We start from the raw sequence: 144,179 nt of genomic DNA, 5'->3' as shown, positions 1-144,179 counted from the left end.
TTGAAATGGTCAAAGGATTGGCAGATGCAGTTTAATGCTGATAAATGTAAAGTTCTGAGGTTAGGTAATGATGATAGAGTTACAAGATACGAGCTAGGTGGTGTTGTGATTGCGAGGTCGGATTGCGAAAGGGATCTGGGAGTTATGATTAGTAAGAATTTAAAACAAAAGGATCAATGCATAAATGTTCGTAATAAGGCAAATCGGACACTTGGATTTATTAATCGCAGCGTTAGTAACAAGACACCTGGTGTGGTTCTCAAGCTATATCTTGCTCTAGTTAGGCCCCATTTAGATTATGCAGTTCAGTTTTGGTCGCCATATTATAGAATGGATATAAATTCACTTGAACGTGTCCAGCGTAGGATGACTAAGTTAATTCCCCAAATTAGAAATCTTTCATATGAAGAAAGATTAACAAAGCTTAAGTTGCATTCACTGGAAAGGCGAAGAGTTAGGGGTGACATGATAGAGGTTTACAAGTGGATGAATGGACATAACCGGGGGGATATTAATAGGGTATTAAAAGTATCAACACAGGACAGAACACGAAACAATGGATATAAATTGGATAAGTTTAGATTTAGGAAAGACTTGGGTAAATACTGGTTCAGTAACAGGGTTGTTGATTTGTGGAACCAATTGCCGCGTAACATTGTGGAGGTGGGGTCCCTCGATTGTTTCAAGCACGGGTTGGACAAGTATATGAGTGGGATTGGGTGGTTATAGAATAGGAGCTGCCTCGTATGGGCCAATAGGCCTTCTGCAGTTACCTTTGTTCTTATGTTCTTATGTTCTTATGTTCTACTGACCCATCACAATATACATGTAGAGTGTTTTCCGTAGGCAGTTGTCTAATTATACAATCATATATTGCCCTCAGCTCTCCTATTTCATACATACTTTTTTTTCTTATGCAAGGGAGTAATTACTACATCTACATTACAATCCTCCCATGGTGGTGTAAATTTTCTCTTGGGCACAGCAACACACTCTGTAATAACATCATACTTTATAACATTATAACATAATTTATTCATATATACTCTCTTCTTCATCATACACTGTTCACTACTTCCCACCTTTTGAACCGAGAGGATTAATTCATTAGCTCCCCCACCTCTCATTAATCTAATGGCAGAGGCTACATTTATCTCTGAAATTCTATCCCCAATACTCTGCAGATTCAACTCCATCCTCATTATCTCAATCATAGCATTTCTTGGGCATCCTAAGATAATTCTCATTGCTTCATTTTGTACCTTCTCCAACTTGCCCATCCTACCTTTACCAAAACAAGAAATGACAGGTGCAGCATAATCAATAAGAGATCTTACAGTACTCAAGTATAACATTCGTAGCACAATCTAAAAATATTAAGGTTTACCCAAAATTTACTCTCTGAAGAAAATGAAAATTCTGAAACGGGAGTGTAAGCGATCACCGTCATTACAATAATCAACAATAACATTAATGTTTCCACACAAACTGCACCTATCATAAAGAAGAAGAAACATTCACCGCGAAGTGTCAATATCGTCTAACTCTAAGAAAGAACACACAAGGCTTACATAACGGTCAACACTGACGCTCCACTGTGACACATCTAACATCACATCACCACCACTTGTGCAGTCATTCGGAGAACACTTTCATGAAAATTTTACCTCTCATAAAGAAGCAGCACCGTCAGCAACTGGACTCCCTCATTAATACTGTCAAGCAGTATCCTCCCCCCCCCACGATAGCAGCCACAGAGTAAGACTGACAATATAAATGCACGCTCAACATACAGTATACAGAACACCAGGACCAAAACCCTCTCGGTAACCAGGAAGACCTGATACCCGACCGGCTGACCACCTGATTAAACTTGCGTTGACACATCTAGCCTCATTTTACAACAATCCTTTCACAATCAAAGATCTCATTCACTCCAAACATAGGCCACCAACTGACCAGTGATCCCAGAGTCATCTCTTGGGTGGCTTAATCTTCATAAATTAAGCATCAGTTCACTGCTTAGTGTTCACACCAAGTCTAATTCCAAGAAACAACATTCCAGCCTAACCTAACCATCAACACTGACTCTCCATTGCAACACATCTAACATTACTCGAGTAGTCATCTGGAGGAGAAAACCTTCATGCAATCTACACCAATCATACAGAAGATGAAAACTCACCAATGTCCAGAGTGTGGGAAAGGATTTAGTCATCTAGGAAATATGAAGAGGCACAGGATGGTGCATACGGGAGATAAACCTCATGAGTGTCCAGAATGTACGAAGAGATTCAGTCAAATTGAACATTTGAAGACACACATGTTAGTACATACAGGTTATCAACCTTACGAGTGTCTAGAATGTGGGAAGAGATTCAGTCGTCTTGGAAATATGAATGCTCACAGGATGGTACATACAGGTGATCAACCTCTCCAGTGTCTAGAGTGTGGGAAGAGATTCAGACATCTTGGAAATATGAAGAGACACAGGATGGTGCATACAGATGAAAGACCTTTCGAATGTGCCGAGTGTGGAAAAAGATTTAGAGAACGTGGAGCTATAATAAAACATATGCTAGTGCATTCAGGTGATAAACCTCATGAGTGTCCAAAGTGTGGAAAAAGATTCGGTCGTCTAGGACATGTGAAGACCCACTTGATGATACATTTGGGTAATAGGCCAGGGCCATCTTAATTAACAGCATTGTAGGCTCTGAGGTGCCTACCCAGATTATGGGCTTCACAAATCTGCTAAAGTGCAGTATTACAGTCAGATAGTTATACACAAATATAATTTGAAAGAGGATTTGAATCCCAGACCTTTCCAGCGAGAGGTCGAGAAATTATCCACGCTGCCAAGAGATTTCTCATGAACAATATGGCAGCATGGGGCCCCTGGGCAACTACCCAGTGTCCCCATGCATTAAAATGGCACAATCATAGGCTAACTATATTTTGATTGTAGAAGATCCAGAGACTGAGTATAATAAAGCACTTAGTAGTGCATTAATGTCCCATTAATACAATATACAATTTTGAAATTGTGAGCTTTATCTTGAAAATATTGTGCAATCCCCTTGTCAGTTGGATGTCTTACAAAGGTATTGTGGGCAAGCACCTCTACGGTATTTTTATTATACTTTCTGTGAGCAACAGTTTAAGATCAACAAGCCACAATGTAGGACTGACAACATGCTTTTTATCCACAGGGTTATAAGCTCATGGAACCACTTACCTGCCAAAGCTGTAAATGCCAAAACTCTGGTAAATTTTAAAGTCCAACTGGAAAAGATCATCAAGGCAAATGGGGGGGGGGACCTTCAGCCAGCCACCAGCTTCCTGTCCTCGTCGAGACCACCAGTGTTAGTGGCCCTCAGGTAAATTCAAGTAAAAGCACTTCAGTATGGAAGGTAAAGCTGTGCAGCAATAGGTTTTTTAATTTTTGTTTTTTGTATAAGTTAGATGATTCTCATAGACCAACATGCACAAGGGAAGCAGCCAGTGTAGAAAACTTTAACCCTTAGACTGTGGCTACAGAGAAATGGTCATACTCACCTATGCACAAAAAATAAACAAATTCCCAAAAATAACTTTTCATTATTGAATGATTTATTTGTATGCAAAATGTAAAAAAAAAAAGGTAATATTTATCGTTTCACTGGGAGGTGGCACTCTGCAAGGTTGCCTCTGGCACTTGTCATTGCCTGGTGCTCGACTTTCTTAACGCTTCCTGTTTTATTTTCCGATATTTCACTGATTGTTTTATCACTTGTACAGTATTTTTTTTATTTACAACCATAGACAGCTATTTTATCCATATTTGCATCTTACATGTAAAACCCAGACAATAGTTGTTTAAGTCATCATTTGATGATGACCAATTCCCCTAGTAACATTCATGACAATAACCACATCCGTACCATGAAATATCAGCAGGATTTTTTTCATGGGTCAAAGTGAACTTTATTACATCCACATAGACCTATTATATCCATATTTGCACCATACATGTAAAACCCAGGCAAAAATTGTTTAAATCTTCGAAGTTAATTGCATGACCCTGTGAATCAACAGTTGACCTTGTCTATTGCTTAAGGATTACTTCTTTCATAAATAAAACAATCTATATTTTTTTACCATGTAAGATAAAACAAAGTTTTTGATGTGTTTTTGCATATCTGAATAGTAAGATGCCTTTCATTTAGGCTATATTGAGAAATACTGTATATTTATTTATTTATTTATTTATTTATTTATTTATTTATTTATTTATTTATATACAAGAAGGTACATTGAGTTTGTGAGAATACATAGCATAGTATTTACAATCTTGTAAAGCCACTAGTATGCCCAGCGTTTCAAGCAGGTCCTTAATCTAACAGATAATTTTAAGTAGGTAAATTCTAGCAGAATTATAGATAAAATATAGACAAATAGATAAAGATAGATAAAAGATAAAATAGATAAAATATAACACCTCTGTAGCCAAGTTAAGGACATTTTTTATTTATAATCATATAAAAATTGGAGTAAGATGTAAAAAGCAGTTTGAGATGTGCTCGAGATAATTTTATTAATAAGAATAATAGAAAAAAAAAATTCTCCAGGAATAGGAAGCTCATCAGATTCCCTACAATATTCAGAATTGTTTAGGGCTTTTTTTTTTTTTAGGTTTTACTACCTAAAAGTAGTAAATATCAAAGTAGAAATATCAAAGTAATGATTTCTTTGATTTCAACCAGATGCCATGGCGCAGTGGTAATACACTTGCCTGGCGCTTTGCTAGTGCTTTGGCCTGGGTTCATATTCTGGCCGGGGAGGATTGACCAGGTTCCAATCCTTAACTGTAGCCTCTGTTCATCCAGCAGTGAATGGGTACCTGGTTGTCAAACGATTTGGCGGGTCGTATTCTGGGAAACACTATGTGTGCTAGTGGCTTTACAAGAATGTAAGAACTCTTGTAGATATAAATAAATAAAGAAATAAGTACCAATAATTTTTGGGTTATCTTGCATCATGACTCAATTATATCAATCACTTCTGAATTTATATTAGCCTGATCGGGATTTATTTCAGCTAGATTTCGTTGTGTATATTTGCTCAAATCAGGCACTGGCCTGATTTGAGGCCAGTGCCATCTTTCGTTTTTATGTATCTGGATGGGGTTCTGGGAATTCTTATACTAACCAAACTCGGCCTGGGGCCAGGCATGACTTGTGAGAGCTTGGTCCAACAGGCTATTGCTTGGAGCAGCCTGCAGGTCAACATATCCACCACAGTTCCAATACCACAGGTCCGCGGTTGTTCAACGTCCTCCCAGCGACTATAAGAAATATTGCCAGAACAACCGTGGACATCTTCAAGAGAAAACTGGACTGTTTTCTAAGAGAAGTTTCGGATTAGCTGGGCTGTGGTGGGTATGTGGCCCTGCGGGCCACTCCAAGCAACAGCCTGGTGGACCAAACTCTCACAAGTCGAGCTTGGCCTCGGGCCGGGCTTGGGGAGTAGAAGAACTCCCAGAACCCCATCAAGCAGGTACAGCCCTTATTGGTCCTACAATAAGAAGATAACTATCCAGTTTTGTATTAACCTGACTCTGGCATTAATAATTGTCTGAGTCAGAAATATGTATTACTCTAACCTAACTTCAGCAGTTAGGCTAGATTAGCTTGAAGCTGGCATTTTAAATCCAGTATTTTACATTTATATTAGTCTGATTCCAAAATTTATATTATTCTGAAGAATATTGCTTTCATTGCTGTTAACCAGGCCATAATTCCTGCTAGTATTTCTATCATCTGTTAACAGATGCCTTACTCTGACATTTTTTAAATTTATGTAATGTAAATTTACATGTTTAAATTAATGATTCTTATTGTTATATACAATATAAGTTTAAATACCCAGGTATTGCTTAATTCGTATATGTAATCATTATATAGACCTCTGTTATTGGGTTGTATCATTAGTTGTTATTAGTTTTAAACAGATTAAGATGCAATACTTGGCTCTTACTTATGACCTGTTAATTATAATATAGAACTTAATATGTTGTTGTTGTTATTATAGATTCTACTACTCGGAACAAGTTCCAAGTAGCACGGGCTATGGTAAGCCCGTAACTCACCTGGCACAGGAGCGGCACAAGTAGTACGGGCTATGGTGAGCCTGTAGTGGGCTTACCTGGCACTGGAGCGGTGCTGGTGAGAACTTAATAATTATCATATTATATATATATATATATATATATATATATATATATATATATATATATATATATATATATATATATATATATATATATATATATATATATATTAGTATATTAGTATATTTTGGTAGCAGTCTTTCCTGTAGACATATATTATTAAATATGACCGAAAAAGTAAGATTAATAATTCTAACACGAATTTTCTCAATCTTTCGTACATTTCTTTTCACTGTTGGAGGTAAATCAAAAATCAATTCTCCAAAATTCATTTTTATTTCTAGTCTGACGCGACACGAGCGCATTTCGTAAAACTTATTACATTTTCAAAGACTTTAGTTCACAAATACACAACTGAATAGAACTTACGCATCTCCGATTTTATATCTACATTTGAGTGAGGTGGAAGGGGTGATGTGGCATTAACACAAGACAGAACAAGATGTGGCATTAATAGGGTATTAATTTCATCAACACAAGACAGAACAAAAAGTGGTATTAATAGGGTATTAATTAGGTGGGTAGAATTCTACCCACCTCAAGACTCCGCTCCAATATAGAAGCATCAAGAAATATGGACCAATAGGCTTTCTACAAACACTTCTATTCAATATCCATTGTTTCGTGTTCTGTCTTGTGTTGATGAAATTAATACCCTATTAATACCACTTTTTGTTCTGTCTTGTGTTGATGAAATTAATATCCTATTAATGCCACATCTTGTTCTGTCTTGTGTTAATGCCACATCACCCCTTCCACCTCACTCAAATGTAGATATAAAATCGGAGATGCGTAAGTTCTATTCAGTTGTGTATTTGTGAACTAAAGTCTTTGAAAATGTAATAAGTTTTACGAAACGCGCTCGTGTCGCGTCAGACTAGAAATAAAAATGAATTTTGGAGAATTGATTTTTGATTTACCTCCAACAGTGAAAAGAAATGTACGAAAGATTGAGAAAATTCGTGTTAGAATTATTAATCTTACTTTTTCGGTCATATTTAATAATATATATATATATATATATATATATATATATATATATATATATATATATATATATATATATATATATATATATATATATATATATATATATATATATAAGCCTATACTTGCATAAACCACGAGTGAAGATAACAATCTTTGGACAACACCCACCAGTGGGACTCGAACCCAGAAAGCACAACTACCTTCCAGTAGCTGCCATAACTAGTATGCTTTAACCCACTACACCATCAGACCCTACAAAAGAAGTAGAGACCTTCGATATATATATATATACATCCCAAATATCTCCACTTCCCGAGGGCACCAGATGAGTGTGGGGTTAGTCTGCATTTTTCGTCAAGCCACTGTCAATGTGAGAGAACTCGTGTCCAGCTTATAAGCCTATACTTGCATAAACCACAAGTGAAGATAACAATCTTTGGACAACACCCACCAGTGGGACTCGAACCCAGAAAGCACAACTACCTTCCAGTAGCTGCCGTAACTAGTATGCTTTAACCCACTACACCATCAGACCCTACAAAAGAAGTAGAGACCTTCGAGATATATATATATACATCCCAAATATCTCCACTTCCCGAGGGCACCAGATGAGTGTGGGGTTAGTCTGCATTTTTCGTCAAGCCACTGTCAATGTGAGAGAACTCGTGTCCAGCTTATAAGCCTATACTTGCATAAACCACAAGTGAAGATAACAATCTTTGGACAACACCCACCAGTGGGACTCGAACCCAGAAAGCACAACTACCTTCCAGTAGCTGCCATAACTAGTATGCTTTAACCCACTACACCATCAGACCCTACAAAAGAAGTAGAGACCTTCGAGATATATATATATACATCCCAAATATCTCCACTTCCCGAGGGCACCAGATGAGTGTGGGGTTAGTCTGCATTTTTCGTCAAGCCACTGTCAATGTGAGAGAACTCGTGTCCAGCTTATAAGCCTATACTTGCATAAACCACAAGTGAAGATAACAATCTTTGGACAACACCCACCAGTGGGACTCGAACCCAGAAAGCACAACTACCTTCCAGTAGCTGCCATAACTAGTATGCTTTAACCCACTGCACCATCAGACCCTACAAAAGAAGTAGAGACCTTCGATATATATATATATATATACATCCCAAATATCTCCACTTCCCGAGGGCACCAGATGAGTGTGGGGTTAGTCTGCATTTTTCGTCAAGCCACTGTCAATGTGAGAGAACTCGTGTCCAGCTTATAAGCCTATACTTGCATAAACCACAAGTGAAGATAACAATCTTTGGACAACACCCACCAGTGGGACTCGAACCCAGAAAGCACAACTACCTTCCAGTAGCTGCCATAATTGCAAATTGTTACTTACAGTGTACCTGAGAGTACTTGTAAGCAATCTACCTCATTCTTCATTTTTGAAGAACGATATGTATGCAACATATCATGCATATGCTTATGCAACAGGCTTATGTTGCTTATGCAACAGGGCTCCATTAAGGAACATATAATCTCTTCCCACAACCAAACCATCGCCAGAGAAATCCTAGTAAACAACACAGAAATCATCGATAGATACAGCGATAGCAGACGGCTTGACGTTTGCGAGGCACTACACATTAAAAAGTCAACACCAGCAATCAACAGCCAATTAATGCACAACTATATTCTACCCACCTCAAGACTCCGCTCCAATATAGAAGCATCAAGAAATATGGACCAATAGGCTTTCTACAATCACTTCTATTCAATACCCATTGTTTCGTGTTCTGTCTTGTGTTGATGAAATTAATACCCTATTAAATACCACCTCACCCCATCCACCTCACTCAAATGTAGATATAAACAAATCGGAGATGTGTAAGTTCTATTCAGTTGTGTATGTGTAACTAAAGTCTTTGAAAATGTAATAAGTTTTACGAAACGCGCTCAAGTGTCGCGTCAGACTAGAAATAAAAATGAATTTTGGAGAATTGATTTTTGAATTACCACCAACAGTGAAAAGAAATGTACGAAAGATTGAGAAAATTCGTGTTAGAATTATTAATCTTACTTTTTCGGTCATATTTAATAATATATATATATATATATATATATATATATATATATATATATATATATATATATATATATATATATATATATATATATATACACGTAGACATATATACATACACATACAAATTTAATCACCCACACAAATACGCACATCAATAATCTTTTGTGTCACAAGTGATCAACAAGAGGCTCACAACAGTCACTATACAAGGCACTTTACATCAATGGTGAGTCACACAGTTACTAGTCTTGCTGCACACCCACCCAACTGGGCGGCAGCTTTACAGTCGTGTGCTCCACACCCACCCAACTGGGCGGCAGCTTTACAGTCATGTGCTCTACACCCACCCAACTGGGCGGCAGCTTTACAGTCATGTGCTCCACACCCACCCAACTGGGCAGCAGCTTTACAGTCATGTGCTCCACACCCACCCAACTGGGCGGCAGCTTTACAGTCGTGTGCTCCACACCCACCCAACTGGGCGGCAGCTTTACATGCAGTCGTGTGCTCCACACCCACCCAACTGGGCGGCAGCTTTAAAGTAGTGTGCATGCATTACCTACTGTAAGCAAATTTTGGATACTTCGCTAAGATTTCGGCCAGCACATCATTATGAATGAAGTACTTACACATTTCTTGGAAACCATTGACACGCCGCCATCACTGCCCGCCACCTCTGTCATCTTTCTCTGTCTATTTGCATGTCTTTGTACCTCTGTCTGTCTACGTGTCTTTCTTTAAGCTTGTTTTTCTCTCTATCTTTTTGTCTGTATCCTATTCTCTCTCTTTCTCTGTCTCTTCTATCATCCTCTTTGTTTCTCTCCATCGATTGTCTGTCACTCTCTCTCCGTCTGTCTGTCTATCCATGTCTCACTGTCTTTCTCTCTATGTGTCTCTCTCTCCCCTTCTCTCTGTATCTCTCTGTCTGTCTTTCTCAAACCAATTATCTGTCTAGCAATGTCTCTTTCTCTGTCTCCTTGTCAGGTCTCAATCTTATTCGCTCATTCATTTCTTCTTCTCTTTCTCTCTCTCTCTCTCTCTCTCTCTCTCTCTCTCTCTCTCTCTCTCTCTCTCTCTCTCTCTCTCTCTCTCTCTCTCTCTCTCTCTCTCTCTCTCTCTCTCCTTCCTTTTCCCTGTCGTGCTCTCTCCCTTCTCTTTTCTATCTGTTCTCTCTCTACTCTCTCTCCTTTCTCTTTCTTCTCTTCCTTCTATCTCTCTTCTCTCTCTCTTCTTTCTCTCTATTTTTTCTTTTCTCTCCCTCTCTCTTTCTTCTGTCTCTCTCCATTCTCTCTCATTATCTATCTCGATCCATTCTCTCTCTATTTCTTCCTTTTTCTCTTGTCCGTTCTCTCTCTCTCTCTCTCTCTCTCTCTCTCTCTCTCTCTCTCTCTCTCTCTCTCTCTCTCTCTCTCTCTCTCTCTCTCTCTCTCTCTCTTTCCCTCTCTCTCTTTCTCTCTCTCTGTCCCTTTTTGTTTCTCTCCGCTCACTGCTTCTCTGTCAACCTCCCTGTGTTTCCCTCATTCTCTCTCTCAGTTTGTCTCTCTCTCTCTCTCTCTCTCTCTCTCTCTCTCTCTCTCTCTCTCTCTCTCTCTCTCTCTCTCTCTCTCTCTCTCTCTCTCTCTCTCTCTCTTCTTTCTCTCTCTCTCTCCTTTCTCTCTCTCTCTCCTCTCTATCTTTAATTATCCTCACTCTACCTCTCTTCTTCTCTTTCTCATCACCTAAATTCTCCCTTTCTTTTTTTTTCAAATTAAATCAAATCAAATAACCCTTGTTCCCTTAGGAAAAAAAAACTGTTCACACTAGGCTGCGCAATGAAGCTTCCATAAGCAACTTTATCGCTGCTGCTGGTACAATCAACTGTGAGACTGCAGGAGCTTGGTAATATTGTAAACATCAACCTAGCTGTGTAAACATTTCTTCACAAAACTGTGAGCCTCTAAGATACCCACTGTCCAATGCTAACTAAACACGTTACAACCAAACGGACAAACAATCCATGACTTACTAAGGGGTATACAGTAGAAGTATAGGATAGGGGTAACCTCCAAAGAAGTTTCTAAGAGGTACTCATGAATGATAAGATAATTAGGGGGAACCAAAACGAACTATTATGATAAATAAATTCAATCAAATATATTGCAACATGGAGCAATATTTTCAAAATATTAGAATCATATTTCAAATATAGAACTCGCTCCTTGATTAATTAAAAGATTGTCCAATTTATGCCTTACTCAAAAGTAAAACCAAAAATTAAGTACATAATTTCATCCTCATAGGTTCCTACCTTGTGCTTCAAACTTACACTTTATCTTGTACTACCCACATCCCCAATATTAGTACTGTACTTAAGACATATATCTTTACCAGTGTAATCACCTCTGTCAATTTATATTGTAGTTAATTGTTGATATAAAACCTTGCTACAGTGTAACGTTTTATCGTACCTGATATGTTAGATTAAACCTTGCTACAGTGTAACGTTTTATCGGACCTGATATGTTAGATTAAACCTTGCTACAATGTAACGTTTTATCGTACCTGATATGTTAGATTAAACCTTGCTACAATGTAACTTTTCATCGTACCTGATATGTTAGATTAAACCTTGCTACAATGTAACGTTTTATCGTACCTGATATGTTAGATTAAACCTTGCTACACTGTAACTTTTCATCGTGCCTGATATGTTAGATTAAACCTTGCTACACTGTAACTTTTCATCGTACCTGATATGTTAGATTAAGGACCTGCCTGAAATGCTATGCATATTAGTTCTTTGAAATGCTATGCATGTTAATTAGTTAGTTTGAATGTAATGTCCTGATCGCTACCACATTGTTGTTGTTGTTATTAAAGATTATATCAAAAAAAGTTTCAAAAACTGTTGGCATTCTTTCTAAGATCAGATATTATGTACCACGCCCTGCCCTGGTGACTCTCTATTACTCCCTTATCTATCCATATCTCAACTATGGTATTTGTGCTTGGGGCTCTACTACCCAAAATCACTTACGTCCTCTAATTACTCAACACAAAGCTGCTATTAGGACAATATCCAATTCTGGCCCCAGACATCACTCGGTACCCCTATTCAAATCCCTGAATATGTTAGACATTAAGTCACTGCACATTCTCTCATGTGTACTATACATATACAAAACGCTAAATTGTAATGCCAATCCTGATCTCAAAAGCTTCATAGAAGGTTGTAACAGAACCCATGAGCACCACACCAGAAATAAATACAGTTTTGATATTCCTAGAGTACGACTTAATCAAACCAGAAATGCTCTACAAATCAAAGGGCCCAGAATGTGGAATGACCTTCCCAACCATGTTAAAGACTGTACCTCTCTCAACCAGTTTAAGTTAAAAGCGAAGCTATACCTAATAAATTCCCTGTAACCTACCTTACCCCTCTATTGTCAACCAATGTCTGTTTTTTTTTGTTTTTTTTGTTTTACAAATCAACGCTGTTTTAATGTAATTTTCTGTAATAATTTGTAATTGTATTTGTGCTGTTTTTTCAACAATGTCCCCCCTCTTTTACCTCTATTTTTATTTGTACTCAACGCATTTTTTTCTTTTTACCCATTAGTTTTAAGCTTTAGTCAGTAGTGTTTTTTCCTGCCCGAAACGCTTTGCGTAATAGTGGCTTTAGGCATTGTGTGTACTAGCTCTTATCTATAAAGCCAACAAACTTTGTAAAATCTCTTTATGTATGTACCTTTGCCTAAATAAAAATTATTATTATAATTATTATTATTATTATTATTATTATTATTCGCTACCTGGAACAAAAAATTCCAAGTAGCTCGGGCTATGGTGAGCCCGTCTCGCCACCACAGTTTGAGCAGGTGAGTGTATTGTACAATCTTGCGTGTAATGGGAACCAGAGCATTTCCCACATTTAATGTCTTTGGTGCAGCGTTTCCAGGTATGGTTAAAACCTTTACATTTAAAACACTGAGTGGGACGTGGTACATACACCTCTAGTTTATGGAGGAAGCCGTTTAACCAATTCCACACATTCTAAATATATCAAATTCCACACATTCTAAATATATCAAAAAAAGTTTCAAAAACTGTGGGCATTCTTTCTAAGATCAGATATTATGTACCACGCCCTGCTCTGGTGACTCTCTATTACTCCCTTATCTATCCTTATCTCAACTATGGTATTTGTGCTTGGGGTTCTACTACCCAAAATCACTTACGTCCTCTAATTACCCAACACAAAGCCGCTATTAGAACAATATCCAACTCTGGCCCCAGACATCACTCGGTACCCCTACTCAAATCTCTTAATATGTTAGATATTAAGTCACTGCACATTCTCTCATGTGTATTATACATATATAAAACGCTAAACTATAATGCCAATCCTGATCTTAAAAGCTTCATAGAAGGTTGTAACAGAACCCATGAGCACCACACCAGAAATAAATACAGTTTTGATATTCCTAGAGTACGTCTTAATCAAACTAGAAATGCTCTGCAAATCAAGGGGCCCAGAATGTGGAATGACCTTCCCAACCATGTTAAAGACTGTACCTCTCTCAACCAGTTTAAGATAAAAACTAAACACTACCTAATAAATTCCCTGTAATCTACCTCACTCCTCTATTGTCAACCCATGTCTGTTATTTTCTTTTTTTTTCTTTTTTTTAATCAACACTGTTTGTCAACCTATTGTATTTGTGCTGCTTTTTCAGTCATGTTCCCCCTTTTTTTTTATCTTTATTTGTATTTGTTCTCAACATCTTTTATTCTTTATGCTCAATTAGTATTAAGTTCTAGATATTAATGTTTTTTCTTGCCCGAAACGCATTGCGTAATAGTGGCTTTAGGCATTGTATGTACTAGCTCTATCTATATATCAATCCATTAATGTAACATCACTTGTATGTATATACCTTACCTGAATAAACATCTGAAACATCTGAATCTGATCTGAATTCCTCTCAGGGGGAATATAGTATAGAAAAGTAAGCAAGGCGGTGCCTGTATCACTCAGTTCTCCGTTTGTTCTTAGCATAATTTTTTTGATTCCATAGATCGGGAAGTCATGTGTCTGAGGCTGTGCCTTGATGTCGTCTACACTTATGTCTATAACATGTCGGATTACATATTTTTCTGACCAGGGGGAGAAAGATACTGGCAGTATGGGGCGTTAAAGTTTATTGAAGATTAAATTCTGCAGAACATGTAAATATATAAAGTTCACATAAAGTAAGTAATTATATAAAGTTTATATTAAACACGGTTTATATTATAGACTTAACAAAGTTGATATTATATAAAACTTAATATTAAACATGTAAATATACAAAGTTTCAAATATAATTTAAGGAATATATAACGTTTATATTAAAATATATAAAGTAAATATATAAAGTAAATATATAAAGTAAGAATTAACAGTAACAATTCCAAGGACTAGATTTAACTTAAAAGGTACACCCGTAGTAAGTATGAGACCTTAGCCTATAGTGACATGGAAACTAATTCTGCAGAAACCTAAAGGTTAACTGGTACTAGAATTAAGGCCGAGTGCAAATGTGTAGTAATTATATAACACTAGGATATAACAGGCAGGACACAAAGAATAACTAATAAGTGAGAGACCACATAACACGTAATGTACCCGGCCAAGAGGCCGTAAAAGACCTAATGGATAAGGAGAAGGGGGTGTGACTACAAGTAGGGCTTACTAGCACCTAGACTGGGCAAAGTATTAGCTGCGGACAGCGGGACACTTGGGGACCGGCGCTGCACCCCCCTTCCCACATGCAGTGGGGAGACAATCGGGACATCTGTGCAAAGCATGACGGGGGTACAAATTAAAGCAGCCGCTTGCAAAGGGGGGGAGGGTGGGGTTTTGCGAGGGCAGCGGCGAGGGAAGGCGGAGTGAGGCGGAGCCCCGTTGTGCGCCCGTATTTATACGGCCCCAAACTGCCCGCGCATCGCCGCGGGACGCGCTGCGCAATTGTTTCTTTCTCCCCCGCCAGAAACATCCCCGCTTGTGATGCAAGCAGTGACCACTTTCTGACCAGGGGGAGAAAGATACTGGCAGTATGGGGCGTTAAAGTTTATTGAAGATTAAATTCTGCAGAACATGTAAATATATAAAGTTCACATAAAGTAAGTAATTATATAAAGTTTATATTAAACACGGTTTATATTATAGACTTAACAAAGTTGATATTATATAAAACTTAATATTGAACATGTAAATATACAAAGTTTCAAATATAATTTAAGGAATATATAACGTTTATATTAAAATATATAAAGTAAATATATAAAGTAAATATATAAAGTAAGAATTAACAGTAACAATTCCAAGGACTAGATTTAACTTAAAAGGTACACCCGTAGTAAGTATGAGACCTTAGCCTATAGTGACATGGAAACTAATTCTGCAGAAACCTAAAGGTTAACTGGTACTAGAATTAAGGCCGAGTGCAAATGTGTAGTAATTATATAACACTAGGATATAACAGGCAGGACACAAAGAATAACTAATAAGTGAGAGACCACATAACACGTAATGTACCCGGCCAAGAGGCCGTAAAAGACCTAATGGATAAGGAGAAGGGGGTGTGACTACAAGTAGGGCTTACTAGCACCTAGACTGGGCAAAGTATTAGCTGCGGACAGCGGGACACTTGGGGACCGGCGCTGCACCCCCACCGCAGGCCAGCGGCCGGACCCCCCCCCCCCCCCCGAAGGGCGGGGGGCCTCGTGGTTTTACGAGGGCAGCGGCGAGGGCAGGCGGAGTGAGGCGGAGCCCCGTTGTGCGCCCGTATTTATACGGCCCCAAACTGCCCGCGCAACGCCGCGGGACGCGCTGCGCAATTGTTTCTTTCTCCCCCGCCAGAATCATCCCCGCTTGTGATGCAAGCAGTGACCATTTGCTAATCGGTCCCCTAGTGATTTGTAGCACTTGGCTTTGTGGCCACACACCAAACACTCCCAGCATGACTGACACACACAACACACTCCCTGCATGACTGACACACACCACACACTCCCAGCATGACTACCACACACCACATACTCCCTGCATGACTACCACACAAGGACAGAGACCGAATGATAAAGGTGGTATTCATGAGCGAAATCGCGAAAGAGGAACTGTTAGAAAGGAAGAGCTGTCTAGCAGATGTAGAGAAGTTCAAAAGAGTATTCCTGCAGAGGGATATGACAAGGGAAGAGAGAAAGCAGGCAGCAGACGCGAGGAAGGAGCGCAGGGAGAGCGAAAGGAATCGGGGAGCCACAACCCCGATCTCTACAATCTCAGAGGGGAATGGGGAACCCTCCTCAAACAGTGCAACAGCTACAGGGATTGGGGCACCACCCCCACATTCCACCCAACAGACACCCAACCTGCCCCATCCCCTGTCAGCCCCCCACTAAGTACCCACCTAGGGCACCCTCCCCCCCCTCCTCCCACTCACCCCTCTCCCCAGGACCTCCCTTCTCCCACATCCCTCAAGCCCTCCCCTCTTCCACATGCCTTCCCGTCTCTCCCACCCCCAAGCCCTCCGTTCTCCCCCGGCCTCCTAAGCCCCCCACTCTCCCCCACCCCACCCAAGTCTTCCCCTCTCCCCCACTCCCTTAAACCCTCCCCTCTTCCTCATCCACCTCAACCCTCCTTTCTCCCCCACGCCCCCCAAGCCCTCCACCCTTTTCTCCCCCCCCCCCAAGCCCCCCATCTCCCCTATTCCCCACAGCCTCTCCTCCCCCCATACTTCCCCAACCCTCCCTCTCTCACCCCCCCAACCCTCCCTCTCTCACTCTCCCCCCCAACCCTCTCCCTCTCACTCTCCCCCCTACCCTCCCCCTCTTACCCACCCCCCTTACCCTCCCCCTCTCCCCCACCACCCCCCTCTACCCCACCCCCCAAGCCCTCCCTCCTCCACCAGTCTCCCCGTGCCAGGCCCCTCCAGCTCCCACTCACCCCAGATCCCAAAGGTCCCCCCCAGAGAAGAAGCAGAAGAGAGTCAGTTTCAGGGTGATGTACTCGAAATAGATGGGATGACAAGCAAGACAAGTGAACTAAGGGAAAGAGCACAGGAAGTTAACCCAGATGTGATCGGACTCACTGAAACAAAACTCTCTGGAATCATAACGAATGCTGTGTTCCCCTGGAGTACACAGTAATAAGGAAAGAGAGGGAAGGTAGGGGAGGAGGCGGAGTGGCCCTACTCATGAGAAAGGAATGGAGTTTTAAGGAGATGGCCATCCCGGGCTGTGAGGAGTTCAGAGACTACATAGCAGGCACCATAACAATGGGAGGACCAAGAATAGTAGTAGCAGTAATATACAACCCTCCACCAAATGACAGAAGACCCAGTCAAGAGTATGAAAACAACAACATGGCAGTTAACACTATAATTGAGAGGGCAGCCTCTGCTGCCTGTAGAAATAGATCCCACGTGCTCATCATGGGCGACTTCAATCACGGAAGGATTGACTAGGAGAACAAGGAACCGCATGGAGGCGAGGATACGTGGAGAGCCAAACTATTGGAGGTGGTGACAAGAAACTTTTTAACCCAGCATGTCGGAGAACCCACAAGGATGAGAGGCAATGATGAACCAGCGAGACTCGACCTAGTCTTCACTCTGAACGACTCGATCCGACATAAGAAAAATCGGTTTTGATGACCCAGTAGGAATGAGCGACCACAGTGTACTGGTGTTTGAGTACTTGATTGAAGAAGGGTTATTGAACTCGAGGAGGGATACCGAAACCAAAAGGTTAGCATACCGAAAGGGAAACTATGAGGGGATAAGAAAATTCCTAACAGATATAGCATGGGAAACAGAGCTCAGGGGAAAGACGGCCCAAGATATGATGGATTACATCACACAGAAGTGCAAGGACGCAGCAAACAAGTTTGTCCCAGTCCAAAAGGAAAACAGAGAAATGAAAATTAGAAACCCATGGTTTAATCTGAGATGTGGGCTAGCTAAGCAGCAAAGTAAAAGGGCATGGAGAAACTATAGGAATAACAGGACACTGGAGAGCAGAGAAAGATACCAGAATGCCAGGAATGAATATGTCAGGATGAGAAGAGAGGCAGAAAGAAAATACGAAAATGACATCGCAAGCAAGGCAAAGACTCAGCCTAAATTGTTCCATAGCCACATCAGGAGAAAAACAACAGTAAAGGAACAGGTTATGAAATTAAGGATAGGGGCGGAAGGATTCACTACAAATGACAAGGAAGTGTGTGAGGAATTGAATAAGAAATTCCAGGAGGTCTTCACCTTAGAGCAAGGAGAAATTCCAGAGGTAAGTGAGGGAATAGCTAACCAGGAACCACTGGAAGAGTTTGAGATTACCAGCGGAGAAGTAAGGAAGTGTTTACTAGAGTTGGATGTGACAAAGGCTATAAGCCCAGATGGAATCTCCCCTTGGGTTCTAAAGGAAGGAGCAAGAGAACTGTGCCTACCACTCTCCATAGTGTATAACAAATCACTGGCAACAGGAGAACTGCCAGATATTTGGAAAGCAGCTAACGTAGTCCCGATATACAAGAAAGGGGATAGACAGGAGGCACTGAACTACAGGCCTGTGTCCCTAACCTGCATACCATGCAAGCTGATGGAGAAGATTGTGCGAAAAAAACTAGTGGAACATCTGAAGCGAAGGAACTTTGTAACACAGCATCAACATGGTTTCAGGGATGGCAGGTCCTGCCTCACAGGGTTACTTGAATTCTACGACCAGGCAACAAAAATAAGGCAAGAAAGAGAAGGGTGAGCAGCGTGCATATTTTTGGATTGTCAGAAAGCCTTTGATACAGTGCCACACAAGAGGCTAGTGCGAAAGTTGGAGACGCAGGCTGGAGTGAAAGGGAAGGTACTCCGGTGGATAGAGGAGTACCTAAGCAACAGCAGACAACGAGTCTGTGTGAGGGGTGAGGTCTCAGATTGGCGAGACGTTACAAGTGGAGTCCCGCAGGGGTCAGTCCTTGGACCTATACTGTTTCTGGTATATGTAAATGATCTCCCAGAGGGTATAGATTCGTTCCTCTCAATGTTTGCCGACGATGTAAAAATTATGAGGAGGATTGAAACAGAGGATGATAGTAGGAGGCTACAAGATGACCTAGATAGACTGAGTGAATGGTCCAACAAATGGATGTTGAAGTTCAACCCGAGTAAATGCAAAGTAATGAAACTAGGCAGTGGAAACAGGAGGCCAGACACAGGATACAGAATAGGAGATGAAGTACTTAATGAAACAGACAGAGAGAAAGATCTAGGAGTTGATATCACACCAAACCTGTCTCCTGAAGCCCACATAAAGAGAATAACGTCTGCGGCATATGCGAGGCTGGCTAACATCAGAACGGCGTTCAGGAACCTGTGTAAGGAATCATTCAGAATCTTGTACACAACATATGTAAGACCAATCCTGGAGTATGCGGTTCCAGCATGGAGCCCGTACCTTGTCAAGCACAAGACGAAGCTGGAAAAAGTCCAAACGTATGCTACTAGACTAGTCCCAGAACTAAGAGGCATGAGTTATGAGGAAAGGCTGCGGGAAATGCACCTTACGACACTGGAAGACTGAAGAGTAAGGGGGGACATGATCACAACCTACAAAATCCTCAGAGGAATCGACCGGGTAAACAAGGATGAACTATTCAACACTGGAGGGACGCGAACAAGGGGACACAGGTGGAAGCTGAGTACCCAAATGAGCCACAGAGACATTAGAAAGAACTTTTTCAGTGTCAGAGTAGTTAGTAAATGGAATGCACTAGGATGTGATGTGGTGGAGGCTGACTCCATACACAGTTTCAAATGTAGATATGATAGAGCCCAATAGGCTCAGGAATCTGTACACCAGTTGATTGAAGGTTGAGAGGCGGGACCAAAGAGCCAGAGCTCAACCCCCGCAAGCACAATTAGGTGAGTACACACCACACACTCCCAGCATGACTACCACACACCAGACACTCCCTGCATGACTACCACACACCACACACTCCCTGCATGACTACCACACACCACACACTCCCAGCATGACTACCACACACCACACACTCCCAGCATGACTACCACACACCACACACTCCCTGCATGACTACCACACACCACACACTCCCTGCATGACTACCACACACCACACACTCCCTGCATGACTACCACACACCACACACTCCCTGCATGACTACCACACACTCCCTGCATGACTACCACACACCACACACTCCCTGCATGATTACCACACACCACACACTCCCTGCATGACTACCACACACCACACACTCCCAGCATGACTACCACACACCACACACTCCCTGCATGACTACCACACACCACACACTCCCTGCATGACTACCACACACCACACACTCCCTGCATGACTACCACACACCACACACTCCCTGCATGACTACCACACACCACACACTCCCAGCATGACTACCACACACCACACACTCCCTGCATGACTACCACACACCACACACTCCCTGCGTGACTACCACACACCACACACTCCCTGCATGACTACCACACACACCACACTCCCTGCATGACTACCACACACCACACACTCCCTGCATGACTACCACACACCACACTCCCAGCATGACTACCACACACCACACACTCCCAGCATGACTACCACACACCACACACTCCCTGCATGACTACCACACACCACACACTCCCAGCATGACTACCACACACCACACACTCCCTGCATGACTACCACACACCACACACTCCCTGCATGACTACCACACACCACACACTTCCTGCATGACTACCACACACCACACACTCCCTGCATGACTACCACACACTCCCTGTATGACTACCACACACCACACACTCCCTGTATGACTACCACACACACCACACTCCCTGCATGACTACCACACACCACACACTCCCTGCATGACTACCACACACCACACACTCCCTGCATGACTACCACACACTCCCTGCATGACTACCACACACCACACACTCCCTGTATGACTACCACACACCAGACACTCCCTGCATGACTACCACACACCACACACTCCCTGCATGACTACCACACACACCACACTCCCTGCATGACTACCACACACACCACACACTCCCTGCATGACTACCACACACCACACACTCCCTGCATGACTACCACACACACCACACTCCCTGCATGACTACCACACACACCACACACTCCCTGCATGACTACCACACACCACACACTCCCTGCATGACTACCACACACCACACACTCCCTGCATGACTACCACACACACCACACACTCCCTGCATGACTACCACACACCACACACTCCCTGCATGACTACCACACCCCACACACTCCCTGCATGACTACCACACACCACACTCCCTGCATGACTACCACACACCACACACTCCCAGCATGACTACCACTCACCACACACTCCCTGCATGACTACCACTCACCACACACTCCCTGCATGACTACCACACACCACACACTCCCTGCATGACTACCACACACCACACACTCCCTGCATGACTACCACACACCACACACTCCCTGCATGACTACCACACACCACACACTCCCTGCATGACTACCACTCACCACACACTCCCTGCATGACTACCACTCACCACACACTCTCCCTGCATGATTACCACACACACCACACACTCCCTGCATGACTACCACACACCACACACTCCCTGCATGACTACCACACACCACACACTCCCTGCATGACTACCACACACACCACACACTCCCTGCATGACTACCACACACCACACACTCCCTGCATGACTACCACACACCACACACTCCCTGCATGACTACCACACACCACACACTCCCTGCATGACTACCACACACCACACACTCCCTGCATGACTACCACACACCACACACTCACAGCATGACTACCACACACCACACACTCCCTGCATGACTACCACACACCACACACTCCCTGCATGACTACCACACACCACACACTCCCTGCATGACTACCACACACCACACACTCCCAGCATGACTACCACACACCACACACTCCCTGCATGACTACCACACACCACACTCCCTACATGACTATCACACACCACACACTCCCTGCATGACTACCACACACCACACACTCCCTGCATGACTACCACACACCACACACTCCCTGCATGACTACCACACACCACACACTCCTTGCATGACTACCACACACCACACACTCCCTGCATGACTACCACACACCACACACTCCCTGCATGACTACCACACACCACACACTCCCTGCATGACTACCACACCACACACTCCCTGCATGACTACCACACACCACACTCCCTGCATGACTACCACACACCACACACTCCCTGCATGACTACCACACACCACACACTCCCTGCATGACTACCACACACCACACACTCCCTGCATGACTACCACACACCACACACTCCCTGCATGACTACCACACACCACACACTCCCTGCATGACTACCACACACCACACACTCCCATGCATGACTACCACACACCACACACTCCCTGCATGACTACCACACACCACACACTCCCATGCATGACTACCACACACCACACACTCCCTGCATGACTACCACACACCACACACTCCCTGCATGACTACCACACACCACACACTCCCTGCATGACTACCACACACCACACACTCCCTGCATGACTACCACACACTCCCTGTATGACTACCACACACCACACACTCCCTGTATGACTACCACACACACCACACTCCCTGCATGACTACCACACACCACACACTCCCTGCATGACTACCACACACCACACACTCCCTGCATGACTACCACACACCACACACTCCCTGTATGACTACCACACACCAGACACTCCCTGCATGACTACCACACACCACACACTCCCTGCATGACTACCACACACACCACACTCACTGCATGACTACCACACACACCACACACTCCCTGCATGACTACCACACACCACACACTCCCTGCATGACTACCACACACACCACACTCCCTGCATGACTACCACACACCACACACTCCCTGCATGACTACCACACACCACACACTCCCTGCATGACTACCACACACCACACACTCCCTGCATGACTACCACACACACCACACACTCCCTGCATGACTACCACACACCACACACTCCCTGCATGACTACCACACACCACACACTCCCTGCATGACTACCACACACCACACTCCCTGCATGACTACCACACACCACACACTCCCAGCATGACTACCACACACCACACACTCCCTGCATGACTACCACACACCACACACTCCCTGCATGACTACCACACACCACACACTCCCTGCATGACTACCACACACCACACACTCCCTGCATGACTACCACACACCACACACTCCCTGCATGACTACCACACACCACACACTCCCTGCATGACTACCACACACCACACACTCCCTGCATGACTACCACACACCACACACTCCCTGCATGACTACCACACACCACACACTCCCTGCATGACTACCACACACCACACACTCCCTGCATGACTACCACACACCACACACTCCCTGCATGACTACCACACACCACACACTCCCTGCATGACTACCACACACCACACACTCCCTGCATGACTACCACACACCACACACTCCCTGCATGACTACCACACACCACACACTCCCTGCATGACTACCACACACCACACACTCCCTGCATGACTACCACACACCACACACTCCCTGCATGACTACCACACACCACACACTCCCTGCATGACTACCACACACCACACACTCCCTGCATGACTACCACACACCACACACTCCCTGCATGACTACCACACACCACACACTCCCTGCATGACTACCACACACCACACACTCCCTGCATGACTACCACACACCACACACTCCCTGCATGACTACCACACACCACACACTCCCTGCATGACTACCACACACCACACACTCCCTGCATGACTACCACACACCACACACTCCCTGCATGACTACCACACACCACACACTCCCTGCATGACTACCACACACCACACACTCCCTGCATGACTACCACACACCACACACTCCCTGCATGACTACCACACACCACACTCCCTGCATGACTACCACACACCACACACTCCCTGCATGACTACCACACACCACACACTCCCTGCATGACTACCACACACCACACACTCCCTGCATGACTACCACACACCACACACTCCCAGCATGACTACCACACACCACACACTCCCTGCATGACTACCACACACCACACACTCCCTGCATGACTACCACACACCACACACTCCCTGCATGACTACCACACACCACACACTCCCTGCATGACTACCACACACCACACACTCCCTGCATGACTACCACACACCACACACTCCCTGCATGACTACCACACACCACACACTCCCTGCATGACTACCACACACCACACACTCCCTGCATGACTACCACACACCACACACTCCCTGCATGACTACCACACACCACACACTCCCTGCATGACTACCACACACCACACACTCCCTGCATGACTACCACACACCACACACTCCCTGCATGACTACCACACACCACACACTCCCTGCATGACTACCACACACCACACACTCCCTGCATGACTACCACACACCACACACTCCCTGCATGACTACCACACACCACACACTCCCTGCATGACTACCACACACCACACACTCCCTGCATGACTACCACACACCACACACTCCCTGCATGACTACCACACACCACACACTCCCTGCATGACTACCACACACCACACACTCCCTGCATGACTACCACACACCACACACTCCCTGCATGACTACCACACACCACACACTCCCTGCATGACTACCACACACCACACACTCCTGCATGACTACCACACACCACACACTCCCTGCATGACTACCACACACCACACACTCCCTGCATGACTACCACACACCACACACTCCCTGCATGACTACCACACACCACACACTCCCTGCATGACTACCACACACCACACACTCCCTGCATGACTACCACACACCACACACTCCCTGCATGACTACCACACACCACACACTCCCTGCATGACTACCACACACTCCCTGCATGACTACCACACACTCCCTGCATGACTACCACACACCACACACTCCCTGCATGACTACCACACACCACACACTCCCTGCATGACTACCACACACCACACACTCCCTGCATGACTACCACACACCACACACTCCCAGCATGACTACCACACACCACACACTCCCAGCATGACTACCACACACCACACACTCCCTGCATGACTACCACACACCACACACTCCCTGCATGACTACCACACACCACACACTCCCTGCATGACTACCACACACTACACACTCCCTGCATGACTACCACACACCACACTCCCTGCATGACTACCACACACCACACACTTCCTGCATGACTACCACACACCACACACTCCCTGCATGACTACCACACACCACACACTCCCAGCATGACTATCACACACCACACTCCCAGCATGACTACCACACACTCTCTGCATGACTACCACACACCACACACTCTCTGCATGACTACCACACACCACACACTCCCAGCATGACTATCACACACCACACTCCCAGCATGACTACCACACACTCTCTGCATGACTACCACACACCACACACTCTCTGCATGACTACCACACACTACACACTCCCTGCATGACTACCACACACCACACACTCCCTGCATGACTACCACACACCACACTTCCTGCATGACTACCACACACCACACACTCCCAGCATGACTACCACACACCACACACTCCCAGCATGACTACCGCACACCACACACTCCCTGCATGACTACCACACACCACACACTCCCAGCATGACTACCACACACCACACACTCCCAGCATGACTACCACACACCACACACTCCCAGCATGACTACCACACACCACACACTCCCTGCATGACTACCACACACCACACACTCCCTGCATGACTACCACACACCACACACTCTCTGCATGACTACCACACACCACACACTCCCAGCATGACTACCACACACCACACACTCCCTGCATGACTACCACACACCACACACTCCCAGCATGACTACCACACACTCTCTGCATGACTACCACACACCACACACTCTCTGCATGACTACCACACACCACACACTCCCTGCATGACTACCACACACCACACTTCCTGCATGACTACCACACACCACACACTCCCTGCATGACTACCACACACCACACACTCCCAGCATGACTACCACACACCACACTCCCTGCATGACTACCACACACCACACTCCCAGCATGACTACCACACACCACACTCCCTGCATGACTACCACACACCACACTCCCAGCATGACTACCACACACCACACTCCCAGCATGACTACCACACACCACACTCCCTGCATGACTACCACACACCACACTCCCTGCATGACTACCACACACCACACTCCCTGCATGACTACCACACACCACACTCCCTGCATGACTACCACACACCACACACTCCCTGCATGACTACCACACACCACACTCCCAGCATGACTACCACACACCACACACTCCCTGCATGACTACCACACACCACACTCCCTGCATGACTACCACACACCACACACTCCCTGCATGACTACCACACACCACACACTCCCTGCATGACTACCACACACCACACACTCCCTGCATGACTACCACACACCACACACTCCCAGCATGACTACCACACACCACACACTCCCTGCATGACTACCACACACCACACACTCCCAGCATGACTACCACACACCACACACTCCCTGCATGACTACCACACACCACACACTCCATGCATGACTACCACACATACCACACTCCCTGCATGACAACCACACACTCCCAGCATGACTGGTGCATAGCATTCTGTGATTTAAAACATTTGTTATCGTAGTTTTAACTAAAAGTTCTGCACACGTTTTGTGTATATGCATGAGGCAAGCACGTGCATTGCTCGAGTGTTCAAAACGTTTCTCTCAAGTGAGGAATTGTGAAATTACTCCTCGAGCATCAAGTTAAGTTTTTATTGGCTAGCGCAGGTTCTCCCCCGCTTGTGATTGGTGCATTCATGAATCTTGGGGCGGATGTGGGACGTTCAGAATGCCGTGGTGCAACACTCGGGGCTGACGTGGAGGCGTTGTTTGGCGGGAGTGGGAGACAAGTGAAGTACACGAATACCCTTCACGCTGATATGGGGAATATTTTGGAAATATTGTACCTGGAAATGTACTGATGATGTCTGCTACAGGCTATAGATCATGGTATCTGTATTCAGGTACACTATTCTAATTTAAATAAGTTTATTGAGGTATAGGATGAGGTATGTCGGTAGCTCAAGCTATTTCTCACTCCGTTCAGTACAACATATATATATATATATATATATATATATATATATATATATATATATATATATATATATATATATATATATATATATATATATATATATATATATATATATATATATATATATGACGATGAGAATAGCTTGAGCTACCTCATCCGGCTTTGTGTGAATTAACATATTCACATATCACAAACAATAATCATATTACTCAACATTCTGAGTGATAAACGTATAAATTTCTTCCTTCACACATGCATTATGTTACCAGACGTACACACAAATACTTTTATAACTAGGTTATCTTGCGATGATTTTGGGGCTTAGCGTCCCCGCGGCCCGGTCCTCGACCAGGCCTCCTTTTTGTTACACACCCTCAGGAACTGCTAGGTAAACAGGCGCATCAGGGTGAAAGAAACTCTGCCCAATTGTTTCCGCCTCCGCCGGGGATCGAACCCAGAGCCTTAGGACTACGAATCCCGAGCATTGTTCACTCAGCCGTCAGGCCCCCAGGTACACATACAATTTACAATAGAGAGGCAATTCAACAGAAGGTTACAATCTTGGTGCTATATATATATATATATATATATATATATATATATATATATATATATATATATATATATATATATATATATATATATATATATATATATATATATATAAGGAAGCAAGTTTGTCCCTCCTCCATCGGCGTGACTTGGGCCAGCAGCAGTTGCTCATAACGTTTTATATCCTGTGCTCGATAACACACACCTGCCTGGAACACAAATAACTATATGTTTGATATGTATTACTCCTCAAAACAATGAAGTTTGCCCATGTACCTAAACACCTGCCTTTGTAAGGCTCTACAGCACCTGAGGCTTCGGGTAGTGAATGTTTCAGAATTTATTAGGCTTCTGCTATGTTACTACTAAAACTACTATTATTAAAGGGAATAACAAATTTATTAGGTTATTATTAAACAATAAGATCAAGCTGCTGTTGTGTCTGGCATATTATGTCAGTTTCTGACTACATATTTTGTATATTGAAAGGAAGAACATGAGATAACATTTATAGAGGTTTCGTACTGTATGTATCATCATGCGATATATAATTATGTTTCACGGAAGACTGAATTAACTCACAACACACAGAGCCCTTTGTTCCACAACGGCGATAGGACGGAGACTGTTGGGCATGTTCCTTATTTGCACCTGATGTACCTGTTCACGTAACAGCAAATAGGTACTCGGGATTTAGACAACTGTTGTGGGTTGCATACTGGGCAAAGTCAAATTGCTTTTAAACAACAATCTTAAAAATTGTTTATCAACAATGACAACCATGAACAATGTGAAAAAAATCGACAATTATGATATGCGTCAAGGCTCTTAAAAAACAAATAAGATAAAAGTTTTATTTATGAAAAAGTACATACATACATATTGAGTTACAAGCAGAATGGTGGCTTTCTAGATAGAGCAAGTATATAGTGGCTATAGTGGCTTTAATATAGTGGCTTTAGGCATTGTATGTACTAGCTCTACCTATAAGTCAAACAATCCTTGTAAATATTTATTGTATGTATGTACCTTACCTAAATAAAATTGTATTGTATTGTATATACTATGCCTAAAGCCACTAATACGCACAGCGTTTCGGGGGAGATGTGGTAAAAACTTAAAAACTAAGACTTTAGACTAATTGATATCTTACATATTGAATTAACAGCAGCAAATGCAACAGAACAGAATTTAATTATTTTGAATAAATAAACAGACGGACTACAATTTTTTTTAAGTTCATTCATGACAGATATCAGCAGTTATGCAAGTTAATCATTAATGTTTGATAATAGCAAGACATAGGTTGACATTTAGGGGGTAAGGTAGGTTACATGGAGTTGATTCGGAAGTATTTAGCATTTCTCTTTAACTGGTTGAGAGAAATACAGTCTTTGACATGATTGGGAAGGTCATTCCGCATTCAAGGTCCCTTGATTTGCAGAGCATTTCTAGTTTGGTTAAGTCGCACTCTTGGAATATCATATACATATTTGTTTCTAGAGAGAGAGAAAGATAATATTTAGACGAGCCAAGTGCTGGCTGGGGCAAGAGTTTGGTATTGTTCTAATAACTAAAAACGTAGATTTTTTCGGGTAGTAGAACCCCAAGCACATATTGATATAAGGATAGATGAGAGAGTAATGGAGCGTTCTTATCTGCAAGATTATAAGACACATTTAACACTATTATATAAATTCTACGAAGTCCATAGTGTTACTTGATAAAACATAATCAGGACCAAACGCTATCTTAACTCTTTAATTCATTGATGTACTTGGTTACTTAATATCAGGGGGTGGGCCTAGCCTAGCTTACCCACTAGTGGTATTCTCAATTTAGCATTGTTACCGTTCATAAACAATACCCAGTTGTAAAAGCATCCATTAGAGGAAACTGTCGACTATTGTTTCTGACCAAATTCGAATTTTACGAAATCAGCAAGTCGTACAGGTATGGCTGGGACCAGGAGGGGGGGGGGATGTGTGAGAATGGATCTGAGGTGGTGGTAGTGCAGAGCGCAGATCAGCGCTCTGCGAGGTACAATGATCAAAGCATTCATAGCGTGCATGTGTTGCACGCCTTCTACACTCGTACCGTCTGTCTGCTGTACCCTTCCTGAAGGAGTCACCTAGTGCTACCACCACCAAATGTCTGCTGTACCCTTCCTGAAGGAGCCACCCTAGTACTACCACCACCACCACCTGTCTGCTGTACCCTTCCTGAAGAAGCCACCTAGTACTACCACCACCACCTGTCTGCTGTACCCTTCCTGAAGGTGCCGGGTAGCACTACCACCACCACCACCTGTCTGCCGTACCCGTACTGCACAGGTCTACGAGGCGCCGCCTGCCACCACCGCACCTGTCTGCTGTACCGGTCCTGCACAGGGACAGAGAGCAGCGTGAGAGCGGGCCAGCACATGGCCGCTCTCACAGACGCCGTGACGTCACAACTTCACTATCTTGGCAGTATATTGTCACTGACCGGACACAATATTGTCACTGACCGGACACAATATTGTCACTGACCGGACACAATAGTATCACTGACCGGATATCTTTAAGTAATGTCACGAAAGCATATATACTCTTCTAAGAGGGAGTTTATCATAACCTTAGGTTGCCTGAGAAGGTATTTATATAAATTACTTCGGCAATTTTTGTTTGTTATCAAAATTTAAGACATAAGACAAAGATAAAGTATTTCTAGCTATACCATCTATCATTATAATTCTGTGTTGGAAGAGCTACTAGATGTAAATTTTGGATGACATATTTGGCCAAAATCGTAGCCTAATATACTGTTTACCTATACTGTAGTATACTGGCTGGCCATAAGCTCGCATTGATCATAATTACATTTCTTATTTGCTTTCCTCATGACCACTGTAACATTAACTAAAGTAGCCTGATGGCTGATTGGACAGCGCTCGGGATTCGTAGTCCTAAAAGGTTTCGGGTTCGATCCCCGGTGGAGGCGGAAACAAATGGGCAGAGTTTCTTTCACCCTGATATCCTGTTCACGTAGTAGTAGAAAGGTACCTGGGAGTTAGACAGCTGCTACGGGCTGCTTCCTGGGGATGTGTAACAAAAAGGAGGCCTGGTCGAGGACCGGGCCGCGGGGACACTAAGCCCCGAAATCATCTCAAGATAACCTATGTAACCTTGCACATAAATTAATTTGTTTAAGCAAGGAGCACGAGTTATATTTCAGGAACACATTGTATAAATGATATTATATAATATAACTTAACCTTCCTAGGCCTAATACACGCTATCTGAGGCCTAATATAGTACATATATGTGCTATACCAGGCCTATGAATATTTAAGATTGGATTTTAGCTTTAATTTTTCCAGACTCTATAGAAAATTGTACAAAATGTGACTTATTTGGGCTCATTACTAAATATTAGTACGATCGCCCACACTGCAAAAATCAGGAGGATGAGTTGAGGTAAACAGGTGCATTAGGCGGTACTAGGAGATGCGCCCAACCATTTTTGTCTCAACTGGGATTCGAACCTGGAATTCCCAATGGCGAGTCGAGATATTATAAGTGCAATAACTTTGCATGTAGTATTGTTTAGCTACATAGTTCATTCTGTATCACTGTAATCTGTAGCCTATAAAGTATATATATATAGAGAGAGACATATATGCATGTGTGTTTGTCAGGCTAAGCTAACTAATCTTTGGGGGACCTTCGACAAGCCGTCGGCTTCCTGTCCTCGTCGAGACCACTAATGTTAGTGGCTCTCAGGTAAAACTCAGGTAATCCCTTAATAAGACTGTTTATGTATGCTAGATGAATCCTGTAACTCAGTGGTCTACGTCCTCGGTTCACACCCGAGGGACCCTGGTTTAAACCATGCATGCTAATGGGCTCGTTTCCTTTCACCTGATGCCTCTGTTCACCTAGCAATAAATAGGTACCCGGGAGTTAGAGAGTTGTTGTGGGTTGCATCCAGCTGGGGAATTAAATTACATCAATGTTCATATTTTTCTTAGCTTAAATGAATATTAATTGTGGCTCATTTACTGTACGTCCAGTGTATATATCTCGATATATTGGGTGTATTATAAATTACTTGAACTTTATCTTCAAAGCCTCACATAAGTTGGACATTGGACAGTATACTTAAGACATGTGCTTCGATAAAGTACTAGCCAAAAAAGATGACCTCAGCAGCGTACAGTACCTGTTCAGTACGTGGGAATTCGTTGATAATCACTGTTGCCGGTTTTCTTTTATAAACTCACTGTTTATTGAGCTAAACTATAACGTTGCGCGTGATTAAACCTTATATTTATATACCAAACGTGTTATATAAATATAAACAACGCAAAATACTATGTGATTAATAATATTTCTGAGTATTATAGACCGTTGATTGGAAGAGTTAGCGGCGTGTGGCAAGGGGGGGAGCTGAGGGACCAGCAGACAGGGGACACCAGCGGCCGCTCAGAGCGACACCAGCACCCGACGAGAGCGGTCGCGTCACGTCTCCCTCCACTGCTGCTCACTGAACCCGACCTTGTCATCCCATTGCTGAGTAAGTGACGCTATGATTTGGCTTTCTTAATTTATATTTGGGTTTAATGAATGTCTTTTTGAAATTTGGTTGAAGATTTAGTCAGCAGACTCTGCCCTCTCCCATCTACTCTCACTCTGCCGTCCATCATCTGGTCCTCTCACTTCACACTCAACCTCCAGACTCTTATCACGACACTCGTCCTCCATGCTCCTCTCGTCCTTCATGCTCCTCTCGTCCTCCATGCTCCTCTCGTCCTTCATGCTCCTCGTCCTTCATGCTCCTCTCGTCCTTCATGCTCCTAGTCCTTCATGCTCCTTTTGCGCTCCATGCTCCTCTCGTCCTTCATGCTCCTCTCGTCCTCCATGCTTCTCTTGCACTCCATGCGCCTCTCGTCCTTCATGCGCCTCTCGTCCTTCATGCTCCTCTCGTCCTTCATGCTCCTCTCGTCCTTCATGCTCCTCTCGTCCTTCATGCTCCTCTTGTCCTTCATGCTCCTCACGTCCTTCATGCTCCTCACGTCCTTCATGCTCCTCTTGCACTCCATATGCCTCTCGTCCTTCATGCTCCTCTTGCACTCCATATGCCTCTCGTCCTTCATGCTCCTCTTGCACTCCATATGCCTCTCGTCCTTCATGCTCCTCACGTCCTTCATGCTCCTCTTGCACTCCATACGCCTCGTCCTTCATGCTCCTCACGTCCTTCACTCCTCTTGCACTCCATGCAGCTCTCTTCCATCACATGCTCCTCTCGTCCTCCATGCTCCTCTCATCAATCACATGCTCCTGTCGTCCATCACATGCTCCTGTCGTCCATCACATGCTCCTGTCGTCCATCACATGCTCATGTCGTCCATCACATGCTCATCTCGTCCTTCATGCTCCTCTTGTCCATCACATGCTCCTCTCGTCCTCCATGCTCCTCTCATCCATCACATGCTCCTGTCGTCCATCACATGCTCCTATCGTTCTCCATGCTCCTCGTCCATTACATGCTCTTGTCGTCCATCACATGCTCTTGTCGTCCATCACATGCTCTTGTCGTCCATCACATGCTCTTGTCGTCCATCACATGCTCCTCTCGTTCTCCATGCTCCTATCGTTCTCCATGCTCCTCGTCCATTACATGCTCTTGTCGTCCATTACATGCTCTTGTCGTCCATCACATGCTCCTGTCGCCCATCACATGCTCCTGTCGCCCATCACATGCTCCTGTCGCCCATCACATGCTCCTGTCGCCCATCACATGCTCCTGTCGCCCATCACATGCTCTTGTCGTCCATCACATGCTCTTGTCGTCCATCACATGCTCTTGTCGTCCATCACATGTTCTTGTCGTCCATCACATGCTCTTGTCGTCCATCACATGCTCTTGTCGTCCATCACATGCTCTTGTCGTCCTTCACATGCTCCTGTCGTCCATCACATGCTCCTGTCGTCCATCACATGCTCCTGTCGTCCATCACATGCTCCTGTCGTCCATCACATGCTCCTCTCGTCCATCACATGATCCTCTCGTTCTCCATGCTCCTCGTCCATTACATGCTCTTGTCGTCCATCACATGCTCTTGTCGTCCTTCACATGCTCCTGTCGTCCTTCACATGCTCCTGTCGTCCTTCACATGCTCCTGTCGTCCTTCACATGCTCCTGTCGTCCTTCACATGCTCCTGTCGTCCTTCACATGCTCCTGTCGTCCATCACATGCTCCTGTCGTCCATCACATGCTCCTGTCGTCCATCACATGCTCCTCTCGTCCTCCATGCTTCTCTCATCCATCACATGCTCCTCTCGTCCTTCATGCTCCTTTCGTCCTCCATGCTCCTCTCGTCCATCACATGCTCCTCTCGTCCATCACATGCTCCTGTTGTCCATCTCACGCTCCTCTCGTCCATCTCACGCTCCTCTCGTCCATCTCGCGCTCCTCTCGTCCATCTCGCGCTCCTCTCGTCCATCACATGCTCCTCTCGTCCTCCATGCTCCTCTCGCCCATCACATGCTCCTCGTCCATCACATGCTCCTCTTGTCCTCCATGCTCCTCTCGCCCATCACACTCTTCTCTTCCTCCATGCTCCTCTCGTCCATCATATGCTCCTCTCGTCCATCATATGCTCCTCTCGTCCATCACATGCTCCTCTCGTCCATCACATGCTCCTCTCGTCCATCACATGCTCCTCTCGTCCATCACATGCTCCTCTCGTCCATCACATGCTCCTCTCGTCCATTACATGCTCCTCGTCCATCACATGCTCCTCTCATCCATCACACGCTCCTTTCGCCCGTCACACACGCTCCTTTCGCCCGTCACACACACTCCTCTCGCCCGTCACACACACACTCCTCTCGCCCGTCACACACTCCTCTCGCCCGTCACACACTCCTCTCGCCCGTCACACACGTCTCTCACCCGTCACACACTTCTCTCACCCGTCACACACACTCCTCTCGCCCGTCACACACACTCCTCTCGCCCGTCACACACACTCCTCTCGCCCGTCACACAAACTCCTCTCGCCCGTCACACACACTCCTCTCGCCCGTCACACACACTCCTCTCGCCCGTCACACACACTCCTCTCGCCCGTCACACACACTCCTCTCGCCCGTCACACACACTCCTCTCGCCCGTCACACACACTCCTCTCGCCCGTCACACACACTCCTCTCGCCCGTCACACACACTCCTCTCGCCCGTCACACACACTCCTCTCGCCCGTCACACACGTCTCTAACCCGTCACACGCACTCCTCTCGCCCGTCACACGCACTCCTCTCGCCCGTCACACGCACTCCTCTCGCCCGTCACACGCACTCCTCTCGCCCGTCACATGCACTCCTCTCGCCCGTCACACGCACTCCTCTCGCCCGTCACAAACACTCCTCTCGCCCGTCACACACACTCCTCTCGCCCGTCACACACACTCCTCTCGCCCGTCACACTCCTCTCGCCCGTCACATACACTCCTCTCGCCCATCACACACGTCTCTCACCCGTCACACACTTCTCTCACCCGTCACACACACTCCTCTCGCCCGTCACACACTTCTCTCACCCGTCAGTCTCCTCTCACCCGTCAGTCTCCTTTCACCGGTCATACTCTTCGACTCGCTCGTCACTCTCCTCACGCCCGGTTCCTGGCTCCTCTGGTCCTTCTCACGCTCGTGAGGATGGTTGACTTACTGTGGGAGGTTAATGTGATATACTGGGAGTTTTGGCGTGGGTTACTGTAGGAGTTTGGTGCGTGACACTTTTTGGTGGGTGATTTACTCCTGGAATTTGTTAGGTGACTTACTTTGGTTGTTTTGCGAGTAAAATCCTTGTAAAGTTTGGCGGATGGCCTAATGGGAGGTTGGTGGGTGATAGTGTGGGAGTTTCTTAGATTTATGAGTTATTGGTTGAAGTTAGATGGATAGTTTATTGTGGGAGGTATGTGGGTCACTTTCAGTTGGATTTTTTTTTTGTGACTGCATTATTAATGTGACGGTGCAGTGTGTGGGGGATGTGGGTGGATGACTTGTTTGACTGTGGGGTGTAAGAGTGATAATGTGGGAGGTTGATGGATGATGTATTGTTGAGTGGGTGTAGATATATAACTTATTGTGGGAGGTTTGGGTGACTTTCATTGGGAAGCAGTTGACAGTGGGAGATGGGTGAATGACGTATAAATTACCCAGCCACTTCTATCATATGTTTGAGATTGGTGGATGATTTTGAAAATGGACACATGAGGTTTGTGGGTTACTTAATCGTACATAGAACATTGCCAAATACTTCATTGGCATGCAATTTACATTATAGTGATTTTCGTTGGCAATTAATTTCCACTTGTCAACTAACTGTCATTTATTTATGTCAGTAATTGTTTGTAATTGATTCTTTCAACAAAGAAGTTACGGGTGTACATTTGGAGTGGTGTAATTTATTCTATTGTTATTGTTGCTATTTATTTGCTGTTAAGTTTTGCATGTACTATTATAGATGGTTCATTAATTTTTACTGAACAATTGTTCAATAATTTTATTTGAACTAATTTGTTTATACATTTAGTTATTTAAATTTTATTCCCATTCTAAGTTTTAGTTTCTCTTAACTCAAGAGTGATCTCTTGCTACCGTCCTATGGTTCATCAATGTTTTGGGGGGATTTACTGGGCGCAAATCTTTAACTGTAGCCTCTGTTTAACTCAACAGTAAAATGGGTATTTGGTTGTAAAAACGATTCTTCGATTCTTCGTGGGGGTCGTATTCCAGGGACCTGCCAGAAACGCTACGCGTACTAGTGGCAGTACAAGAATGTAACAACTCGTGTATATATCTAAAAAAAAATATATATAAGAGTACAGTACAACCTCGATTCAACGTACTATATGGGACCACCCCCAGTTCGTTGGAGCGTTGGATTCGTTGCAAGAGGTGACCTTCAAGAGGCGTTTGCGTCAGTGTCTTTTTTTTTTCTTGTACACAATAAAAATGCATTGTATCATATTACTTACTGTACCTATATTTTACTACTCTACTAAAAATTCTGTAATTCATGTATTTACCTTATTGTTGGAGTTATGTCCATCTTGAAGTTTTGTGAAGTTGTGAATGCTCTACAGTAAATAGGTACTGCAGTGCATTAAGCCGTTAGCACTGTATTATTAAAAGTGGTTTTGCTGTATGTTGAGTACTACAATACAGTTCTTGAAAACTATTGTACATTAGAATTATTGCAACTTTAATTTTAACACTATGTACACACTTGAATTTAACACTTATTCTAATTGTTCACTTCACACACGATGTTTTTAGATGTTTGCATCAGCTTTGCTGGTGCTCGCTGCTGCTGTGTTGGCTTCAGCTGCTTTTGTGCTGGTGCTGGGTACGGCTGTACTGGTGCTGGGTACGGCTGTACTGGTGCTGGGTACGGCTGTGCTGGTGCTGGGTACGGCTGTGCTGGTGCTGGGTACGGCTGTGCTGGTGCTGGGTACAGCTGTGCTGGTGCTGGGTACAGCTGTGCTGGTGCTGGGTACGGCTGTGCTGGTGCTGGGTACGGCTGTGTTGGTGCTGGGTACGGCTGTGCTGGTGCTGGGTACAGCTATGCTGGTGCTGGGTACGGCTGTGCTGGTGCTGGGTACGGCTGTGCTGGTGCTGGGTACGGCTGTGCTGGTGCTGGGTACGGCTGTGCTGGTGCTGGGTACGGCTGTGCTGGTGCTGGGTACGGCTGTGCTGGTGCTGGGTACGGCTGTGCTGGTGCTGGGAACGTCAACAGTGCCAGTAACATTTTGTATAATCTCATCATCTGTTAAATGACCATTGATTAAATGATTTATTAATTTTATTATTTCGAAGCCGTAGTCACTGCACTGTGGCGACGAATTGAAACGAGAAACGCATGGTGTGTACAGGGATTAGACCCGTCCACTCGCTCACGCTGGAGTTGTTCCAATAACAAATAATTTCTCAAATAGCAGATGTCTATCATATTACAGTATATTTTCGGTTTTATTTAGTTTAGTTTAATTAGGATAATAAAAAGCTATTAAAGCATTGGTTTTAGAAATGATTTATTAGTCTGAAACTTTCAAAGTCATGGGTCACTGAACTATAACGACACAGACGAAGGAAAACCAAGTGAGGTTTACAGAACAGTATTCCCTTATCTGTCCACCCTCACTTACCTTGTTTTATCACAGAAAATGTCTATAAGGAGATTTTACGACATGTAGCTAGCTAATCACGCTTCAGCCTTTAAATTAATTTACAAAGATACGTCTGCCACAAATCAGTGGGAGGTTGGGAGGGAGGTGGGCAGGCAGAGCTTGTAAGGGAGAGGCAGGGAGGGAGGCAGGCAGAGCTTGGGAGGGAGGCAGGGAAGGAGAGGATGGAGATGGATTGATGGTAGGATGGAGGGAGGGATGGATGATTTGAGGGTGTGTGTGTGTGTATGGGCTGTAGGGGTGGGGGGGGGGGAGGTGTGTCGGTGGTGGTGAAGGGACCGATTCGACTCGCTGATAACCCTAACTCTGACCCAGTTAACTTTTTTTTTTAACTTGATTTGTTTCTTCAATTCTGGATGGAGGGAGGGGATGGATGGATGGATGGAGGGAGGGGATGGATGGATGGAGGGGGGGATGGATGGATGGATGGATGGAGGGAGGGGATGGATGGATGGATGGAGGGAGGGGATGGATGGATGGAGGGAGGGGATGGATGGATGGATGGATGGATGGAGGGAGGGAGGGGATGGATGGATGGAGGGAGGGAGGGGATGGATGGAGGGAGGGGATGGATGGATGGATGGATGGATGGAGGGAGGGAGGGGATGGAGGGAGGGAGGGGATGGATGGATGGAGGGATGGATGGAGGGAGGGAGGGGATGGAGGGAGGGGATGGATGGATGGAGGGAGGGGATGGATGGATGGAGGGAGGGGATGGATGGATGGAGGGAGGGGATGGATGGATGGAGGGAGGGGATGGATGGAGGGAGGGGATGGATGGATAGATGGAGGGAGGGGATGGATGGATGGAGGGAGGGGATGGATGGATGGAGGGGATGGATGGATGGATGGAAGGGGATGGATGGATGGAGGGAGGGGATGGATGGAGGGAGGGAGGGGATGGATGGAGGGAGGGAGGGGATGGATGGATGGAGGGAGGGGATGGATGGATGGAGGGAGGGGGATGGATGGATGGAGGGGATGGATGGAGAGAGAGAGAGAGAGAGAGAGAGAGAGAGAGAGAGAGAGGGAGAGGGAGAGGGGGGGAGAGAGATAGAGGGGGAGAGAGAGAGAGAGAGATAGATAGAGGGGGAGAGAGAGAGAGAGAGATAGAGGGAGAGAGAGAGAGAGAGAGAGAGAGATAGAGGGAGAGAGAGAGAGAGAGAGAGAGATAGAGGGGGAGAGAGAGAGAGAGAGAGAGAGAGATAGAGGGGGAGAGAGAGAGAGAGAGAGAGATAGAGGGGGAGAGAGAGAGAGAGAGAGATAGAGGGGGAGAGAGAGAGAGAGAGAGAGATAGAGGGGGAGAGAGAGAGAGAGAGAGATAGAGGGGGAGAGAGAGAGAGAGAGAGATAGAGGGGGAGAGAGAGAGAGAGAGAGATAGAGGGGGAGAGAGAGAGAGAGAGAGATAGAGGGGGAGAGAGAGAGAGAGAGATAGAGGGGGAGAGAGAGAGAGAGAGAGATAGAGGGGGAGAGAGAGAGAGAGAGAGATAGAGGGAGAGAGAGAGAGAGAGAGAGAGAGAGAGAGAGAGAGAGAGAGAGAGAGAGAGAGAGAGAGAGAGAGAGAGAGGGGGAGAGAGAGAGAGAGAGAGAGGGGGAGAGGGGGGGGAGGGAGGGAGGGAGGAAGGGGGAGAGAGGGAGGGGGAGAGAGGGAGGGCGGGATGAAACAAGCATGGTGTGTGTACAGGGATTAGACCCGTCCACTCACGCTAGAGTTGTTCCAATAACATACAGTAATTTCTCAAAGAGCAGATGTCTATCATGTTACAGCATATTTTTGGTTTTATTTAGTTTAGTTTAATTAGGATAATAAAAAGCTATTAAAACACTGGTTTTAGAAATTATTTATTAATATGAAACTTTCAAAAGTCATGGGTCACTGAACTATGATGACACAGACGAAAGTGAGTGAAACCTCACTGTAAAGTGAGGTTTACAGTACAGTATTCTCTTATCTGTCCACCCTCACTCATCTTGTTTCATCACAGAAAATGTCTATAAGGAGATTTTACCACATGTAGCTAGGTAATCACGCTTCATCCTTTAAATTAATGTACAAAGATACGTGTGCCCCAAATCAGTGAACGAAAATCATGGAAACTCAGTTGTTCACTTGTGTGGATCACTCTGGCTGATGTTTGTGTGGACCATTTTGGCTGGTGTTTGTGTGGACCATTTTGGCTGGTGTTTGGTTCATATGGTTCACTTGTGTGATCCAACTTCTTATGAAGGAATTATTAATTGTAATCTGTGATAGAATGAGAAAGTTTTCCACCACTCTGTGAACTCTGTCCCAAAATCGTAAGCTTGTGGACCACTTGTGGTCCACATGTGTGGTCCATTTGTGTGGTCCACTTGTGTGATCCACTTGTGTGATCCAACTTGTCATATGAGAGAATTATTAATTGTAATCTGTTATAGAATGGGAAAGTTTTCCACCAGTCTGTGAACTCTGTCTGGACATCGTAAGCAAATCCGAACATCCCTCGCTTCGGCGAACCATTGTTCGTCGAACCGGGTGAGTAAATTCGGCCTGAAAAGTGTGCGAACTAGCCGGAGATTCGTTGAATCGGGGTACGTTGAATCTAGGTTGTACTGTATTTGTTTTTATCAGAAATATAATAAACAAAAAATATTTTGTGCAGGAGTATACTTCTAGGTTGCATTTATGGTGTCATGCAAACATTTTGGCCTGGTGTTACAGTATTTAATCAATATTAACTATTAGAAACGTCTTGAAATATTTTTCTCATGATTTTTTTTATTTTTAATGGGTCTTTTTTTGACAAATTTTTATTTTATTTATTATTTTATCAAACAAAAAAATTGACAATTTCCTTTGACTAATCAGAAAACCCTTGTGAGATTTGACAGTATTCCTTGGCATCCCCACTTCATAATCATTTTTGCTTTCTTATCGATTTTGAAATCAATACAGTACCATACTTAAATTTCCCAGAGGTAGTACAGTCCGGATCATTTTTGTCTCACAATAGAGAATTCTGAGTTCAAGAATCGGGTTCGAATCCTGGGCAGGACAGAAATGGTTGGTTGTGTTTATCACCTCATTCCCCTGTCCACCTAGCGGTAAATAGGTACCCAGGAGTTAGCTTGTTGGTGGGTTGCATTCTGGGGAGGGTCCTTAATATGACTCTTGGGGGGAACCTTGATATAAACCTAACATGTACTGTATGTATATACTGGCTGTCTGTCCCCCAACACAATGAATTATTATTATATGTCTAACTAGTTGGATAAAAATTTTATTTGCAATCGTTTACTTACTTCCACCATTCATGAATTTTCTTCAAAAAATCAGTATTTATAATCTAATGTTTATCCATGCTGGAGCATAGATAGACCTAAGTGATTTATATTTATTAGGCATAAATGTTACATACACAGGTACGTTTATGACACTATTGAATTTGGCTGGTAACTGGTTAGGCGATTTCTTTGAGTGTCATTATTGGCTAGTGAAATCTAATAAGTATAACAAGCTTCCTGACCAAGACAGTTAGAAATCAATCTGTTAATTATATTCATCTAGTGTCACCTGTGGCTGAAGCCACATCTTTCAAGGATTGGTCAGTTATTTATATGAGTGGTTGTGGTGGATGTTGGGTTGACTGAAATGGAGATTTCTTGGTGATGAGGTACTCTCAAAACATTGGAAGCCTTTGCTTAAAAGTCTTAAATTGAATGTTCATTTTTGCCTTCATTCTTGTTTGCAAAAACTGCATATGCATATTGTACATGCTCATCATCTCCAGAGTGCTAAACTCAATAGTTGCTTATTTACATTAAGTTTTAAGAATGTCTTAAAATTTCTGAAGTTTTTCCATGTTACAGTTTACTTGTTAGCATCCTCTTCTACTTCCTCATAATCATCCTGAATTTGCTCCTCTGGCTTATTTTCTCCTAACTATAAACATAATTTTGTCATCAGTCGTGTTTTAAAACTGAGCATTTTCGTCATAATTCTTATAACTTTCCAGCCAGTCCTCTTGAGTTGTCACGTCTCAAAAATGATGTACTAAATTGCATAAACCTAATTGAGGACTCAAAAATAGAAAACTGGACAGCCTGTCAATTTTGCAAGCCGATATGATTTATAGCACATATTTTGGTCATGTGGGGATTTCTTCGTCAAAATGCCTGTACAAAGTACTTGTATTATTTGAGAGGACAGGTTGCTACTTCAGCTTCTAGTGTTTCCGTCAGTTCTGCTCTCAGTTTTGTAGACTTAATCATTCTGACATAGGCTAGGAGTTCCTCTCATTTTTTTGTTAACTTTTTTAGGCCTTGAATCCTAAAATAATTGCTTCTTTATCTTCAGGAAACAGACCTGATGCAGGCCAAAGTTTTCTCCAACATTTCTTTAGTGGTAGAATTACTTGGTCCCATGAACCAGCAATGGTCCAGATAAAGGGCATTAATGTGAAGGCTTTATAAATGTCCTTGACTGTTCCTGGTTGATTACAGATATCTGGCATATTTCCCCTTACAGTAGTGTTTAAGATTTTTAATTATTCCTTAAACCATGTGTTGGTTAAGTGAAGTTGTGTTAGGTGGTAAGAATGTAATAATTATTAGCTCATTTGTTCGTTGTTGCATTGGACTATTATTTAGAACTACAGTGGAACTTCTACTTACGAATGTCCCTCTTTAAAAAATTTTTGGGTTAAGAGCTCAATTTCTTCATAAAAATTGAATCTGTTTACAAGCTTTGTCTTGATTTGCGAGCTTGTTGATACATGTATAGGTCGACCGAGTGTGTGGTTCCTGGTGGCAAGGGTGATCATGAATTTTCAGTTTACAAGCCATCTCTGGGAATGGATTAAATTCGTAAACGAAGGTACCACTGTACCACAGCTTTGTTGGTTTGCTGGAGGTAAACACTTTTGAAATGCTCCTTCACTGCTGGTACAAAGTTCTTATAAAACCACTATGTAAATATTACTCTAGTCATCATGCATTTGGCTGGTTCTTATAAACTACAGGGAGGCACCTAGTATATTTCAAAGCTCTGAGATTTCTCCCAATCCCAGCTAAAAGTAATTTGCATTCAGATATGCCAGCTGCATTAGCAGAACACAAGCAGGGGGGGGGGGGGGCAGGGGGCCTCGTAGCCTGGAGGATAGCGAGCAGGACTCATAATTTTGTGGCACGGGTTCGATTCCCGCACGAGGGAAAAACAAATGGGCAAAGTTTCTTTCACCCTGAATGCCCCTGTTACCTAGCAGTAAACAGGTACCTGGGAGTTAGTCAGCTGTCACGGGCTGCTTCCTGGGGTGTGTGTGTGTGTGTGTGGTGTGGGAAAGAAAAAAAAAATAGTAGTTAGGAAATAGTTGATTGACAATTGAGAGGCCGGCCGGCCGAAAGAGCAAAGCTCAACCCCCGCAAACACACCTAGGTGAATACAACACCCAATTTCTTTGTTCTGCTGGTAATCATCAGAAAAATCACCTTCACCTCTCAGCTATAATGTCTGGGTAAGACATGCCAGCACCAACTTTTCTCATCAGCATTATATATTTGCTCAGAAATTTCCTCATGACAAAGTTGAAGTATATAAAGTTTCGTAGCTATCCATCAATGATCAACACTGCTCAGAAATTTTTGTCGATTTGTGAAATTCTCCGACTTTTTTTCTGTGAGCAGCCAGCCTGCCACTGGCTTTTTCATCTCCTGATGCTGCTACTTGAACCACTGCCACACTGCATTATCAACATTGCACTCTTAGTTAACTTTCTGCCTTTCTATTATGTATTGCTTTATCACTTTCATTTAAAAAAAAATAATCAAAGTACATAAATTTAGCCTTAATGTCTAAAAGAGTAGTCTTGCTACCTTAATATCGGGTGCAAACACCACTTCTCAGGATTCCACTTACCACTTTAACTCATCCAATGCATGACATGGCCAGAGTTGATTATGCTAATTAAACTGTAAACTGTGTGACATGGCTGGGGCCATTTTAAAGTGCACATAAATGGGGCTCGCATCTGCATCTCAGACCTAACAGATGCCATCTTGGGAAAAAATCATGCAGCAGCTCAGTGTCTTGCCATGCAGCATGTGCCCACAGCATTACTTAATAATGATGAAGAAATAAGTAACTGCAATTATTTAATCATACAATTATTTAATTCATTGTGTTAGGGGACAGGAAGCCAAAGTGTATTCATACGCATTAGACTTATATCGACTTATGCCCCGAGGTTGAATTACTGACCCCGCCCAGGATGCAACCCTACATGCCGAGTACCTTCTACTTACTACTAGGTGAACAGGCATTAGGTGAAAGGAAATGCGCCCAACTATTTCTGTCCCGCCCGAGATTCGAACCTGGAATTCTCGATTGTGCGTCTAGAACGAACCCGACTGTACTACCGGGACCCCTTTACCAATGATATTGTCGTAGAAGATCCTAAGTGTGATAAGTGTGAGTCAGACATACACAGCTGCAGTCTTGTTCGTTTACTTATCGCTAAACAAGACCTCACATTTATGTAAAAAATAAACTTGGGAAATTATTTGTATTCAGGATTTAGTGACCAGTAATCTGATATTAACAGCAGTATTGTGACTTAGAGTTAGTGATGTGTGTAGCATATTAGAAGGCATTTTGCTGTGTAGGTGGTGTTGGCAACTAGTGTGTGGTGCTATACTTTGATTATACTTGGCTTGGATTATAAAATTACCACACCAATGAGAACTGCTTAGTGATGCAATATATTTAAGCATTCCACCAGCATTGAGTCAGTTTTAGCATTGCTTTATTCAGACAAATCTGAATCATTAGGATGTGCTTGGGGTTACTGAACAACGTTTAACAGCGAACTTTGTTTATTCAAATGAACATGACGATAAATACTTGTGCTACAAGTATTTGCTGTAATGTATTACAATTTATACAAATTATCTGTACAAGAAATATTTACTTAAAAAACAAACAAAACATGGTTGTATTTTTAACTGTTGAATATTGTATGAACTCACTGATCTAATTATTTGGGTTATGCTGTGATTTTTGAGGCCGATAATTTTTTGGAAAAACTTCACCATATACAACTACAAATACAAATATTTATTCAGGCAAAGTACATACATAGATACAAAACGTTATGGATTTATAGATAGAGCTAGTACATACAATGCCTAAAGCCACTATTACGCAAAGCATTTCGGGCAGGAAAGACTAAAACTTAATACTAATTGAGATTAAAGTATAAATTGTATTGAGAAAAAAATAAGGAAAGAAAAAAAATGGGGGGGGAACGTGGCAGAAAAAAATAGTAAAAATTTAATTTTGGACAATAAACAGCATTGTTTAAAATAGTAGACATGGGTTGACATTTTGGGGGTGAGGTAGGTTACATGGAGTTAATTAGGTAGTGTTTAGTTTTTATCTTAAACTGGTTGAGAGAGGTACAGTCTTTAACATGATTGGGAAGGTCATTCCACATTCTGGGTCCCTTGATTTGTAAAGCATTTCTAGTTTGATTAAGTCGTACTCTTGGAATATCAAATAGGTATTTGTTTCTGGTGTGGTGCTCATGAGATCTGTTACAACCTTCTAGGAAGCTGAATATCTGAATAGCAATTTGGATACAATTCTGCCGGATACTGGAGACAGTCATCGGGATCCCGATGCCTGAGGGATAATCATCCACCCCCTTATTGCATCCAGTGGACAGGATGCATAACATCACATGGACTGATGTTATGTGGACCAAGTCCAATCTCATGGTTTTGAGCTGTAGTCTGTATCTTATTCTCTTACTGATCTGATATGTTCTCTCAAGTTTCAAACCCTTATATATAATTCATTCTCCTCCCAAGATGGTGTACCCCATAGTATATTTTAAGACTGATGTGTTGTGCTGTCTGATTTTAGAATTACTAAATAGCCTCATTAATTCTACATATTGATAATTGATTATAATATTTTGTACAACATCATGAAATCTCATATAATAAATCTCAACTTCTGAATGAGACTTATACTGTACATGGTAGGATAGGTCTCAGGCTTACATAGAATAAGGTGTTCAAATTTTTATTCAAAAGAATGTGTGTACAAAGAACCTAAGAGTAATGTTCAGTTGAGGGAACAGAAGTTATACATACAGTACTAATGAAGCCACTATTACACAAAGTGTTTCGGGCAAAACTTAAAATAATTTCAAGACTTTTATTTAAAGTTGTAAGGTTTAACCCTTGAGCTGCTAAGGGTCATAATGGCTTCAACACCCACACTATTTACACAGTAACACACTCAGTACTTCGGAAGTGAATAATAATCAATGAAGTAGCCCATGGTACACAGTGCGACTTCGCTCAGTGCACCAGGTACAGATAAATTTTCGCTTCCTCTTTCTTCATTATGTGTGCTTGCAAATAACGCACTCATGTACACCCTTGGCTTTAGTACTTGTAGGTTGTATGTAGCCAAGCTTGTAAAGCTTAAGGTAGTATTGAAAAGATTATAGGAAAAGATCAATTTGTAAGGTAGTCTTGAAAAGATCGCTTTGTATGGTCCCACACAGGAAGAGATTCAGCTTACCTCAAGAGTGTCCATCAGTCAGAAAGAGATTCAGGTATTCTTGAAAATATCTATGGAAAACACCACCATGGAAGCCGCTAACACTGTTCATCTATGTTATTTGTATCAGATGCATCATCACTGAACGCAGAAAACGATTCAACTGTGTATCATCTAAATAAATTGTAGATTGCATAGGATTGCAAGGGTGACGCTCAAGAGCTACAACTGGATACGCTCACTGTATCGTCCTCATAGGTGCTGTATCACTTGCATCCGACCTTTGTGTTAGGTCCTTATTGTGCCTACTTAACCAATATTACAACCTTTATGTTCTTCAAATTATAAGGTTTAAATTTCACCGACAGCGTTATCTTTCAACACCGCGTCGTACAGTTGTTTGGAAGATAAGAGGCAAGTGTGCCACCCATGGTTGCTCAATCAGTACTAACCCAGCCAGCAGCCCTAGGGCATTATGGGAATTTTTTCCAAGATGACTGCCTCTCACTGGAGGTCCTAAAAGTCCATTTCGTACACAACCAACCTCTTACACATTTAGAATTGGTACCGAAAAATCATAAGAGTTTTCTCGGTTGATGCAGTTTCCCGCCGACCTAGAATACTCGGTTGGCGCAGTTAAGTGGTTAATGTATTGCGCGGTTCTAGTTTTGTTTCTCAAATCATCTATGTATGTATTGGATGGTCTAAAGGTTAAAGGTATTAGTTATTTACACTGAATACTAAAGAGCTAAAAAAAAATGTGCAAGTTCAAGAAATATATTTAATGAATACTATACAATAACAAGGATAACAGACATAGACTATTACATTATAGAGTTAACGGTACAGTAATTTATTTACATTAATGACAGAAGATTGGAAATACTAAGGTGTAATTTAGAAAATCAACTGGAACATAACAAAACAGAATAATATAGTATAATTTAAGTTTAATGGGACCAACACATAAAAATTAAACAAAGATCATAAGACATGAATAAACACATTTATCAATGAAATGCAAGAATTAGATGAGCATGGAGAAGGTTTGATAATGATCAATCAAATAACAGTTTGATGACATCAATTTTTGTGTTAAGTCGCTAGTTTTGTTATCAAATTGTTCACAATATAAAGGCGTGTATTTTAAAACTAATCCCATAATAATTGAGCAATAACTGGAATTTTAACAAATATTTTAATTTTGGATGCTCATCATCACAAAATTATTTATATCTAAAGTGTTCTGACATAAATTTTCGTGTTACATCTTTCATTTTGGTATCAAATTGTTCGCAATATAAAGGCACACATTTTAAAACTAGTCTCATAATAATAGCACAATAAATAGAATTTTAACAAATATTTTAAAATTTTGACCAAAAAGTATTTATAATCTTTCAAGTGGGACATCAAGTTTCGTGTTACATCTTTCATTTTGGTATCAAATTGTGCACACTCTAAAGACGCTCATTTTGAAACTATCCCAAAGTCGTTGGGTAAAAAAAGAATTTTATACAAATATTTTTGAATTGGATGCGAGTACTGTCCACGGCTAGGACTCTGCTAGGACTCGAGAGAAAAAAAGTGGACGTGAGCAGTGTCCAAAGAGACCGATACTGTTAACATGTTTAAAGATTTCAGAAAGGGGGGAGCAGGGGTAGTGTTTGGGACTGCAATTTGCGATTGCGTTAATTGCTGATTTTTGTTGAGTAATTAGGGGTTAGAGGTAATCAAAAACAGTGGATCCCCAGGCACTGATATCATAAGAAAGATATGCATAAATGACTGAATAATACAGCAGAGTAACTAGGGCAGGGCGAGGAACATACTATGCGAATGGAGAAAATGCCTATTGTATGGAAAACCTTTTAAGTTAAATATTGTACAGTATATGGCAATGGAAATTTAGTTTGTCAGGGTAAACACCAAGGAACTTCCCATCTACTCTGCTCATAATTTAGGTATTGTTAATTCTTAAGAGTAATTGATTGTTGGACTTATTACCAAACAAAATGTAAAATGTCTTGATGTTGAGGGCAAGTTTGTTAGCAGTCAACCATAAACGGACTTTAGTTCAGTTGTTTTATACTCATTATATTTTATACACAGATCTTTACATGTCTAAATTAATATTACATATCAAAGTACAGCAGATAATGAGTATAGTACTGTATTCAAACATAGTTATATATTATACCGTACAGTACAGTACTATATTCAGACGGAATGCTGTATACAGTATTATACAGTACTGTACAGTACAGTACCTGCCAAACCCAACAAAACTACGACATTGCTACAAAGTGCGAACAAGTTTTATCAAAACCTAACAAGTTGTAACAACCAATATAGCAAGCTGTAACAATGTTCTAATGCATCATAAAAACATTATAACAGGATACAACAACTTTATTATAAGTTGTAACCAGCGGAAAATTGGGACGGGTACGTTGTGTGTTTGTAGAGTACTGTATTCAGACTGAATGCTGAATTTTATGCTATACAGTACTGTACTGTATTTAGACAGAATGCTGTATATTGTACAGTACAATACTATATTCAGACCGCTGTATATTATACTGTACAGTACTGTATTCAGACAATGCTGTACATTATACTTGTGCAGTACTATATTCAGAGAATGCTGTATATTATATTGTACAGTACAGTATTCACACAATGCTGTATATTATACTGTACTGTACAGTGCAATACTGTTTTCAGACAGATTGCAGTATATTATACTGTACAGTACAGCACTGTATGCAGACAGAACTCTGTATATTATACTGTACAGTTCTGTATTCATACAGAATGCTGTATATTATACTGTACAGTACTGTATTCTGAAAGAATGCTGTGTATTATACTGCAAAGTACTGTATCCAGACAGAATGCTGTATATTTTTCTGAACACATTTAAGTCTAATATGCTTATACAGAATGATTTTATGCTTATGGCAAAAGAGAAGCAATATTCAATGCTCACTGAAAAATGCTTGCTCGATGAAAAATTAAATAAATATATTACACAAGATTTGGATTATTGTCTGATTTGTGCATTTTGTTCATCAGTGACATGGATTGCCTTTACTGCTGACAAGACTAATAAATGTGCTCAAGTCAATAATATTATTTTGCCGTGTAATACGTCAGCATCATTGATGGCATCATATTTCATGTTCACAGAATTTGAAGACCTCAACTGTTAAGGCAATGGCACCAACACCAAACTCAACTGTCTCGTCTGAAGATGAAAAGACGTTGCTGAAGAAAAGAGCAAAGAACAGTTTTAGTAAACGGCATGCTACCGAAGAAGGCCTTGAAATACGGAAATTGATGATGAATGTGGAACACAAGAATGATAACGAAAAGGTGCAGAAGATGTCCCTTGGCCAGAAGACCAATAGGCCAACCAAGGTGATACTCTTGGTGGGGGCCACAGGTACTGGTAAGACAACTCTCATCAATGCCATGGTGAACTTCATTTATTGTATTGACTTTACCGACAACTTCAGACTAATTCTTATTGATGATAAAAATGCTCCCAAGCGTTCCCAAGCCGAAAGCCAGACTGATCTCATCACAGCTTATGCATTTTATCAATTACCAGGAATGCCGTTTGAGTACAATTATGTGCTCATTGACACTCCAGGCTTTGGGGACACCAGAGGCATTCAGCGTGACCGTGAAATGATGAAACAGCTTGAAATGTTCTTAAAACAAGATTATGGGATTGATCAGGTTGATGGAGTTGGTTTTGTTACTCCTGCTTCTGCTGCACGATTGACGCAGACACAGAGATATGTATATGATGGACTTTCTTCAATGTTTGGTAAAGATATTAAAGACAATATATATGTTATGGCAACATTTGCAGATGCTAAGGCTCCTCCAGTATTGGATGCACTTGAAGAAGCTGGAGTTCATTTCTCTGGATTTTATAAATTTAACAACAGTGCACTGTATGCTCGTAACACTGGTGGAAGTGGAGGAAGTGACGATTCTGATTCAGATGATGAAGATTCTGCTTACATTTGTAAGTTGTTCTGGGAGATGGGTTACCGAAGCATGACTAACTTCTTTTTAAAGTTGGGAAAGACTTCTCCAGCAAGTCTGACACTTACCAAGCAGGTTCTTGAGGAACGAAGTCGCCTTCAATTAGTGGTAATTGGTTTGCAGAATCAGATTCATTTAGGTTTAGGTAAACTAACAAATTTAAACCAAGAGAGAAGTATGTTGGCTCGTCTTGATGATGACATGAAAGGAAGTGCAAACTATGAGGAAGAAGTTGAAGTTCCAAAGATTACTAAAATTGACTTAAATTCCCGGGAACATGTGACAAATTGTATAAAGTGCAACATGACTTGTCATTACCCATGTTATATTCCTGATGATGCTGGCAAAGCCAGCTGCTGGGCAATGACATCAAACTACTGCAGGGTCTGTCCAGAGAAGTGTTACTGGGATCTTCATAAGAACATGAAGTTCAGATATGAACACACTTGGGTAAAAGAAACACGGACAGTCCAGGAACTTCTGGATCGCTATGAGAAAGCTCAAAAAGGAAAACTTGACAAAGAAGGTGCAATCAAAGCCATTGAGAATGACATTAATTCACATGCACAAATTCTTATTGGCATGATACAGGAAGCCCAGAGTCATGTGGAACGATTAGAGGAAATAGCTCTCAAGCCAAACCCAATATCAACCAAAGAATACATAGATCTAATGATTGAATCTGAAAAGATGCAGAAGCGCCATAACTTCCAGAAGAGGATAGAGATGCTTGAGAAACTCAAAGAGGAGGTAGCAGTCATCCAGGGAGTGCGTGGAAACTGCAATCAGTCGTCTGGTGAAGCCTTACTTAATTATTTCCATGGACTTATTATTGACTGAAATTAGAGGGAATGTCTACTGATAAACTATGATAAATAATGGCTTTGATTTTATATTAATCTAATTAATTTTTTTAATGAGATAAAAATTTATTTTGGAATACTTATATGGTGTGAATGTAAACATTCATAACCTATCATTTTTCAAAGTGTATATCATCTAGTTAAATGTTTATTAGGTAACTAAAATAGAATTAAATGGAGCCCGAATGTCATTATAATTTATATTGATAGAACTTATTTATGCACAATTTGAGAAATTTGTTAATGCACAATATATTAAATGATATGACTTGTTTTGTATTATGGAAAATTCAAATGTTTCAGGAATATTTACCAATTCTATTTTTAATTTTTAAATAATAAATAGTTTTGTTTTTAATTGTCTTTTGACAATTTTTGTAAAGCACATTCCATTTACTTTTCAGTGTAATGATTAAGAATTGTAAACCAAATGATAGTTTCAATGACTTTAAATTATAATAAATCATAGTTAAATCTTGTTTTTAATTGGTAAACCTTTTCCTTGTTAAAAAAAAAGTGATTCCTGCAGTAAGGTCGACTGAACAGGGAAGAGCCAAGCGCATAACCTTGTGTCTTAACCAAGGGGTATTGTGTTTCGAAGGGTCTGGCATGCCTTCCTATAGTGCATAAGTCTAGCTTGAAAGTAGTCGCTACCTATGGAGGAAGACAGGCATGGGGGCAATGCCCACAAGGGTATAAATGGGGGGTGGTCAGAAAGGGCCTCTCTGTAGGGTTGGGTTGCAAGTGAGTGAATGACCGAAAGCAAAAAGAGAGAGTTTGAAGGGTTTCTCAAGAAAGCATTTCATTGTTGGTTCACAGTTGTCAATTATTATTGATTATAAGTAAATATTAAAGCCTTTTCTCATATCTGCTTAGTTAACACTTCAAACACAGTACAGTATATTTTAATTTGATAATTCATTTTATACAGTACTATAAAAAAAATTCAAGTTGCAGTAACTTACTCAATTTTTTTTTATGAAGATATTTATAAACAATAAATAAGTCATCCAAGTTTGTTCTAAAATTGGGAAACAAATTATTGGCCATTTTAAATTAGAGACATTTTTATAAAGTATAAAATCTATACTTACTTTCTAAGCTGAACTGCAATGGTTATCAGGCTATAAAAAGATATGCCTATGTATTTTAAAATAAAGAAAATATATAATTCAGACACTTGTATTATGTCTGGTCCTTTAGACATAATTTAACATTGGGAAAAGACTATGCAACCAATTTGTAGGGTTTAAGTTCTGCACATGAAACCCCTCGATTTTGTTTCTTAACATTAAACTTTTACATCAAAAGGGGATAATCTCTACACCATATTAATACTACCAGCATTTTACTGTATACCTTTCCTCATTATACAATAAAACTACATTTGTATGCATTTACAGCAAGAAATTACCTGAATTTACTTGATTGCAGCACCTTATCTTTGCATTTGGCAATAATTTTATCAAGAAGGTTGTAATGTTAATAATTTTGTCTAGGAGGCGGCATCCTGTGTATGTATGTATATATGTTAGGGTAATAATTTTATCTGGAAGGAGGCATCCTGTGTATGTATATATGTTAGTCTTGTATTGCGGTTCCCCCCCCCCCTCTCCCGTTCATTTTCGAACTACAGTACTTGCATTTTTACTTTTGTGTCATTGTTGATGTTATTACAAATAACATTTGCTATCATTGTTATTATTATCAGGATGTTGCATCCACAGGATGCAGGATGCATCCACAGGATGCAACTCTTGATAGTAGACTAACTTTAGGATACCTGTTTACTGCTAGATAAACAGAGGCATTTAAGTATAAAGGAAACGTACCATTTCTGTTCTGTCCAGGATTCAAACCTGGGATTCTTGATTGCGAGTCCAGAACAAACCCAGCTGTACTAGAGACCCTGTTGTTTAAAATTTAATGTCTACCTGCATAATATATTTTAATTTAAGTGTACCCTAAAACATTATCATTATCCTCACTATGTGATCTTACTGCATCACTATAATAAATGATCAGTATTACCTGAATTTACCTGAGGGCTACTGGCATCAATGAGCACAAAACTGGCAGCTTGTCAAAGGTCCCCATATTTGTCCTGATTGATTTTTAATATAAATACAAAACTTAAAAATAAAACAAAGACAAAAATACAAAACTTTTCTGGTTTGTCCAAAATTATTGGTACCAAATTCTACTATCTAATTGTCCCTTGTGTCAATATATGTACAATTGTCCACATTGCTACTACTGTATAAATATAGCACTGTAAACAGGATGAGCTGGGTATTGAACTGTCCCTAAAGCAGCTATGTCTTTCTGAAGGTGATGTCTCCATGCTTGGATACTAATGTGTTTTCAGCTGTGTTTTCAGCCATGTTTCCCCCTTTTTTATCTATTTTTTTTTTTCTCAACACATTTTATTCTTTATACACAATTAGTATTAAGTTTTAGTCATTAATGTTTTTCCTGCCCGAAACGCTTTGCGTAATAGTGGCTTTAGGCTTTGTATGTACTAGCTCCATCTATAAATCGATCAAATTATGTAAAATCTCTTGTATGTATGTACCTTACCTGAATAAACATTTTATTTATTTTAATTTTTTTTTAATCCAAGTGGGGATGCACGAGAGATTTATTCAGTTGATAACTACCTTCTTTTCCTTGAAGTTAAAGGTTCGCTTAATTACTTTTTTTTTAAATGCAGCTCTCATTTCTTTATGAATCTGCTGCAAGGTAATGTTATTAATTTGGTAGTTGTGGCATAGGTTGTAATGCTCCACATGCAAGGTCTTTCATTTTGGATATTAAGCATTTGCCAGTCTTCTGACTATTTGTGGCATTCATGTAGTTCTCTATAAGTCATAGATATCATTTTCACTTCCCACTTTACCATAAATCTTAGGGTCGTCTACAAATTTGATGTAGTTAGTAATATTATGATCTGTCATTGATGTATGTGACAAAAAGGGCTGGCCCCAAACTGGACCCCTGTGGTACGCCACTTACCACAATTCTCCAGTCAGATTCATTTCCATTCAGGATGACTGCTTTGTTTTAATGATTCTTTTATCCATTTTAGTACTCTAATGATGTGCCTGTAACTTCCTTGCTAATTTTTCATGAAGTACTGTCTCAAAAATTTTAGCAAAGTCTATGTATACTACACCTACTGAAAGTCTTTAGTCTGAATACAGTAGTTGGTTACCGTTTTCAAAAATGTGAGCAGGTTTGTAAGGCAGGATCTGTTTTTAGCAAAACAATTGTGTTGATTTTATTAGTTTGTTCATGGTAAGATGGCGGATAAATCTGTCCCTCGGGATTCTCCATGAGCTTGCTGATATGCGAGGTCTGAGCTCTTTCACCCTTTTAATAAAGATAGTGTAACCATTGCATATTTCCAATCTACAGGTTCTATCCTTTGGTTCAGAGGTTTTCTGAAAAGGAGCTTCAGTTTTAGGTTCTATCCTTTGGTTCAGAGGTTTTCTGAAAAGGAGCTTCAGTTTTAGACAGTTCATGTGCCAGTTCTTTAATCACATTGGATTTAATTCCATCTACTCCTGGGGCATTTAAATCTCAGTGTGTTAATGCTTTTCCTGATGTATCCCATGTTATGGGGACATCCCTAATTCTCTTCACCTGCTTCGAACATTTGTAATTACCTAAGTGTAGTTACAGGATGAGAGCTACGCTCATGGTGTCCCGTCTTCTCAGCACTCTTTGTCATATAATGCTTTGAAATTACTGACGGTTTTAGCCTCCACCACCTTCTCACTTAACTTGTTCCAACTGTCTACCATTCTGTTTACAAAAGTGAATTTTCATATATTTCTCCGGCAGCTTTGTTTCTATGACCTCTTGTTCTTGAAGTTCTGGGTCTCAGTAATTCTTCCCTATCAGTTTTATCGATTCCTGTTACTATTTTGAACGTAGTGATCATATCGCCTCTTTTTCTTATATCTTCTAGTTTTTGCATATTTAATGCCTCTAATCTCTCCTCGTAGCTCTTGTCCTTCAGTTCTGGGAGCCACTTAGTGGCATGTCATTGCACCTTTTCCAGTTTGTTGATGTACTTCTTAAGATATGGGGACCATACAACCGCTGCATATTCCAGCTTTGGTCTAATAAAAGTTGTGAACAATTTCTTTAGTATTTCGCCATCCATGTATTTAAAAGCAATTCTGAGGTTAGAAAGTGTAGCATAGGCTCCTCGCACAATGTTCGTAATGTGGACCTCAGGTGACAGTTTTCTAATTAAACCACCCCTAGATCCCTTTCTTTGTCAGAATTCTTTAAAGATTTCTCACATAATTTATAGGTTGTGTGGGGTCTATGTTCTCCAATTCCACATTCCATAACATGGCATTTATTCACATTAAATTCCATTTGCCAAGTATTGCTCCATATACTTATGTTGTCCAGGTCTTCTTGAAGGGCATGGCAATCATCTAAGTTTCTTATCTTCCCTATTATCTTAGCATCATCAGCAAACATGTTCACATAATTCTGTATACCAACTGGTAGATCATTTATGTAGACAATAAACATCACTGGTGCAAGAACTGAACCCTGTGGTACTCCACTTGTGACATTTCTCCAGTCCGATACATTGCCTCTGATCACAGCCCTCATTTTTCTATCAGTCAGAAAATTTTTCATCCATGTTAGAAGCGTACCTGTCACACCTCCAATACGTTCCAGTTTCCAGAACAACCTCTTATGGGGAACACTGTTGAAAGCCTTTTTTAGGTCCAGATAGATGCAGTCAACCCAACCATCTCTTTCCTGTAAAATCTCTGTGGCTTGATCATAAAAACTGAGTAAGTTCGTTACACAGGAACTTCCAGTTTGAAAACCATACTGTCTGTCTGATATTATATCGTTTTCCTCCAGGTGTTCTACCCATTTAGTTTTAATTATTTTCAATATTTTGACTATTACACTTGTCAATGATACAGGTCTATAATTAAGGGGGTCTTCCCTGCTTCCACGTTTGTAGATTGAAACTATGTTAGCCTTTTTCCACACATCAGCAACAACTCCTGTAAACAGGGATGCCTGAAAAATCAGTTGAAGTGGAATGCTGAGCTCAGGTGCACATTCTCTCAGAACCCATGGTAAAACTCCATCTGGACCAACTGCTTTATTCTTACTTAGCTCCTTGAGCAATTTTTCCACTTCGTCTATAGACGCCTCTATGTGCTCTATGTTGTTCTCTGGAATTCTTATTGTCTGGTTCCCTAAAGATTTCATTTTGTACAAACACACTTTGGAACTTTTTGTTTAGTGTTTCACACATTTCCTTTTCATTTTCCGTGAATCTATTTCCCATTTTCAACCTCTGAATATTATCCTTTACCTGTAATTTGTTGTTTATGAATTTATAGAATAGACCTGGTTCTGTTTTACATTTGTCTGCAATCCCTTTTTCAAAATTTCTTTCTGCCTCACTCCTCACTGCTGTGTAGTCGTTTCTCGCATCTTTGTATCATTGGTATGTTTGAGGGTTTGGCTTCTTCCTGTATAGATTCCATTTTTGTGTCTTTTGGTCTCTGGCCTTCTCGCAATTTCTATTGAACCAATCCTGTTTTCAAGTTCTGCATCTCTGTTTTGGTATAAATTTTTTTGTGCCTTTATCATATATTTCACAACTTGACATACATCTCATTCACTTCCTTGCCTAGCAACAAGTCTGTCCAATTACACTCACTAAAAAAATTTCTCAGGTCGCCATAATGTCCTCTCCTGAAGTCAGGTTTTTCAACTGCTTCAACCTCCTTATTCTCTTCCAGATTATAACGCATTGCATACTTTATTCCCAATAAGACATGGTCACTTTTACCCAAGGGAGGAAGGTACTGAATGTCAAATATATCTTCCTCCTTCCTGGTAAATATCAAATATAGCATGGAGGGAACGTCCCCTTCCCTCATCCTCGTAGCTTGTTTAACATGTTGATACAAGAATGTTTCTAGGATGAGGTCTACAAATCTACAGGTCCAAAAATCTTCTGTTTTAGTTTCATATGCATCCCAGTCTATGGATTTCAAGTTTAAGTCACCGACTATCAACAGTCGTGATCTATCATTATCCGCTCTCGCTATAATCTCTCTCAATATTGTTATAAGACCTTCTCGTTTACTATCTAGCTCCTCCTTTGACTATGTGCTGCTTGGCGGTGGACTATATGCATTTATGATCATTAGTTTATCATCTTCATGGCAGATCTCTAGTGCTATTATGTCAACTTCTTGTGGATTGGCAGTCATTATTTCCTTCACTTTTAGGTGTTCTTTCACCAGCACAGCAACGCCACCGCCTTTCCTTATTTTTCTGTCCCGTCTCTAAATGAGTAGCCCCTTGGGAATATGACCTCATTTAAATTAACATCTTCAAGTTTTGTCTCTGTGAGTGCAACAATGTCTGGTGTCTGCAGCTGTATTACATCACTTAACTCCAGTATCTTCGATCTCACTCCATCTACGTTGGTGTATGCAATCTTCAGGAACTTGTTCCCCTCTCCTTATTCTTCACCCCACCTCTCTCTATTGATTTTGTTGGTTTGCCTTTATGTACCACTTTACTGGTCTGCCTACCCCTATCACTTTGTAGAAAAAAGAATCGATTTCTTCTTCATTCCTGCTCTCATTTAAACGTTTTGCCTCGGCGAGGTTCAGTTTCAGCTTCTCTGTCTTTCTTTTGAAAGATCTCGTCTTAACGACCGCACTGCACCGTTTAGGGTGATCCTCAAAGGTCGATCTTTCCCTTTTACGTATCTGCCTATTCTCCTGTAGTCGCACACATTCTCTGGTAGTAAGACCTTCTACGAGGCCAACAATTTTATCTACTATTTTCGCTTCTTCTACAGCTCTTTCTGACCTAGATGTTATATTTTTTTTCTTTGCAACCAAAAATTATCAGGGACTTACTCCGATCAACTGAGTTTTGCACCAACTTCGGATTAGATGCCAATTCCTTTCTCACTTCTAGCCTAATGTTTGTTTTATCTTGGTTGCTGCAGTGTTTGACTTCCTTTACTACTTCTTCTATTTTTTCCTTCTCCTTGGCCACTTGTGCATAGGTGAGTTGCATATCTTTCTTGCACTGTTCTATTCCCTGTGTAACTTCCTCCATCTGTGCTGACAAAAGCTGTTTCTCCTGTTGAATTTCCTTACTTAACCTATTGTAGTCATTTATGTTTAAATTTACTTTAACTTCTTCCAAAGCTGTTTTTAAAAGTTTATTTTCTTCTTCCATGGCTTTGCAATTTGTTTCCAATTGATTCTTATTCATGCGCAAGTCTTTCACTAAACCCTCAAGACATAAAACTTTGCTATTCAAATGGTCATTACTTTCTTTCAATTTACTAATTATTTCTACATGAAAGGTCACTATAGTATCTAATTTTACCAACTTGTTGTGTAAACTGCTTATATCAATGCTTTCTTCATTGAATCCTGCAAAATCAAGCTCTGTTTTGTTTTTCCTCTTGCCGGCGGCCATCTTAAATGTTCTTCTCTGCACTTTTAACACTAGGGCAACTTTTTCTCACCTGATTTTTCACTGCCCTTGGCACATTCCTGTTATCTCACCTATTTTTCAAAAGTACTATACCTTTATGTTCCCTGGGATACCACTCACTATCATCAACCTGTACTACAATACTTAGGATTGTTGAAATATGCTGGAGCTCCTCTGATGCAAGTGTTGACCCTAGGGGTGTCACCTAGGTAATTTGTGAGGGTTTTGTGATGTTATCTAATTCTCTAGTGTGAACAATGATGTAAAAGTATTCAGTGTGTTGCTGCCCTTTTTTTCGTCAATTATAACTTGCTTGATCTTGTCTTTTAAGAGTCCTACAGTCTTTTGTTTTGATTTTACTTCTTACATAGGCATAAAAAGACTGGATTTTTCATTATATTTTGAGCAAGTTTTCTTTTATAGTTTCTTTTGGTGTATCTGAGCACCTTGGTGGCAAAATTTTTGGCCCTTCTGTATAGCATTAACCAGAGCAAGCAAGGTACTGTGCTTGCTCTGATACTTTTCCTTATTCTCATATCAGGTATTGACAAGGATACAAACTATATAGTACTGTATCATCCTTTGCAGACGACACTCAAAGTTTCATGAGCGTAGAGAACATACAGGATACAGCAAACCTCCAATCTGATGTTAATCAAATCTTTCACTAGGCCACAGAAAATAACATCATGATGTTTAATGAGGATAAGTTCCAATTAAATGTGCTTTGGAAAAAGTGAGCATATCAAAGCAGAACTTACATATAAAACAGTCAAACCACACTATTGAAAGAAAAAGTGATGTAAAAGATTTAAGAGTAATCATGTCGAAAGATCTTGCTTTTAAAAAATACAACAAGGTTGCTGTCACAGCTGCAAGAAAAATGGCAGGTTGGATAACTAAGAACCTTCTAAACAAGACATGCCATGCCAACGATGATACATTTTAAGACATTAGTGCTCTCTTAAGAGTGTAATATTGCACACTACCATCCCCATTCAAAGGTGGAGAAATTGCTGATTGGAGAGCGTGCAAAAATCCTTTTCTGCTAGAATCCATTCAATAAAACATCTAAATGATTTGGACCACCTAAAAAATTGAAATCTGTATTCCCTATCTACACTTGAAAAATATTAGAAGGACTGGTTCCAAATCTGCTTACTGACTTAAGACCTCTTTAGATCTGAAGGCATGGCAGGGTGTACACAATAACCCTACTGAAGAGCAGAGGTTCAATAGGTTTGCCAAGAGAGAACTCGATCAACATCAAAGGCCCAAGACTTGTTGTCACACTTCCCACCACATATATGTGTTATAACTGGCTGATCTCTCCCAGTATTCAAAAGAGAACTTGACAAGCACCTTCGAAGGATACCTGATCAACCAGACTGTGAACATTTGCATCAAACAGCCTGGTAGATCAGACCAGCAAACAGGAGGCCTGATCAGAGACTGGGACTAGGGGACATTAACCTTTGTTAATATTCAACAAGTAGTCAACAGATAGCTCATAATGTATGTTATACTTTGAGGATTGATACGTGCTCCAGAGGCTGCTCTTATTTATTAGCTCTTTTTACTCGTGTATCATCATCTAGTTGTTTGTTTTCTTTCTTTTTCTTAGTTCGAAGTTTTCCCATGATTCTTCCATGCCTTGATCTATTAACACTTTGGCGTACCCCGCGCACCACCCCTCAACTGTGCAATTTGGGTCTCAGGGTTTCACGGGAGCGTGCGTAAATTCTGAAAAGTGTATACTCTCTTCAACTTTGTCACCTTAATTCTCATCCTACAAGATTAAATTTGGTATCATTGTGTTCACAATAGAATTTTCTACAGCACTAAATGCATATAAACTCCAAAAGCCCGGCTAATTACCCGCAGCAAACAGAGAAAGTGCGAACGAGTTACCCAGGAGCGCGCAAACGCGATAAAATGTTTTCACTATTTTAACTCTGGTCACCTCAATTTTCGTCCTAGGTCTTTCATTTTGGTCTCAATGGGTTTGCAATAGAATTCTCTAGAGGAACATTAGCATATAAAATAAAACCTACTTAAAATTTTCTTAGATTAAGGACCTGCCCGAAGTGCTGCGCGTGCTAGTGGCTTTACAAAACTGTAATTACCATATTATGTATCCTCACATTCCCAATGTACCTTCTTGTATATGCATAAATAAATAAATAAATAAATGCTGCGTCATGCCCGTCATTACCGACAGTAAACGGATGACGCAATGCTGCGTCATGCCCGGGCGAAAGTGTTAAGTCCCTCCAGGAGGTATTTTGCAATTCCTCCCTCTTTCCTTGATCCATTTTTATATGTTGTGATCACACAAAGGGACGAGCTTTACCTCCACCTATATTTGATTGATCATGGCATCGTCTGATGTTCGCACAAGATCTAGAATGCTATTACCTTGTAATTACCTAAGTGTAATTACCTAAGTGTAGTTACAGGATGAGAGCTACGCTCGTGGTGTCCCATCTTCCCAGCACTCTTTGTCATATAACGCTTTGAAACTACTGACGGTCTTGGCCTCCACCACCTTCTCCCCTAACTTTTTCCAACCGTCTACCACTCTGTGTGGGCTCTGTCATGTGCTTTATGAGAAAGGAGTCATGTGTGGGCTCTGTCATGTGCTTTATGAGAAAGGAGTCATGTACCAGGTCGAGAAATTGTTCTCCTGCTGCTTGTTTGATAGATGATTCACCCAGTCTATTGTTTCATGATTAAAAGCCCCCCCATTATAAGGGCTTTGGTTTTTGTTAGTGCATTGATCACCTTGCTCAGATCATTTACTTCTACTGTTGTTGCTGTGTCTTTTCTGTAGCATAATTCCAGCGTTTGCTACCATTTTGAGCCAGTATGTTGCATCATATAGATTATGAGGATCCCCTGGTGTTTAATTCCTCATTGCTAGATGCATTCAATTACTCTTTTTACATAAAGCATTACATCACCTACTCTTGTTATTCTGTCCTCTCTGACAGGTGGATGGTGTCCCGGAAGATGGAATTCCCCCATGAAATGTAATACACACACATTGATTGTAATGTCCTGCCAATTTAAAAATATGATACCAGCCCCACATGGTTACTAGTGTATTTGAAGTGTTAACATACCTATTGGCTTGACATCCCAGTTTTAGAGTACCATCCATACTATAAGCAAGAAAGTTAAGGATAGGTTTTGTGAGTTTGTACTCTAGGGTATGGCTTACAAGCTCTTGCCCTTACATTGTCTTCTCGCTCCCATGTTTCACTAATGCCAATGATATCAGGGTTCACAGCCTCAAGTGGCACTCAATGCATCAAATTTATTCAGTAAGCTTCAGGCATTTGTGTAGGAGCAATTAAACTCTTGACATTGTTCCTAGGAGGCTGGGAGATTTTCCCAGCATTTTGCACACTATTATTTCCTACATAGTTACTTTGGGTTTTGTTTGTTTGTCTTCAAAGAAGTATAGGGTTAGTTCTGCCTGACTGGGTGAAGGACTACACCGTCTTTCATCCACTGTCATGATCACCTGCCCTCTCCTTATCCTTAGCTTTCAATCTCAGTATTAGTCCATGCTTCTTAACTCTTAGTTTGTTTCTTAGTATTTTGTCGCTTTTTTGCTCTTCTACTGTTAGCCCTGAGGGATGTAAACTTGGTTGTACCTTCCTTTTAGTTTATATGCACTTCCGAGTATCTTCCACAAGTGTTCGACATTTGCAATGGTTATGCATACTGTACCATTTGCCTCAGGCCTACATTCCCAACCTTCGAAATGTTAAGATCCTCCTCCTTGCCAGTCAGTTTTTCATTTATTGCCTCAATGATTTGCTGATCATTTTTAACCCTCTTCATTTGCAAGGTTTCTTAAAATGAATTTTTTTTGTTTAATTCTCTCTGAAACTTCTGATACTCTTGCTAGGAGTACTAAATTCATATCCTCAACTCTGCTCACATTCAAAGTGTCTCACCCTCTGGGTTCTTTTGGTTGACAACGGAAATCCCACCTAGACGATTGCTATTAATCAATTGCTGCAGATCTATCAACTGCCTCATCAATAGCTTCCTGATCCCTCCTGTAGTCCCTTTATTACCTTTTGATCCACCTGCTGTTCTTTTATTATGTACTCAGTATTTTTTCCTTTATTCTCCTCATTTCTCTCATCCTTATTCAGTGTTGAGTTAATTTATTTGGACCTCATCATGGTTGATGACATTTAAGCAGTGGAAATGGAAAATGCTTTTGCCTTTGGCTTGCTGTATGGTTTGATCAGTTTATCTGTGGTTGTTGAATTTATTACCAAACAAAACAAAGATGGTTTTATCAATCTTAACAGCAGCAAACACACTTAATGCATATTTTATGTGAGTGTTCACACTAGAAAGGATAGATGACATTCCATCACCCACACAAATGTTTTAAGATGAAGAGAATGGATTAAAGGACATACCCATACCATGTGACATAATCTACTAGAGTATTGACAAACTAAAAGACTCGAAAACCCCAGGTTTGGACAGAACCTCATCCAAAGTCATAAAGGAACTGGCAGAAGAACTATGCCTACTGCTGAAACTACTTTTCATAAAATCTCTGGACCAAGGGAGAGTCTCCTTGATTGGAGTCCCCTTGACATTTAAATGTCACCTATTTTTTAAAAAAATGTAGAAAGAGCTCAGCAGAAAACTACTGTCCAATCAGCTTGACATTACACATCTAAATTTACCTGAATTTACCCGAGGGCCACCAACACTTTGACCTCGATGAGGACAGGAAGCCAGTGACTCGTCAAAGGTCCCTCCATGTGCCCTGATGATCATTTCCACCTGTATTTTAAAACCCAGTAGAGTTTTGGCATTTACGGCTTTGGTGGGTAGGCAGTTCCATGAGTTTACAACCTTATGGGTAAAAAAAATCTCCTGTTTTCTGTCCTACATTGGGATTTGTTGAGCTTGATACCGTTGCTCCTCATTCGTGTCGACATCCTCCAAATTGTTCTGTATTTTAAAGGTTTTGATGAGATCTGCCCTGTCATGCCTGGTTTGCAGTGTTAGTCCAGTGGCCCTCAACCATTCTTGATATATATGTAAGATGACTAAGCTCATGTAATTTTTGTTGCCCGGTGTTGCACCTTCTCCAGAGCTGCTAAGTCTTTCTGAAGATGAGGTCTCCATGCATGAATGCAATAATCCATGTAGGGGATGCACCAGGGGCTAGATTCACGAAGCAGTTATGCAAGTACTGTACTTAAGAATGTTTTTGTTCTTACCATCTTGTGGGGGCTCTGTTGGTGTTCAGGAAGGCCTTTAAGAATGAAAATCTTCCTAAGTACACAGCGTCTCACTACGACAGGTCCAGACCAATCGTAGCATTACGTAAAATGTATAATTAAATTTTTCTCTACTACACAAACCAGAAGATTGATTTTAATATAAACAAATATTTTTTACTGGCGAGTCTCATCAAGGAGGAGACCTTCATGTTAGCTATACCTGTATATGCATTCTCTATGTGAAACTGGAGATAAATGTCTTTATATTACTGTGTACTTATATTAATAATAGCAAGATATTATTTCAGTAGTTATTAAGTAAATAAACACTGGTGAACTTTAAATATGAGAGTAAGAATGAAGGAAGGTAACTGCATAAGGTCTATTGGCCCATATGAGGCAAATGTAGGTGATGATCCTGGGTGGGACAGGAATGCTTGGAAGCATTTACTATCACCTAATGCTTCTGTTGACCGAGCAGTAAGCATAGCTACTCAGGAATTAGCTTGTTGTTAGGCGCATCCTGTGGGCGTAGGGAGGGGACCTTGATACAGACTTAACATGTATATAAATAATAATAATAATTCACTCTGTTGGGGACAGGCAGCCAGAGTGTATATATACATGTTAGGCTTATATCGAGGTCCTCCCTTCCTAAAGGTCAAATTACTGACCCTTCCAAGGATGGAGCTCCACAAGAAGCTGACTAACCCTTGGGTACTCAACTCCACCATCATGTCTCCTCACCATACATCCTGTTTTCTCATCATCCAGCCAGTCCCCCACCATCCATCCTGTTATTCTTTCAAATACACTGTACAATATTAAAGTGCGATCGTCACTAGGTGGGAGACACCGGTAAACTGAAGCTCACCTCGCCCTTGCCCACCAGGAACCACATGCTCAGTCGACTCGTACATGTATCAACAAACTCACAAAGCGAGGCAAAGCTCATAAACCGAGTTGAATTTTTCCAAGAAATTGAGCTTGTAAACCGAAAGATTCGTAAAGTGGGTAATTTGTAAACCGAGGTTCCACTGAATGTGTACTTAAGACAGCTCTTCACCAGTGTAATCACTTCTTGTCAATTTATATTGTAGTAAAAATGTTAATATACATTTTACTAAAATGTATCAGTTACAAACATAATGTTTGATTTATAGATAAAGCTAGTACATACAATACCTAAAGCCACTAATACACACAGCATTTCGAGCAAGGTGTGGGGGAAAAAAACTTAGACTAAAACTTGATAGTAATTGAGATTGAAGTATAAATTGCGTTGAAAAAGGAATAAAAAAAAGGGGGGAGGGAACATGGCAGAAACAGCAATTATACAAGTTGTCAACAAACAGTATTGTTTAAAATAGCAGAACATCGGTTGACATTTAGGGGGTAAGGTAGGTAACATGGAGTTTATTAGGTTGTACTTAGTTTTTATCTTAAACTTGTTGTGAGAGGTACAGCCTTTAACATGATTGTGAAGGTCATTCCACATTTTGGGTCCCTTGATCTGTAGAGCATTTCTGGTTTTGTTAAGTCGCACTCCTGGAATATCAAATAGGTATTTGTATCTGGTGTGGTGTGCATGGGTTACAACCTTCTAGGAAGTGTTGAAGGTCAGGATTGGCTTTATAGTTCAGAGTTTTAAATATAAAGAGTACACTTGAGAGGATGTGCAGTGGCTTAGTATCTAACATATTCAAAGATTTAAGTAAAGGTACTGAGTGCTGTCTGGGGCCAGAGTTTGATATTGTTTTAATAGTTGCTTTGAGTTTATTTATTTATTTATTTATGTATTTATTTATGCATATACAAGAAGGTACATTGGGAATGTGAGGATACATAATATGGTAATTACAGTCTTGTAAAGCCACTAGTACGCGCAGCGTTTCGGGCAGGTCCTTAATCTAAGAAGGAAGTTGAGTAATTAGAGGACGTAGATGATTTTGGGTAGTAGAACTCCAAGCACAAATACCATAATTGAGATAAGGTTAGATGAGAGTGTAATAAAGCGTCACCAGGGCAGGGCAAGGTACATAATCTGATCTTAAAAAGAATGCCAACAGTTTTAGAAACTCTTTTGCTATATTTAAAATGTGTCCCCTGGAAATTTAGCTTATTATTGATGAAGACACCAAGGAATTTATCATCTACTTTTTTACTTATTTGGATATTGTTTATTCTTAGATTAACTTGATCTGATGATTTATTACCAAACAAAATATGGAAGGTCAGTTTATATATTTATCAATGTTTAGGGTGAGTTTGTTAGCAGTTAGCCAAAGATGGACTTTATTTAGTTTACTATTCACTGTCCTATTTAGTAGGTTTAAGATTTATTATATGATTTTAGATATGTGATAAACATTTTCAGTTAAGTTAATACTGAGTCAGTGAGGAAGGATAGAATACTCATCTCTAAGAGTTCAGGAACACTATTTCTATCTCACGTTATTGGCACAATATTTTCTTATTGATACATCACATTATTGTGATTTTATTTTTGAAGCGTTCACTGTTCAAGCTTATAAATTATTCATGTCTGATAAACTTATAATTGACAGGTAATGGGTGTCATAGTTGGTGTAATCAACGAAGTAAATAGCTGCAAGACTGCTCAGAACTGGATGTCAAGAATCATTTGCTCAAGTTTCAACTTGTGTTAACGTGCCATCCTTTAATCAACCATGGCATCGTAAGTATATTCATTTTTTCTTATTTTCTTTCTATTTTGTTCCAAAAATAGTCTTCAAGTATATATGAAAAGTGCCTTTCTGAATGTATTGATCACTGCTGTTTCACAAGGTAAGCTTCCACTGCCTCAGTTGGAGGTGTATTATGGAGTCAGGCAGGGGGACATTTCACAATGTAAGCTTCCATTATCTCAGTTGGAGGTGTAATATGGAGTCAGACCGGGAGATATTCTGATGCCACAGTGAACTTTTGTAGTGAGCTTGACTTGGTCATAACAGTACAAGAAAGAACTAAAATATTATCCAGCTCTAGAGTCCACAGAAAGCATTAAACTTCAACCCCATTCCTTGGCATCACAAAGACTTACAAGGAGCACTACCTAACAAAATGTTAGCCTCCCTAGCTTGCTACTCTGGTACCAAAAGACAAAAATACATAAAGTATATTTAGTTAACCATTTGAAGCACAGGTCGGTATTGATAACAGACGGCAAAATGCAGGTATCCCAGCCAAAATATAAAACAAGAGCAACAAGGTTTATATTTGCCTGAACTTATCTGAGGGCCACTAACACTAGTAGCCTCGATAAGGACAGGAAGCCAGCGGCTTATCGAAGTCCCCCCATTTGTCCTGATGATTTTCTCAAGCTGGATTTTAAAGTTCAGCAGATTTTGGGTATTTATGGCTTTGGGGGTAGGCAGTTTCATTGGTTTATAAACCTGTGGGTGAAAAAGCATCTGTTTACAGTCCTACATTGTGGCTTACTATATACTATACTATGCCTAAAGCCACTAATATGTACAGGGTTTCGGGCAAGATGTGAGAAAAAGATTGAAAACTACTTTAAGTTAATTGAGATCAAAAGTATGAAATTGACCTGAAGTAGAAAAAAAGAATTACATTAATTACATGTTCCTTTTGAAATTGAACTGAAGTAGAAAAAAAGAATGACAATACAGTAATTACATGTTGAATGGAACAGCAGAAATTGCAATAGCTTCAAGCTTGTTGAGCTTGAAGGATGTTGGTAGGGCTGGCCACTATGCTCTTTGGGCACTATACCGGCTTAGTTGAACAGTTATGGTGAACAAAACATGTAAATACTTACATATATATTGTGTGTATATGCACACATATCTACTTTGGGTAATAACACCACAAACAGTATTTTGGGGGGAGAAATTTTAGTGCGTCTGACCTTGAATGTGTGAGGGAGGCAGCCGCCAGCTGACTTGTGTGTAGCGACGTCTCTTATTGCCTGAACTAACTATATCAACTTAGTTGTACAGTTGTGGTGAACAAAACATGTAGATACTTATATATAACATCTGTATATAGTGTAATAACACCACAAACAGTATTGTTGGTGGAGAAATTTTAGTGCGTCTGACCTTGAATGTGTGAGGGAGGCAGCCGCCAGCTGAATGTGTGTAGCGACGTCTCTTAGTGCCTGAACTAACTATATCAACTTAGTTGTACAGTTGTGGTGAACAAAACATGTAGATACTTATATATAACATCTGTATATAGTGTAATAACACCACAAACAGTATTGTTGGTGGAGAAATTTTAGTGCGTCTGACCTTGAATGTGTGAGGGAGGCAGCTGCCAGCTGAATGTGTGTAGCGACGTCTCTTAGTGCTTGAACTAACTATATCAGCTTAGTTGTACAGTTGTGGTGAACAAAACATGTAGATACTTACATATAACGTCTGTATATAGTGAATAAAAGCAAAAACAGTATGGTGGGAGGAGAATGTGGGCGAGTGAGGTGTTGAGGGAGTGAGTGGCTGGCTGGTGTGTGGCGGTCACTCGTTGCTTTTTGACTCATAATACCAACTTAGTGGTTCGTTATGGTGAACAAAACATGTAGATACTTATATATAACCTGTGTATATAGTGTAATAACCGACAAAGTATTTGTTCACTGTTTGACGAACATAATAATTAAATCAACAACATGCACACCATAATTTTGAGTACAGCGATGATTCACACATTTTTTTAGAACATAAGAACAAAGTTAACTGCAGAAGGCCTATTGGCCCATACGAGGCAGCTCCTATCTATAACCACCCAATTCCACTCATATACATGTCCAACCCACAACCCAGGTGTGGCTATTTATTATATAAATATATCACACTACACACTATTGAATAATATCACAGGAAAAAATGAAGAAAAATCAATCAGAGACATTGAAATAATTACTTAATTATCTTTTTGTGGCCACTCCCCCCTGACAGCTGGGGCGGAGCAGACCACCTGGGACGCATGATGAGTCAGGCCTGTTTTTTGCCGGACTTCCCCACCCTATAGCGGGCAAAATATGCCACTTACGTTCTTTTATTATTTTTCCCATGATCAGAGAACACAAATTAACAGGTTTAGAAGAAAAAATATATATATTTTTTTGTTATGCCCCTGTGGGTGGCAATGGCCAAATAGCCCTGAGCAACACAAGGGTTAATATTTATTTATTTTATTCATTTATTTATATATACAAGAGTTCATACATTCTTGTACAGCCACTAGCACTCATTGCGTTTTGGTCAATATTTTTAATGACTTTGTTATGATTTTCTATGAGGGAGCCTCTTCGGCTCCCATGAGCTATCGGGCTAATACACAATTCATTTGACCAGGGTATTAGTCATAGGAGTTCAGCCTACCAGGGACCATGAGCCAGAACCTGTTCCTCCCTCAGAGAGGCACAGGGAGCAATGGCCCTGGAAAAACCCTCTTGTGTTGGGGGTTTTCCTTACCTGCCATTGACCAGGGTTAAGCACCCAGAAAGGTAGGCATCACAAAACTGACCCCATATAGTAAGAAAATTGCAACTGAAAACCAAACAAGAGAGGCAGAGCTCCCTCCAAGCTCAAAAAGACACACAAACATCATACTCAACCTCCACATCGTTCGTCCATGCAGTGACCCCCCATCCCCCCGGAGGGGAGCCCCGAACCCCACCCCCAGGCAGCCTAGCCATTCCAGTTTGTCAGCTAATGTAATCAAGTGTGGTCATCATCTCTGGCCTCGATTTCCTACACAGTGTTTTCCCTTGGTAGTGTCCTCTGCTGTTCATGGTGTGGTGGCCAGTTGTACCTAAAGTGTTACGGGGGCTGCATGCTTTTAGGGCAGCCTTCACTTAGTGCCCTGTGGGTATACCCTTGTGTCGGGCTTCTTTTTCCTGGTGCATTCGGGACACCATTTCCTTAGGGGTTCTTGCTACTTGGCATCTACCCCACCCTAGGGGCCAGCTGGGGTTTCATGGCCATTGTTTGGTCTTGGGTAGGGAGTGGTATTGTTGGTGGTTGGGGCGTCAAGGTGTTGCGCAGCCAGCTACCTATGTAGCAGTCAGTTCCTGTTTCCTCTGGGGACGTTGTACATTTGCGGGTTTTTATTTTCTTTTTGTTTGCTTTGCCTGGTGGGGGATCTGCCTGGTGTGGCTATTGGACCAATTATAATAATTTGGTGGCCTTCTGCTGTACCTCTTGTGATTGTACACGTCGCAGGGGTTTAAGCGTTGTGATCTTCTCCCTTGTTAGCTTTGGGTTTAACCAGTTAGCAATACCTTACCCGGGCTTCCTGTAGCAGTCAGCCTATGGGCCCTGGTAAACCCAGTCGAGGCTTGGTGGACCTATGGAAGCATCTTCAGAATTCCAAGTTACCTTGTGCGAGTTTGAAGATTGCTGTTTGTCCTTGTCTCAGGGTGACAGTTGCTGCTTTTGCCTCCGTCATGCTGTCTGTTGAGTCACTGACACCTTTGACCCAGAGTCTTGAGAGTCGTATTCTCTGCATGTTCTCCAATTGCCCATTCTGTTGACACTGATCTTTGGTTACAGGAAGCATCCATGTTGTGTTCTAGGTTTAGGTTGCTGCAATGCCCCTGGTTGGTTGCCCACTCTGATGCCCTGAGGCTGCCCCATTTTGGTTAGGCATTGTTCACCCTTCTGCCCCCCCCCTCCCTCTCCCTCCCTGTTCCCAACCTCGAATCGTCTGAGGATGTCGGGGTTGGGGTGGGGTTTAGTTGGTGATAAGACTTGGGTGGCTTCGGGGGCTGGCCCATTCGGGTTGGGGATGGAAGCATTCGAGGCTGCTCCTCCTGCCGAGACTTTTGGGTCCTAACAGCAGTCCCCTTCTTTGCTGCCTTTTCTCTGGACTCTGCCTTTTTTTTCAGGGGTGGAGGGCGGCACTGCCCCAAGGCCTTTGTTGTTGGTTCCCGGGGCTGTGGGGGAGCCTGCTAGCAGTTCTGGGGCTGTTTGCCCCTGCTTGGGCTTTGTGTCTTCTGGGGCATTTTTTTCGGCCCTCCTCTCATCTGCTTTATTTTCCTACATTTGCTGGTGTGATTTCGGCTCTCTTGCGTCAGCCGTGTCTCCTTTTTTTGGGTGGCTGTTTTCTTTTCTGCGGGTCACTTCCTTAACTGGCCGACAGGACAGCTGTTACGCCCACTATGGGTCGCAACCGGGTTCTTTGATGGTAGAACCAAAATGATAGTATCCGACCTCAAGTCGGTAGTATGCTTTCAAGAAAGTGGCTATGTAGTGCACAAAAAAAGGAGGGGATGAATAAAACACTGTTCCTTTCGTCAATGTATTAAATATATTTCCACCACCGTTAAGTATATATATGTACACCGTCACTATAAATAATATATAAAGAACAGATAGGCTATTTCTACACCTATGTACAATCCTTTTGCTCAGGATATCAAAAGTGCTCACGTGCAGAGTTCACCAATCCCCAGTATTTCTTCACTGTCCAGTAGCGTATCCAACCTTACTGGGAAGAACACCGGCGAGTTCACCTGGGCCAGCCCACTGACAGTGTCATGAGGTGCTTGTACCCCAACGACTGCTCTCCAGCTCCTCGCTGGCAGAGTACCGCAGCCACACGCTGAGCGGGGTCACAATACAGGGGTCACGATCCCCTGGCAGCAGTCTCTAGTGACCAGCTAGCAGCAGTCTCTAGTGACCAGCTAGCAGCACTACTCAACAGGCACCTCCCTGTCGTCAGTCTCTCCCCTAAGTCAGTCCCAAAGGTACGCCGATCTTTTCAACACTAAAGCACTAGCAGCTACCACACTGCTTCATCGGCGGCGGCTTACTTGGTCATTTCCAGGACCATGCAGGGATACTCTGGACTGCCCAAGATGAACTGCCCTCTCCAGTACCGCTGCCCCCAGACGTCACCTCTGTGGATACAAGAACGTCATCAATGACCTTGCCGATACTGGAGAGTTAGGAAATACTACTAACCCACTGGGGAGTTGACATTGTGCTCTGTAGCACACACACTAGATGGCGCTGGTCTTGATGCGTCACCTCACCAGAGGTCACTCACAACAATCATTATGGCTGACCAAGGCAAGAATCTTGATCCATTTACAGGTTTTAGATAGCCACCACCAGATGGCATTGTCCATATTACGTACGATTCCCGGGCAGTTCGGGTGCAGACTCTTAGATGCCGCTGGAACTGCCACTCTACCCCCTGCCAAGGGTAACGAGTTCGTAACAACAGCGCTGCAGTTTGTTTGTTTACATGTGCCCGAAACGCTGCGCGTGCTAGTGGCTTTACAAGACTGTAATTACCATATTTGTATCCTCACATTCCTTATGTACATTCTTGTATATGCATAAATAAATAAATAAATAAATAAATGTGTCTGCAAGTGTGCACTCGCAGACACTCGCATTTTGGGGCGTTTTTTTGCCTCCGTCAAACGTTTTATCCTCATGTTGCCGTTTCTCTGTTTTGTTCTTTCTTCTAGGGTGTTCTGCCCTTCTTTTGTTCATCTGGGAACGCTTGGGGTGTTGTTTTTTTCATCCAGTTTTGTGTTTTCTGTCTGTTTGGGTCTGGACCCTGGATTTTTGGGCCCAGTGTCCTGGGCCGTTTGCTTTGCTAGCTCCCACACCTTCTGTCCCTCAGTTTTCAGTCTATTTCTGGCTGTTTAACCGAGGGGTTCAGTCTCAGTATTGTGTTTTGCCCTTCCTTTCTGTGGTGTGTTTTTCACTGGCAAATGTGGTGGTTTGTGCTTCCCCCAGGTTCGATTCCTGAATCCTTTGGACTCTGGTAACGTTCCAGAGGTTTTCTTCCTCTTGGGTCCCCTATGGGGAGTTCAGGAGGCTTGGTTACCACCTGTGTGCCCGGTCTTTCCTCTTCTGGAGTTCTGGGGTATTCCTGGCATGCAGACTGCAGACTTGGGTCTTGGCACATGTTTTGTGGTCGTGTCTGGGTTTCGGCATCTGTTTGTTGATGTGGGCCTTTTGTGCAGCTTTTGTGCTGGTGCCTCCTCCAGTGCCTTCTTTGTCTGGCCGGCGCGGTGCTCGCTCTGCTTGCTAGTCGGATTCTTGCTTTTTTTTCTTTTCTTTTTGTTATTTTATTTAAAAAAATTTGGAGGAGGCGCAGGTCATTTTGCAGGTTGCCCTGTTGACGGGGCGATAGGGTGGGAGGTTCATTCTGTTTGCACGCACATGGTCTCATGATTCGTGGGCATTCAGATCATGTTCTCCGGCCTGTGGTGATGTTGGGTGGCTCCTCCTCTGGAGGGTTTTATTTTTGCAGCATTATATACAGTGTCTAAGCGTATTTTACCAAAAAATTTTTCACTGTGTTGCATATAATGTTACTTGATGTTGAATCAAGTAACAAAAAAAATAGTAGTAGTAGTAGAAACAGTTGATTGACAGTTGAGATGCGGGCTGAAAGTGCAGAGCTCAACCCCCCGCAAGCACAACCAGGTGAATACACACCAGTTCTATTTTCAAGCAAGAACCTAGTTAGCAAGGGATTTGTATAATAGTTATTTGTGTATAAAACGTGGCAATTGTTCAGCCAAGGTGCCATCAGTGTCTTTACCACACTACCTGAGAAACCATGTTGGTCGTTACCGGGAATGTCTACATTGCTAGCAGAATACAGAATCATGTGTAACACAAGTCCTGTTTCACAGTCACACAGAACAAAGAGTTTCAATCCAAATCTGTTGAGTTTGGAGGGAATATATACTGCTTGAAGGCAACACATCCTTTGAAAAGCACAAGGAATTCGTCAATCACCAGCTTCTGTGCTGGGACGTAGAAATCTCTGAACTTTCCAATCAGTTCATTCAGAATGGGCCTCACTCTCCAAAGTCTATCATCCTGTGTCTGGTCTTCATTACTTACAAAATGAGGACACCTGAGAATATCTGAAACCTTTTGTGAGACATATATTTCCCGAACAAAAGTGTTGGAACAGTTATCTTTGCTCCAATAATCTGAGATGATGTGTTTGACACAATGTTTCATCAGCATACATAGTGCAAAAAATGCATACATTTCACCAACAGTAGTGCTTTTTCAACGCTGTAATCGGGAAAAATCTGTTTACTTATGTTCAATAAGATGAGCCATGTGAATGTTAGTTTCCAAGAGTGGGTCATCAAAATATGCAGCAAAAAAGTCCATTTCACACATGTCCTCACCAGTATCAGGAAAAAAAATCTGTAATCCCAACATCTTTATTGTCAAAGGCAGGAATTAGTGGAACAAAATCGTCATCATCACTCCACACAAGTACATCTGTTGTCCTGCAAGACGAAACAGCGGCACCACGGCGAGGAATCGTTGCACACCGTGGACCAGGAGCTGAAGCTTTTCTACGTAAAGTACGGGCGCAAACTGAAGATGAGGTAAAATCATGTGAACATGAGGGGCTTTGTTCCTCATTGTCTCCAAGTGGTGCCATGCAGCAGCGCTTGGCTGGGCGAGCCACTGCTACTGACACGACAAAACATCGCTTGATAACACCACTGCCACCAGCGAGAGGCGTGGTAATATTGTGTTCTGATTCAACTTCACTAAAACCAGAAAAAAAGTCACCTTCCTCTGACTCGTCACCCAAAATATCTTCATACTCTGAATAAGTACAAGAACTGTGTAGTCGTGAGCGAATTGGTGTATACACTGGCAACGAGGCACTGGTGAGTGTATAGGCCTTGCCATGGGTGCAGGCTGTCTCAATCTCACTCTCCGTACTATTATCATCGGACTCCTGTGCATAGTCTTTATCAATGTCAGTCATCAATATCACTTTCCTTACCATCAGAAAATAATAATTCAGTATTTATTTGTTCTTCAGTCAATGATTGCATGGTGCGTGGTCAGGAGGCATTTAGCTGTGCGCTCACCATGGTATCAGCTGGGTAACTGAGGCCTTTCACACCGTGGTGGTTTAACTGGATTTTTTTTCAAAATGGCGGCTGTTTACTAATGCCCCTGGGCAGCATATGGGGGCTCCCTCTACCCCACGGGATGTTTAAATCTTGCGCGGTACTCCAAAACGTCATAGGAAGTGGTGCACACTTTTGTGTCAGTTACTCAACACGTCATATGATGTGTTGTGCAGTTTAAGGGTTGGACTTATTCGCATCAGCATAGTCGTGGTGTCTCCCGATATAAATGTGCCACTCTTCTCCGATTGCTGAACCTTCATAGTGGATGCCTTTCAGCAGGACTGGTCAGGGTGGGGTTACCTGTCTAGTCTTGTCCCAGTCCAGCTGTTTCTTTGGGTTCTAGCTCAGTTGGAGTTTTCCCACGGAAGAGTCGTTCTAGTGATGCGGATTTATCACCATTTGTGTTGTGATCTGGTGGCTTTGTTGTAGGTATCCCACCTGCGAGCTTTGTTTCAACGACAGTATGAAGTTTCGTGGCATTCTTTCCGCCATTTCTTCTCTCTTCATAGGTTGTCTTCTGTTTGTGATCGAGTTGTCATGTCCTTTCTTTCTTGAATTTTTCAGGACCGTCATTTTAAGCCTAATGCTGTCGCCTCGTATTGTAACAAACTAGTTTGTTGTAGAGATTATTCATTATAGATCTGGCATGAATATTACAGGGAACCACGTGTTCTTACACTTAGAGTTGGAGTCAGACAGGAGTTTGTACCTGACTAGCTGTGGAAGGTCACTCCCCCGGGGATTAAGAACAGGCATGCAGAAACAGGTTGCCAGCTCTCCTTGGTTTTAAAGTATCACGTTTGGAGTAATTCAGGTATTAAAGTAACTAATTAATAACCTCTTATATCAAACATGTAATTAAGTTAACGTCACATAGGAGTGAAGAATCGAAACCCTTTAGTTCAAGATTAGCTGACTGGGTAGGTGGCAACATTGACCTAGGTCAAGACGACGTCAGTAAGAGGCGCATCTCACCCCCCCCCACCCCCATTCTACTTCTAAGACTCTTATCTCTTGTTAAAATTCAGTAATTTAGAGAAATTCAAGTTTTCATTAATATTGTATTCAATAATATACCTGCTCTAGTATCCAGAGATTTCTCAATTGTTGGAATAATGAGTAAGTCACCTTCAGTGACGTCAAAGGGAGGGGACCAGCCTTGGAAGCGGAAGAATCTTGACCACCATGGGTCCACCAAAACCCTCCATATTAGTAATCATAATGTACAAATATAGGACACTACTCTATACTGTAATTGGTTATAGCATTTTCCAAGATGCCTAATAGAATTACCTTCAGTTTTTATAAGAATTCAACCATCTGGGGTTTGCCAGTAATTAGCATTAGTTTGGTCAAGTTAAATCCTGCTTAGTAAATATATTAAACCTGGCGGAGTAATACTCACTAGCCTAGGTCAGTCCTTGGCGGGAAGACAGGCGAGGAGTGTGGATTCGGGCAGCAACTGGAGAGGTCAACCATTCTCATCTCTCTAGAGATCAGCACTCCATCGGCTGGTTTCATAGTCAAGGTAAAAGTTGCCGAGTTTTGGTATAGGGAAATGATTCATTTGTGCCTCAGTAGGGAATATTAAAAGTTTTAAAAAGTCATGTTGAGGACTGTTAAGTCAGAGAGTGATTTTTAATTAGTTTTTTTTTTTAGATTTGCATAAATAAATGATTAGATTGTTCCTTGGTATTTTATTATTTCCATGAATGATTGCATGTGATGGTCCTTGCCATGTGGTCTCCATGAGCCTGGGTATTTGGGTCGCAAGCCTAGCCCAGTTTAAGAGCTAATATCCCTTGGTTTCTGTAAATTCCTACACTTAACGTAAATTCATCCCCCCTTTTCTAAGTAATTTGGGGACTAAGCCCCAAGGGTTAAATGATTGATTAATTGGTCCAGACCCCGATTAATTGATACCTTTTGGTTTATGGTCTTGAGTTTGCTAGAAAACCTAGTACGACGTCACGTGGCTGTAGAATCTTAACCGATCGAGTGGCTAAGACCACGTGGCGTGGGACCCTGCTGAGAGTTAGCTCTGGGGTTCTTTGGAATTAAGTTTAAGTAAGTTAATTATGGGCGGGTAAAGGACAGAATAGAGCTAATACCCCGTCCCGTGTTACAGTATCATGCGACACTGACGGAGCCGCTTCAGCTTGCATATGGGGTGGATGTCACTTCTGCCCCATTCTGTAAGCTTTCTCGTGTTTTGCTTTCACCTTCAGCCTGCTCATGTACTGCCTGAGCCATCCGGGTCCTTGGACAGGGTTCTCTCCTATGTCTCTTCTTCTCGGTTCGTGATGGCCCCTTCGGTTCACGATTCTTTTTCCAAGGCTCTTTCTGTTGACATTGGCTTCTTGGGTTCTAGTTGGTGAGTTTTATGCTCTCCTCCGGTGCAGGGGTTTCTGCTCTTTCGGTCCTGGTGTTTGGTTGCAGCCTTCTTTTCTGGCGAAGAACACAATGGCTGCTTTCCACAGGGGCCCTTGGGTTGTTGATGCTTAGTTCATCAGGCCGGGGGGGGGTTTATCTTGTGTTGTGTCCGGTTGCGGCTCTTCGCCGTTACCTGTGTGCCTCAGCTCCTGTGGCCAGGGATGCGCTGTGGGTTGATCCAATTTTCCTCATTCCTTGTTCCAGGGCTCGGGTCTCCCAGGTTGTCCCACAGCGTTAAGTCTAGCCAGCCTGAGGCCTATCCTTGTGCCCATGACGTTTGGAAGTTTGCTGCTTTGGCTGCCATCTTCGGCACCATGTCTTGGGCTGATCTTCAGGCGCAGGGATTTTGGAGGTCTGACAGGGTCCTGGCCGCCCATTATTTGGGCAACATTCCTGGTCCTGGGCGTTCGTGTGTGTGGTTTTAGGTCACAGGTTGCAGCCAGTTGTCTCGCCTTCAAGTTGAGGAGCATGTGGTGGCCGCCTCCCGAGTATGTCCTCCTTTTCCTTATCTTTGGTTATATAGCTCCAGGAAGCCGAAGAGGATACCCATAGAAAACCAGTGTTGAATATAATGAAACCCCATTTTCTGGGTGAGCCCCGGGGATTCCCTGGCTTGTTGTTTTGATACTTATCGTCCAAACTGGAAAGGCTAGGTCGCTCAGTCTGGGAGGGGGGGCTGAGCGGACAAGCGACACGGTGGTGGAGTATGATGTTTGCCTGTTTCCTTGGGATTGGAGGGAGTTCTGCCTCTGTTCGGTTTTTGGTTGCAATTTTCTTATCATGTTGTCTGTTTTGTTATGCCTACCTTTCTGTTTTTTTTTTGTTTTTTTTTTAGAAATATACAAGAGTTGTTACATTCTTATACAGCCACTAGTACGCGTAGCGTTTCGGGCAGGTCCCTTGAATATGATCCCCGCCGCGAAGAATCGTTTTTACAACCAAGTACACATTTTACTGTTGCGTTAAACAGAAGCTACAGTTACGGATTTGCGCCCAGTAAATCCTCCCCGGCCAGGATACGAACCTATGACAAAGCACTCGCAGAACGCCAGGCGAGTGTCTTACCACTACACCACGGAGACTGTAACCCTGGTCAGTGGCAGATAAGGAAAACCCCCAACACAAGAGGGTTTTTCCAGGGCCATTGTTCCCTGTGCCTCTGAGGGGGCCAGGTTCTGGCTCATGGTCTCCGGTAGGCTGAACTCCTGTGACTAATGCCTTGGTCTAATGAACTGCATATTAGCCCGATAGCTCCAGCGAGCCTCCAGGGCTCACCCAGAAAATCGCGTTTCATTACATTCAACTGTTTTTTTTTTCAAGTGCAATGATGCATTAGGGTGTCAATAATATTATTTATATCACAGAATGTGTTGAACATAGGTATGCACAGATATATACTTATCACTAATATGCTTGCAATATTATATTCTTTGAACAATTAAACATGTTGTTATAGATTTTATGACACTTAATCTCTCATTATATGTAACTAATTACATTTTTATGCGCTGTTACAAAGTATTAAATATTTCTGGTGGGTGTGATAATATGGTAACAATTGATCCAAGCCCAACATTGCCGCACATGCTCGTCGGTTACCATCTGTGCCTGATGAAGGAAAGTGCCGCCCAATATACTGCACACATCACTAACTAGCCAAAACACTGCTATTATTATAAGAATCCTGGTCAATAAATCCTGAATATGAATTATTTTCATATGTACATTTTCTAAAGGAGTATGAGGTCCTTGTTGCTACAGTTCAGAGTGATTTATAAGCTTATGTATTTTTTGGATGTTTTGCTATCCTTCTTAGAGGAGACTTTGTTCCAAGGATTCTTCTCCCAGGTCATTCAGAGGGGTTGTCTGTCATAGCCATCCTGATGTGTATCTCTTGTGTTCATGATGCACGGAAGTATGCACACTGTTCATATGTCTAGCTCAAGCTATTGTACAGAAAAGAGGCGTTTTATATATTTCAACTTTTTTTTTTTTTTTTTTTTTTATAGAATACCTGAACGTGAAGAAGTATTTGTTCAAGACCATGATCAAGTCGACCTTGGATGGACCTATGATAAAGCCCAACAAAAGTTCTTGCCTTGTGAGAGCACAGTCGACGACTTTAAGATATGCGATCCTAAATTTCATTTTGAAATTTTAAAAAAAGACTCTGTTAATCATTTAGTGGAAGATTCTCATGTTTTCTCAGAAACAGCATGGGCTCATGATTATAAACACATGATGAAAACTGGTGATGTAATACTCTTGAAGGGGAAAAAAATAATTGAGAAGAAAAGTAACAATCCAGTTCCTCATCAGGATTACATTGTCAGTTCTGTTAATTTTGTGTATCATGTTGATATGCTCATCCATTCTCCTTATGAGTTAGGAGATAATTTGTTGGCAGATTTGAAAAAATATTTGTACTCAATGGTTGATGACAGTACTGTAAGCTACATTCCAAATGGATTAGGAATGGATCATTTTAATGCTGTTATCTATTGTCCAGGAAATATAAGGAAATGTAAATCTGTTAAACATGCTTTACAGGAATTTTGTCGCCTTGTGAAGGACTCTGAAGCCAGTAAACACCCTTTTTCTTCATACCTGATAAAAAAACCAGTTTTAATCAATTCTATGAGTTTGTCTTATGCTTCTGTTCTTAAAGACTCCAAAAGAGAAGCTAAGGAGATCAACTTGACATCTATTCCAAACACACGTCAAAATCTAACGGGTAGAAATCACCCTGTTGAAATAAAGAATCGAGTTATCAGAAGTGAAAATGTATCTAAATGTGAAGGAAATCATGTTAATGGCAAGAAAGATAGTAACATGCAAGAAAATAGGAATACCTGGCCAGGAAATGAATCAAAAGGGTCTTACATTAAAAATGCACAAACTTGTAACGGCAGCAAGAACGTTTCAGAAAAGAAGAAAATGTCAAATGGTGAACCTGAGGAGTTTTCCAAAGAAAAAAAGTTTAAAAAAGATATTCAACTAACTGAGGTCCATGTAAGCCGGCATGCAAATACATTACCCAAAGATAATGTTAGCAAGTCAGAAATAGCCGTTGATAATAAAAAAAATACTGTTACATATACTGATTCAGATAAGAAAGGTGAAAAGTCCAGCAAAGGAAGCACTGGCTTTGGTTATGCTCTGCGCTCTAAAGGTGCAGTTCCAGAAGCCATAAACACTGCTCAGACACAGAACAAAAGCTCTAAAAATTATGCTCCTTCAGCCTATAAAGTAGAGTCTACAGCAGTAACAACTGAAGGCTCCAGGCGCCATTTATTATATAACACAGAAGATAAGCAACACCAAGCACAGTTTAGTAATGTAGCAGATACACTCTCCTCTGATAGTGGAAAAGACCTTGATGATGGCATAGGAATAAATTTGGACACAATTGTTGCAACAAGTGATGAGAACAAATCAGATTCATTTAAATTGCAGCAGAATGGTAATGGGGATGAAGCTGGAAAAAGTGGTGACTACCCTATTTCTCACTTATCAAAACCTTTCCAGAATTTACAATCTCAAGGATACTGCTTCAGTTCTTCCTCAACAAGGAAAGCTCATAATTCAGATCCTCAAATTATTTCTAGATTGTCACTTAATGAAATGTGTAACTCAGAGAATGATAATGGAAAGGTAAACATTTCAGTCAGTTCTAATACAGGTATATCTAAAGACAAATTTCAAGAACATTTTAAACACAGTGATGATGAAAATAAAGAAGACTTCAATCTTTCCTTCGGTTATCTTAAACCTGAAGAAGAGGTTTTTGATGAATGTGGAATGATGAGGAAGTACTATGGAGTTCGTTCAGAAATGAAACCAAAAGCCATAATTATTCTTGGGGCTTCAGGAAGTGGAAAGACAACACTGGTAAACTTTGTTGCTAACTATTATAAAGGTGTTAGAAGTGCTGATGGTGAGTTGGTACATGTAGTTAGAAACTCTAATGATGTACGATCATACACAACATCAATTACTGCATATACATTTTGTTCTGGAGAGCATGATACTCCAATAACCATTATAGACACTCCAGGGCTGAATGACTCCTCCGGGGCAGAAGTGCGAGATCATGTCCAGTCACTTAAAACCTTCTTGGCAAATGCTGCCTCACAAAATTATGAGATTCATGCCATTGGTTTTGTAGCACAAGCTCATTTGGTACGTCTAACATCATCAGAACGTCTCGTTATGGATTATGTGTCCACTCTGTTTGGTCAAGACATTGAAAATCATTTCTTCACATTTGTTACATTTGCCGACAACCAGGAGACTCCACCAGTTGTGGAGGCCATGAAAAACTATGGCGTGAAGTGTAATAGTTTCTTGAAGTTTAATAATTCTGCTCTCAGCAACAACAAAACAAATGAAATTGATGATCTGGACAGAGTTTACTGGAGAATTGGAAACAAGAGCTGGAAAAAGTTTATGAAATCACTTGATAATCTCCCAGCTTTGTCAGTCAACACCTTGAAAACCTTGCAGAATGAAGTGTTTACATCAACTGTGGTTGAATCTGCTGAAAGAGAGTTGAGAACTGAATTGAAGGTATTCATCAGTTATTTCAAGGAAGGTAAATATTTTATTAAAGAGACACTTCAGTCTTGTGATAAAGTTTGGGAGTTGGCATCAGTTGTTCACCACCTTAGATCTAATCAAATGTCCAACTCTATGAATGTTGAATGCATTTTAGTGAAATTTGCTGAAGAAGTTTGCAAAGAAAATGGTATTTCACATATTAATTGCATAAGGCTTCTTTCTCTTGCTCCCTCAAGACAATTACTAAATGCTGGAATTGGAGTCATACAGAGTATTGCAACTTTGTATGAATATGCTGTTAACGTTATAATTAAACAAAGGAAGACTTGTTCAAAGATTATTCCAAAATTCATTTACTGTCATTCCTGTGAAAAAAATCATGATTTGGAAAGAGTACAACCCTCATCAAAAATGAGAATACCTATTCTTGGATCAAATGCAAAGGTCATTACTTATAGGTGTGTAAAATGTGAATGTCTTGGAAATGTGCATGGTGAAAATCCAGTGGATTCCTCTGAGGGTTCACCAACTCGTAGTCTTGACTTGAATAAGTTGCTTGAACACACAAGAAATTGCTTAGCTGATGTAATTGAAAAATTTTCCACTCCAGGATATATCATAAATGTAGATACATATTTGAAATATATCAATAATGTTACAAATCATGAATTTAATAATTTCATTAGAGATCTCCTGCAAATGACCCTGAAATGAATGTAACTTAAAACATTATATATGCCCACAATTTTTGCTAAACTTGCTATTTAGTTAAGGATGTGCTTATAATTTATGATAATTTTTGGGAAATGCATTGAATTTTTGCTAATAGTTGCATCACATAAGAATGTGATACATCTACTAGCCTTCACAAAATTTTTTAGTTAAATATTTGTTTATCAGTCTTTGATTTTGTTTTCTTCAAATGCCTCGGCAATATTTGAAAATTGTTACAATTTTTTAAGTTTGTGTACACCCAAATATATTGTTATAGTTTCAAAATTTGATAGTTTGTGTACATGATTTTTAAATATAGGTACAAAGTATGAAGGTACACAGTGGATGATATTTAAAATGGTAATGTACTGTGTAGGACTTACTACACAGAATGGCAATAGGTATTTGACAAGTCTTATATTTTGATTTTATGAAATTTTGCAATCAATATGGTTGGCATTACATTTTTTTTTTAATTTTAACATAAAAACTATTTTGCAGTTTCCATAGCAGGAATATTATGATAAAATAATTTAATTTTGTTTATATTTGTAATATGAATAACTATTATTTATGCAAGAGTACATACATATGATAAATGAACAAAGGAGAATTTGAAGGTATTGAGAGGTATTGAGTACCTCTCAATTCCTTAATATTTGAAGGTATTAAATCACTGTGTATTAGTGGCTTTATACATAACACCACTAATACACAAAGCATTTTGGGCATAATGTAAACAAATTTGGAGAATAATATACAAGTTTAATGGGGGTAATACTTAAATCTACATGAGAAAAAGATAATGTTTTGAATTTTTGAAAGTTAAAAAAAAATTTACTTGTTTATGAAAACCTTATGTTCTGGGAGGGTTCCTATTCGTGGATCCATATGGTTTGCTATCCGGCAAGCTCCACTTAATTTAATTCTTGCCAGCGAGAGCTAGGCCTTTGCAAGTCATACAAGCCTAAAGAGGATCATAGGCCATAACCTGGCACTTCTTTAGAAGTGCAAGGAGCAGGGGACTGTAGATTACCCTAACCAAGAATGGGCCGCCAGAATGTTGGGCTAACTAAAGCATATAAACAGCAAAGTAAAGAAAGCATAGAAAATGGGACAGAGAAACTCTTGAGACTAGTGAACATTACAGTCATGAAGCAATTTTCTGGTTAGCTCTACCGATGCAGCACCTGCACATCTTTCCCGACACCTTTGTCATATTGCCTGGCACTTATTTCTATGGCATTCACTGTTATACTTGTCTTCCTTTGAATTCAGGTCAGCCACTTATTGGTTGCAATATGAAGTTTCTAACATTCTGGTTTGTGGACAACCCTTTCTTTTCCTTGGGTGCCTTGCATGGCCTTTGCCATACTAAATACTATATTATTATTATTATTATTATTATTATTAAATGTTTGAGTGGCGTGAAGTGAGTCAGATCTGTTGGGTGTTTTAAGATGGTGCTGCCTTTGCGCTACTTCAGGCATGCCTGTTCTATTTTTGCCCCCAGACTGTGGGTATGTGGCAGCTTCATATTTAGTTGCCTTCTCTTTCTGGCCCTGATATCATGGAGGATGACAAGGTTCATATTCACTCGACTGGAGTTTTACATGTTTGAGCTGTTGTGGAGCTGTTTTCCAGTCAGTTGGGTTCTGTGATTGCTTGCAGGCCTTGGCTGGTGTGCCTGCGACTGCATCCTTGTTGTTTGCAGTTGGGTTCTCAGAAATGCAACCAAAGTCGCTTGCTCCTATCCTTCGGGAGGCAATGACAGACTTGCTGCACGTCTCTTGCAGTGGGCTGTGCTGCTCCATTCCTTGGATTTGGCTTGGTCTTTGTCCCTTTGTCTAACCTTTCTTTGCCTCTTTGTTGTTTTCACTTTTTGCTGTGGCAGCTTATCACCTGCTCAGTTATTTGTTTTTTTCAGTGGGGGTGCTCTCTCTTCTGCTTGGGGGGAGGAAGTTTTAGGGTAGGGCCTAACTTTTTCTTTGTTAGGGTAGGCTTCCAGTGGAGATCCCTGGCTGTTGTGCCTCACCTCTTTTGATGGTACTGTGGGAGGACATCTGGACTGTTTTGCCAACTCTTGGTCCCATGATGCTTGGGTCTTCTAGGTAATATCCTGGCCTCTAGAGTGAAGGTGGTCCTCAAATCCTCCATTTGGTGTTGAAGGTCTGGGGTTAAGAGTACTCCAGGAATCTGGAGTTAGCACTCTACTCCGCAGCTCCTCTCAATCATAGAGTGGTTGACTCTCTCAAGTTAACCATCTCTGTGGTGGGGACCCTAAAGTAGTCAAGTTAACCCTCGCTCTGTGGTGGGAGTTCCAGTTGTTTTCAGTCTCCAAGAGGGCCTTTCCAGGTCTATGGCACATTCTTAATCTTTTGGGCTTGAATTGCTTCATTCTTTGTTCATAGTTCTAAGACCACCTTAGCTCAAGCCTACCTGGTGTTTCAGGTGGATTCATGGATGGTGTCCCTGTACCTACAGGATTCCTACTGGCATGTTTCTATTCATCCTCAGTTTATTGACTGGTTAGGTTTTGTGGTGGTGTATCAGGCTGACTACTTCTGGGTTCTTCCATTCGACTTAACTCTGGCTCGGGTTCGGCTCCCGAAACATTCACCAAGGTTGCTGTGTGTGTGGTTTCTGTACCTTGGGTTCTAGCATTTTAAATTTGGTTGTTCATAGATAGGCTTTTCATACCGAATACTGTCGAATTCCTTCGTTTTGCCGTGGAGGAGCCGCTGGTCTTGGTGTTAAATGATGGCATTGCTCCAGCTGTGGCTGTTGACGTTCGGTGTTGATGTATACTCTGTCCCATTTCACAAGATGTCTCTGGCATTTTTTCACCCCTGGTCTGCTTGTGCTCCTCTTGAGCTGTCTTCATTTTGGACAAGGTTATAGTTTTCTCTCCTCACCTCAATTTTCTGTTGCTCCTTCTATCTGGGATTCTTTCTTCAAAGATTATATTGTTGTTGGGCCTTTGCTTTCAATTGTAAGGTGTGACAGCTTCACGCATGAAGAGGGGTTTTGCTCTTTTGGCTGGTGGGGTCGTTTTCTTTGCTCTGTCCTCTTTGGCTAAGAATGAGAGAGAGCTGGTTTCCTGAAAGGTGCTTGGATGGTGCAGCTGGGATGCATCATTTACTGTGTCCAGTTGTGTTTGACTCTGTGCCACTAATGATGCTACAATCTTGCAACACTTTAGAGGTGGCCATATTTTAGCATCTGATCCCTGGTAGACTTTCTTTACTCACAAGGGCCTGGAGTGGATTGAATTGGGTTGAGCTTTGCCAATAGCAAGCATCAAGGTGCCACCAAGAACCCACTAGAAAGAGGCTAATATTCAATGCTTATTTTCTCTCCTCTCTACAGTTCTGAATGTTCATAATAAAGTATGTGCACTTTCTAATATTCATCTTTTAGTAATCTTGCAAAATAATATAATTTTGAAAAGTCTAATTTTCTTTTTCTTTACTATTATGTTCTGTATAATAATTATTTTATTTCAATTATTAATTTGTATATATAATTTCAATTATTTGGTATTATATATATACCGGTGTGTGTGTGTGTTGTAGAGAATTCTTATTTGTCACATTCTTGTCGAGTGCAAAACTAGTGACTGTTTCACTCTTATAGTAGCTTGTAAAACTTGGCATGCATAATATTTGAACAAGATTTTCTTAGATTAAGGACCTGCCCGAAACGCTGCGCGTGCTAGTGGCTTTACAAGACTGTAATTACCATATTTGTATCCTCACATTCCTTATGTACATTCTTGTATATGCATAAATAAATAAACAAATGATTGGTTTTCTCCTTCAGAAGTAAAATTTGATGCATCACCACCTGTTAAGGATAAGACGGTTGCAATAAAGCATCAAAGATATGTAGGACAGGATTTAGTATGTATACTACATTGTATTTTACTATTTTTAATTAGTTTGTGAAATGCATAATTAAAATGCTTGAAACATTCATAACCAGATGTTTAAATGTTTCCTAACTTAATGACAATACTGCTCCAATTTTTCCAGTGACAATTTGGTGCCTGGTTTCAGTCTGCTCTGTGGTGATATTTGTTACGCTGAAACTTTGCATGTACAGTGGCACCTCGACTTACGATTGCCCTGACTTTCGATAATTTCGAGTTATGATATAAATTTGATACAAAAATGCATTGTGTCGTTGACTAACGATATTCGTTGGTATACGTTCAGGTCGACCGAGCTCATGGTTCCCAGTCGTGCGGGCCGACCTGCCTCAGTGTACTAGAGCCGCCCGCTTAGTTACGATCACGCTTATAAGAAATGCCATTTTTGTGGTGATTTTTTGCTTTTTGATAAAACTGAATATTATATATCATGCCATGGGTCCCAAGAAAGTTAGTGGCAAGGATCAACATATGAAAACACATGTAAGAGTGACCATGGAGGAAAAACAAAGAGATCATTCGTAAACATGAAAATGGTACTCGTGCTGTTGAACTAGCTAGGCAGTACAACAAATCTTCAGGAGAGGAGGAGGTGGCAGTAGAGGATGTCTCTTCCTTATTAATTAAGAAAATGTGTGCAGTATGGGAAGAACTGCAAAGTTTTGCTAAAAAGAATTGCCCAGATAAAGCTGTAGCAGGCTGTTGCATTGATCTTATTAATGACAATGTGATGCCTCCCTACAGACAAGTGTTGCAAAGAAGGGACAAACAATCTTCAATGAAATGATTCTAGTGAGAAAATCAAGCAGTCGTGAGCCAGAAGCAGGTCCTAGTGGTATACAGGCAAAACATGCCAGAGTGTGCACCCCAGAGAAGTCCTCACTGCCTGATGTTATAATGGAAGGGGACTCTCCTTCCAAACAGTAACACCTCTCCTTCTCCCTCCCCTCATCACCATCTTCCATACACCATCATGAGTCCTCCATAAAGGTTAGATAAACCATATGTACTGTATTGTAGTTAGATAAAAAAATGTATTTAGTATAAAATGTATTTTTAAGTTAATATTTTTGAGGTTGAGGAACAGATTAATTCAATTCCCTTTATTTCTTGTGGGAAAAAATCTTTTCAACTTACAATACGTCTTTGGGAACGGATTACCATCGTAAATCGAGGCTCCACTGTACTGCCAAGTCTATGGAAATGGCATTTGTGACTTGGAGATCTTTGTGATCATTTGCCATATTTGAAAAAATTCTGAGTGTTTACAGGTATTTCCTTTCTGGGCCTTGGTAAAAACATGAGTACTATAACTGGTGCATCACCTTCCAACCACTGAGTGCACAGCATGACCACACTAGAAACCATTAATTCCATGCAAAATAGCAGGGACATTGAAGTAACCAGCATATCTTAGTGATGAAAAGGAGAATATATACAAGATATTAACTTTAATATTATTTTTAATTTAACAATAACTCATCATGTTGGGGGACAGGCAGCCAGAGTGAATATAATAATATATATATAATTCATTGTTTCGGGGGACAGGAAGCCAGAGTGTATTCATACGTCTTATATCTTATAAGACTTATATCGGGGTCGTCCCCCCAATGCCAAATTACTGACCCTGTACAGGATGAAACCCCACAGCAAGCTGACTAACTCCTGAGTACTAACTCACTGCTAGGTGAACAGAGACATTAGGTGAAAGGAAATGTACCCAACCATTTCTGCTCCACCCGGGATTTGAACCCTGAATTATCGATTGTGCATCGAGATTGAACTCGACTGTATTGCCAGGAAATAAGCTGCTCTAACAGCAAGGTAAGTGAAACTGAGGAGTGAAATTAAAGTAATGACTTAACAAAATGCCACACTGACTGTAAGGGCACGAGCCTGTAAGCAGTACCCTAGAGTACGAACTCATGAAACCCGTCCTTACTTCCTTACTTATAGTAAAGACATATTAGTTTAATACCAGGGATGTAGAACCAATACACATTTATAAACACTTTAAACACAAGTGACCATGTGGGGCTAGTACCATTTTTTGGAATTGGCGGGACTCAACAAATAAAGTGTGTGCATTACATTTATTGAAACACAGGAAATGGGATAATACACTAGCAAGGAATAATTTCTCACTCACCAAATTAGCAATTAAAGTTCCAGTCACTGAGATTTCATTGAGGTTGATAACCTCACAGTGAGGCGAGCACCACATGAGCTCACACCACACAACCTGTGTGTGTGGAGTCTCAGCCCTCTCCCAGTTGTATTGTGCAGGAACGCTCCTCTCACAAAAAAGCGCAGGAAAACTTCACATACATAATCATACACATTTACTAATACTCAACTTAACATACTCTCAAACACTTAAATGAAACATAAAATTTAGCACAAATAAAACAAATTGGTATTTTAACTAAGAGAAATATTTACATTAATAACAACAAAAGCTAGACTTTATATACCAGTCATTACATAACTTGGTTTTTGATTTGGAAGATCCTGTGTAATGAATTTACTCAGTTTCTATTCTCGAGCCACAGAGATTTTACAGGAAAGAGATGGTTGGGTTGACTGCATCTATCTGGATCTAAAAAAGGCTTTCGACAGAGTTCCATATAAGAGGTTGTTCTGAAAATTAGAACATATTGGAGGAATGACAGGTAGGCTTCTAACATGGATGAAAATTTTTCTAACTTACAGAGAAATGAGGGCAGTAATCAGAGGCATTGTATCGGACTGGAGAAATGTCACAAGTGGAGTACCACAGTGTTCAGTTCTTGCACCGGTAATATTCATTGTCTACATTTACCATTTACATTTCGTGCCATTTACATTTACAAAACCCTGTTCTGAAACTCTCCCTGGACAGATATAATAGAACCCATATTCACCACACCAGAAATAAATATCTCTTTGATATCCCCAGTCAAACTAAATCTGTGTAAACACTCATGCAAATAAAGGGACCTATCTATGGAACTCACTCGCTAACGAATTGAAAAGCTGTCCAACCTACGCCTTATTAATTAAAAAATTAAACCAAAAAGTACCTAATTTCATCCTCATAGTTTCCTACCTAGTGCCTTAAAATCACACTGTATCTTGTGCTACCCACTCCCCCAATGTATGTGCCCAAGCCATTCAACTTCACCATTGTAGTCACTGCTATCATTATTTATTTATTTATTTATTTATGCATATACAAGAATGTACATAAGGAATGTGAGGATACAAATATGGTAATTACAGTCTTGTAAAGCCACTAGCACGCGCAGGTCCTTAATCTAAGAAAATTTTAAGGAGGTAAATACTTGCAAAATTTATAAGACAAAAAAATGATAACAGATTACATGGAATGAAAAAAAAAAAAAAAAAAGATGAGAGAAAATTGTAGGTACAGTATATTAAAGCACATAGGTAGCTAAGATTGATTGCAATGACAGCTTAAAATGGTAGTTGACAACAAATTGGTAGGCACAATACAGCAGAAACAATATAAGATTGATTGCAATGACAGCTTGAATGGTAGTTGACAAAAATTGGTAGTCACAATACAGCATATGGCTAGCACATAAAAGAAGGCAGCAATGAACACAATGATAAGGTTGTTTGATATTACATAAAAATTAGGAGATTGGGTAACACTAGGTACAGAGCAAATTTAAAGCTCAGTGTAGGAAACTAAGAAGATGAAGTTAGGTACTTTTTGGTTTTGCTTTTAAATAAGGCAAAAGTTTATCAGTTTTTCAATTCACTAGGGAGTGAGTTCCATAGACTAGGTCCCTTAATTTGCATAGAGTGTTTACACAGATTAAGTTTGACCCTGGGGATATCAAAGAGATATTTATTTCTGGTGTGGTGATAATGGGTCCTATTACATCTGTCCAGGGAGAGTTTCAGAGCATGGTTTGCATTTAAGAACAGGGTTTTGTAAATGTAGTTGACACAAGAGAATGTGTGGAGGGAGTTAATATTTAGCAAGTTTAGGGATTTAAACAAGGGAGCCGAGTGTTGTCTGAAAGCAGAGTTAGTTATTATTCTGATAGCAGATTTTTGCTGTGTGATGATGGGCTTAAGGTGGTTTGCAGTGGTAGACCCCCATGCACAGATACAATAATTAAGATAGGGGTAGATTAGTGCATAATATAGTGAGAGGAGAGCAGAGTTAGGAACATAATATCTGATTTTGGAGAGTATACCAACTGTCTTAGAGACTTTCTTAGTTATGTGTTGAATGTGGGTGCTGAAGTTGAGTCTCTTGTCTAGGAATAGGCCAAGAAACTTGCCATCATTTTTATTACTGATGTTAATGTTGTCTATCTGTAGCTGAATTGCATTTGATGATTTGCTTCCAAATAAGATATAGTAAGTCTTTTCGATGTTTAATGTTAGTTTGTTCGTTGACATCCATAAGTGGACTTTTTTTAATTCATTATTCACAACATTATTTAGTGTATGTGGGTTGAGGTTTGAGTAGATAAGGGTAGTATCGTCAGCAAACAATATAGGTTTGAGAATATTAGAGACATTAGGCAGATCGTTTATATATATAAGAAATAGAAGAGGTCCTAAGATGCTGCCCTGTGGCACTCCAACGGTAATTGGTAGAGTGGAAGAAGTTGTATCATTGATGGTTACATATTGGTGTCTGTCACTAAGATAGGATCGGATGTAGTCAAGGGCAAGGCCTCGGATTCCATAATGCTGGAGTTTAAGTAAGAGGTAGTTGTGATTAACAGTATCAAAGGCTTTTCTTAGGTCAATGAAGAGTCCAATCGGAAACTCATTTTTGTCAAGGGCTGAGTAGATAATGTCAAGGAGACTAATGATTGCATCATTGGTGCTCTTTTGGGACCGGAAGCCAAACTGGCAGGGGCTGAGTATGTCGAATTTTACGAGGTAGGAATAGAGCTGTTTGTAAATAATTTTTTCAAATATTTTTGATAGAATGGGTAGATTTGATATTGGTCTATAATTGTTTATGTCCGCCGGATTGCCTCCTTTATGGACTGGCGTTACTCTTGCTTTTTTGAGGATATCAGGGAAGGTGTGATACTCTATAGATTTGTTGAACAGTAGTGCTATGGGTGGGGCAAGGGCATGGGAGGCTCTCTTGTACACAATGGACGGAATTTCACTGGTGTTCCCTGCCTTGGTTTTTAGAGAATGTATGATGGACACAACATCTGCCGGGCTGATTGGTGAAAGGAGAAGAGAGTTTGGATAGCTGCCTGAGAGATGTGTGTTAATATGTGTCTGAGTCTGTGGGATTTTACTGGCAAGATTAGCACCAACCGATGAAAAGAAACTATTAAATTCATTTGCCATTTCTAAATCAGTTGACGGTATATCCCCATCCTTGTAGAGTTTTATTTGGTTATGTGAGTGTTGTTTAGTTCCTAGGATACTAGAGATAGTTTTCCAAGTGCTTTTCATGTTGCCTTTTGCTTCATTGAATCTATTCACATAATAGCCAAGTTTTGCCTTTTTTATGATACTGGTAAGCATTGATGAGTACCTTTTAGCTACTTCCTTTGAAACTAGGCCAATCCTAACTTTCTTTTCATATTCATGTTTCTTGTTGATTGAGTTGAGAATGCCACTTGTGAGCCATGGATTGTTTAATCTTTTGTCAGTTACTTGCTTGGTAAGAAGGGGACAATGAAGGTTGTAGAGGCTTAGAGTTTTGGAGATGAAGAGGTTAGCTAATGAATTTATATCATGGGTATTATTGAATTCAGAATTCCAGTTAATATTGTAAAGTGCCTCTGTAAGATTGTCTAAAGCTGATTCACTGTGTAGCCTAAATGAAAGTTTCTTGCTTTTTGGTGGTGTTATGTCCATGTTCGCTATGAGAAAGGTAGGATAGTGGTCAGTTGTTCTGTCGTAGATTATACCAGATACAAGGGGAGCTGTTATGTTTGTCCATATGTGGTCCAAGGTAGTGGCTGATGTTTGAGTGACTCGGGTAGGTTTGGTGATTGTGGGGATTAGCATACAGGAGTTCATGCTGTTAAGGAAATAGTCAACTTGAGAGCAATTTTGTTGACCCAGGTCAATATTAAAGTCTCCTCCCAGAATGAAGTGGTTTTTGTTGAGATTGTTGTTTATAATAAGATTCCTTAGGTTGTCTGAGAAAGAAGCTATGTTAGTATTGGGAAATCTATAGATGGCTCCAATAGTCAAAGAGGATTTAAGGGATTTAATTGTAAACTGAGCAAAAGTATATTCACAGTAGTCATCTCTGTCACTAATAACACTGTTGCAGATAAATGTATCTCGGTAATATATAGCTGTGCCACCACCTTTTTTATTAGGCCTACAGTTATGAATGGCTTTATAACCAGCTAAGTTGTAGAGTTGGGTATAGTCGTTATTTAGCCAAGTTTCTGTTAAAATAATGAACGATAGGTTAGTACCTATTGCTGTGAGTAATGCATTTAAATCGTCAAAATGTTTACCAAGTGATCTAACATTTTGGTTATAAACTGATAGACAGGTGCTATTTTGGAGTTTGTTTTTAGCCTGGTGTGCTGTGAAATACTTGCAATAATGATGATCAATGTGCTGGTTGGTGTAGATATGAGACAGAAGATTTTGATCAGGATCAATATCAGTGTGCATAGAGATGCAGAGGGATCACGATACAAGATACACGATAAAGCAAAACACAAGAATAAAAGCAAATACAATAAAATAGTAACAATTTAGAAGTAATATAAAGATCCAATAGATAGCCAGGGAGGACACAGAAGTTACATAAAATAAAAAACAAAAAATCAGTAGAGACTGACAATATAAATGTAAAATAAAAAATAATAAGAAAAATAATAATCATAAAAAAAAATGATCTTAAAGATAATTAGCTTAGTAATGGTTAATTAACAGGGTAATAAAAAGCCCTAGGTTTAGTGACAAGGGGATTAACTAAGAACAAATAATTAAGAGTATAAAACAGGCAAAGATGACAAACAAAAAAAAATAAAAAAATAAAAATAAAAATAAACACCTTTGGAAAGGAAAGGCAGGGCTTAAGTACACTTTGGTTGTATGTGAGACTACAAATTATGTTCTGGTTATTCAGCTGATATCCCACAGTCATCCAGGAAAGAAGTGAGGTGTGCTTCAGTGGTTATGACATAAGTTTTTCCAGAGTCAGTCTTCCTAGCTATTATTTTACCATCGCGCACAAAACAATGTTTAATAGCAGTGGATCTATTGCAAATTCCACGTAGTTTAAATAAGAGATTTTGTCTGAATCTGGAATTATATCATGGGTTGTTATATTGAATGCATATTTTACTACATTTTACCAAGAAATAATCTTCAAATTATGCTACAATGTACCTGTTGATAATTCTCAAATTTTACTATAATGTACAGTGGTACTTTTGTTCACGATCATAATCCGTTCCCAGAGACGTCGTCGTCATCCAAAAATTCGTCAAACAAAGTGAATTTTCCCCATAAGAAATAATGTAAATATAAGTAATCCGGTACACCCCCCAAAAATATTAACTTAAAAATACATTTTATACAGAATATTACTCATATTATTCATACACAAAACAATCGGGTATAAATATAAACCATAAATAAAATAAGTGAATAACTGCACTTTACCTTTACTGGGGACTCTTGGTGGCATTTGGGAGACGGTGAGGAGGGAGGAGCGATGTTAGTGTATGGGGAGGGTGATGAGGAGGGGGAGGAGGAGGTGAAACCGCCCCCTGCTCGCCTTAAACGCATTCATATCTGCATCACTGGTTTCAGATTTTCGTTTCACAAATTTCACTGCCTCTGTTATGCAGCAGCCAGTCAGAACCAGTCACTTAGTTAGAAGTCAGTCAAGCATTCACAGTCAAAGACCAGTCACAGGCGGTCATAGCCAAAGGCGGTCAAGCATTTACAGTCGAAGACCAGTCACAGGCGGTCATAACCAAAGGCGGTCAAGCATTGACAGTCCTAACTGTCAACCCATGTATTACTATTGTAATCAATGCTGTTTGTTGACCAACTTGTATAATTGCTATTCTCTGCCTTGTTCCCCCCTTATTTTATTTTTTATTTTTTCAACACAATTTATACTTTTAAGCTCAATTACTATTAAGTTTTAGTCAGTGTTTTTTCCCCCTCAACTTGCCCAAAATGCTATGCGTACCAGTGGTTTTAGGTATTGTATGTACTATCTCTATCTTTAAATTCTACATTATGTATGTAACTCAATGTATGTACTTTTACCTGAATAAAAAATTTAAATCTAAATCTAAAATCTAAAGACCAGTCACAGGCAGGCATAACCAAAGGCAGTCAAACATTAACAGTCAAGACCAGTCACAGGCAGTCATAACCAAAGGCAGTTGAGCATTCACAGTCAAGACCAATCACAGGCAGTCATAACCAAAGGCTGTCAAGCATTCACAGTCAAGACCAGTCACAGGCAATCAAGCATTCACATTCAGGGCCAGTCACAGGTAGTCATAACCAAAGGCAGTGTAGCATTCACAGTTGTGGTAGCAACCGGTTAGGCATTTAGTCATTCAGCCATGTTCAGTCATTCAGCCATTTACAGTCATTCAGCCATTTATAGTCAATCAGGCTTTCACAATCGGTAAACAACAAGAGTTTAATGTCATGCAGTCTGCCGCGTGATCCACCAGCTGGTAGCAACGAAGCCCATATTAATACCATCCAGATGTGGCTGGGACTGTACAGCTGGGGTGGGGTGGGGGCCAGTGGGAGGGATGGAGGTAGTGGGGAGGGTCTTGTGGCCGGATGGGGGTATTGGAAAAGCGGGGAGGGTGCAGTGGCAGTATGCGGGAGGTGGGGATGGTCCAGTGGCGGGATCGGGGTTGGCAGGGAGGGTGCAGTGTGGGGGATGGGGGTTCACCCCACCATCCATCCAGTCTCCCTCCACCATCCATCCATCTCCCTCCACCATCCATCCATCTCCCTCCACCATCCATCCATCCACCCCTGTGGGATATCTGGGGCTTGACTCAATTATTTAATTATTTAATTTAATAACGAAGGACCACCCACTTTTGAGAAAAGAGGGAAACTAATAAAAAGTGATCATTAGAAACACAAGGAAGAACCAGTGTCTATGGATAAATATTAGAAAGAATAATCACTTAAATAAATAATGGACTGTATGGTTAATTAACTAAAGTCAGAGCCTCAAATACCTACATTGGGGGGGGTATTGCTAGAACTTCATATACGTCTAGGAACTAGTGTGGTTCGTCACCAGTTCATTGTTGAGTAAAGAATATTATGACCAAAATATTATAGAATCAATAGGTAAATCCAAATAGAGAATATTAAGGATTGTTAGAATTAAAGAGCAATCATCTAAGTAAACACACCAATCTCCAAATTCATATAGTAAGTACTCGATATGATAATATTATGGATATGTATAATAAATTGGAATAATTAAATGTGTACAAAAAGTCTTAGCTTTAAGACGATTTCTATGACATCATTCGTGCTTCGTCCTCGTGATCTCAGGATCTCCACATAGAAGCCATTAGAGGTGAATAACACGAATGTAGTTAACGACTCGTTGACTCCTCACATACGAGCTGTAATTTAAAGGATATTACGTAGCATTGAACTAGGCTACTTAAATCTCAAATTTTATGAAAATAGAAAATGAATATTAATGCGGTACTAACATTGGATTTATTGTCGTCCCGCTATGTAACGACAGACTACCCACGAAATATACAATCTCTAATGATGCATCAAGAAAGAAAATATACTTAGCATGAGCGCAGTATATGCTGAAGTCTGCCGATATTGCGTCTCAGTCTCAAACTTCCACGATGTTGTACACGTGATTGAGAGTTTGGCTTGATTCTCGACGCGTTATTGTTTGACCGAGCACTATGGAGTACGTGGAAGAATAATTATTCGTTATAAGTTGAGTATCAGTGTAATTCTTGCTGATAATCCCAACGCCACGTGTCTCAGACTCTGACGCCACGACTTTCTTCTGTCCAAGTACGCACGCCGGCTGCTCACTCCGCAACACCAGCCTCTACAGTGGCGTCTCCTTCCTCTCCAACCCGCGTCCCGCATTCACCACAGAAATTATTTATCACGAATAATACTATTTCGCGCAATTGTGGTTGAAATACTTTAATAAGGACTGGGTTGTGATTCTAGAGATTTAAATATTATTGCTTTCTCGTCTTATGGTGGTAAACGAGAAATGGAGATTATAGTTTTCTCCATGGCATTCACACGTGACAGAAAAACTATTACTCGATAACAATTGTAACTAAAAACTCTCGATTTAGAATTATTTGGAAGTTATGTTATCCGTAAATAATTATCACACGGAATACTGATGATTTTAGAGAACCACATTCAATTCTCTAGCACATTGGCAATAAATGTGTTTAGATATAATCTGACACAATATTGGTGCTGGATTTCGTAAGAATTCCAGCATTAATATGTAGATATAATGGTTAGTTTATGTTAACATTACTGTTAGTAAATTTAGTGACTACTGTAGTTAGTATATAATAATAATGATTTATTATAATACAATAGTATTGTATTAGTGTTGGAAATTTCCAACAACCCCCATATCCATCCATCCAGTTCCCCAACCATCCATCCATCCAGTCCCCTCACCATCCATCCATCCAGTCCCCTCACCATCCATCCATCGAGTTCCCCCACCACCCATCCATCCAGTCCCCCCCACCATCCATCCATCCAGTCCCTATCTACCATCCATCTTTCCAATCCCCTCACCATACATCCATCCATCCAGTCCCCTCACCATTTATGCAGCCCCCCCCCATCCATCCAGTCCCCATCCACCCATTCATCCACCCCTATCCTTCCATCCAGTTCCCCCCCTCCATCCAGTTCTCCCACCATCTAGTCCCCCCACCATTCATCCACCCCCCTGTCCATCCATCCAGTTCCCCCCCTCCATCCAGTCCCCTCACCATCCTGGGACCCATGGCGTGATATATAATAGGAACTTTACTGTTCAGAAAACAAAAAAGCAGAAAAACAGTGAAATATTTTATGAAAAATTTAAGATCGGTCGCTTCGCTCCTCACCCCAAGCACCACGCGCTTGTTCGACCCATATGCGTACAAACAAACGTCTTCCAATTCAAATTTTATGGTGAATTTGATGCAGTGTTTCAAAACATTTATCTTCTAGGGTAGTCGTCAACCGAGGGTCCCCTGTACATACTAATCTTCGTCAAATTTTGTTACAATGTAATTTGTTAACATTTCTCAAGTTTGCTAGAAATTACCTACTTAAAATTATCTGTTAGATTAAGGACCTGCCTGAAATGCTATGCATGTTAGTGGCTTTATAAAAATGTAAAAACAACAATGCTATGTACTCTCATAAACTCAATGTACTTTCTTATATATACAGTATATAAATAAATAAAAACAAACTATTTTATAAATAAATAAAAACAAACTATTAATTTTGCATCCTATACTCATCATCAAGAAGTATATTTTACCAGCATGATGATATAAATTAGTTTTAGGAATAAAGGCTTAACTGGATTTCGGACCAATAATCAAAATATGAGCCATCACTAATTATCATAGCAAATGGCCTATAGGCTCCACTTCTGCCTTTGACAAGCTGCTGCCGGAGGTGTGTGGTTTATTGTACACCCCCAGCCCTGGGAAGGAAGCATTGTACACCCTAGCACCCCCCAGCCCTGGGAAGGGGGCATTGGAATGTGGACATGTGAACCAATCCTCCCCTTTCCTTTTAATATTAATACCTGTACTAATACAGTAATAATAAAAATTAAATAATAATACTGTACTGTTAATAATAATAATAATGGAAAACTTACTGTAATGCCATAGTGCTTGAATGAATTTCAAGCAAGAAAAAAACAATTTTTTCTCCAGAATAGGGGTTTGTTTTGGGGTGCCTATCTTTTTGGGAGCCAGACCTAGTCGATGGCAGACATAGAATGCTCCCAGCCACACGGGGCTTTCTATAGGCCATTGCTCCTCGTGCCTTTCTGTGGGGGCCAGGTTCAGGCTCATGGTCCCTGGTAGGCAAGAACTCCATGCACATTGACTGATGCCAGAAAGCTAATATATCCATATCAGCCTGGATAGCTCTGGGGAGCATCCAGGACTCGCCCAGAAAATTGTGTTTCATTACATTCGATTTTGGCTTCTTTTATATTTTTTATTTATATATACACACGAGTTTTTTCATTCTTGTACAGCCACTAGCACTCGTAGCATTTCGGGCAAGTCGTTAATCCTAATTTTCACACAGACACATCCCAAGGAAGCAGCCCATAGCAATTATCTAATTCCCAGATACCTATTTTACTGCTAAGTGAACAGGAACATCAGGGTAAAAGAAACTTCCTACTTGTTTCTGCCTCCGCTGGAGATTGAACCTGGACCCTTTGAACTATGAACCCAGAGCACTGTCCACTCAGCCATCAGTCCCCCCCCCCCCCACCATGGGCTTCTCCTGAGTGGAAGTGCCGCCTGGGGCCAAATCACAAAGGAATAGATGGGCTAAACAAATAATTGAGGTCCGATAGCAAGGTCAGGTAGTGTATATATTTTTTGGTTATACAGTACAGGGTATATTTAGTTTGGCAACATTATTAGGATAATAAGAGCTATAAAAATATATATTTTGAAAATTATTTATTAATCTTACTATTTCGACGCCGTAGGTCACGGAACTGTGGAGACACATCTGAAGAAAAGCACACATGGTGCTGTGTGTACAGGGATTAGACCCATCCACCCGTGCTCGAGTTGTTTTGAAAGCTAGAGCCAATAACATAATTTCTAAAATAGCAGATGTCTATCATATTACAGTATATTTTTTGTTTTATATTTAGTTTAGAAAAATAATTAGGATAATAAAAAGCTATTAAAACACCTGTTTTAGAAATTATTTATTAATCTGAAACTTTCAAAGTCATAGGTCATTCCAAAGGAAAACCATGTGATGCTTACAGAATTCCCTATATCTGTCAAATCTTGTTGTTTCATCACGGAAAATGTCTATAAAGAGATTTCACCACATGTAGCTAGCTTCTAATGCTTCAGCCTTGAAATTCATTTTCAAAGATAGTGGTGTCATAAATCAGGGAACGAAAATAATGAAAACTCAGTCATTCACTTGTTGTGTGGACCACTCTGGCTGGTGTTTGGTTAATGTGGTTCACTTCTTGTGTGTTCCATTTGTTCACTTGTGTGATCCAACTTGTCATATAAAGGAATTATTAATTGTAACCTGTGATATACTGGGAAAGTTTCCATCAGTCTGTGAACTCTGTCCCAACATCGTAAGCAAATCCCCACATCCACTGCTTCAGCGAACCATAGTTCGTCGAAATGGGTGAGTAAATCCGGCCAGAAAAGTCTGCATCCTGAATGTAGATTCGCTGAATTGAGGATGCACTGTAAAAAAGTCATATTATTGATGATAAAAATTAGCAAAACATTTGTGTAGGAAATACACAAAAATTCTGCCAAAATCCTCATAGCTGGCCCCAGTCATATTCAATCTATATCAATATTCAATCATATTCAATATTCAGTCAAATACAAGTTTATGCTGTATATACTGTACTCATATTTTACTTTTTCTTTCTAGAAAGCAAGATCTTGAAGAAACTTATACTACTGAGAAAGAAGTGACTCCTGGATGGACATTCTGCAAATCAAACAAAAAGTATTACCCTAATGACAAGGCATTTAAGATTGATACTAGTACATGCATAAAATATAATATTATAATTCTAAGTGGAAAACAGTTAGAGAGTAGGAAACAGTACTTCTCTGGATATTCCTTTAGTAAAGACTTGAGCAGAATTAACTGTAGTAATGCACTGTTTGTAAAAGGAACCAAAATCATGGAAATCAGAGGCACTAACATTGCAGCTCATGACCTAATGCATACTGTTGTTGCAGTCAATCATAAATGTTTTGCTGATATGTTATTAAGTTTTACAAATAAAATAGAGGATGATGTAAAAAACCTAATTCAAGAATCTCTGCTCAAAATACTGTATGAAAATTCTGAATGTATTTTCTCAGATGAAGTTTTGAAGACTTTTAATTGTGCAATTATTTATGAAAAATTGTTTTCCACTGGTGTCAAAATATCTGACTTTGAGGAAAGTATAACAAAGTTCTGCCATTTACTACAAAATTCTTGTGTTTCAAAATTACCAATGACAGTGCTTTTTGGGAAACCAAATCAGCTAATATCAAGTCAACCATTAAACTCTGGACAAAATATTAATAGGAATAGTGATTCATCCATAACAGCAAATGTTTCATATGAGAAAGATCTTACTGGGAAAAGCAGTGATCAACAAAGATCATTACATAAGAGAAGTGTCAATCCAGAGGAGTCTGTAGTGCAACAAGGACTTCAAAAACTGGTACATAACAGTGGCACTTGTCAACCTCACCCTCCTCACATCAATGTCCAGGAAAAGCATGTAGTGTCTCCAGGACAGAGACAACAATTATCAACAAGTGGCAATGACACTCATCCAGCACACCCCCATCACAGAGATGTTCAAGAAGAGCATATTGTGACTAAAGGACAGGGACAACAAGCATTAACAAGTAGTAATGGCACTCTTCTAGCTCACTCCCATTACAGAGATGTTCAAGATGAGCATACTGTGACTAAAGGACAGGGACAACAAGCATTAACAAGTAGCAATGACACTCATCCAGCTCACCCCCAGCACAGAGATGTTCAAGAAGAGCATAGTGTGACTAAAGAACAGGGATATCATACAATACCAAGCAGCAGTGGCATTTGTCAAACTGATTATGATCATGCAAATGTTCAAAGGCAGCCTTTAATTTTGTCAGGACAGGAACATCACACATTTGCATATATCTGTGGCCCTTGTCAAGCTCACAATCTTCATAGAGATGTTCAAGAGTCTTTAGTGTGTTCGCAAAAGGAAAATCAAACAATAGCATGCGGCAATGATTTATGTCTTGGTCACTGCCCTCAAAGAGCAGCTCAAGAAAAGCTAATATGTCCTAAAAGTTCTTCAAATTGTGGCAAAACTATTCTTCCCGAGGTAACTAGCCCATCAAATTCAAGCTGCTCAGAAGCACAAGTAAACGAATCTTGTTACAGAACAAGCCAGAACAATGATTGTTCTGAATACATTATGAAGGAGTCTGACATGTCTGTCTCCCAAAAAGGGAAAACAGACAGCCAAAACATTATGAAAGATTCTGACATGTCTGTCTCCAAAAAAGGAAAAACAGACAGCCAAAACATGAAAGATTCTCACCTGTCTCTCTCCGAAAAAGGGAAAACAGACAGTCAAAATGTTACAAAAGACTCTGATGAGACTACCTCCATAAAAGGTAAAAATAATAACAGAAATCTCCACGAGGCCAATGGAAGGAGCCAGAAAATGGCAAAAAGTATTAAAAAAGGAAATTCTGAAACAAAAGATAATTCAAGATCTCTTTCAGCTCAAAATCAAAAAGACAATTCAACACTGACAGACAGAAAAGAGAATACCAGCAGCAAAAATATTAAACCACATATTATAAACCCAGTCAAATCACAGAAAGATCCATCTGGTATGGAAAGAAAATTTTATGGTAATTCTATCTCAAACCTTAAAGAAAAGGTTGTAATTCTCCTTGGAGCTTCTGGAAGTGGAAAAACAACATTGGTAAACTTTATTGCCAATTACTTCCAAGGAGCTAAAGCAGCAGATGATATGTTAGTCTATGTAGATGCAAACTCAAGTAGTGCTAAACCAACAACAACAATTACTGCATACACATTTTGCACTGATGAAAATCATGCCCCTATTACTGTTATTGACACTCCAGGACTAAATGATTCTTCTAGAAAAGAAGTGAATGATATTAAGCAATTCCTGGCAAATGCAGCTTCACATAAAATTGATATCCATGCCATTGGGTTTGTAGTTCAAGCTCATCTGGTACGATTAACATCTTCAGAACGGCTTATCTTAGACTACGTTTCATCACTATTTGGGCAGAGTGTTGCACACCACTTGATTATGTTTGTTACTGCTGCTGACAATCAAGAGATTCCTCCTGTTGTTGAAGCTATGAGAAACTGTAACATAAAATCAAAGACATTCTTTAAGTTTAATAATTCAGCCACTAATAACAAAGTACAAGAAATAGATGAGTTCGACAGGTTATATTGGAGGATGGGTTATAAGAGCTGGAAAAAGTGTTTAAAGCTTTTGCTGGATCTTCCACAGCTCTCGGTAAATACTTTTAAAGCATTACAGAATAAAGTTTATTCAGGAAAAGTTATTGAATCAGCAGCAAGAGATCTTAAAGAAGAACTGAATAACTTTGTACATTTATGTAAAGATCATAAATATTTGACTAAAGAAGCATTTGAGAAATGTGAGCAAGTTTGGGAGCTAGCTGTAGTATTTAATCACTTGGTATGCACTCAAGAGTCTGGTGTTTCTAATGTTGAGTCCATTTTACAGGTATTTGCTATCGAAGTCTGCATAAATAACTCCTTTAATTCAAATGAGTGTATTGATTTACTTTTTCTGGTACGATCAAAGAGCCTTTTGGCTGCAGGAATGGGAGTCATTAGCAGTATGGGTCCTCTTTATGAGAATGCTAAGAAATATCATATTCCCAAACATGATAAGCAAGTTCCAAGCATCCTGCACTGTGCTAGATGTAAAGACGATCATCAAATAACTAGAGAAGTATACTCGGGCCTCATGAGCTATATTCCCGGTTTAGGAAAGAGCAGAGAAATTATTACCTTTAAATGCACAAAATGTGACTGCGATGGTAGCTTGCATAAGGATGTGGCTGGAGAAAAGTTACTGGCATCATTTGACCTCTCCTCACAACTTCTACTCAGGAACACTAAAACAGTTATTACCAAACTTTTACAAAAAAGACATTTTTCAGAATGGACCATTAATGAAGATAAATATTTGCATCTTATTAACATTGCTCTTGACTATAAATATAAAATATTTATTGAAGAACTTTTAAAGAGCTAAATTAAAATAATTGGATTCTGATAAGGAATCATGAAATTGTTAGTATTTTCCCTTTACACAATGTTTATGATAAATTATTTGATATATGAATACTCCCTGCTAGAAGTAGTACTGTACCTGCTGCAGTAGTTGGATAAAGATGTGTTAGTATAGGTGGACCTCAGTAAGCTTAAGCACACACACACACACTTCCTGTCCCTTACAACAGGAATAAGTACTGTACTGTTATACAGTACCTGCTATTTATGTATGTTTTATATTTTGTTTCTTATAGTTGTATAAAGTTGTGTTCAGGGAAATGTAATCTTCATAGTATTACTCTAATGCTGTACTGTAATTGTTTATATAACAGGTCTCCTGAATAACATTTGAATATACCAGTTTAATTAAACAGGATCAACACTTCTATTTAGGCCTATGATAGACCAGCCAGTAGTTTTTTGCAGCCAGTGACAACTTAATTAGCATAAAATGTGACCTATCTATTTGGCCTTCTTATAACTAATACTGTACAGGTAGGAGAAAACATCCAGTTACATATGGGCCACTGAAGGTTGCATTATTACACATACAATCATTTGCTAGTAGAATTTATTGATTTTCAGGATAAGCAGAAAATTTGATCTTCTGTTGTCCCTTGACATAAACTGTATCTTGATAAACTCTGAATCCACCTGCTTAAACTTTTGGTACAGTTATATCCGTATGGCTCCAATTGAGGCATTCAGAGTGATATACAGTAGATAGGGAATTTTTCATATGACTTTCAGTGATAACATTATATAGCCACACTGGCTTGAAAAGTTTATTTGATAATTATTTGCTTGGTGGAAATAATAATAATAATTATTATAATATATTATTATTCTAATGTTAGTATAAACAGTGTATATTTCTGTCAAATCTATTAATTTGTTTATCTTCTGTGGTTAATATTTAATCTGAAACATTACTTTAATTTGTATTATTTTAATTCAAGCTTATATGTTATTTTGTATTTCTAATTCTGTACTGTAATCATATGCAGATGAATGGTGAATATTTTGGTTATACTGTAATTATAATAATTCATTTATATAATATACATAAAAACATGTTACATTTCTTAATTAAATAAATTTTTTAATTTGATTCAAAATTGTATATTAAATTAAGCCACTAATACACATAAATGATATACAGTATGAAGGTGATACATAATGATGACAGGCACTGACTATTGTATTATACAGTACATATTACATTATATATTGTCAATAGTACAATACTTTTTAACATTAATAATAATGGAAAGAAAATGTAAATGTGTAATTTAATAAAGTTTCTTGAACACAAGATATTGAGTAAAGTAAGTAATTATAAAAAGAAGGCACCAATCCAGGAAGGCTATGTAACCATCAACTGTGCGGAATAATCATAAGACAGTAAATATCACTAAGGATGCCAATATGAGAACAGAAACGCATAAGACGAACAATATCAAAAGTATCCGATTCACCAAGAATTCTATCGAGGGACAAGTGACCGAAAGGGACGGTTTGAAAGTAAAACACAGGCACGTCCTTGTAGTCAGGACATTCAACAAGGATATGCACGACTGTAAGAGGGACAAGGTAGTTTAGACAATAAGGAGCAGGGCAGCACTCCATTAAGTGTCTGTGAGTTAAGCGTGTATGGCCAATATGCAACCTTGCCAGAGCTATTTCCCACCGTGGGTTATGGTGGAAGGAGGAAGGCCATAGGGTCACTCTACTCTTAAGAGTATGCAGTTTGTTACCAGTAACAGAAGACCAACATCCCTGCCAACGGGCAAGGGTGGAGGAATGAATAATTGGGTAAAAGTCGGAACAAGGAATACCTTTACGGGAGATGGGACAAGTGCAGATAGCTTCCTTAGCGTCTGTGTCTGCACGCTCATTTAAAGACATCAATATGGCTGGGAACACAGCAAAACTCTATTGTCTTAAATCTACTGGAGATAAACAGCCAATGTTGAATCACGACTACCACCAGATGGACTGGATTAAAGGACTCCAGAGTCATGAGGGCACTGCGAGAGCTACAATCACAAAGGAGGATTGACAGAGAGAAAGCAATAGACAAAGAGCATAAAGTTCTGCCATGAAGATGCTAGTCGGAGGCAGGCGACACACATATAGGTGTGGTCAAGAAAAACAACAGAGTAGCCTACACCGTCTGCAGACTTAGATCCATCGGTGAAGATGGAAATGGAGCGGGAGTGTGAAGAAAAGTGTTCAAGGAAAAGGCGTTTCAGAACTGTAGGAGGGGTAAAAGCTTTAGTGATGTAGGTCAGGGATTTACAAAATTTAGGAAAAGGGACCATCTACGGGGGGGGGGGGGCAAGGACGGAGCAACACAAGGTAATTTATTTATTTATTTATTTATTTATTTATATATATACAAGAAGGTACATTGGGATTGTGAGGATACATAGCATAGTAATTACATTCTTGTAAAGCCACTAGTACGTGCAGCATTTCGGGCAGGTCCTTAATCTGAGAAACAAAAACAGAAATTGACCTCAAGCTGAATTTCCAGGGACACATTCTAAATACATCAAAAAAAGTTTCAAAAACTGTTGGCATTCTTTCTAAGATATTATGTACCCCGCCCTGCCCTGGTGACGCTCTATTATTCCCTCATCTATCCATATCTCAACTATGGTATTTGTGCTTGGGGCTCTACTACCCAAAATCATTTACGTCCTCTAATTACTCAACACAAAGCTGCTATTAGGACAATATCCAACTCTGGCCCCAGACATCACTCGGTACCCCTACTCAAATCTCTGAATATGTTAGACATTTAGTCACTGCACATTCTCTCATGTGTATTATACATACAGTATATAAAACGCTGAACTGTAATGCCAATCCTGACCTCAAAAGCTTCATTGAAGGTTGTAACAGAACCCATGAGCACCACACCAGAAACAAATACAGTTTTGATATTCCAAGAGTACGACTTAATCAAACTAGAAATGCTCTACACATCAAGGGACCCAGAATGTGGAATGACCTTCCCAATCATGTTAAAGACTGTACCTCTCTCAACCAGTTTAAGATGAAAACTAAGTGCTGCCAAATTAACTCCATGTAACCTACCTTACCCCTAAATGTCAACCCATGTCTTACTATTTTTAAACACTGCTGTTTGCTAACCAACTTGTATATTGGCTATTTTCTACCATGTTCCCGCCTTTTTTATCTTTTATTTTTTTTATTTTATTATATTTTTTCAACGCAATTTATACTTTAAGCTCAATTACTATTAAGTTTTAGTCAAAGATTTTTTCCCCCCACCTCACCTTGCCCGAAAAGCTATGTGTACTAGTGGCTTTAGGTATTGTATGTGCTAGTTCTATCTATAAATCCAACATTATTTTGTAAAACAACTATGAATGTACTTTCCTGAATAAAATTTACTTACTTTACTAAAGGGCCATAAGTAATTATACAATACAATACAATACAATTTTATTTAGGTAAGGTACATACATACAATAAATTTTTACAAGGAATGGTTGACTTATAGGTAGAGCTAGTACATACAATGCCTAAAGCCACTATTACGCAAAGCATTTCGGGCATGATAAACTTAAATGACAAGCTTAATACTAATTGAGCATAATGAGTAGAATGAAAACAAGAAATGAAAACATAGATGAAAAAGCAGCACAAATACAATTATGTCGACAAACAGCGCTCTTTAAAGAAAAAACAGACATTGGTTGACAATAGAAGGGTAAGGTAGGTTACAGGGAATTTATTAGGTATAGCTTCGTTTTTAACTTAAACTGGTTGAGAGAGGTACAGTCTTTAACATGGTTGGGAAGGTCATTCCACATTCTGGGCCCCTTGATTTGTAGAGCATTTCTAGTTTGATTAAGTCGTACTCTAGGAATATCAAAACTGTATTTATTTCTGGTGTGGTGCTCATGGGTTCTGTTACAACCTTCTATGAAGCTTTTGAGATCAGGATTGGCATTATAGTTTAACGTTTTATATATGTATAATACACATGAGAGAATGTGCAGTGACTTAATGTCTAACATATTCAGAGATTTGAGTAGGGGTACCGAGTGATGTCTGGGGCCAGAATTGGATATTGTCCTAATAGCAGCTTTGTGTTGAGTAATTAGAGGACGTAAATGATTTTGGGTAGTAGAGCCCCAAGCACAAATACCATAGTTGAGATATGGATAGATAAGGGAGTAATAGTCACCAGAGCAGGGCGTGGTACATAATATCTGATCTTAGAAAGAATGCCAACAGTTTTTGATATGTTTAGAATGTGTCCCTGGAAATTCAGCTTGTGGTCAATGAGAATGCCAAGGAATTTGCCATGTAATTTGTTACAAATTTGGGTATTGTTTATTTTGAGGTTTATTTGATTAGAGGATTTATTGCCAAACAGAATATAGAAAGTTTTGTCAATGTTAAGGGTGAGTTTGTTGGCAGTTAGCCACAGATAGACTTTATTTAGCTCAGTATTTACTGTGGCATTTAGAGCAAGGGGATCAGGACTGGAGTAAATGAAGGTTGTGTCGTCAGCAAATAGAATTGGTTTGAGGTGTTGGGAGGCATTTGGAAGGTCATTAATGTAGATGAGAAAGAGGAGAGGGCCAAGTATGCTGCCCTGGGGAACACCAATGTTGATGGGTAGGGTGGGAGAAATTGTATTATTCACAGAAACATATTGGAGCCTGTCAGTAAGGTAGGATTTGAGGTATTGTAGGGAGTGTCCTCTGACTCCATAATGATGTAATTTCAGAAGAAGGTTTTGGTGGTTGACAGTATCAAAAGCTTTACGCAGGTCCACAAACAACCCAACAGGGAACTCATTTTTATCAAGAGCTGTATGAATCGAGTTAAGCATATACTAATAAGTGCACCGTTAGTGCTTTTTTTGGGGTCTGAAGCCATATTGGCAAGGGCTAAGTATATTGAGTTTGGCTAGATATGAGTAAAGCTGCTTATAGATTAGTTTTTCAAAAATTTTTGACAAGTTTGGCAGGATAGATATAGGTCTGTAGTTGTTAACATCTGTGAGATCACCACATTTGTGGACAGGCGTTACTCTAGCTTTTTTTAGAATATCTGGGAAGGTTTGGAGTTCAAGTGACTTGTTGAAGAGCAAAGCAATAGCAGGGGCTAAAGATCTGGAGGCTTTTTTGTAAATTAAAGTTGGTATCTCCTCAAGGGCACCAGACTTGGTTTTAAGGGAAAGGATTATCTCATTGACGTCAGTGGAATTAATAGGCTTTAGGTACAGAGACTGTGGATAGTTACCTGTAAGATAGTCCTTAATGTCTGTACTGGAAGATGGAATATCATTTGCAAGGGATGAACCAATGGAAGAGAAGAACCTATTGAACTCAATAGCAGAATCAGAGGCTGAAAGCTGACCATCGTTATTAGACAGGAGAGTCGGTTTGTTATTTAAAGACTTCTTTGATCCCAATATTTGAGAAATTGTTCTCCAAGTTTGTTTAATGTTGCTCTTTATTTGGGTAAATTTATCTTCGTAGTATTTAGTTTTGGCTCGTCTAATTATCTTAGATAGCAATAATGAGTAATTCTTTGAGAATTCTTTGGAGACAATTCCTAACCTATACTTCTTCTCAAGGTCATGTTTTTTATTAATAGATTTAAGTATTCCCTTTGTAAGCCAGGGATTGTTAAGCCTTTTGGTTGTGACTTGTTTTGTAAGCATAGGACAGTGGGTATTATAAAGGCTAAGAGTTTTTTGAAGAAAAGATTGAACTGCAAGGTTGATGTCCTCTATGTTACCTAACTCGGACTCCCAGTTGACATTATCAGTAGCAGTTATAAAATTGTCTATAGCAGTTTCATTGTGTAGTCTAAAACGTATCTCTCTTGACTCAAGAGGTGGTTTGCTAATGTTAGTTAAGAGAAATGTGGGGTAATGGTCTGTAGTGCTATCGGTGATTATACCTGAAGTAAGTGGAGAGGTTATGTTTGTCCAGATGTGATCTAGAGTCGTGGCAGTGCTATCAGTGATTCTAGTAGGTCTAGTGATTAAGGGTATGAGGAAGAAGGAATTCATATAGTTGAGGAAGCTAACAGCAGTAGGGTGTTCTGGCTCGCAGAAGTCAATATTAAAGTCCCCTGCGATAATTAGGTGGTTTTTGTTCAGTCTGTTATCAAGTATTAGATTTCTAAGGTTTGAGTTGAATTCGGACACATCAGTGTTAGGAATTCTATAAACTGCACCCACAGACAGGACAGACTCGGCACCCTTGACTCTGAAGCTGGCGAAGATATACTCCCCATAGCAGTCTCTAGTTCTAATTTCTTTTAAGCATGTTAGTTCTTGGTGGTAGTAAAGAGCAGTGCCACCACCTCTCTGAAGTTGACGACAGTTGTGAATTGCTGAGTAGTTAGGCATGTTAAAGAGCCGAGTAGTATCCTCTTTCAACCATGTTTCAGTAAGTATAATAAAAGAGAATTTGTTGTCAATAGCTTCAATCAAGGCACTAACATCATCGAAGTGTTTACCTAGGGATCTAACGTTCAAATTGATTACAGAGATATTGTGATTATGAGTTAATACATTGTTTACATCATGTGCTGCAAAATATCTGCAATTTAGATCATTAGAGTTGTTACAAGAATGTAACAACTCTTGTATGTAACAACTCTTGTATTAAAGTGATTATTGTCATAGATAGTGGATAAGAGGTTAAGTTCAGGGTCTATACTTGACTGCATAAAAAAAGCTGATTGCAGGAAAAACAAGGAAAGAAAGGCAAATTACAAGGTAGAAATAAGCTATAAAATAGGGAAAAAAAAAAAATGTACACAATACTGTAGAAAGCAAACACAAAAGTGGCTTACAGGGGTACAATGGAGTAAGGGAGTATGGCTAGGCTAGGCAACCTAGGTAATAAATGAGATTAAAGAAAAAACCTATAAACATGGACTAAACAAAACAAGATATAGATATACAAAACAAAAATATAAACAAGACTAAGCAATACAAAAACAAATTGAGCAAAAATGAAAAATGAGGTAGATTGCTTACAGGTACTCTCAGGTACACTGTAAGTAACAATAGATAGAAAATATATATCAATATAGATAAGAATGTCACGATACAATAAGATAAGCAATTACAGGAACAGATGAAAAACAAATCTGCTGTAAAATAGAAAGTAATTAAAGCAAAACACAACAATATAATAATATAACAATACAATAAGAGCTTACAAAGTATTGAGTCTGCTAAATTAGAGAATAATTATGGCAAAACACAACAATAAATGCAAGTAAACAAAAGAATTGAAACAATTAGAGGTGGAATTAAGGTCACTAGATAGCCATGGAGGATACACAAGTTTGGTGGAGAGAACAAAAAATCAGTAGAGACTGTCAAGATGAACATATAAAAAAATTTGACAAATGATAATTGTAAAGTAAAATAATCTTAAAGATAATAAATTTTATTAAGCTTAGTTTTAACTTATAATTAGTATGAACTTAATTAAAAGAACAAAAATGAGATCAATAATTGATTTCAATAAATGACATAGATCAATACAAATAAATTTAAGATATAAATGGAATAGGGTAAGATTAGATTTAAGAGTAAAATTTTACAATGAAACTGAGGTAGATGCTTGCATAAGTGCATGGAGACTTGATGGATTATTTAGGAAATTATAAGAATGAGAGAACATTAGGTAAATGGTAAGGCAGAGACAGCACCTTAGACAAAGTTAGAATAAGTTAGGTTAGGCTCAGGCACTGAAAGAGTTATTTCTGACCAGGGGGAGAAAGATACTGGCAGTATGGGGCGTTAAAGTTTATTGAAGATTAAATTCTGCAGAACATGTAAATATATAAAGTTCACATAAAGTAAGTAATTATATAAAGTTTATATTAAACACGGTTTATATTATAGACTTAACAAAGTTGATATTATATAAAACTTAATATTGAACATGTAAATATACAAAGTTTCAAATATAATTTAAGGAATATATAACGTTTATATTAAAATATATAAAGTAAATATATAAAGTAAATATATAAAGTAAGAATTAACAGTAACAATTCCAAGGACTAGATTTAACTTAAAAGGTACACCCGTAGTAAGTATGAGACCTTAGCCTATAGTGACATGGAAACTAATTCTGCAGAAACCTAAAGGTTAACTGGTACTAGAATTAAGGCCGAGTGCAAATGTGTAGTAATTATATAACACTAGGATATAACAGGCAGGACACAAAGAATAACTAATAAGTGAGAGACCACATAACAGGCAGTTGACAGTGGTAAGGAGGCAGTTGACAGTGGTAAGGATTGCGATGTTGTATACCTTGACTTTAGCAAAGCTTTTGATACAGTGCCACATGAAAGACTGATTAAAAAAATAGAGTCTCATGGTATTGGGGGTGCTATATTAAGCTGGATTAGGGCATGGCTATTCCAAAGGAAACAGAGAGTTAGTATAAATGGAATCAAGTCAGAGTGGGAATATGTTGTAAGTGGAGTGCCTCAAGGCTCTGTCCTGGGACCTCTGTTGTTTATAATATATATAAATGATTTAGATTCAGGTTTGAGTAGCAACATTTGCAAATTTGCCGATGATACGAAAATCGGTAGGGAAATTAATTCGGAGGAGGACTCACTATCACTTCAAGTTGATCTAGATAGGGTTTTGAAATGGTCAAAGGATTGGCAGATGCAGTTTAATGCTGATAAATGTAAAGTTCTGAGGTTAGGTAATGATGATAGAGTTACAAGATACGAGCTAGATGGTGTTGTGATTGCGAAGTCGGATTGCGAAAGGGATCTGGGAGTTATGATTAGTAAGAATTTAAAACAAAAGGATCAATGCATAAATGTTCGTAATAAGGCAAATCGGACACTTGGATTTATTAATCGCAGCGTTAGTAACAAGACACCTGGTGTGGTTCTCAAGTTATATCTTGCTCTAGTTAGGCCCCATTTAGATTATGCAGTTCAGTTTTGGTCGCCATATTATAGAATGGATATAAATTCACTAGAACGTGTCCAGCGTAGGATGACTAAGTTAATTCCCCAAATTAGAAATCTTTCATATGAAGAAAGATTAACAAAGCTTAAGTTGCATTCACTGGAAAGGCGAAGAGTTAGGGGTGACATGATAGAGGTTTACAAGTGGATGAATGGACATAACCGGGGGGATATTAATAGGGTATTAAAAGTATCAACACAGGACAGAACACGAAACAATGGATATAAATTGGATAAGTTTAGATTTAGGAAAGACTTGGGTAAATACTGGTTCAGTAACAGGGTTGTTGATTTGTGGAACCAATTGCCGCGTAACATTGTGGAGGTGGGGTCCCTCGATTGTTTCAAGCACGGGTTGGACAAGTATATGAGTGGGATTGGGTGGTTATAGAATAGGAGCTGCCTCGTATGGGCCAATAGGCCTTCTGCAGTTACCTTTGTTCTTATGTTCTTCTTATGTTCTTATAACACGTAATGTACCCGGCCAAGAGGCCGTAAAAGACCTAATGGATAAGGAGAAGGGGGTGTGACTACAAGTAGGGCTTACTAGCACCTAGACTGGGCAAAGTATTAGCTGCGGACAGCGGGACACTTGGGGACCGGCGCTGCACCCCCCTTCCCACATGCAGTGGGGAGACAATCGGGACAACTGTGCAAAGCATGACGGGGGTACAAAAGCAGCCGCTTGCAAAAAGGGGGGGAGGGTGGGGTTTTGCGAGGGCAGCGGCGAGGGCAGGCGGAGTGAGGCGGAACCCCGTTGTGCGCCCGTATTTATACGGCCCCAAACTGCCCGCGCAACGCCGCGGGACGCGCTGCGCAATTGTTTCTTTCTCCCCCGCCAGAAACATCCCCGCTTGTGATGCAAGCAGTGACCATTTTTATGTACTGGCATTGGTCGGGTTCAGGTTTTCAGATATACCACAATCACTTAAGAAGGCCAGGAGTTGTTGGTCACATTTTATTTCATATCTTTTTCCTGTACTTTCTTTCTTCGCAAAAATCGTACCATTTCTAGTGTAGCACTGCTTGATAACACCAGGTTTTTGTTTGCGAATTTGACGCAGCCTGTAGAGGAGGGATCCACGCTGCTTTGTAAGACACTCATTTATATAGAGGTTGGTTTTTTTTTCTTGCTATGTAACTGTTATTATTTTTTATAAATTTTGCTAGTATTTACCTACTTAAAATTTTCTTAGATTAAGGACCTGCCCGAAATGCTGCGCGTACTAGTGGCTTTACAAGAATGTAATTACTATGCTATGTATCCTCACAATCCCAATGTACCTTCTTGTATATAAATAAATAAATAAATAACATAAAATTTCTTAACAATATAGTCACGCTCGCGATTCCGGCCGAGCGTTGGTATATCGAGAAGAGGCTGAGTTTAACTTGATGGTGAGGGATGGATGGTGTTCTATCTATTTGGCCGAATAGACAGAAGGACACGTCCAACATGTACTGACTTCCTCACGTGAATACCCTTGCCAGCGGCTGCAGGGCTCCTCGTGTGCATAGCAGTCTCCGTGGTGTAGTGGTAAGACACTCGCCTGGCGTTCCGCGAGCGCTATGTCATGGGTTCGTATCCTGGCCGGGGAGGATTTACCGGGCGCAATTCCTTAACTGTAGCCTCTGTTTAACGCAACAGTAAAATGTGTACTTGGATGAAAAAAACGATTCTTCACGGCAGGGGATCGTATTCCAGGGACCATAGGATTAAGGACTTGCCCGAAACGCTACGCGTACTAGTGGCTGTACAAGAATGTAACAACTCTTGTATATATCTCAAAAAAACAAAAAAAAAAAAAACACAAGGGGCTACAATTGCGTTTCAGCAAAAGAGCGGGAACCAATCATATTGATCGTTCCATGGTCAGTAGCAGAGGTGACGTCATGAACACGTCACTACCACGTCACAGTTGTTATTCTCTATATTGCGCTGGTTGAGGCTAGCTGACCCCAGAGGTCAGATCTGTTGCCTCGCTAGCGTCCCCTCTCTCTCACGCTTGGCACCTTCAATGTATACACAATGCCTCTATGGCATGGATGCTTAACTTCCCTGTATCTAGTTCCTGCCTGGACATACGACGGTCTCCGTATTTTATAAGTATTCCTAGTTATGTGGGCATCCTGGGGACACCCAGTATGACAGTTTACCATCCAGTGTTAACAGAGATAGGGCTTGTGCACGAGATCGGTGCATTGTGCACTGCGATGAGCCATTCAAGTCAGCTGTGGGAGAATCTTGAGAGACCATCCTCTCACATCATCTCACAATGGGGAGCATCTCCACCAAACCACCTAGGAAAAGGTGTAGGGGAGAGTGTAGTCCAGTTGCCACATCTGGCTCTTCAGACTTGAGATCAAAATCAAATTTCATTTATCGGCAAAGAACTGTTTGTTCTGTTTTAACGCAACAGTAGAATGTGTACTTGGATGAAAAAACGATTCTTCGCGGCAGGGGATCGTATTCCAGGGACCATAGGATTAAGGACCTGCCCGAAACGCTACGCGTACTAGTGGCTGTACAAGATTGTAACAACTCTTGTATATATCTCAAAAAAAAAAAAAAAAAACTGATTCTACGTTGACTGGCTTGCATAATAAGGCAGTAACTGAACTAGAAGCAGAATCGGAGGCTATGACTTATTACTGCACTAATGAGGTGTTGATGCTGAAGTGGAGACCTAGGAGCTCATCTGTGTCACACACTTAGGAGGTAGTTAATCAAGTAGTCCTATCGAAGGGTTTTATACAGAAAAGGTGTTAAGTGTAACCCATGTGGACGAGAATAGTGGGGGAATGTGATTTTGATAATGTACCTATAATGCTCATGTACCTTATTTTAGAAATGGGAAGTGGTCTAACTGTCTAACATCCAGAAGTTGGTAGAACATTTGTTATCAGAGCAGAAGCAGGACTTGGAGCAGTTGTTGACTTCTCATGCAGATATACAGACATATTCCCACCAAGACTGCAGTTATTCACCACGACATCAAGATGAGAGACAACCAACTAGTCAAGTCACACCTATATAGAGTCAACCCTGCAAAGTTGAATCTCCTCCAGAAAGTAGTTGACTACATGCTTCAACATGGATTGGTGAGACCTAGCAGCAGCAGTTGGAGTAGTCCTTGTATTCTAGTTTCAAAGAAAGATAGAAGTCACAAGTTGGTCATTGACAACAGTAAGATAAATGCAATGACTGTAGATTATAATTTTCCAATACCTAGATTAGATGACTGCATAGATAGCATTGATAAAGCTAAGTTTGTAACTGTTACGACCCTGGGTTCTCCAGTGGAAACCAGAGGTCAAAATTGAGCTATTAAACTTCCTGGTAGCACAGTTGGGCATCTAGAATGTCAATTGTTTGTATCTTCCCTGCCAGACGTAAGACTATTATTGTTTCTCAAAGAGCATTTAAAGACTGAGCTGGGGGTTGATTATTAAATAATAACATAGGCACCAACTTTGCTTACTAATACTTTCTAATCATTCATAAAGTAACAATACGTTGCATAGGGGAAGATCTTTAATGTGCTTAGCTGCACGATCAATTAGGCTCCTCCCGGCACCACGACATGAGGGAGGCAGCTGGTGGCTAGCTCGGTCTTCTCTGTGGCTGGTGTGGTGCGGTTAAGACCTACTCTGTGGCTGTATCCCTACTCTCCTTCCTTCTCCTCTTACTTATTTCCCTTACCTGAAGTTCCTGTATCCTTAAGCTAAGTACGGGGCACTAGTGAGTGTGCCTACTCTGGTAGTAACGATTGGTGAGACCTGGGGATAGTATTTTGCCAGTGTTTGGGTACCCCTAAGTGTTGTGTTTGTATTAGGGTCCCACGTGGTTTCACTACCCTAAGCTGCATCCAGCTTCAGTGCTTATCCAGTAGTACTTTACCCTAGCTTGTTATTAGTGTAAACCTTGTATCCTGCCTATGTGGACCAAGGCTTTTAACGTAAGATAGTGTGGTAAGTTGTTATTATTATTGTTATTGGTGTGAGTGTATATGGGGGGTTGTTAACGGGTTAATAAATAAGTACATGAATTACAGAGTATCTCTTCTTCCAAGGTGGGAGCGCAGTGATCAACCCTTAGACTAACATATTTGGTCTTGTAGCAAGTTATTACTACTGTGGATAGTTTATTTTGGGGGCCGGGCCTTTTAGCTCTCCCATATTTGATACTCTTGTCTTCTAACTACCTATACCCCTTAATAGTACCAGTACCCCATAGGAGCCCACTCATATCAGTTGTAACAGTAACCAAACTAGATTTGTCAAAAGGGTACTGGCAGATTCCTTTAACACCAAGAGCACGGGAGCTGAGTACATTTGTAACTGCAGATGGGTTGTATGAATTCACTGTAATGCCTTTTGGGCTGAAAAATGCCCCAGCAATTTTCCAGCCTCTTATGAACTTAGTGTTAAAAGACATACCACAATGTAGAGCTTACTTGGATGATATTGTAATTTATCACAATAGTTGGGAGGACCATATGAAAGGTTTAACTAAATTATTTAAATGCTTAAGGGAGGCTAATTTAACTGTAAACTTGCACAAATGTACTTTTGCTAGAGCTAGTATTTGTTACTTAGGATATGAAGTGGGAAATGGGAAGGTGTTACCACTCAAAAATAAAATAAATTATATATTAGAGTATCCAGTGTTGACTAGCAAGGAGGAGGTACAAAGATATCTAAGAATGTGTGCTTATTATATTAAGTTCTGTAACAATTTTGCAGCAATTTCAGCTCCTTTGACAAAATTACTATGTAAAAATTTGAAGTTCAAATGGTCTCAGGAATGTCAGGATACAGTTACTAAATTAAAAGAAATGCTGTTGTCTGGTCCAGTGTTAGTTACTCCTGACTACTTTAAGCCAATCAAACTATATATTGATGCTTCGGATTGGGGTGCTGGTTCTGTACTAATGCAAGAGGATGATGAGGGTATTAATCATCTAATACATTATTATTCTAAAAAGTTTACCAAATGCCATCAAAATTACTCCACAATAGAGAAAGAGGCTTTGTCATTATTACTAGCTGTTAAAAATTTGACATTTATATATCAGTCAATACTGTTGGAGTGTTTACTGACCACAACCTCTTAACATTTATTGATAGTATGAAGAAATCCAATCAGAGAATATTAAGGTGGTCTTTATTGCTGCAAGAGTACAATCTGGTCATTAAACATATTCCAGGAAAATTAAATATAGTAGCAGATGCACTTTCTAGATTACCTAAACCTGGGGTTACCTTGAGGTTACCTTGAGGTGCTTTCGGGGCTTAGCGTCCCCGCGGCCCGGTCGTCGACCAGGCCTCCTGGTTGCTGGACTGATCAACCAGGCTGTTGGACGCGGCTGCTCGCAGCCTGACGTATGAGTCACAGCCTGGTTGATCAGGTATCCTTTGGAGGTGCTTATCCAGTTCTCTCTTGAACACTGTGAGGGGATTGCCAGTTATGCCCCTTATGTGTAGCGGAAGCGTGTTGAACAGTCTCGGGCCTCTGATGTTGACTATAAGAGTTGTACCTCTGCACAGAGATGTATATATTAACTGTGTATCTGTTGTTCAGTATATATAATTTATTGTTTGTTTATAAGAGTGACTATAAGAGTTGTACCTCTGCACAGAGATGTATATATTAATTGTGTATCTGTTGTTCAGTATATATAATTTATTGTTTGTTTAAAATTATTATGAAATCTGTATGAGGTGTTGAACCTATGTGAAAAAAAATGTGAAATTCATGTATGAAATTCTCATTTTTTTTTCTCCACAGTATATGAGGGGTGTTACGAGCCTTACCTCCTGTGGAGGTTAGTTCCTATTATTATTTGTTGGTGGACATATTGGAGAATGTTTTCTTGAAATAAATCTGCAGCTGATAACTGGAAGGCCGTGAGTCACAAGTATTACTCCGCCAAGCAAAGTAGTACTTCCTCAGCTGGAGATTGTTTAGGAATATTGTGAATAACCAAACTATGTGATGGGAAAAAAGAACGCAATCAAAAAGCATGCATGTGGAATATGGTAAATGAAGTCAACAAAAGGTTTGATTGGTATTGTTAAAGAATGGAGTATTTAGAGGAGATGATGCAAGAGTGGTGGAATCCATCTTGACCTGAGGAAAGGAGGAACGTTGACGACCAGACCTTGTTTACTGAAGGTTTTTCTCCAGCCGTACAATCAGATAAGCCATAGTTTTATCTTGACAGGGTTGCAAGATAGGGTAGAGTACTCAGGCAGTCTATGGTGCTGTTTAGTGAGATTAATTGATGTAAAGTAAATTAATGAGAGATTAATCAAAACCCTCCTGCTGCCAGCATCCTCAACTGTATGAATTCCTGCTTCCTCATACCCTTAATCACTAGACCTACTAGAATCACTGATAGTACTGCCACAGCTCTAGATCACATCTGGACCAACATAACCTCTCCACTTACTTCAGGGATAATCACCGATAGCACTACAGACCATTACCCCACATTTTTCCTAACATTAACAAACCACCTCTAGAGATAAGAGAGATAAGCTTTAGGCTGCACAATGAAACTGGTATAGACAATTTTATAGCTGCTGCTGCTAATGTCAACTTGGAGTCTGAATTAGGTAACATAGGGGACATCAACCTAGCAGTGCAATCTTTTCTTCAAAAAACTCTCAGCCTTTATAACACCTACAGTCCTATGCTAACGAAACAAGTCACAACTAAAAGGCTAAACAATCCTTGGCTTACAAAGGGAATAATACTCCATTAATAAAAAAACATGCCCTTGAGAAGAAGTATAGGTTAGGAATATTCTCCAAAGAATTTTCAAAGAATTACTCATCATTGGTATCTAAAATAATTAGAAGAGCCAAAATTAAATACTACGAAGATAAATTTACCCAAACAAAGGGCAACATTAAGAAAACATGGAGCACAATTTCACAAATATTGGGATCAAACAAGATTTTAATTAACAAACCAATACTCCTCTCCAATAACGATGGTCAGCTTACAGCCTCTGATACTGCTATTCAGTTCAATAGGTTCTTCTCTTCTATTGGGTCATCCCTTGCAAATGATATTCCATCTTCCAGTACTGATGTTCAGGACTATCTTACAGGTAACTATCCACAACCTCTGTACCTAACGCCTGCAAATTCCACTGATATTAATGAGATAACCAGCCTTTTTATGCGACCAGCATAAAAAACATTTTATGCAACCAGCCTTTTTATGCAGACAAGTATAGACCCAGAACTAAACCTCTTATCCACTATCTATGACAATCATCACTTCAATGATCAAAATTGCAGATATTTTACAGCACATGATGTAAACAATGTATTAACACATAATCACAATATCTCTGTAATCAACTTGAACGTTAGATCCCTAAGTAAACACTTCGATGATGTTAGTGCCTTGATTGAAATTGACTATTGACAACAAATTCTCTTTTATTATACTTACTGAAACGTGGTTGAAAGAGGATACTACTCAACTCAGTTAGTTAGTATGTTAGTGATACTAATGTTAGTTTGAATAACTTGATTCATGCAGCTCTTGATAAAAAGGAGTTCCCTGTTGGGGTATTTGTGGACCTGCATAAGGCTTTTGACACTGTCAACCACCAAAACCTTCTTCTTAAATTACATCATTATGGAGTCAGAGGACACTCCCTGCAATACCTCAAATCTTACCTTACTAATAGGCTCCAGTATGTTTCTGTGAATAATTCAATTTCCCCCACCCTACCCATCAACATTGGTGTTCCTCAGGGCAGCATACTTGGCCCTCTCCTCTTTCTCATCTACATTAATGACCTTGCAAATGCCTCCCAACACCTCAAACCAATTCAATTTGCTGACGACACAACCTTCATTTACTCCAGTCCTGACCCCCTTGCTCTAAATGCCACAGTAAATACTGAGCTAAATAAAGTCCATCTTTGGCTAACTGCCAACAAACTCACCCTTAACATTGACAAAACTTTCTATATTTTGTTTGGCAATAAATCCTCTAATGAAATAAATCTCAAAATAAACAATACCCAAATTTGTAACAAATTAGATAGCAAGTTCCTTGGCGTTCTCATTGACCACAAGCTGAATTTCCAGGGACATATTCTAAATACAATATATCAAAAAAAGTTTAAAAAACTGTTGGCATTCTTTCTAAGATCAGATATTATGTACCCCGCCCTGCCCTGGTGACTCTCTATTACTCCCTCATTTATCCATATCTTAACTATGGTATTTGTGCTTGGGGTTCTACTACCCAAAATCATTTACGTCCTCTAATTACTCAACACAAAGCTGTTATTAGGACAATATCTAACTCTGGCCCCAGACATCACTCGGTACCCCTATTCAAATCTCTGAATATGTTAGATATTAAGTCACTGCACATTCTCTCATGTGTATTATACATATATAAAACGCTGAACTGTAATGCCAATCCTGACCTCAAAAGATTCATTGAAGGTTGTAAAAGAACCCATGAGCACCACACCAGAAATAAATACATTTTTGATATTCCTAGAGTACGACTTAATCAAACTAGAAATGCTCTACAAATCAAGGGGCCCAGAATGTGGAATGACCTTCCCAACCATGTTAAAGACTGTACCTCTCTCAACCAGTTTAAGTTAAAAAGGAAGCACTACCTAATAAATTCCCTGTAACCTACCTTACCCGTCTGTTGTCAACCCATGTCTGTTTTTTTTTCAAATCAACGCTGTTTGAATGTAATTGTCTGTAATAATTTGTAATTGTATTTGTGCTGCTTTTTCAGCCATGTTCCCCCCTCTTTTACCTCTATTTTTATTTGTTCTCAACACATTTTATTCTTTATACCCATTAGTATTAAGCTTTAGTCATTATTGTTTGTCCTGGCCGAAACGCTTTGCGTAATAGTGGCTTTAGGCATTGTATGTACTAGCTCTATCTATTAATCCAACAAACTTTGTAAAATCTCTTTATGTATGTACCTTACCTAACTAAACCTTTATTTATTGATTTATTATTTTATTTATAGTATCTACACGGCGAATCGGCCTACTCCCAGCCGCCACCATGCCGCCAGCTAACACGGCGGTCAGCGGCCGCACCTCCCCCTCGCAGCCCCCAACAACTACTGGTTTGATTGTTGGCGGCAAATGCGGCTAGTTTATTGTGCACCCCATACTCATCCTGTGAGCGGTAGCGCAAAAGCATTACAGAGGGCACAAAACGTCTTTATCAGACCTCATCTTAGATTATTACATAAACAATTTCTTCAGTCCTTCACACCTTATAGATAGAATGTCAGCTAGTTACAGAGAAAGTGCTATCAACTACTGGGAACGCGAGACGTGGCGACGACTGCCCCCTCCAGTGGCGAGGCCTGAACTCGACGGTACTGTACCTTGTACTGTAGTGTACTGTACGGTACTGTACTGTTCTCTATTGTACTGTACAGTACTGTGCCCTTGACTGTACGGTACTGTACTGTATTGTAATGTATACAGTACAGTATACTGTAGTGTATCGTACCGTACGGAACTACTCTACGGTACTGTACTATGCTGTACTGTGTTGTACTGTACATACAGCTTGAATAAGTAATCTTATTATTTAATAATTATAATACTACATATTTAATAATAAGTATTCGAAAATCATCATTTGTGAGTGTAATGTAAACATTATATTTATTTAGTTATTTATATACAAGAAGGTACATTGGGTTTGTGAGAATACATAGCATAGTACAGTAATTACACTCTTGTAAAGGCACTAGTACGCGCAGCGTTTCGGGCAGGTCCTTAATGTAACAGATAATTTTAAGTAGGTAAATTCTAGCAAAATTAATAATTTCTCATCCATTTGGTACATGTATGTTTCTCATACTTTGGGTATACATTTGAGTTTATATATTTGAGTTTCAAACAATAAATCTCATGAATTACTAGGTTATCCAATTACATAAGAACAAAGGTAACTGCAGAAGGCCTATTGGCCCATACGAGGCAGCTCCTATCTACAACCACCCAATCCCACTCATATACTTGTTACGTCGAGCCGACCAATGACAGTACAGCTTGCGACAATGTGACGTCAAATGAAAACGAGAAACGTGATTGGCTAATGAGTCCACCTGCTCATTGAGGCGCAACGGAACGTTATTTTGACCCTAGAATTAGCTGAGTAGAGGTGTATAGGTTAGTGTTAGGGCGTTTTGTTTCTCTGAGCTGGTACCCCGTTACCCTTTGGGGTCGCTAGGGCTGACAGACCCCTAGGTTACACTGTCAATCTGTACACCGTCAAAACGCACATTAGGGTCAAAAATAAATTATTTTATAGCTGTCGTATATACCCCCTGTTGGGGTGGATATATACAGCGAGATTTTTAGTACTGACCCATAATCAGTACGAAAATATATTTATAAATGTTTACGTACTGTATTGATTTGTAACATTGTATTGTATTTTTTTCCCCAGCCGTCTTGAAAGTCGATGAGGTGGTAATGGTGTGAAGAATCTCCCTGATATATGAACGTGGTCATGGGACCACTGGTGGACCGATGATTCCAGTCATACCCTGCCGAGCAGAAGCTGGTGGCAGATGTTGCAGTTGTGCTACTTGAGTTACCAAGGTATGATGGGCCTATCCGGCACACGGGAAATAAAGTTAGAGGCATAGTAATATTGTATTAGGATACACTAATAACGCCTTATTTTAAGTAATTAGTGGTTCTTTAATCATGTGGTCGTCCAGTTTCAATTTAAGTCTTTAGCCTGACTAAAAGTGGTTATGCTCAGTGTGGCAACCCACATGTTGAACTGATGGTCCGACCTGGCTCAAAAACGTGTTGACTTAGTCCTTTAACACTAGCATTTTAAATGAACCAGTCCTTTAACACTAGCATTTTAAATGAACCGCTACATCAGACAGGACTCAACGTCATCGTTGGGCGTTATATCACCAACGTTAACATGTAAATATTTAGTGAGAATCAGCCAGGTTGCAGGGAGAACTGGGTGCAATAACAAGTAATAGCGTTTGCGAGTAACAAAAGGGTAAATTAAATAGACGGGATGAGTGGCATTAAGAGCGCATGTAAAGACCGCGAAAGCCTCATTATGAGAGGCTGTTAACTGTTGAACCCTACCTTACATAGTGCCAACGTTAATAAATTTTGAACACGCACGTGTACAGGGCTTAACGCAGTCATGTATATTGAAGCTGCACCCACACTAGGGGTCAAACTAAGTACATTTACGAGATGACGATAGCCCGTAGTGGACGTGTTTGCCTCCCGAATACAGTATAAAGCCAGAAGATTTGCGACAGCAATAGAAGTGTCCAGGAATAACGTAGTTGGATGGTGATGGTGACACAGGTGATGAAATAGGGGGGCTGGAGCCTACTTTGGGCAATGGAAGTTTGACCAGTCATTACTACAGCCATATCAGGACCCCCATCAGTTTTGTTTTAAATACGAAAACTATGAGTTACGGTAATTAACATTAAGTGGTGTAAAAAGTTGTTCAAATAGTGTAAAAATCTAGTCTGGAAGGAGGATGGTGCTGTTCCTTCCGGTAACTTTGCTGCTTAAGAGTAGTGAATAAGTAGGTTGATAGGCTTTGGCCGCTCTCGCTCGGGGTCGAGTGTAGTCTTTTATCCAATTTTAAAGTGCTGTTGGGGGGGAGGAAGGATGATTATGCGCGATCACGAAACCCGAAGAATTGTAAATCTCTTTAGATTCAGATTGTAGGTATACCCGACATGGTGTTTTGAGTGGGGAAAGGTATTGTCATTGCTGCGCTTTGATGGCATTGAAAAGAAAATTAGCACTCGTCAGAGGTGCAAGACATGTTTTGCTATGTATTATAGTTTTCCCTCGTCTAAACGGAGTTAGAAGTTGGTAGACATATCAGAAAGTAATATAAAATTGTATAATTCAACCTCTAACAATTTGTATTAGAGCAAATGATTTCGCAGGGGAGAAAAAATTGTGTAAGGAGTTTGGACTAAGTATTCATAAATAGATGGTTGTAGCCCTTAATAAGAAATGTTGTCAAGGTTAAATGGATGGATATTATGCATTATATTTCATGCAGATGAGCGTGTGGAGAGGTGCGGGGTGGGCGAAACAGAGCAATTGTGAAGTATCTATTTGTGCTGAAAGCATCATGGATGGAGGGCAACCAACGCCACACTGCAGAGTAATGGAAGAGGCTGTGACCTGCAGGCGAGTGTGATATGTTCATTTCAACATCTCATCCTCCAATAATTTAGTTACGTAGTCTATAAAACTGAAATCCCAACTAGTACTAATTATATTATCATTCGTGAATTAATCATGTGGTGTACAATACAATTTTATTTAGGTAAGGTACATACATACAATAAATTTTTACAAGGATTGGTTGACTTATAGGTAGAGCTAGTACATACAATGGCTAAAGCCACTTACGCAAAGCGTTTCGGGCATGATAAACTTACGTTTGTCATTTAATACTAATTGAGCATAATGAGTAGAATGAAAATAAGAAATGAAAACAAAGATGAAAAAGCAGCACAAATACAATGTCGACAAACAGCGCTCTTTCTTTAAAGACATTGGTTGACAATAGAAGGGTAAGGTAGGTTACAGGGAATTTATTAGGTATAGCTTCGTTTTTAACTTAAAGACTGTACCTCTCTCAACCAGTTTAACATGGTTGGGAAGGTCATTCCACATTCTGGGCCCCTTGATTTGTAGAGCATTTCTAGTTTAAGTCGTACTCTAGGAATATCAAAACTGTATTTATTTCTGGTGTGGTGCTCATGGGTTCTGTTACAACCCTCTATGAAGCTTTTGAGATCAGGATTGGCATTATAGTTTAGCGTTTTATATATGTATAATACACATGAGAGAATGTGCAGTGACTAAATGTCTAACATATTCAGAGATTTGAGTAGGGGTACCGAGTGATGTCTGGGGCCAGAGTTGGATATTGTCCTAATAGCAGCTTTGTGTTGAGTAATTAGAGGACGTAAATGATTTTGGGTAGTAGAGCCCCAAGCACAAATACCATAGTTGAGATATAGATGAGGGAATAATAGAGCGTCACCAGGGCAGGGCGGGGTACATAATATCTGATCTTAGAAAGAATGCCCCCAGTTTTTGAAACTTTTTTTGATATGTTTAGAATGTGTCCCTGGAAATTCAGCTTGTGGTCAATGAGAATGCCAAGGAATTTGCCATCTAATTTGTTACAAATTTGGGTATTGTTTATTTTGAGATTTATTTGATTAGAGGATTTATTGCCAAACAGAATATAGAAGGTTTTGTCAATGTTAAGGGTGAGTTTGTTGGCAGTTAGCCACAGATGGACTTTATTTAGCTCAGTATTTACTGTGGCATTTAGAGCAAGGGGATCAGGACTGGAGTAAATGAAGGTTGTGTCGTCAGCAAATAGAATTGGTTTGAGGTGTTGAGGCATTTGGAAGGTCATTAATGTAGATGAGAAAGAGGAGAGGGCCAAGTATGCTGCCCTGGGGAACACCAATGTTGATGGGTAGGGTGGGAGAAATTGTATTATTCACAAACATATTGGAGCCTGTCAGTAAGGTAGGATTTGAGGTATTGTAGGGAGTGTCCTGACTCCATAATGATGTAATTTAAGAAGGTTTTGGTGGTTGACAGTATCAAAAGCTTTATGCAGGTCCACAAACAACCCAACAGGGAACTCATTTTTATCAAGAGCTGTATGAATAGAGTTAAGCATACTAATAAGTGCATCGTTAGTGCTTTTTTGGGTCTGAAGCCATACTGGCAAGGGCTAAGTATATTGAGTTTGGCTAGATATGAGTAAAGCTGCTTATAGATTAGTTTTTCCAAATTTTTTGACAAGTTTGGCAGGATAGATATAGGTCTGTAGTTAACATCTGTGAGATCACCACATTTGTGGACAGGCATTACTCTCGCTTTTTTTTTAGAATATCTGGGAAGGTTTGGAGTTCAAGTGACTTGTTGAAGAGCAAAGCAATAGCAGGGGCTAAAGATCTGGAGGCTTTTTTGTAAATTAAAGTTGGTATCTCCTCAAGGGCACTAGACTTGGTTTTAAGGGAAAGGATTATCTCATTGACGTCAGTGGAATTAATAGGCTTTAGGTACAGAGACTGCGGATAGTTACCTGTAAGATAGTCCTTAATGTCAGTACTGGAAGATGGAATATCATTTGCAAGGGATGAACCAATGGAAGAGAAGAACCTATTGAACTCGATAGCAGAATCAGAGGCTGAAAGCTGACAATCGTTATTAGACAGGAGAGTCGGTTTGTTATTTAAAGACTTCTTTGATCCCAATAATTGTGAAATTGTTCTCCAAGTTTGTTTAAATTTATCTTCGTAGTATTTAGTTATGGCTCGTCTAATTATCTTAGACAGCAATAATGAGATTCTTTGAGAATTCTTTGGAGACAATTCCTAACCTATACTTCTTCTCAAGGTCATGTTTTTTATTAATAGATTTACGTATTCCCTTTGTAAGCCAGGGATTGTTAAGCCGTTTGGTTGTGACTTGTTTTGTAAGCATAGGACAGTGGGTATTATAAAGGCTAAGAGTTTTTTGAAGAAAAGATTGCACTGCTAGGTTGATGTCCACTATGTTACCTAACTCGGACTCCCAGTTGACATTATCAGCAGCAGTTATCTATAGCAGTTTCATTGTGTAGTCTAAAACGTATCTCTCTTGACTGAAGAGGTGGTTTGTTAATGTTAGTTAAGAGAAATGTTGGGTAATGGTCTAGTGCTATCAGTGATTATACCTGAAGTAAGCGGAGAGGTTATGTTTGTCTAGATGTGATCTAGAGTCGTGGCAGTGCTATCAGTGATTCTAGTAGGTCTAGTGATTAAGGGTATGAGGAAGCAGGAATTCATACAGTTGAAGAAGCTAACAGCAGTAGGGTGTTCAGGCTCGCAGAGGTCAATATTAAAGTCCCCTGCGATAATTAGGTGGTTTTTGTTCAGTCTGTTATCAAGTATTAGATTTCTAAGGTTTGAGTTGAATTCGGACACATCAGTGTTAGGAATGCTATAAACTGCACCCACAGTCAGGACAGACTCGGCACCCATGTCTCTGAAGCTGGCGAAGATATACTCCCCATAGTAGTCTCTGGTTCTAATTTCTTTTAAGCATGTTAGTTCTTGGTGGTAGTAAAGAGCAGTGCCACCACCTCTCTGAAGTTGACGACAGTTGTGAATTGCTGAGTAGTTAGGCATGTTAAAGAGCCGAGTAGTATCCTCTTTCAACCAAGTTTCAGTAAGTATAATAAAAGAGAATTTGTTGTCAATAGCTTCAATCAAGGCACTAACATCATCGAAGTGTTTACCTAGGGATCTAACGTTCAAATTGATTAGAGATATTGTCATTATGAGTTAATACATTGTTTACATCATGTGCTGCAAAATATCTGCAATTTAGATCATTAAAGTGATAATTGTCATAGATAGTGGATAAGAGGTTAAGTTCAGGGTCTATACTTATCTGCATAAAAAAAAGCTGATTGCAGGAAAAACAAGGGAAGAAAGGCAAATTACAAGGTAGACATATGCTATAAAATAGGGAAAAAAATGTACACAATACTGTACAAAACAAACACCAAAGGGGCTTACAGGGGTACAATGGAGTAAGGGAGTATGGCTAGGCTAGGCAACCTAGGTAATAAATGAGATTAATGAAAAAACATATAAACATGGACTATACAAAACACAAGATATAGAAATACAAAACAAAAATATAAAAAAGACTAAGCAATACAAAAACAAATTGAGCAAAAATTAAAAATGAGGTAGATTGCTTACAGGTACTCTCAGGTACACTGTAAGAAACAATTTGCAATACAGGGAAAGCCAGGGGTACAATGGAGTAAGGGAGCATGGCGAGGCTAGGCAACCTAGGTAATAAATGAAATCAAAGAAAAGTTGAATAATAAACATAGGCAAATTTAAGCTAATGATTATTAACTATAAATAGTTCAGTTATGACTGTATAATTAATAAGACCTGAAGAACTATAATGCACTCAATTAAATAATTTCAGTAAATGATTAGTTAAGAGTAAGTTACAAATTAAGTCAGAAAATGAAACAATGAGACTTAGGAAACCTAGCCCCACTAGTTGACAGGGGGTTAATTAAGTTAATTCACTGGGAGTGATAATGAGCTGAGACAGACCACATTGGGAGAGGAAAGCGTTGAGGTTCTCTTCTTTAGTAATAGTAAACATTTTGCCCTCTGCGGTTTTTCTCACCCTTATCAGTCCATCTCTAACGAAGCACTGATGAATCGCATCTGGGTTTTGTTGACGGATTTGACGCAGGCGGTAGAGGAGGTGCTGTCTGTTCCTAGTCAAGCACTCGTTAATGTATAATCCCTTCCGTTGGGTTGCAGCTGTCCGGACTAGATTGGATTTCGTGAACTGGGAAGACAGCTTCAGGCAAATTTTCCGTTGGTTTTGACCTGATGTGACGTTATTGCTGCCTACAGAGTAGGCAAAAAGAATCCATTTGTTTAGAATGAGCTGCAATTTGTCTTAAGAGATCCAGAGCTATTTCGACACAGTTTTCACCTTCATGTTCCACAGGTATATCTTGGGACGACACTATAACAGAGTCTAGCAGCTTTTGCTGGTCTTGTTCTTCCTGGGAGTCAGAACGTTGGGCTGAAGATGTACTGATACATGCAGTCATTTTGCTGAGAGCTTCCTCCTGTTTTTTTATGGTTTCATCAGTAGGTTGTTTTCCTCACGGAGATCAATCAAATCATGCTGTAGTTGGTCTTGGCTAGCCTTGCAGTTTCTAATATTCTCCGGAGGAGGGTTATTTCTTGTTGTTGTTGTTGGAGATTAGCGCGGATCGCTAGATTCTCATTTAGAAGACTCGAGATGATAGTATTTTGAGACTCGAGGACTTGGCACAACTTTTTGAACCACTGATTCTCGGCCCAGTTATAGAATTCCGGTGAGGGACCGGAAGCTCGCTTGAGTTGCTTATAATGGGATGCTAGCATGTCCATAGGAGAGGGTTGAGAGTACTCTGCTCCCTTGCTCAAAGGGGTGGAGGGGAGGGCAGCACCGCTGCCCTGGACCCCAGAGCTTTAATACTTTGAGCATTAGACGTCATGAGACCCAGCCTTACTAGACGCAACACTTCAACACCCCACAGTGTCGGGAAGGTGGACTGGCGCTTTTTCATAACTCAGTGTATGTGCCATTTCAAAACTGGGCCATGAGGCACCCCCCCCCCCCTCCCTCCCAAGGTGTCTCTTATTTTCGAACAGTGCATGGCCGTGTATTTGAGATAGTAATGGTGATAAGGAATGTTTATCTTATATGACTGTTCAGAATGCTGAATACAATAGTTTCGCAGATGACACGCTCGAGTACCCTAGACGTGGATGACGTTGATACCATCGTGTGTAGTTACTCTAGGGGACACGACCTCCAGCTGTTGAAGGATCAAGTTTCTCTTCCATACAACGTACGAAAGAATTAAATTTGATTGTAAATGTTTATAGTGCAGAATCGTCGAGCATCTAATTTGATGGTTATTAGATATCCAGTGGGTTTTGAATGGTTCTTAATGTGGATTGATATTAAAGTGCAGTGTATATATAATAGAGAAATAGGAGGGACTCGCCTAGAAGGCGTGTCCTTACAGAGGGCAGTAAATGTGGTCTGGTCAAGGAAGGGGAAATATATAGTTGATGTAGAGAAATATTGTGGGGGAATTGTTGAATCATAAAGGAATAGATAGTTGTAGGGAATCATAAGTAAATATTGAAATTAAAAAGTACCTAATTGCATTTTCATAGTTTTCTACATTGGTTTAAAATTGCACTGTATCTAGTGGTACCCAATCTCCTAATCATGTACCCTGGTTGATAGGGTTCTGGGAGTTCTTCTACTCCCCAAGCCCGGCCCGAGGCCAGGCTCGACTTGTGAGAGTTTGGTCCACCAGGCTGTTGCTTGGAGCGGCCCGCAGGCCCACATACCCACCACAGCCCGGTTGATCCGGCACTCCTTGGAGGAATAAATCTAGTTTCCTCTTGAAAATGTCCACGGTTGTTCCGGCAATATTTCTTATGCTTGCTGGGAGGACGTTGAACAACCGCGGACCTCTGATGTTTATACAGTGTTCTCTGATTGTGCCTATGGCACCTCTGCTCTTGCATTGGGTTCTTTTGTAGAAAAGAAATTGTAGAATATTGTTTCATTGTAGAATAGAACCAATGAAAAAACTTTACCATTGTGATAAGACAGCAATTATGTGCTTTCAATTTGCTGTATGGTGTCTATTAATCTTAGTTTAAATTACCCATCAAGCTGTCAATGGAATCGCAGGTTTAATATAGCAATGTGGTTTAATATACCTGTACCTACTAATCTCTTATGTTTTGTTTCGTCTTTGTTGCAATGTATCAATCATGTTATTAATTCCGCTAGAATTTACCTACTTAATCTAAGATAATTTTAAGTACCTTGCCGAAAGGCTGCGCGTACTAACGGGCTTACAAGTGTAAATAGCATGCTATGTATTCTAACAAACCCAATGTACCTTCTTGTATATATAATTCAATTTGATTAGTTTTGCATTCGAGGGAATAAAATAAGTTTGTAATATATGGGGAACGTTACCGAAATGAAGTTAAATTTGTCATAAATATAAATGTAAAGCTGACGTGAATCTAGTTACATCATTGACTGTAAAAGACAATCAATTTCTTTACTCATTTCTATATTTTAAAGTTTGGTATTTGTCCAGTAAGTTGTGTATTAGATAGGCTAAGGAATGGTAAAATAATAAATGCGAAGAGGGCATTGTAAAAGTTAAGATTTGATTTAAAATCTTAGTTCAAAGGGGAAACAATACCTAATATGCCTAATCTTTTGTTTTTAGATGAGGAGTGGAGAGATAAGCATCATGGTTAATTGGTACATGTAATCCGAGCGTGGAACAGCGCATATACCAGTGGATTTTGAACTGTGGCTGTGCTTCCGTAGTAGGTCGACGAAAGTGTGTTGAAGATGACGCGACCACACCGTGAGTAACGCAAACATCGCCAAAGAGTTTTGAATGTCAAATGAAGATAAGCTGAGGGCACAAGAAACAAGGTGTTCTTGAATGAAGAAAGTGTTCTTCCATCTTCACTCGTCTACATGAAAAAAATTGAAAATCCATGCAGTGACCGTGGGATCACTGAAATGGTTGCCGTGCCATACTTGCAGTTAAGCTGTAGTTTGTAATAAACTGTAGTTTCATAATGAGTGTGATCACTTGCCTTCGCCTGAATTTGTGGTAATAGTTTGGTACGTTAGTAACGCGCATGAAAAGGGTAAAGTATAATATATATAATAATGTTAATAGAATAATAGTAACATGCGGGCTTGAGGTCTGAATGCACAGACTTGTAGAATCGTAGTCGTAATGTTGACGGTTCGATCCAGGCTGAAAGATATGCATGTTTTTTTTAACGTTGCTCAGGTAGTCACAGCTGCTATGGGCTGTGCAACCACGAGGTCGCTTAGCTCCGAAATTGTTATTGTAGAATATTCTTCAATACTACAGCGAAATACTGGCTGTAACCGGCCACGCGTTGCTGAGCCACAGCAACCTTCCCCAGCTCCCCGGTACCCCCCTCCTCCGAACCGCTCCTTACTCCCTCGTCCCTTTTTCAACTCCAGCATTCCCTTGTCCTACCCCCACCATTCCAGTGCCCTCATCTGATGGCCAAATGCTGTGATGCTCCCATCCGAAAATTAGGAACATGAAATGGTCTTGGGTATGTAACGTACGTTTATGTTACGTTGTTGGGTTGATTAGATACATAGTGTTTTGTGAGTTTCATATTTATTTAGTAGTCCTGGATACAGCAGTGTCGTAGACGTTGAGACCAAGCCTGGAGCAGAGCAGAGAGCTGAGTGTGGCCAGAGTCGCGGAGGTGTATGTGGGGAGAGCGTTGTAGCTGGATGAGGTCGTAGTCTGCTGCCAGCTCTGTGTCGAAGCTGTAGCGTCTTGGGTGGATTAGAACTGGCTACACAGAGGACTACATTCTTGACTGGAGATTGTACTGTTTTGCTAATCTCAAATAGCTGGCTTTTATACGGTTACTACACGTCGCAGTAAGATAGGAGGGTGGAAAACCGTTACCTGTAAATAGGTATAGGATTATAGCTTGTGTAATTAATTATACCATTAAGATGAGATAATGGAGCGAGTATAGGTTTACTCGCTACGGTAGATCGAGAACGTTATGGAAGCACTTACGAACGTATAGAGGTTTTCTCAAGCTTAGGGGGCTTTAATATTTGTAAACGAATAGTTAATGAGCTCAGAAACACCAGGAGGCTTTTATAACAATAACCGTCGAATGGGAAGTTTTCATGCTTGTAAACTGTTTAATAGATTGATGACATGTAGACGTTCGTAAGTACCTGTGTATGTGTGGCCGCAGAGGTTCGCATCACTATCATATGATATAGTTAAAAAACAAAATGACACAATAAGGTAATAACGAAATAAACGGTATGGTAAACCAGACAGATGAATTCGATGCCATTTGACTCGATAATTATTCGTCTTTCTCAGTTTTCACTTTATTACTTAAGTTTTTTTTCCTCCTGTTTCACTGCTACGGTTTCATTCGTTTTCTTTATTTTCTCGTTATTCCTTTATTGCAGTTATTACTTCTGTCCTTATTCTGTTTGCTCTGTTCACTTTTCACTTATTTAGTTATCGAATCGTTTTAGTTATACCTTTTTTCTGCTTGCTGCTACTTTTAGTTGTATTTTATTTACGCGTTTTACTAGTTATTTATTTTACTTGTTTACTTATGCTATGTCATGTCCATGTCTCAAGTTTTTTAAATTGTTTTTTTGTTTTTCTGTCTTCTCTCTCGCTCCCATGCTTTGCTTTACATGGTTATAAGTTATCTTGCTTACAGCTTAGCCATGTTTCCTTTCCTGTCCTGCCCTGGCCGCCCGCTTATATTTTCCCCTTGTAACGGGGGGTGGGGGAAATAGCTCTCTAGTCCGTTATCCCGTCCTCAGTTAGGAACTCTGGAGGTGCTCTAGAATAGTTACCTAAGGCAGGCTCTCTCGTTCAACACCTTGTAACCTAGGTATTCGACTACAAGGCGCAGTAACTGGATCAGCTACCCGAAACTCTAGAGAGAACTCTAGAATACATGTCACTGGCACAAATGTACAAGAGGAAACGAAAGGAAAGAAATAGTGAAGTAATTAGTGAGGGTTTGGGGTGAGAGGTAGGGAGGAGCGAGGAGGGTCATTAGTTGAAAGTGAGAGTTAGAGAGGGGTGGATGGAGAGGTGTAGATAGTTAGAAGTAGACAAAATGCTGCCACCATCCATTCAAGACCATTTCATACAAGACAAGGACTGGAACTTGTCTGTATCACAATATTCACAAAAGATGGTATCAAGAGGTCATTATTAGTATGTCCCATCTTTATCATGTGCTCATTGTAAACCATGAAACCAGTAATCACAGAGGCTTTCTCACCTCAACTCAAAATCTCTAGGGAACAAAATAGTCCAATTAAATAATAAATTCAAATATATTTCACATGATAACTATCATAATTTAAGCAATGTTCAAGATCTATCTATGTAAAGTGAGTCATCCTCGAAGAATCTGAGAACACTACAACTGACTGCCCCTGATCATCACACAACACTTGAACATTAAGGTGACTTAGTCGTGTTTCACAACTCGCCAAGTGTCTGCCTATAGCTGGATTGAGGGGTGGGGGGTCTGTAGCTGGGCAGACTGCCCCGCCCTGCCGGCCGACAGCCTCCCTGCTAGGCCGTCTCCTCTGTCTTTAATGCTCTCGAATCGATAGATCTCTGAGTATATATTGGGGAACCTAGTAGCTAACTCCGCCCACAAGTAGATAGCTTCCGGCTCTCTACCAAGCCACTCCTTAAGTATTTTTAATAAAAATATTTTTTATTTATTTTTTAATATTTAATATTAAATATTAAAAGTATTTTTAATAAATATTTTGTATCTGTATTTACTAAAGAGGAACTTAACAATATGCCTTCAGCCGAACAAGTCTATGTGGGTGGGGACGAGGACAGGTTGACGAGTTTAGCAGTTACCAGGGAGGATGTTCTTAAACAAATAGTAAAACTCAAACCAAACAAATCCCCAGGGCCGGATGAAGTGTTTGCTAGGGTGCTTAAAGAATGCAAAGAGGAGCTTTGGGACCCACTGTCAACCATATTTAATAAATCAATAGAGTCAGGCAGAGTGCCAGAGTTTTGGAAAGTTGCTAATGTGATACCAGTTTTTAAGAAAGGAGATAGATCACTTGCGTCTAACTATCGACCAATTAGCCTAACGTCTATTGTGGGAAAGTTACTCGAATCTATAATAGCAAATAAAATTCGTCTTCATCTTGAAAAACATAAATTAATAATTGAGTCGCAACATGGTTTTATAAATGGCCGTTCATGTTTAACAAATTTGTTATCTTTTTATTCTAGCATTGTTGAGGCAGTTGATAGTGGTAAGGATTGCGATGTTGTATACCTTGACTTTAGCAAAGCTTTTGATACAGTGCCACATGAAAGACTGATTAAAAAAATAGTCTCATGGTATTGGGGGTGCTATATTAAGCTGGATTAGGGCATGGCTATACCAAAGGAAACAGAGAGTTAGTATAAATGGAATCAAGTCAGAGTGGGAAAATGTTGTAAGTGGAGTGCCTCAAGGCTCTGTCCTGGGACCTCTGTTGTTTATAATATATATAAATGATTTAGATTCAGGTTTGAGTAGCAACATTTGCAAATTTGCCGATGATACGAAAATCGGTAGGGAAATTAATTCGGAGGAGGACTCACTATCACTTCAAGTTGATCTAGATAGGGTTTTGAAATGGTCAAAGGATTGGCAGATGCAGTTTAATGCTGATAAATGTAAAGTTCTGAGGTTAGGTAATGATGATAGAGTTACAAGATACGAGCTAGATGGTGTTGTGATTGCGAAGTCGGATTGCGAAAGGGATCTGGGAGTTATGATTAGTAAGAATTTAAAACAAAAGGATCAATGCATAAATGTTCGTAATAAGGCAAATCGGACACTTGGATTTATTAATCGCAGCGTTAGTAACAAGACACCTGGTGTGGTTCTCAAGCTATATCTTGCTCTAGTTAGGCCCCATTTAGATTATGCAGTTCAGTTTTGGTCGCCATATTATAGAATGGATATAAATTCACTTGAACGTGTCCAGCGTAGGATGACTAAGTTAATTCCCCAAATTAGAAATCTTTCATATGAAGAAAGATTAACAAAGCTTAAGTTGCATTCACTGGAAAGGCGAAGAGTTAGGGGTGACATGATAGAGGTTTACAAGTGGATGAATGGACATAACCGGGGGGATATTAATAGGGTATTAAAAGTATCAACACAGGACAGAACACGAAACAATGGATATAAATTGGATAAGTTTAGATTTAGGAAAGACTTGGGTAAATACTGGTTCAGTAACAGGGTTGTTGATTTGTGGAACCAGTTGCCGCGTAACATTGTGGAGGTGGGGTCCCTCGATTGTTTCAAGCACGGGTTGGACAAGTATATGAGTGGGATTGGGTGGTTATAGAATAGGAGCTGCCTCGTATGGGCCAATAGGCCTTCTGCAGTTACCTTTGTTCTTATGTTCTTCTTATGTTCTTAAAGGTCGGCATGTTTGAAGGCTACCAGGCTCCAATTATAAGATTAGCAGAAGCAAGGTGAAATTCACATGATCTGACGTCAGGTCACTTGGGGTCATTAGCTCTTAGAGGTGTGAAACTCTGGCTGACAAGTTGGCGCCTTCCCAAATCCCTGTCTGGGAAGGCTCATGTACTGTATGTATGTATTAAATACAACTAAACCAAACACTGTAAAAGTGTTACACCCTCTCCGCAGTACGGGGATGCCGGACCAAGCCACCGCGGTGAAGAAGAGGACAATTAAGGGCGGCGTCAACAAGAGGACAGCGACGCAGGGGCGCTAGGACGCAACCGGCCAGGGCAAGGGTGAAACCCGCTCGCTTCGCCGCCGCCTCTGAGGCCTCGAGGTAAGAGCCGCCTCTGACGGGCGGCTCTTACTCGGACGGCGACCACATCCACGATGCACGCCCAACCGGCGTGGCCACGGGGGGCGCGGCCGACGACTGGGCAACGCTGCAGACGCTCATTGCTGAGGCTCGGGGCCCTCCCCCCCCCCCCCCTCCGATTCGAGGCAACGGCAGACTTCGAACCCCGGCGGAGCGGGCGACATGGACGCCCTCACGAACCGGCCTACACGCACAGCCGCCTCCCCCCCCCCCCCCCCTGTGCGCCGCCCACGGTCAAGGGCGAGGAGACACGCGACACAGCTCTTCCAGCACGTCCTTTAACAGTACTGCTGCCCTCGTTCCTGCGAGACGCAGGACTCGCCGAGAAGCCAACCGCAATCCCGCAGCACCTCCTGTCCTGCAACTTCACCCTGAAACTGTAAGGACGCTGCTCGACTCCCTGCAGGCCGCGACACGGCGAGCGTATCAACATAAGTGAGCGGAGTACGTGGCGTATGTATCGAACAATAGGGCGCGGGAGTGTCCCTTCAAGGCCTCGTCCACGACACTGGCGAACTTCCTGCAGTCGCTGCTGTCCCGAGGTTTTGCTTTGCGCTCTCTCAGCGCCTACCTTGCGGCAATCCCCTTCATGTTCAAGCTGCATGGTAGGGAGGATCCTACTCGCCAGTTCCTAGTCACACAACTACTTAAGGGCGCGCGCAACAAGGCACAAAATTACGGGCTATTCATGCCCGTGCCACCTCTTGGGTGGCTTAATCTTTATCAATCAATCAAGGCACAACGGCTCCCCGCACCACGATTGGCCGTGACCAGACATGTACTGCATCGACTACTGGGGGCCCTGCCGCTCGACTTACGAGAAGACCTGCTACCGACCGCTCTTCTCCCTCGGCTTCTACGCCTGCCTCCGGCCAGTGGAGGTGACCTATACGGGGAAGGGGCAACACACGCTACGCTTGGACCAGCTAACTTTATCGCGGCGCACATTTAAGCAATCGCTCCAGGTTTTTCCCCCTCAGTCCTACACAGCTCCATTACGCTACGCTCGAAACACCCGCCCTCCTCCCTTGACTGCAGAACATCTATGCTCCTTGGGCTCCTCACGTTTCTCGTAATAATACCTTTGATGTTTGTAACATTTTTGCTTTCTCCTCACTTGCACAATAGTTACTGTGTTGGGAGTCTGTCTGAGAAAATCTCGTATCTCACGGAATGTGACGGACAGGGCATAGGTAGTTTAATAATAAATCATGGAAGAAAGTACAGTGAGAATATTATCTTTGAGCGTTAATGGGTTAAAATTTAGTGCGTTGGATATACAGTATTATACTCTTAGATAGTACTATATTAACCTGAAATGTTAAATGGGATTCTTGTATTTGTACTCAGTGAATTTGTGCGCCGGGGAGGGGTAGAAATACCCGAAGCTACTGTATCCCTTTCAGATGTATTTTTCCTTGTCTCAATAAACAGACCTGAATTGAACGCTGTTATTTTGTTTAACAACCTCATGTTTTTTGTTTTGTTTTTATTCACAGGTGACATGTATGTATATAGTGCATATTATATATAAACCTGTTTGGATGCAAATGGAACGTTGTGTGAAAATTGAAAATCACTGAAGACCTTTTGGAGAATATGTATTTCGAAAAACTAATTTTATTATATTTTACACATGAAAATGAAATACAAAATCATTAATATTGAATAATGTTCAAAAGTCATTATTATTCAATATTGAAGAACATTATTGAATATTATTTAGTTTTGAAGAATATTCAATAATATTATTGAAAACTAAATAATAATCTTCAATATTAATCGTCAACTATTAATGAATATTGAAGATTATTATTGAATAATATTAATGAATATTATTCATTATTATTCTTCAAAACTAAATAATAATCTTGAATATTCAATAAGCCAATCCACAGGAGCTGACAAAGCAAGCCCCACAGTATCTACACGGCGAATCGGCCTACTCCCAGCAGCCACCATGCCGCCAGCTAACACGGCGGTCAGAGGCCGCACCACCCCCTCGCAGCCCCCAACAACTACTGGTTTGATTGTTGCCGGCAAAGGCGGCTAGTTTATTGTGCACCCCATACTCATCCTGTGAGCGGTAGCGCAAAAGCATTACAGAGGGCACTAAAGGTCTTTATCAGACCTCATGTTAGATTATTACATAAACAATTTCTTCAGTCCTTCACACGTTATAGATAGAATGTCAGCTAGTTAGAGAGAAAGTGCTATTAACTACTGGGAACGCGAGACGTGGCGACGACTGCCCCCTCCAGTGGCGAGGCCTGAACACGGTACTGTACCTTGTAGTGTACTGTTCTCTATTGTACTGTGCCTTTGACTGTACTGTATCGTGTACAGTATACTGTAGTGTATCGTACCGTACTGTACATACAGCTTGAATAAGTAATGTTATTATTTAATAATACATATTATTAAATAAATAATCGAAAATCATCATTTGTGAGTGTAATGTAAAACATTAAAATTATTTTTTTATATACAAGAAGGTGCATTGGGTTTGTGAGAATACATAGCATAGTACAGTAATTACACTCTTGTAAAGCCACTAGTACGCGCAGCGTTTCGGGCAGGTCCTTAATCTAACAGATAATTTGAAGTAGGTAAATTCTATCAAAATTAATATTGTCTCATCCATTTGGTACATGTATGTTTCTCATACATTTGAGTTTATATATTTCAGCTTCAAACAATAAATCTCATGAATTACTAGGGTATCCAATTACATAAGAACAAAGGTAACTGCAGAAGGTCTATTGGCCCATAGGAGGCAGCTCCTATCTATAACCACCCAATCCCACTCATATACTTGTTACGTCGAGCCGACCAATGACAGTACAGCTTGCGACAATGTGACGTCAACTGAAAATGAGAAACGTGATTGGCTATTGAGTCCACCTGCTCATTGAGGCGCAACGGAACGTTATTTTGACCCTAGAATTAGCTGAGTAGAGGTGTACAGGTTAGTGTTAGGGCGTTTTGTTACTCTGAGCTGGTACCCCGTTACCCTTTGGGGTCGCTAGGGCTGACAGACCCCTATGTTACACTGTCAATCTGTACACCGTCAAAACGCACATTAGGGTCAAAAATAAATTATTTTATAGCTGTCGTATATACCCCCTGTTGGGGTGGATATATACAGCGAGATTTTTAGTACTGACCCCTAATCAGTAGTAAAATATATTTAAAAATGTTTACGTACTGTATTGATTTGTAACATTATTGTATTTGTTCCCCCAGCTGTCTCGTAATGTTGTGAAGATGAGTGGTACGTCAGCAGTCGCGTCATTTCACGCTCCAATCTCCGAGATATGAACGTGGTCATGGGACCACTGGTGGACCGATGATTCCAGTCATACCCTGCCGAGCAGAAGCTGGTGGCAGATGTTGCAGTTGTGCTACTTGAGTTACCAAGGTATGATGGGCCTATCCGGCACAAAGGAAATTAAAATTATAGGCATAGTAATATTGTATTAGGATACACTAATAACGCCTTAAAATAAGTAATTAGTGGTTCTTAAATTGAAACTGGACGACCACATGAAAGTGTTTAGCCTGACTAAAAGTGGTTAATAATATTAGCAGGTCAGTGTGGGAACCCACATGTTGAAGTGATGGTCCCCACCTGCCTAAAAAACGTGTTGACTTAGTCGTTTAACACTAGCATTTTAAATGAACCGCTACATCAGACAGGACTCAACGTTGGTGATATAACACCCAACGATGACGTTAACATGTAAATATTTAGTGAGAATCAGCCAGGTTGCAGGGAGAACTGGGTGCAATAACAAGTAATAGCGTTTGCGAGTAACAAGAGAAGACTGGTAAATTTAATAGACGGGATGAGTGGCATTAAGAGCGCATGTAAAGACCGCGAAAGCCTCATAATGAGAGGCTGTTAACTGTTGAACCGTACCTTACATAGGTGTTCAAAATTTATTAACGTTGGCAATAATGCACGTGTACAGGGCTTAACGCAGTCATGTATATTGAAGCTGCACCCCCACTAGGGGTCAAGCTAAGTACATTTACGAGATGACGATAGCCCGTAGTGGACGTATTTGCCTCCCAAATACAGTATCAAGCCAGAAGATTTGCGACAGCAATAGAAAAGTGTCCATGAATAACGTAGTTGGATGTTGGTGACTCAGGTGATGAAATAGGGGGCGGGGGGCTGGAGCCTACTTTGGGCAATGGAAGTTTGAGCAGTCATTACTACAGCCATATGAGGACCCCCATCAGTTTTGTTTTAAATATGAAAACATTAATTACCGTAACTCATAGGTTAAGTAGTGTAAAAAGTTGTTCAAAATTGTCTAAAAATCTAGTGTGGAAGGAGGATGGTGCTGTTGCTACCGGTAACTTTGCTGATTAAGAGTAGTGAATAAGTCAGTCGATAGGCTTTACACTCGACCCCGAGCGAGAGCGGGCAGTCTTTTATCCAATTTTAATGTGCCGTTTCCACCCCCCCCTTCCCCCCCACTTTAAAGTGTTCGGGTTACCTTGGTACATAATTTTACGTATGAGAAGGGGGGGGGGGGGGGAACCGTTGACAATACGTAGCCTTCCTGTGCTTGTCGAAGGACGTAGACATAAATTTACCAGAGTCGTTTGACGTACATAGGTGAGAACATTAAACATTTACTTAATAATGGCAGTAACATTTGAATAATAAGTGAATTGGTGTATATTTAACATTATAAACCATGAAATAAGCGCGACCGCCTTCGTAGGACAGAGCTCATAAGAAATAAAGCTGTACAATATAATTTATACGTGTAGGTGATGTCAAGGTTCCGGTTGACTTGCGACCAATGGCTGATTAAATTAAACTCCAGATGTGACCCTCGTGACAGTATTTGTCTTGTTTACTGTAGGTGGCTGGCGACGGTACACGTGGGAGTGTGTAGGTTGTGGTTATGTTGTTGTTATTGGTGTAATTGTGTAGTGAGCGGGATAGCGTGCGCTCCACCAGAAGTGTAGGTGGAGGCAAATGTGGAAAAATGTCAGTAAGTCACTTGTGTAACTTATGATTGAGCTTCAGGTGTTCGTCCACGAGCTGTTGGTTATCATTGTGTAGCAGGAAGTATATGGTGTGGACTTGATTTAGTAGTGTTAATGGAGAATTGTGTACTAGCAACATAAGTGTCCTTTCCCTGGAACATTATCAGGCAATGTGTGGTCATATAGGTACCCCAATTACTACTGTTAGGTAATTATTGGGCACTTAATGTTGTCTAGCCAGAACTGTAACAGAGACGCTGATTGGGGTGAGGGAGGATGATTATGCGCGATCACGAAACTCTAATAATTATCAATCTCGTGTTTAGCGTCGGATTGTAGGTATACCCGACATGGTGTTTTGAGTGTGGGGAAGGGTAGTGTCATGGCTGCGCTTTCTCGAGTGCTAATTTTCTTGTCAATACCGTCAGAGCTGCAAGACATGTTTTGGCAAGTATTATAGTTTTCCCTCATGTAAACGGAGTTAGACGTTGGTAGACATATCAGAAAGTAATATACATTGTTCGAGGTTGAAATATAAAATGTTATTAGAGCAAATGATTTCGCAAGGACGAAAAAATTGTGTAAAGAGTTTGGACTAAGTATTCATAAATAGATGGTTGTAGCCCTTAATAAGAAATGTTGTAAAGGTTAAATGGATGCATATGCATTATATTTCATGCAGATGATCGTGTGGAGAGGTGCGGGCTGGCCGAAACAGAGCAATGGTGAAGTATCTATTTGTGCTGAAAGCATCATGGATGGAGGGCAACCAACGCCACACTGCAGAGTAATGGAAGAGGCTGTGACCTGCAGGCGAGTGTGATATGTTCATTTCAACATATCTTCAATAATTTAGTTAGGTAGTCCATAAAACTGAAATCCCAAATAGTAGTAAATATATTATGATTCCTGAATTAATCATGTGGTGTACTTTGAACAATAGACGTCATGAGAGGCAGCCTTACTAGACGGAACACTTCAACACCCCCACAGTGTGTGGAAGGTTGATTGGCGCTTTGTTTCATAACTCAGTGCACGTCCCATTTCAAAACTGGGCCATGAGACACCCCCACCCCTCCATCCCTCCCTCCCAAGCTGTTTTTTGTTTTCGAACAGTGCATGGGCGTGTATTTGAGATAAGGAATGTTTATCGTATGTGACTGTTCAGAATGCTGAATACAATATAGTTTCGCAGGTGACACGCTTGAGTACCCTAGACGTGGATGACGTTGATACCATCCTGTGTAGTTACTCTAGGGACAGAACCTCCAGCTGTTGAAGGATCAAGTTTCTGTCTTCCATAGAAGGTACGAAAGAATGAAATTTGCTAGTAAATGTTTTGAGTGGAGAATCGTCGAGCATGTAAATTGATTGTTATTAGATATCAAGTTGGTTTTTAATTGTTATTAATGTTGAATGATATTAAATTGTTGTATATATATATATATATAATAGAGAAATAGGAGAGATTCGCCTAGAAGGCGTGTCCTTACAGAGGGCAGTAAATGTTGTCTGGTCAAGGAAGGGGAAATATATAGTATATGTAGAGAG

At 40.6% G+C, this 144,179-nt stretch overlaps 1 protein-coding gene and 1 long non-coding RNA gene across 10 annotated transcripts in view; both read left to right on the top strand.

Annotated features, from left to right (window-relative positions):
• The first annotated feature begins 27,527 nt into the window (after nucleotides 1-27,527).
• Nucleotides 27,528-132,761, top strand: LOC123747179 (uncharacterized). Of its 4 annotated transcripts, XR_011224910.1 has the most exons (6): nucleotides 27,541-27,658; nucleotides 32,672-32,841; nucleotides 67,357-67,487; nucleotides 123,949-124,103; nucleotides 125,572-125,702; nucleotides 132,397-132,761. XR_011224910.1 is itself a non-coding variant. In XM_069313958.1 (4 exons), the coding sequence occupies exons 3-4, from the start codon at nucleotides 67,480-67,482 to the stop codon at nucleotides 83,412-83,414; spliced, it is 3,273 nt and encodes a 1,090-aa protein (XP_069170059.1). In that variant the 5' UTR covers nucleotides 27,528-27,658; nucleotides 32,672-32,841; nucleotides 67,357-67,479; the 3' UTR covers nucleotides 83,415-87,394. The 4 variants fall into 4 exon arrangements, 3 of the variants coding, with proteins under 3 accessions (XP_069170059.1, XP_069170060.1, XP_045585175.2); XM_069313958.1 differs by lacking the exons at nucleotides 123,949-124,103; nucleotides 125,572-125,702; nucleotides 132,397-132,761 and adding an exon at nucleotides 80,150-87,394 and having other exon boundaries at nucleotides 27,528-27,658; XM_069313959.1 differs by lacking the exons at nucleotides 27,541-27,658; nucleotides 123,949-124,103; nucleotides 125,572-125,702; nucleotides 132,397-132,761 and adding exons at nucleotides 88,090-88,335; nucleotides 101,011-105,553.
• A 7,027-nt stretch (nucleotides 132,762-139,788) lies between these two features.
• LOC138357279 (uncharacterized) overlaps nucleotides 139,789-144,179 on the top strand; it is a 7,730-nt gene continuing 3,339 nt past the window's right edge. For 2 of the 6 annotated variants that reach the window (XR_011224907.1, XR_011224905.1), the window contains exons 1-4: nucleotides 140,455-140,586; nucleotides 140,865-141,039; nucleotides 143,311-143,441; nucleotides 143,824-143,935. This is a non-coding gene — a long non-coding RNA (uncharacterized lncRNA). Of the gene's footprint in view, nucleotides 139,898-140,454; nucleotides 140,587-140,864; nucleotides 141,040-143,310; nucleotides 143,489-143,571; nucleotides 143,936-144,179 lie in introns of those variants that run through there. The other 4 variants (XR_011224904.1, XR_011224903.1, XR_011224908.1 and 1 more) reach the window with 3 other exon arrangements.

This window comes from Procambarus clarkii, chromosome 77, assembly GCF_040958095.1.
Source record: "Procambarus clarkii isolate CNS0578487 chromosome 77, FALCON_Pclarkii_2.0, whole genome shotgun sequence".
NCBI classification, from domain to species: Eukaryota; Metazoa; Arthropoda; class Malacostraca; order Decapoda; family Cambaridae; genus Procambarus; species Procambarus clarkii.
The sequence above is the reverse complement of the archived record's forward strand: the minus strand, read 5'-3'. Positions and strand labels throughout refer to the sequence as shown.